General features: G+C 35.1%; 4 protein-coding genes across 8 annotated transcripts; 1 reads left to right on the top strand and 3 right to left on the bottom strand.

The window, feature by feature from the left end:
- Window positions 1-50,757: 50,757 nt before the first annotated feature.
- Window positions 50,758-76,468, bottom strand: LOC128231265 (uncharacterized). The gene is made up of 21 exons (XM_052943860.1): window positions 76,333-76,468; window positions 75,764-75,818; window positions 73,468-73,543; window positions 73,136-73,236; window positions 72,320-72,401; window positions 71,345-71,405; window positions 70,732-70,842; window positions 70,086-70,162; window positions 69,365-69,525; window positions 68,898-69,056; window positions 68,133-68,363; window positions 67,558-67,651; window positions 66,486-66,629; window positions 65,285-65,557; window positions 63,897-64,059; window positions 62,831-62,928; window positions 59,061-59,158; window positions 58,583-58,773; window positions 58,073-58,209; window positions 57,609-57,785; window positions 50,758-56,288 (listed from the first exon to the last, which is right to left on the bottom strand). The coding sequence occupies exons 1-21, from the start codon at window positions 76,398-76,400 to the stop codon at window positions 53,059-53,061; spliced, it is 5,787 nt and encodes a 1,928-aa protein (XP_052799820.1). The 5' UTR covers window positions 76,401-76,468; the 3' UTR covers window positions 50,758-53,058.
- Window positions 76,469-79,927: 3,459 nt separating this feature from the next.
- LOC128232857 (uncharacterized) lies at window positions 79,928-106,798 on the bottom strand. 4 transcript variants are annotated; one of them, XM_052946633.1, is made up of 5 exons: window positions 106,362-106,798; window positions 87,157-88,934; window positions 86,014-86,580; window positions 83,735-83,796; window positions 79,928-82,549 (listed from the first exon to the last, which is right to left on the bottom strand). In XM_052946633.1, the coding sequence occupies exons 2-5, from the start codon at window positions 88,307-88,309 to the stop codon at window positions 82,508-82,510; spliced, it is 1,824 nt and encodes a 607-aa protein (XP_052802593.1). In that variant the 5' UTR covers window positions 88,310-88,934; window positions 106,362-106,798; the 3' UTR covers window positions 79,928-82,507. The 4 variants fall into 4 exon arrangements, with proteins under 4 accessions (XP_052802593.1, XP_052802589.1, XP_052802592.1 ...); XM_052946629.1 differs by lacking the exon at window positions 83,735-83,796; XM_052946632.1 differs by lacking the exons at window positions 83,735-83,796; window positions 106,362-106,798 and adding an exon at window positions 99,743-99,772.
- A 98-nt stretch (window positions 106,799-106,896) lies between these two features.
- LOC128232858 (ankyrin repeat domain-containing protein 27-like) lies at window positions 106,897-121,953 on the bottom strand. Its single transcript, XM_052946634.1, has 18 exons — window positions 121,800-121,953; window positions 120,334-120,439; window positions 119,782-119,818; window positions 119,142-119,218; window positions 118,642-118,754; window positions 117,698-117,765; window positions 117,071-117,107; window positions 116,314-116,430; window positions 115,056-115,132; window positions 113,496-113,655; window positions 113,096-113,167; window positions 112,812-112,878; window positions 112,033-112,073; window positions 111,276-111,379; window positions 110,664-110,783; window positions 109,799-109,998; window positions 109,177-109,249; window positions 106,897-107,550 (listed from the first exon to the last, which is right to left on the bottom strand). The coding sequence occupies exons 1-18, from the start codon at window positions 121,851-121,853 to the stop codon at window positions 107,493-107,495; spliced, it is 1,581 nt and encodes a 526-aa protein (XP_052802594.1). The 5' UTR covers window positions 121,854-121,953; the 3' UTR covers window positions 106,897-107,492.
- A 99-nt stretch (window positions 121,954-122,052) lies between these two features.
- On the top strand, window positions 122,053-143,470 carry LOC128232856 (E3 ubiquitin-protein ligase BRE1B-like). 2 transcript variants are annotated; one of them, XM_052946628.1, is made up of 20 exons: window positions 122,053-122,144; window positions 124,934-125,067; window positions 125,393-125,560; window positions 126,610-126,679; window positions 127,220-127,407; window positions 128,285-128,483; window positions 129,212-129,444; window positions 130,337-130,558; window positions 130,964-131,089; window positions 131,803-131,976; window positions 132,833-132,968; window positions 133,526-133,647; window positions 134,538-134,761; window positions 135,383-135,467; window positions 136,545-136,727; window positions 137,589-137,717; window positions 139,051-139,223; window positions 139,873-140,050; window positions 140,569-140,670; window positions 141,683-143,470. In XM_052946628.1, the coding sequence occupies exons 2-20, from the start codon at window positions 124,954-124,956 to the stop codon at window positions 141,857-141,859; spliced, it is 3,003 nt and encodes a 1,000-aa protein (XP_052802588.1). In that variant the 5' UTR covers window positions 122,053-122,144; window positions 124,934-124,953; the 3' UTR covers window positions 141,860-143,470. The 2 variants fall into 2 exon arrangements, with proteins under 2 accessions (XP_052802588.1, XP_052802587.1); XM_052946627.1 differs by having other exon boundaries at window positions 129,209-129,444.
- Window positions 143,471-144,179: the final 709 nt, after the last annotated feature.

The raw sequence follows: 144,179 nt of genomic DNA, 5'->3' as shown, positions 1-144,179 counted from the left end.
TTCCGAAAAATATGTGTGGTAACACGACGTACAATTTAAACGTCAATTTTGTTTGGCCTAATGATCTCTGCTGAGTATTAGTTGTAAATCGCTTGATGCAATCCAAGCTTTAAACCGATTACTTGCTAGGACGACGAATGTTTCCAGTTAGCGCCACCCCGGTGCTAGTTGAGTCCTGTCCCCGTCAATCTAGCCACCTACGGGTGCGGGGTTTGTGCAGTATGGGCAGCAACTTCGCGGCTTATCTTGTTCACTCTTTACCCGTAATCCGAGTTACATTATTGACCCCAGATCGATCATGATATCGTAGATTAGGGAGATTATTCCCTATTGTTGATCCGTTATCTGATCAATTTCTTCTATCATTTCACTTTCATTAATTTTGATTACAATGGGACCACAGCGTAAAGAACTAGAAAGATCTGTACAAATCTCGTCCGTAATCTCGGATCCGATCTCGACCGAGTCTTATCGCACTAAATGCGCCGAAAGGCAACGGACAATTCAAACATGGCAGATTACTGGACAGTTTACGCGCACAGACTGTGTTCTCGTACAAGTTTTATCAAAATGTTTTTAAACCAGTGGCGCCAAAAACATTTAAGACCAGTCTGCTGGAATTTTATATCGCGAGAACCCCGCGGCCATTTTGAATCTGTACTGTCAACAAGCATTATCAAACGTTCGACCGTCATTAACCAGTTTCAGTTCAACAAAGTTCGATATAATAGCAGAGCAATCATAATTTTCTCAATAAATGGCGATTGTCTTACCTTTTAGCGATATGTTGATAGGACTGGGTAGAAGATTTTCACACAGACGACAATATTGGCCCGGTCACTTCCTTTACAGGAAGCCAAGAAACCCTGTGATCTCCCACAGGTGGATAAAGGAGACGTGTTGTGGGTCTAATTTAGGTAATTGTACTTCAAAGAGATGGCGAAATGATTGCCTCGTCTCGACGAAAAGTAGCCAATTTTCATACGGGTATTGTTTGTTGATTGTGTTAGATTTTCAATGTTGTAATACTAGTATCAAATGGAACGATGTCGTATCAACATGAAATCAATAATTCACAACATGTTTTTTCATACCCACCTTCGTCAAAGCTGTACTCTCACAGATTGTCAGCTTTGACAAAACATGTCTCAAAATCAGCTGATTTTGGCACCAATGCCTTCAATCCAGTCATATCGCACAACAGAACAAATCTCAAATCTTAATGTAAAACTGTCGAAAAGGTCATTTTTCATAAAGCGTTAGTAACGCTTTAAGTAATAAAATATCAATTTTCGAATTTAAATATGATATATTGTGATCTGATCTTTTGTCAGCAGTCTTCTATCACTGGGTTTCAGACATTTACGCAAAAAATGGCTCATTCAAAGACAAAAAAGATGTCAAAACGATCAATCTGTGAGAGTGCAGCTTTAACGCATAAAGCAATCCATTCTTGCAGGAAGCAGGTTCAGAGACAATGTCAAGAATGTCATACCAACAGAGGACATGGCATGTTCCATGTCGATATATATATTTACAGTGGTTACAGAATGGTGCATGATATTCGTCCACATGTGCATTGCGATTTGTCCATCTGGTAAATAAATACCCTGTTCTCTTCTATAAATATTAGTATGATTATTGAATACGTATTTTTTTTTCAATGAGATTAAAATCAAGTAAGAATCAGAACAGAAACAGTTCATTCTCGTACACCAGAGCGATGGTTCTATCTAGCGATGTATCATCATCAAACCTCTGATGAAGGAGAATGAAACAGGTAAGTATAAATGAAAATCTGCTTGACACCACATCCCATATGATAACGACATATATCATGTCTGTCGTCATCAAGTGACTGAATCGATGTGAAAACTATATTTTTAAATAATTTCAGCGGAATTATCAAGTTTCCTTATAAGAAACTAAAGGTTTAGTTTTTTTATGTTTTACCAAACTAGTTTCAGTTTTGGCTTCAGGGGTTTCGGCGGATTCGAACCTGTTTTGAAAGATTTACTTGAAGTAACAAATGCATGGTTTTGTGTACAATTTTAACAACATGATGGAGCCTCTGCATATAGCCATTGTTTCTGAAGTATATACATCATTCAAATTAGACACTGTTTAAGTTTGTTCAACACAGAATAGAGCTTTTTATAAAACCACCAGTTTTCAACAGTTTAGTTAACTCCCTTCACATAATGTAGATGTTTAAAGGTTGCAAGAAGCATGCATTATATAAAATGATACATATAAACATACAAAAATATATAATTATACAACATATGAAAATAGCATGTATGGTATAACGGAATGTTATGTTTACCGCAAAGGATTCAGAGATTGGTATGTTGACACATTCATAGAAAAGTAAAGGTTGCAAATATATGCAATGATCAAACTAGTTTTTTATTCTCAATAAAACCAAAAACTGTTTGGACTTATCGTACCAACATTACCCTAAGATCAATAAAATTTTGTTTGATATTTGTTATTATTATATTCAAACGTTTTACAAGCAAAATATTTAGATGTTAAATTATATTACATAATTTGATTGTTTTTGTGTATATATTTTTTATTATTACTAGTATTACTATCATTTCAATTATTTTTATTAATATTATTATTATTATTATTATTATTATTATTATTATTATTATTATTATTATTATTATTACTTCTTGTTGTTGTTGTTGTTACTATTATCATTATTATTATTATTATTATTATTATTATAATTATTATTATTATTATTATTATTATTATTATTATTATTATTATTATTATCATTATTATTATTATTATTATTATTATTATTATTATTATTATTATTATTATTATTATTATTATTATTATTGTTGTTATGATTGAAAATATTATAATTAATATTAATTCTCATTCACTTTATTTATTGTTAAGGAAAAGCGTATTATCAAATACCTTTAAAGAGAAACTGACCATAACAAAGCAACATTATAACAAATTGTCGTAAGGTTATAGATAAAACCTGTCCTTATGAAAATGATAACTTTACAAATATTTATGACTGGATTGGCGATGTTAATTAATTCACGTTTATTAACAAACGTTAGGAAAATAAACGTAAAATTTATTGAGTCTGTAATTACAAATTCCAGTAATAAATCCTAATAATTTGAGATTTCTAGACCTCCTAATTACCATTTGCGTTGACAAGGCAGACGACAATAATAAAACAATCATTGCGCCGTTTATTATCCATAATTTTATCAATTTGTATAAACAACACTGACGCATAGACATATTGCAAGACTTGTCATATCTTTGTCTGAATGGAATAAATAATTTATTAAGGGTATATCATTTATTGCACTTTACTGCTGTAAAAAATGAAAGAATGATTGTTCCACTTTTCGTTGTTTTACAAATGTCTCATTTCATTTATAACTCATATGCAATCGTGATGTTTACATTCGAACTCCTATATCAGAAAATATTGAAATAAGACTTAAATGAACAAGCCCGGACCCTAATACCTTTTTTTTGCATTTTGCCATTTGTTCCAAGCAAGCTCTGCGACATGAAATCCAGAATCGTAGCAGGGCCGGAAAGTGGCCTTGTGCTAATTTCGATTTTGGTTTTAAAAATATGACCTATTTAAAAAACAGAACTAAACAACACGTACACACTGTTTTGAAAAAAAGTTATAATAATGTCAGCACAACATTCGATTTTGAATGTCCAATGTCCAATGTCGTGCCAGCACAACATTCGAATTTGAATGTCCAATGTCCAATGTCGTGCTAGCACGACTTTCACTTTTGAATGTCCAATGTCCAATGTCGTGCCAGCACAACATTCGATTTTGAATGTCCAATGTCCAATGTCGTGCCAGCACAACATTCGATTTTGAATGTCCAATGTCCAATGTCGTGCTAGCACGACATTCGATTTTGAATGTCTAATGTCCAATGTCGTGCCAGCACAACATTCGATTTTGAATGTCCAATGTCGTGCTAGCACGACTTTCACCTTTGAATGTCCAATGTCCAATGTCGTGCCCGCACAACATTCGATTTTGAATGTCCAATGTCCAATGTCGTGCTAGCACGACTTTCACTTTTGAATGTCCAATGTCGTGCCAGAACAACATTCGGTTATGAATGTCCAATGTCCAATGTCGTGCCGGCACGACAATCGTTTTTGAATGTCCAATGTCCAATGTCGTGCCAGCACAACATTCGATTTTGAATGTCCAATGTCGTGCTAGCACGACTTTCACTTTTGAATGTCCAATGTCCAATGTCGTGCCAGCACAATATTCGATTTTGAATGTCCAATGTCCAATGTCGTGCTAGCACGACTTTCACTTTTGAATGTCCAATGTCCAATGTCGTGCCAGCACAACATTCGATTTTGAATGTCCTATGTCCAATGTCGTGCCAGCACAACATTCGATTTTGAATGTCCAATGTCCAATGTCGTATGTTTAGCTTACTTCACACAGCTATATCTATTTATTATATTATTATCATGAAAATCCAATCCGTACAACCAGGATATATGTTTATCATTTTATCATATGATTTAGGGTGGTTTATAGAGATATGTCAGTGAAATAAAGATAATATTTCACCGTTTCAAACAATAAAAATTCCGAATTGATATTTTTCACTCTTTTAAAATATTAGCCCAGTCTGCTGTCCTAACCAAACATTAGCACACGCAGGGCTCCGGGTCACAAGATCAACGTCTTGATTTACGAAGTGCCGTTACATGCGCATACAATTTGGCGCGTCTCATACAATTAAATATCTTTTCGTACCACTTTTATGCAAATAATAAAAGTAAAAAGTGTTTCACCTTCTGAACATCAAAAGTAAATGTTTCGCTTGTGGCTACACCACTCGTTCAATATACCTGTTGGTGCTCACTCGGAGAAATATATTACAATATAGCAATGAACAAACAATTATTCTCTATATATTAAATACATATATGGAAACTGAAAAAAATAACTGATTAGCTCGTGGCCATTATTATTTATAATTGTTACTACTACGAATTGGGCATAAATTAACACATATTGCAGACCTATATTAAGTTTGAACCATACTTATTTGATTTAAATTGTGTGTAATTATTATTGATAGTTAACGCACATTGTACAAACGAAAGTTATCATTATTTATGTAACCTGGCTACTGGTAACAAAATACGTGGGTTTTGTTGACTTAAACAGCCGGGTCAAATTTGTCCACTTGCGCCTCATAAACAAACAAAATTCATCAAACTCGACATTTAAAAGGAAACCGTCTCGGCTTTGACGAAATCTGTCCAAAATCTCACCGATATTAACGCTTTATCGGTTCGACAGCCATACTGTACATAAACACAGTCGATGCCTAGGGTCAAAACTCAAGTATCGAAAAACATCTCCTCTACAGCCATTTCCATAAATCAATTATCTTTCAACAATTGTTTTAACGTTATTAAATGATGACATTGATGATTATTGATCTCATGCTTAAATTGTCGAATCAATGATGGAAACTACTGGATTGCACCGAAAACACCAATAAAACACTAATTTATGGCGAGTAATATGTCTGCAAACATTAGGAGCTAATTAAAATAGTAAAAATGTATGTATCTGACATGAAAATGGCTTCATATGTTAAAGTTCTCTGTTTTGCGTAACTGCCTGGCGCCAGCGCAAAAAGATTGAGGCAGGTCCTTATTGACACGATGATGTGCGTCACAAAACGTGCTAATTAATATGAAACAAATAATTTCTAAATGGGCATTACGTATTTCTAATTAAATATTTTTTGTGGAGTCATTTAGTGTCATTAAAAGGTATGGACAACTTAAGTTGTATATAGTCCTAAAACCGCATATAATGGAGAAACTTTGTTGTTTAAATAGCGAAGTGTCCCGGAGATGTCTTATTATGTCAGCTAATTAAAAAAAGGTCCAGGAGCCAGTGGTAAGTTTCACGGCGCCTGCCGCATGTCTCAATTTGTTTTAACTTAATATGGCTGTCAAGTCTGGTCTCATCCCCGGCGTCCCCTCGCCGCCCTCCTCGGCCCCGCGTCTGCCCCTGTCAGACTCCAGCCTCCCGACGCCCTCGACCTGTGAACATCTTGTCTCAGATTTCAAACCCAAATGTGTCACGCCGACCAATTAGATACGTAACTAATTGTTATGTTCGATATACGTTACAAGTTTATTGCTTCCTTGTACGTTATCATGATTATATCCGTTTGAGAAAGACCCACCCGGGTAACATGTATTCACGGTACGTGTAAAACCTTCAGCTCTGTTCGGCGGGGGCAGTTTCACCAAGAATCCAAAGAGTGATGAAGTATCGTAGGGGTAATCTAGATAGAAGTACCTCACTGTTTTAATCTATCCTAGGTACGACATCGCTCCTAGGAGGCTGGATGAAATGACGCTCAGGTACTCTTTGGTCCAAACAACAAGTGTCCTCTCCTTCCAACAGTGTAGATATATGAAATACTTCAAAACCTAATAACCCCAACCCCTACGCCTTAAACCCTAAACCCTAAAACGTAGCTTACATTAAATAACCAAAATTGGCTATTAATTTTCAGAAATAATTACAAAATGTGGAGTTTTTCCCTGTATTTTTTATGCACAATGGCAACCAAATGAAAGGTTTTCTTTTTTAATTAAAAGTTTTATATTGGGCTAGTCTAGCAAACCCTTAGATTCTAAACCTAACGACGTTTGACTAACAGCGACTGGGTTTCGCTTTCAATGAGACACGTAAACATATATATTTATTGTACTTAATATTGTTATACAATATGTGTATGTGATACGTATGTACATTAACATTGTATACCCTTGGTGTGCATCAGGACCATTTAGCACAGAGTGTCTATAAAGCGATATCCTCCATTGTATTGAAGTTAAACGATATTTGTCGATGGGAAAACGCATTTGAATGATGAAAAATAAACTCTTTTGTAAAATATATTAAACTATTCAAATCAACGAATTATTTTAATATAAGCAAATTTTAGCACATTTGCATATAACCAAAAAACTCCACTCATTTTGTCGAACTTTGCACTGGTTTATTTGTGATGAATGGCGTATGTCAAGGTGCTTGGCTGTCGGCGCCTTTATTCATTAAGAGAATTCAACTTACTGCTGAAAATCTTGTTGCAACAAAAAGCCTGTCAATTTTGGCGACAAATTATCAGTTTTTGCATCTTATATACAAGAACGTCTCAAATGTGCTTGTCGAGTTATCAATTAGAAAAATGCAAAATAGCTATAAAACATAAGAAATACATTCTGATATAAACAACGATTTTAATATTCAGTTGCGAAAGGATTTGAGAATGATTATAACATATAAGATATTTGAATAAAATACTTTTAATCAATTTAACAAACTGCATACTCAACAAATTACGGAGTGAAATTAGCGCAACTATGTTTGTACATAGATATCTCCCTTTGCCTTACTTGGCGTTGATGCTACATTTGTTTTCATTGTATTCCAGTCTCATTTTATGTTTTTTATCAAAAAGAAAATATGCAAACATTTAATTATAGCAATTTATACAATGACTGTTATGTGAGATTATGACACAGGCTGTTCGCCATCATTCAGGTTCCCCGAGGTGCTGTTACTTTTGTTTTATAAGAGTTTAATTTAGTTTTATACATGCATACATATGCATACATACATCAATGCAAAATGTAAACTCATAGTAGTAGTACATTTAAAAAATAAACGACATTACATGAGTATATCCTATTTTATTTGCCTGCCAGTTACGCTCGTCAGGGCAAATTAGAAAAACAGAACATATATCTTATATACATTTATTGTATTGGGAGACAAACATTATACATGGTTATTTGATTTCATTTTTGAAGCATTATATTACTCTTATTTGGCTTTGATCATTAAGTCTTTAAACGGGATCTTGGTTAATTTTAGATTGCTGGGCATGTCCGTGTAATTTCCAATAACTGTTTTATTCGTTGTTGTTTTTGTATGCAACAACATTTGCACATTTGTACATTTATTCGGTCAAAGGATATATACAATTTCAGTCAGAAGTTCTTAGTTTGATTGTAAACAAGCACATCTATCATGGCTGTTGTGTTCGATATCATGGTTGCAGTGATCAATAGTATGGTTGCAGTTTTAACAGGTCTATGACAGCAGTTGTGAAAACTTGGTACACGTATTAATGACAAATTCAAACAAGAGGTGTCAAAGACAGTGAAGAAACATGAATACTAACAAACTGCTCATGTCAAAACAAAAACCAGAACAGACATTAAAATCGCCACTAACTAGACAAATTAATATTTATACAGGAGACAAATCTATTTAGTTTAATGTTTTCAGCTGTCATTGTAGAGATGGGCTGGAGAGTTCTGGCGCCGCTGTTCATCCCGCAATGTTCAGGGGTTCGAACCATTTGTCATCCGGCAAAAGGGTCCACTATTCAGTGATGTCATTTTGGTAGTAATTGAACATATGTCATCGTAAGTGAAATGTCCACTAATGGCTTTAGTGATATCTGTATCATTGCTGACAGCCCTTTTGATGTATTTGACAACAGAGGGGTCCTACGCTGTTATCCATGTGCAAAATAACACAATGGTCGAGATAGGACTTGCATGCGTTATTGAAAAAAAATAAAATAGAATTCAATTGAATACACGTGATGACTAATCATATCTTATGTTCAAATAGAGAATTTGATTCAACATTTCAAATATATTTGCAATATTCAGAAAGTACATTGGCTAGCATAGTCGAAGAATTGCAGCCATGCTTTCAACTGAGACCGAAACCATAACAGCTTTTAAATGTTCTGATTTCACAATAGTTTTTGGTGTTAAAATGTATCATTTTTTAAAAAAAAAATGGAAATGAAAATGCCACTATTTTTCAAGAGGTCGTAATACTGAAATATCAGACCAGGTTGGTTATATATCTTTAGTTAGTTGGCAAAAACCAGTGAAATATAGCGGCAGTACTGACATATCTGTTTTTCTCAAGTAAAATTATGGGTAAACAAATCAAAACACAATTATACGAGGGTCCTTCAAATATTAATGCTTTATGGTAAAGACCACAAGAAATACAATAACTCACTATGTTCAAACCTTACAATATAGATCTTTTGTAGAGAAGGGTTTCTATATTCCTTCTTACCATTGTCTAAAACCGTCAGAATAGTCTACTAATGTTACATCCCCGCCCCGAAAGCAAAGTATAAACAACGTTATTCTAGTGACAATAATTGAAGTTTTGGCACAACTGTTTTATGAAATCCTTAGTAAAAGCCATCTCCTTCTACCACCTACGTCATAGCAACATCATTCTTTACAAAGGGCAAAGGTATTTTTGTCGTCTGTTATTGTGTCCAACTGTTAAACTTAATTTATCAAATATGTTAGTTTATTTATTTATTTCATCATCGTCTCGAATAAGGCTCCATTATTGTAAGAAAAACCTTCAAAGACGTGTTTTGATTGAATTGACAATAGAACTTGATTTCTTAATTAATGACTTCCATCACTATTCAGTCGTCCAAATATCGGCCAGTGTGTACAACATTAAATAACCTTTTCCATCATACCACCAATTTCTACGAAATGTTCCTTACATCATTACACAGTCGTTTACATTTTGAAGATGAATGCTTGATCAACATGTTTTAACAGAGGCTTTGCGTAATGGCGAAGTGACAAATGTTACATCATTTATAATATAACTTTTTGAAGAACCCTCGTTAAAGACAATGCAGTCGTTCACATGTGGAATCATGCACCAAATTTGACGGAGAAAGATGAGCTGTCCGCTCTACGAGAAACATCTGGTGAAAGCTGCATTTGCAGTCATCAAGACCAAAAATCAAACTTTGTTCACAAGAAGACAAATTAATATGCCCGCATCAAACTAATTGCTTTTTTGTCGCAATCAAAATAAATGGACATTTCACAGATTTAGATGCAATAAAGTCTACAATGACTGTTAATATGCCGTTTTAAAATGACGGTGCAAACACAAACACACTCGCTCACTGTGACAAGGGGCCCTCATTTTGATCGTGTCAGCGATGCTGAGGTGTTAAAAGGCACGCATGAAACTTCAGAAGAGGAGGATGAAATATTAACGATAAGACTTAAGTTCCAAATGTCAACACGTTTGCAAGTCAAAAGTGAAAGCAACAATGACACTGCATTATTGTAAAGAACTAATATTAAGAAAACAAAGTGGTGTCAAGCAAATGAGCTCTCGTCAACTTGTCAATTAATTAGATGTACATGTTCATTGGATGAATTTATGGCCTTGGTCCAGAAAAGCAGTCCATAGTCTGAATAGTCTTGTTCAATGTCGCCAAAACGGCTAAACAGTTCATTACTTGACTGGTCGAGTGACATATAACCTTTGTTTATTCCTTTTGTTTAATTTCTTTTCTTTTCGAAGACTTTGATGCTCAATTTGTCATCAATATTTATATGAAAAAAATACAGAAACAAGTCCAGTAGTCGAAAGCTCGAACATTAACCTCCTTCAACGGCATAAGGACAAAGTCAAAACACAGAACACCTACACAAACCAGAAACAAGAACACAAAACACCACAAACAACCCACACCATATAGAATATAGTTTAAAAAACTAGGGTTGTTTATCAAGGATTTTTGGGTACCGCCTTGGAATGGTTAGCACTGGGGGTTTAAACTCGTTCATGTACGCAACAACGCTATATATTACATTTGAGTGTCACGTGAATTTCAATAGATAGTTACGAATACTTAAAACATTTTCAGCCCTCTGCGAAACCATTAGAACATTCTATAAGTTGAGTTTACTTTCTAGTAGGTTAAAAAGCCTTTCTGTTTTGCATTCGGAACACCTCGGCCATTTTCCATCCAAAACAACCTCGGATATATATGGACGGTTTGCAATGTCAGAAATCTTTACATTTAACCACGCTGCAAGTAGATTGCGTAGTAATCTTAAACTAAGTTATAAAAAATACACGAGAAACACAACGATTGATTAATACTATTATCAATTTTTTACGAACAACTTCTACAGATGTACCGGCATACATCCGAGGTTGTTTTCGATGGAAAATGGCCAAGGTGTTTCGATTGTCTGTTTTGTTCGCTTCCTTTGAGAATTGTCACACCAGGGATATATCATCTAGGAAAGCATGAACATGAGCAAGGGAAGCGCATATGCTTGTCATAATACATCAGTTTCTCCCCCGGCTTGTGTGCATGTCCTGACGAAAGACCAACAAAAAGGTACAGCTTAGATGTGAAAGATAAAAGAAACATCTGATAAGATTAAAACTGAATAAAAGCATGTTTTTGATAAGGGAACAAGTGAAGTTTTCACCAAACCTGTTAACTGTAAGGTTTTTGACAGGCAAAGTGGCCGTTCATCACAAAATGGACAAAAAGATTAGAAAAATATGACACATTTGACAGGAATATGTCAAAGGTCCATTATTAAGAAAAATGAGAGCACGCGTCGACAAGGTTTTCATGTTCGGACCGCTTTTGAAGACACGGTGATGAGTCCAAATTAGGTTGAAGAAATGTACTAGTTACTTTTCAGCGAGTGGTTTCAGAATGCAAAATACTTGTTCTTTTGTTGACAAAGGCAATAACATAATTCAACAACGATGTTATACTTATTTCCTAGCGGCGACGGGTTTGCAAAATCAGAAATGGAGCTAACATAGGGATGCACCAATCCATTTGCTTTTATAAAAAATAGGGGTTCAGCTCTATATAAGGCAGAAGTGTTATGCTAAATTCTATGGCGCACTTCTTTTGCATCTTAAAAGTAAGACTTTTGACCCACATTGTACGTCATAACAAATATAGTTCCGGATTATCTTCCAGGCTCTATGTTGTGTTATTGATATGTTATATGGTTCGCATTTTGTCGGAAAATAGCTCTGCGAAATAGTGTTGTAATTTATGTATTTCCGACGTGAAATAAATGTTCTTGTATCTTGTATTTGTTTGATTCAAAGATGGAAATCAAAGTAAGTAAGTATGTATAAGTAAATTAGTTAGCCAAAATAGGAAACTGAAAATTAATGTTCAGGCCCATGCCTCCGCCAATGAGATTGCCACTGACAACCAAAAATCCATTAAGCAGATAACAACAGAAAAAATTTCCATTTACTAACAAAAACAATCGCCAAATATCCATTTTGTCATTTATTGGCGTTGTTAAACAAGATATTTAGAAGCTCGCGCATTGACACTGGCTAGTTTCGGACTTGTGAGCGGCTTTTTTTTTGCTGAACACTAAGAAAGTTAGCATTTAGTTTGGGTCTTCTGCCCACGGCCTGTCCACTTATTCGTTTAGAAGCCAAACAACACACCATTACTTAATGTATCTTATGATTATCACATATTTTTAATAACTGAACCTTAAATATTATCTGAGCAGAAATCCAGGAGGAGTCAGCTGTCATATCTCCGGCCTGGCGTTGTGGACCGACCTCCGAAGGCGCTGGTAATGCTCTAGTACAGCGTAACCTTGTCGCCAAGCAGATCTTGACAGCTTTTACCTCCAAGTACATACGTGACAGGGAATACTGGCGCCATCAACCGTGTTCTGCAATGTCGCGACATGCAGTTTAGGGCATTTTCGCGCATGTTCACGCGCTGTAATCATGTTAACATGATTTAAAGTGACAAACACGCGCAAATTTCATAGAAAAATAAGTACGAAGCAATTAAACCATCATTTTAACTTAATTTTCAGATTGCCATTCACGGTGCTTTTGCAGGTCAAAAATGATCTTGCAGCGCGCAATGGACAATGGTAAAACACTGCTTTCTACAGTGCGGAATCATAAATCTGGTTAAATTTACCTTGTACGGAATTGGGTGGTGGTCTTTTGACAATCATAAACACACCCGAGACTCATCAGATAAAACAATGCTAACTTGAGCGTATGCTTGATTTATTTGAACATTTATTTTTGAACCCAAATGTAACAATCATACATAAACCCGGGAATAGCTGCTAAAACATTCATTTGCTTATTTGAGCGTGGTGTTTATTTATTCATTTTTTTTAAACAAATGTAAATAATATTTTATTTAACTATGCAACTGTTTTCAGAGGAATAGTAGGACTGGTTTCATAAAATAACTTAACTAAGCAAAGATCTTTCGGTAAAATAATTGGATTACTACTAGTATTACCAAATCCGATTATTGGATGTCAGGCGGGCAGATATTTTTGTCTTAGATTGTAAGTGAAACTGGCTCCCGGCTGAAGCCCCTGTATTATTCAGATTCACACAAGAGTAGAAGCGGTACCTTAGAAGCAGAACACAAGATGTTATCGGTTATGTTTGGATGGGAATATCAATTGCTAAACTCAATTATCAAGTCACGGATCTAATAAGCGCTTCTGGTGTGTAATTACAGAAATATTAAACGGAAATAGGTGGTAATCCTTGCTGTATTTCAAAAACATACATTTGTAAACATATGGTCATAAATCACAGACCAATTTCCTAATAGTTGACACTTATGTGTCAGCATACCCTGAAGTAGGAACTACTTTATTATGGTAATAAACATTAGCACTTCACAAGGGCCGCTCCTAATAAAAATACTTATCGCGCACCCTGTGTGTCACGTGCTTGCCTACGGACATTTCCGAAAAGGACCGAAATTACCCGATCGTCACTCCACTTGTGGGTTTATATCTGTAGCCACAAATACCTGGCATTAAAATGCAATAAACTGTCATAAAAAGCGATACCGACCATTGTTACACGGTTAAGATAGTAATCTCAAGGTATTGTTTTCGGTCGTACATTAATATTTTACAACATTCACACTGTTTTGATATAACACCATTTCCCGTAATTTCGTGTGGTCTCTGAAGTAGCGCTCTTTGTTATCAATAATAAGCTAGAACCAAAATCTTTCTAATTACCAAATTAGATAAATAATATGAAGGAGAACGAAGGTATGAGTGATGTCGATGCAATAAAAAGTTCTTTGTTTCTACTCTCAAAAAGGGGTTGGTAACCGGGATTCTGTACACAACCATATATATACATATATTAGGGTATATCACTATCACTATTGTAGACAAATATAATATGGTCCATTTTAAACATGTTCATTAAACAAATGCATATTACAAATGCACATTTATTAGGAAATTTTGAAAACAAATCCACACTATGGCACAAAGTGTAGTGTCGAGAGGAAAAAAATAGGGTTGGTCGGGTTAGTGAAGACATTATTTACCCCTATTATATAATGTATATAATTTTATGAAGGTGTTCCGATTGGACCCTACAGTGGGTCGCGAACCGACGAGGTCTTGGAATATATGAAATCCGCGACCAATTTGAATTTTAGTTGTATTCAATCTTGCAATCGGAATTCTTCGGCCATTTTCCATCGAAAACAATATCGGATGTTTGCCGGTACATCAGAAGAAGTAGTTAATTAAAAATAAACGTATTGATAAAGTGCAATGTTTTAACGTGTATTTTGTATCACTAAGTTTAAATTGATTGCCATTAAAGTGTATTATTGCATATTAAGATTCCAAAGAGCAAACTCATAAGTTTAACTGCTATATTGAAATTACTACGCGATCTACTTGCGGTGTAGGTAAATGTCAAAAATCCTAACATTGTAAACCGTAGTTGTTTTCGATGGAAAATGGCCGAGGTGTTCCGAATATTAGTCTTGACGTGCACTAGGTTTATACGTGCATACTGGTCTGAATAATTTCGAAGAGAAAATCGAGCAAACTGGTTTCCAAACTTACCACCATGGAAACGGAATCATACAAGTTTATAAATAGCTTTTTTCACAATTGAACAAAAATAAGCTTGCATGCACTAACAAATGTGTTAATGGAAGTGTAAATGCGTGTAACAATTCATTTAAGTTTAAATACCATGTTATGACTTAAAGCCCCAGCGTTCACAGCATGTCTCCGACGCTGCCATGTGCCATAGGGGTTCATTCTTAAAACGTGGTAATTTCACCATGTCCCATGAAACTTTATGCCTTTAGTCAGGCCGAAAACACAGATCATGTCGGGCATTATATTCCCTCACGCCTTCCTTGTTTATTCATTGTTTATTCATCTGAAAGCCGAGACGACACCGATACACACAAGTCTCGTGTTTAAATATGGCAATATGTTAAAATCACGGTTACTTTATTTGCCCTCTTTTCTATGGCGTCCCATGGGAGTCTCAATACGCTAGAAATCGCTGGCAACTGTCTAATGTTGTTGAAATGTAATTGTCCCATCGCATGCTGTTTCACATTTAAATGCGATAGAATCTCTTACAAATTCATAAACCAAGAATATGTAAACTCTCGTTTCGCCCATCAACTTAAAAGGCGCAAATGGGTTTTGGCGCTTCCAATCCCAAGGGCCACCCTGGCTTACCATTAAGGAGTTATTTTCGAAGTTTAATGTTAGCTTTTCGCACAAAATAAAGCAATCCAGACAGAGCACCACTTTCCAAAAGTCATGAGGGGTTTACTTTCCCCTCTTTCACTCGCGAGCATTTGCGAACGCTAGCTTTAATTGTTGTCGGGTATTTTAACAACAAAGTCTAAGTTATTTTTCATAAGCAGGATACATTTCACTGCAATAATTAGCCCTTTCAAGAATTACGTGGAATTCTTGCATTATTCCTTCCTGGATTTTGTAACGCATTTCGAGAATTTTAGTAATTATTTTTTAGGATTATATCAGGAAGAAAACAAATGACAACTGATTAAGCCTCATATATGATGGAGCAATCTGTAAAAAAAAATTAATTGCACTGAACAACAGTCGAACCCCGTTGGTTCGAACTCCCAGGGACCGGCGAAAATTCATCGAGCCTCGGAAAATTCGAGCCAAGCGGGAAGGCTTACATTTAGTGTAAAGAAATCGGCCCATAACATCAAGTTCGAGCCAACGAGGAATTCGACCCAAGCGAATTCGAGCCAACGGGGTTCGACTGTATTTACATTAAGTTATCATGTACGTGAAGTTAGCGGCCTAGCGGCCTAGCGGCGTGAAGTTAGCGGCCTAGCGGCGTGAAGTTAGCGGCCTGGCGGCCTAGCGGCGTGAAGTTGGAGGCATAGCGGCCTGGCGGCCTAATTATTTTTTCTATTCCCAAGCAATTGTTAATGCGGTTTTTTTTAAAAACAATGATAAATCAAGGTTTTTTATTCATATAGTTACATGGCGGCCTTAAATTGTTATCTATTCAGAATATTTTTCTTTACCTTTTATTCTAAAACAATTTTAAATTAACTGTTTTATGCACAAATTATCACTCTGAAGCATTTTCAACTTTTTTTCAAAAAAGTCGATCGAGCACTTCAGCGGCCTAGCGGCCTAGCGGCATGAAGTTAGCGGTCTAGCGGCCTAGCGGCCTAAAATGGTTTCCTATTTCAAAGCATGTATACATGCATTTTCTTCTAAAACAATGTCATATTAACTGTTTGAATGCACAAATTAACACTTTGAAACTATTAGCGATAATCAACATATTTTTTTTCTTCAAAAAAGTCGAGTGAGCAGTCAGCTATTTCAAAGCATTAAACATGGCTGATCTTCTAAAACAATGATGTATTTACTGTTTTTATGCACAAATTATCACTCTGAAGCGTTTTTCATTTTATTTCAATGCTTGTTGATATGTAAGACTTTTGTAAATATTCCTTTAAATTAAAAGTTTATGCAAATTGTCACCACATAATTCTGGATCATCCCTCATAGTCTATGGAGGACGAAGAGGGACATCTAGTTGTTTAGCAAGGTACGTAAGGTAGATGTATTGGAATTACTATCCCCTACTGAATATGAAATCTTGTGTGGAATGTTTTACTCTATATCTTAGTTAACATAAGCAGGATAATAAATAAGATTAAAACAATAATTTTGAGTCAAATGGCGTTTTTGTTGGTACGAAATTAGTTTCAACTTTTGGTTTCATGAGTTGCGGCGGTTAGGCAACCTGTTCAGAAAGGTTTGCTTAAAGTAACCAATGCATGGTTTTGTGTACAATTTCAACAACATTGTAGACTTTCTGCATATAACCATTACTTCTAAATTAACTCAAAACACAGATGGTCGTTTGCCTGTTTTATCTAAATGGTGTTTCAACACACGTGTTGGATCACTGTCCGCCATGTTGTTTTTCAAAGTGAACTAGTTTTCGGATGGAACGAACCGACGAACTGGAAGGGGTTTCGATAGTTTCAAAAACCAGTTTCGGTTTTCGTAAAACAAACGATAAAAATATTGTTTTTATTTGAATTGAAACTGTTTCAACAAATAAACAGTTCGTGAAACCGATTTTAAACCAAAACTAGTTTATTACCAATAATAACGCCTTAAATAACAGTAAAATATGTCTCTGAATGGCAAATGATTTCAGAAATAAACTCCTGAAAACTATAGCCTACCCTACATATAAATGCATGCTTTAAACCATATTCCGAGAAATTAAAACCTGCATTTATTGCAAATAAATTAGAAGCGCTAAAACTTCAGCAATGAAATATTAGAGTTATAGCTCCAGTAATGGTTGATCACATTGTAAAAACGCACACATAGGGTTTTCAACAGGCACAATTATATCAGATGCTTCTTAGTGTTTGGAAAGAAAATTATTTTCTTACTTTCGTATTGCAAAATAATAATGAAATAATTATATATATAGTTCATAAATTATGTTTTTATACAGAGATTATAAAATTGCTTAAAAAACGCATTTTAAAACACAATCCTGCAATGAAATGAATTTTTAGTAACCAATTCAGTAAACCATATGTGCCCTCTTCTAAGCAACTGGCTCAAATCACATGCGGATCCAGGGAGGGAGCGCCCCCACCCCCTCCCCCACCCCACACCCTTGAAAGATATCGTCCATTTTACAATACAATATCAGAGAAAAAATAAATAAAATACGCCCAAAATGGACCGAATTTTTTTCTTTTTTTCTGCTGCCAACACTGTAAACCAAATAGATTTACGTTTATTATTTTCGGTTTTGCCCCTTAATTACGTTCACTCTTAGTCAAATCCTGGATCACCCCTTCAATTGTAAAGTATGCTTTATTATAACATTAATGGAAATTATTGAAATTTTACCCCTAGAAAACCATTTTGAAAAGACTGCGAACCTTCCCAGTTATAATTCATTCAACATAAAATACATTACACTTACGTTGCCCTTTGGATAAGTAAACTTCGGTCTAAGGAACATTTCTCACACACACTTATGAATTAGTGCTATAAATGGATGTAATGGACATAACTCTTGCAAGAGATTTGAATATAAATATAATTCGATGTAACATACACGAAAAGTGCTAAACCTTAATTAGGATTATACCTTATCTTCCTCCACCACCTGAATAATGGTTAACTTCAATGTAAGGTAGATAACTCGCGCAAAATTCATAGTTTACAACCGATGTAAGGGAAATAACTGGCGCAAAATGCATAGTTTACAATCGGTGAAAGGGACATAATTCACGCAAAATAAGGGGAAACATCTTCATTGGTGACGAAATGATAACTGAAAAATACTGAAGAAAGGGTCATAAATCGGTGTAAAGGGACATAACTCACTTTAAAGATATATCTTAATAAATGGACTCGCGCCAAAATTTACCCAAAGATTCACTACCAGATCGACCACTCATACATACGTACAATTTAACTTTAAATATTGATGATTCACGACAAGCACTTTGTTATTCGCGTGATCTACATTTTTTATCACATTTGTCTTTGTCATGAAATTGCCTGTTTCAATAATATTAATGTTTGTTTTATCGCCTTGAATAAATATAGAATGGACATTCACACATGAAGTGGAATTCTTCTCCTAAAGCATGACATTTAAAAAAAAAATCACAGGTATAGGATTAGGTCTATGTCATCTACCGGCTTCAATTTCTAATCTATGTGAATAAAGTCTTAGGGTCGTCAATGCCTTTCTGATTTTTTAAACAGCATTTGCATTCCTCAAGTAAGGTTATATAAGGAATATTTACACCTCAACTTCCATTCCTTAAATGAACTGCCTTTCGGCAATTGCGTTCATCAATCGATGAACGCAACATCTTCGGATATGTTCGAATCGTAATTCATTGCATAACAATATACATGAAAGCTATTGATCTTGTTATTGGTTGTATTTTGTCTGCAGGTCCCGTAAAATAGAGATCAACAATTTTAAAAGTGTTAATTATATTTTAAATATATCGGTACCAGAAGTGTTTCAATTTTACGTTTTAAAGTGATTTCAAGTGGTTGATCTTTTCCCGCGTTATTGTGACGTCATTTGAAAAAAATGTTTCCGGTTATAGTCGGGTCGTTCTATTTACAGAATGGGTAAGAACGGATTACTGAAAGGTTTTCTTAAATGAAATGAAGTATTTTTATAACAATTCTTGAATGAAATAATGAACTATTGGTGTATTTATAAGGAATGAATTGCGGGGTTGATGTCATTATCGGGGTATGAACGCAATTGGGTTGGTCAATATGTGTGGAGTCCGAAGGACTCCACGTGCACTTTGACCAACCCAATTGCGTTCATATCCCAAGAATATTCAAGAATTGTTAAAAAATACTTCATTTCATTTAAGAAAAACATTCATTAATCCTTTCTTACCCATTCTGTAAATAGAACGACCCGACTGTAACTGGAAACATTTTTTCAAATGACGTCACAATAACGCGGGAAAATATCAACCACTTGAAAACACTTTTAAACGTAAAATTTAAACACTTGTGGCAACAATACATTTAAAAGATAATAAATTAACACTTTCTAAAATGTTGATTTATATTTTACGGGACCTGCTGACACAATACACACACTAACAAGATCAATATTTTTCATGTATATTGTTATGCGATGAATTGCGATCCGAACATATCCGAAGATGTTGCGTTCATCGATTGATGAACGCAATTGCCCAAAAGCAGTTCATTGAAGGAATGGAAGTTGAGGTGTAAATATGACGTAATGTCTTCGACCAATACGTATGTTTTTCCTCCAGACGATTCAGTAATCAGTTCTGAAAACCAATTTTGTATATACACATGTATACATCTTCATTGTTTTTAAGTTGATGCTGGCTTATTGTTGAAGCTGGTTGAGGCTTATATTTTTTCTATTTTTGCACTTACATGTATTGATAAACGTTGAGACAATATTGAGGTTATGGTCATACAAACTAGTTATAGCCCCCAGTGGACTCGTGTTCCAGTGAACTCGTGTTCCACTGACCGTTCCAATGCAGTTTTCCCCATGATATATCGATAAAGCTTTAAAGATGCACTCTTATTCCCAAATAAGATTTACCATAATTAATAATATTGCTTTAATGTTCCAAAAAATGATTAATCAATGTCGAAAACCATGGTTCTTACGAATGATGCCGGGTTTAATTTGAAAGAAATGAGCATAAAACACGGTATTTCTACCTTATGAGACCATAGAAGACCACAGTAAATCTTTTAGCATTCACCAATCATTTAATATTTTGGCACTTTCTGCTATCAAATACAAAATAGTTGCAATTTTGTTATCAAGTAATAAATATTTTCCATGAATGCATTATTTAGTAAATAGTTAAAGGTTTATCAGTTAAAAATGTTATTCATGTATATATGTATTGATTTTAAAATAGAGTGTCACTTTAATGAGTGTGTGGTGTTTGTGTTTTTGTATGTCATGTTTATACGTTTGTTTTTCTTATTCATTGTTATTTGAACCTATCCTTGCATTGTGAACAGGGTTAATGTTTGAAATCTCGACCACTGGGCTTGTCCCTGTAGTGTTTTTGTACTATTGTAGTCATATGAGCTAAAAACAAAGACTACAAAATGAATATATACAAAATAAGTTTTAAGCTTAGTATCAATATCCCATCTCGAGCAAAAAATATGTATTGTTCACAGACTTTAAATATGATCGATCAAGGCGATTTTGTGGCGTTTTAGTTTGCGAGCATAAGTAATCCAGAGATAACATTACCGGCGCCTATAAACTGAAACAAACATTTCCTTTTTGAGTATATAATCTTGAATTATTTCACCTTTCACCTGAGTTGATGCCAGTAGACTTTTATATGGTATTATATGCATTAACAAGGATGTTTGGACGACCGTTACTTTGTGGTACTTTTGTGGGAAGACGACGACTTTATTTGGAATATTATACTTCCAAAGCGACAGAGTATGTTTGAGTTGCATGTCATATCAGCACTTATAGTAAAACGATGTTTATATTTTAAATCTCTGATTTGCCGATTCAGTATAAAAAAATAATTGCATAATTATACGAATCACTCTTGTTGGCACGATGTTAATGGGGAATGTGGTCTTGTGTTGTGGAAGAAACCGGAATACCCAAAGGAAACCTACTTTTCCGGTTTGGCGACCACAAACCAAACTCGCATGCGCTCAGACAGGGAATCGAACCCGGGACGCATTCATTGGAAGCGAGTGCGCTAACCACAGTTTCTTATAGTACAGGAAACAATTTTCATCAAAGTAACAAATATACTGTGTCCATAACGAATCATTGCAGTGTTTGGGGGTAACGCACTTTAATGCCTTTATACACGGATACGTGAAAGGCAATTTTTCAAGCCAGTTTTTAGTCTTATGATATTTATCTTATCAAAAATGAATCGCGAAAATTAACTAGATAGCTAGATAATTATCGCGAAAATGACGTGGTTAACACGAAACAATTATATGCAATCATACCACCATACAAAGGTGAATCTTCTTTACAGAAATGAGTTTCATAATCAGTGAAAGAAGCTTCAGAAAAATCATAGCAAACTATTAAAGCCCCTTGAATCCCAAACAAACACACCTCAAGTAACATCTTTGCCTTTTGTGTTGGTGTAATCAAGCTGAATTCAGGCTTGGAGCTCTATCCTTCCAACCCGTGATCGTCATATATTATATACAATTTTAATTTATAGAGTTCTGTTTTCGTCAATATGTAGCTTTTCTGGCACGTCAACATTTCTTGGTATGTCATCAAAACTTTATGAAATTGCCGAAAAAGAAGTATATAAGTATATATATATATAGGCTATAGTATATACCAAAATAATTGCAAAAACTAGTTTTTATAACTGACGCAGTACGGTGTATCAGTCAATAGAGCTAACGGCCAATGGCTGGTAAGCTAGTAGAAATAAAACGAAGTGATATAAATTGTAACTAAAAATATGCAGGCCCTTCTTTCGTATAGTCTTTCATGAGATCCTTATGGCTTGCAATAATGTTTTCTATAAAAAATGCAACTGGGGAGTCATCATCACTTCTAGATATCACTTTTTGCGTACTCATCACCTTCAAAATAGCGTTTAGTTGTAAGGTATTTGTCTTATAAGGTCAATATTATTTAATTTCTGGATTTTGATCCAAATTCTTTTTCAATAGGGGCGGGGTGACATTTTTTTCTTAGATGACTGTTTCAGCGTCGAAATGTGCTCATGCTCTTTCTGGTTGCATAAGACACTTCATGCATGTGTTTCCAGACGAACCACGACCATGGTCGTAACAATTTTCCCTTTTTACATGTGAATGTTTATACATCGACACCGTATGTGTATAACGAACGCTATTCCGGACAGTTCCAGATCGATACGAAAATACAGACAGTGGCGGGCAGGGATGAACACTAGCAATAAATATATATTCGTCTGATATAAATAAATACAATTAAGAAAATAGATTATTATGATATATCCACATGCAGTTTCTTAAGCATGCAAACACTATATACAAAGTTGGCTTAATAATATTTCCAGTTTTTGTGTATGCAGTGGTTTAAAGTGACACTCTTATTCAAAATCAATACATATACATGTATAACAAACATACATTTTGAGTGATACACCTTTAACTACTTACAAAATAATGCGTTTATGGGAAATATTAATTACTGATAACAAGATTGTTACCATGTATTTAATAGCTGACCACGCAAAAATTTAAATGATTTGTGAGTGCTAATATATTTACTCTGATCTACTATCGTCTCATAAGGTAGAAATACCGTGTTTTCTGCACCTCTCTTTCAAAATTAAAAACTCGGTATCCTTCATAAGAACCATTGTTTTCGACATTTATTCATAAATTTTGGTATACCAAAACAATTGTTTTAATTGTGATACATCTTATTTGGGACTAAGAGTGCATCTTTAATTTGCAAATTAAGGTTCGTCGTTTCTTAAATGACCGTCAATATAATATAACGAGCACTAGATGGCCTGGATACCACAATGGTAATTGAAACTCCTTGGTCCCTCAATCAAACAAGCGTCGAGATGGCGCTAATTTTGCAAAGATAAAACAAAAAAAGAAATGGCCATGGTTTGGGTATGTCAACAATTCAAAAAGCAAGTTTGTAGCGCGTCTGTTATCCCGGGTCTTAATCCGCAGGGTGATCCAAAGTCTCAAACAAGCCTCTCACTGTCACCGACGTCTTCTGGATACTGCTGCACACGTCTGATTTATCCATTTTCGAGTAGCGAAGCAAAGATACTTTTTAAATCCGTCGGCATGAATGCCTCTTTACAAACGTTTTCGTCAAAAGATAAAAGATCCTGGCTTAATTGCCAACGAGACTTAACTCGGAGCCGGGAATTTCGCCTCAATTATCATATATGTGTATTAGTTGTATATGAATAACAAATTTGTGCAAATTTGACGCCACCAAACAGTCGTGATATTGAAAATAATCCCTCTTAATCTGTTGCCTATGATGTTAGGAACGCGATACTTACACGATTATGTAGCTATTTATTTTGAATCTGCGGGTAAATCATCCGTCGACAAAGGATGTAAGGGGATTTTTTGCTCTGAGAAGGATGGATTCGTAGCGTAATAACGTTTATGAAATTACCCTCTGTTTATTAACGAAGTCAGTTTGTTAAACTCTTCGCCATAAAGTGATCAATACATACATTTTTCAATGATGCTTTCAAAGGAGTGTTAAAACACCATTCAATATTTAAAATACCTTCAATATCCAATGGTGTATTCTATAAGTCATAGATAATTAGGCGTAATAAAAAGATGATTGTTTCTACGAAATGCAATACGACCTAATCAAAATTTACTTAGAGCGCTAAAATAATGTGGCGATAACTCATTCTCTTCACAGTGTTCGTGTCTTACCAGGGAAGGATCCAGAAATTGATGTTAGAGGGGGCGTAACTTTGGGGCGAAACCTTTTGACATGCACCCCTCCCTCTGTACCGAAAGTGTATAGCATGATCTGTTTGCATGGGAATTTGGGGGTACTCAATCAAGAAAAACAATTTGTAGTCGGAAATGATGCATTATGGGCGTTTTTTATTATTTTTTCTCCTATTTTGACATAAAAAGAAAACTTGGACGATTTTAGAGGGGAGCACGCCGGGTTACTCCTTATTTGGGTAAGTAGTCTTTGGCGACAAACACAATGCTGACATTGCTTAATTATCTAAATAATAAAGCAACTTAAACGTTTTCTGTAAACTCGCTCTTTGTATACTTTAGAATGAACGTTTTAATTATACTTAGTAAATTGTCTACTAGTACATATGAACAGTCTTAGTATGCATTCAGATGGCATGCGACCATAAAAATTGGTCGTAAGAAATATATGTGGATATGATGGAATCATTCCTAGTGCATACCAATGCAGAAATATATTAAAGAACAACAAAATGCAGTGTGTAATATGTGTAAGAAATATAGCAAGAAGTGACTGTGCGTGGAACGAAACTTATCTAATATGATCTTTTTAAAAGTCGTTCGACAAGTACCTGTTCTGTTCTTAACCGCCAACGTTTTACCAACCAATGAAACTGCTTCCTCACATCATGTGACAATTTTAAGAATTTAAAAAAGTTTTTCAAAACTACAGTCAAACCTGTATTAAGTGGCCACCTTAGGGAAAAGGTCAAAGCGGCTGCTTTTGACAAGTGGCCACTTAATCAAGGTTGAAAATTTCCACCACTTCAGTTTAAACAGAACTCGATTATATACCTTAACAACCACCTCACACCACCATCAGTATCATAAGTATCGTTATCATTTAAGAAAGTTTAAATACATGTACGTTTAGGGGTTATATTTTAAGAACCGGTATGTTTTTGCATGCGGTTTCATTATTTCGTTAGTATATAACAAACACACATAAAGAGGAAGTGTAAAACCATATATGAAAGGTCACAACAACAAAATGTGTTTAGAATCCTGGACATTTATGCTCGACCTTTGGAAGATCGACCTCATTACATCTTGTATCTAAAGACGATAACCGAATGTTTCAGGACCGTACAATGGAATATTGATGGGTTCAGTGGGCTGACTGTACGCAATGCATTTATTTATGTTGTTTTGTGACGTGTGTCTCTGTTCGGGCTCAACGTTGTGCCTCTTAAGAGGGTTTTCGTTTAATGCTTAACGGCTGGGTTTGTACCTATAGTTTTCATTGTATTACCGTTGCAAAATGACCCTGGCTTTTACACATGTATAGCACGATGACCTTCAAAAGCCAATGCTGAACAATTACATTTCTGTTTCAATGTTATGATTATGCACAAGGAACGTATGTTGGATAAATGCGAAATAAACTTACGGTGTGCATACATGAGTTTAAACGTTATATGTAAACAGAAACTTGATGCGTTTTTTCAGCCATACAATGTGGATTTGCATTTATTTCACTTCACAAATACTGTGTAGATCGACCTAAGTACATACAAGATGACTGCATAGAATTGAGGTGTACGTATACACAGAACTACTAAAAACTATCCAGCATATAAAGCGTGATGCACCAGTCAATTGTAACCACGCCCCCTCCAAGGTCCGGGGGTATACCGGGGATAGCCGGGGAAATGGGCCGTGTTTTTACCTTCCTGGCGGCCCCGTAGTGCCGGGTGAATGCGGGTGAGTGCCGGTGGTTTTGTCTTCGCAAAAATATGGCGGGGAATGGGCATTACCTAGGGTCCCTGGGGTGCGGGGGGCATTTGGCGGGGATTTTACCATCTGTTCGTCCCCGCAGGGCGGAGATTTTACCCGGGGTTGGCTGGACCGAAATTCGAAGTACCCGCTATTCCACGGACCTGGGGGGGGGGGGGGCGTGGTGACATTTGACTAGTGCAAAAATGTGTGACAAGAATGTAAACTCTTTTGCAAGTCCATTTTCGGCGCTTCATTGCGCTTGAGCTACCGAATACTTCTTAATTTGCCTTTCCTTACACATACATTATCCTTATGCTGTCATTCTGAGCATGGTCTTGTTGCATTTGCCATTTCTGGGGTAAAATGATAACTGACAAACACTCGTTTCCGGCCGTAGCATGTCCGAACTATCTTAAATATGACGTATAATCACGTGGTATGATCGCAATGAGGCTGAAAGACGGTACAATGTAAATGGCGTGAGAAGTCTTTGACGACAAACACATTTTTAACATTGCTTAATTATTTACAAAATAAAGCAACTTGAAAGTTTTGTGTAAACTTGCTTAGTGTTCTTAATAATGCACTTTATATTTATACTTATATAAAATATCTACAAGTACATATGAACATTCTAAGTATGCATTCCGCGGCTTTCAAGTCTTCTTTTGAAAATAGCAAATAGCGCACAGTGAAGCAAAAAAGTATAATCTGTAGATAGCCCACTGAGGGCCTATTCAACTTCCCGTAGACATGTTCATACCCAAGCCTTCCACGTCATTCCTTTTAAAGATACTGAAAAAGGTGATAAAATCTTGTTTCAAGCCATTGTTGGTCCTCAGAGAGCCAGCGCAAATGTAAATTCTTGGGGATATTGGCCGTTTACACCCAGTTTACACCCAACTTTTCCATTATGTTGTAAAAGGTGATATGGGAACAGGCAAATGTTGGGTCGTAAATAATATTTGGGGAACACGGCAATAAAATATGAGATGTGTAGTTCCTTTATTGTTTCTTGGTTAGCTAATGTACGAAAGTCATCTGATAAAAAAATACAAAGGAAGGTTGTGTTGATATCCAGTTCGTCCCTTAGTTTTCAGTGGGCATTTTCGGAGTAGCCAATTCGTCTGTCAGTACAAGGCTCTTGTAAAAAAGAATATACTTATATATGCGTATGTCAGAGTGTGGGTGCACTACTTGCCGCATGATTTCAAACTATGTTGTAGTACTTACTTTTTTCAAAAGTTCTAAACAATATCCTTAAATTTTGATCTCTTGATTGTGTTACATACATGCATTATAACCCATTCTATATTTTTCGCTCGTATTTAATATTTTATTATTATGTCGCCCCTACCCTCGAAAATGGGATGCCCGTCCGTATACATATCGAACTCGCTTCATACAACATTGCTATACAACATTTCTATAGCAAATCTCCCTACACAACATTTGTTATCGCCTCACACAACATGTATTTCTTTAAGGGACTTCTTCCAGATGATCCGACATCATGAGCAAAATTAATGATTGTAAATGAAGGAATTTGTGCTGCGTCCATTTTGATCAGAATTATTGCCCTTTTTTATAGTGAAAAGTATTGTGTGTCTCGAATATTCACTCACAACATTCGAAACTCTTCGGCCATTTCTCATCAAAAACAACCTCGGGTGTATATGGACGGTTTGCAAAATCAGAAATGTGTACAGTTTAACCGACGTGAGACCACAGTTATTTTTACTATATGTTTCATATAGACACTAACCTGGCTTTTCACTTTAGAACAGTCACAATTGAAAAACAAGTAACTGGCTGCTGTAGAACAATCCAAGACACAAAATTTAATCACAAGAAAACATAGGGTTGGCCATTGCGTTTTCAAAATTGAGTAGTAATACATGACCCTGAGGTCAAGACGGAATAAGGCTGCAAACAACCAATTTACATAGTTCCACAGGCAATGATTTTTCCAAATTTTACACTGAAAACTATCAGTTTTTGCAATACAGTGTCAAATTATGTTAAGCTCTATGCAAAAAGGCCACCTGTTTCTTCTCTTTCATTCAACTTTAATAAAATATTGATACTTGAACACAAGCACTCTTTTTTCTGTATTCACATCCGGATCTTGGTCAACGGGGGGCAGATAACTGTGGTCTTGAGCCAACTACATGTAAGTAGATCGCGTAGTAATTTCAATTTACCAGTTTAACTTTATGACTTTACTCTTACGAATCTTAATTAGTTATACTTCACTGGCAATCAATTTAAACTTAGTAATACAAATTACACGTCAAAACACCACTATTAATTAATACTTTTTTTAAAAATATTACGAACTACTTCTACTGATGTACCAATGTTTTCGATGGAAAATGTCCGAGGAGTTCCGAAAGCAATCACAACTCCCATTGCAACTTAGTCTGGCACGCAATCAAAGCGGCATGCATGTGAACAACGCACGAGTGTAGTACCATTTTAGTTTCAAATAAAACAGAAAAGGCATGCAACTTGTGGCAAGTATTAAGGGCTCTCCAGCTGCTACGGGACAGCACAATATGAAGTCTTGCTGAATTACGAGTGCTTTTCTAGAAGTAATCCCTGCAAACAGCAACAGTGATATTTTGTTGAAACTGTTAGCAATGACCGGTAATAAATGATGCGAGCGGACATGTGTACTGCATGGATATGAATGTTGATTCAACAAGAAGGGTTCAACAACTAATCGTTTCTGTCATTAATCACGTCTAGTTACAACTATTGTAAACAGGAAAGCAATATGATTATGCCAATGTCATTGGCTTGTAAATATTAGCTGAATAAAACTGGCAAAATAAGAATGCGCACAAAACAATATAATCTGTGTTCTAATCATGCGGAAAGCTCGAGACGATGAAACCAGTAATCGCAATGACAAATCTTCCAACAGTCGGAACATCCCGACCATTTTCCATCGAAAACAACCAGGTACGTATATGGGTGGTTTACAATGTCAGAAACCTTTACATTTAACTACGCTGCAAGTAAACCGCGTAGCAATTTCGTTTAAGCAGTTAAATTTAATGACTTTCCTTTTGGGAATCTTAACTATTTATGCAATAATACACTTAATGGGCAATCAATTTAAACTTACATATACAAATTACACGTTTTAACACTACAATTAATGAATACTATTATTTAAACTATAAAGAACTACTTCTACTGATGTACCGGCATACATCCGAGGGTGTTTTCGATGGAAGATGGCCGAGAACTTCCGAATGTTCTACCAACGCATATACGCCAATTCCTTTGTATATTTAAAAGTAATTTCATGTGTCGCATTAATGATTTTTTTCCGAATAATTGACGAAAATGAGTTATTTGCACATTATTATTCTTTATTGTTTGTACTATTGTTTCTTCAAAATCGAGATTTCCGCCTTTGAGCCCAAAACCACGTGATGCAGCAAATAACAAACATTCATCTCTCGGAGTTTTTATACTTCAAGTTCTACTGTCGCACTAGAACCATTCTCGTACACCAGAGAAATGATGCTATGCATACCACAGATTTATCATTATAAAACGTCTGAGGAATGAAAATGACTAGAACATGAATAAATCAAAGGAGTGTTACCGTAGCATTTTGAACCCACTCACAAGGTATGTAACCAAAAAGTTACAGGTGTGGGCACATTATTCTACATGTTTTACATGCATAGTCATGTCAACACACTCAATTCTTTAGATCTGTTGAATAAAGAACTCGATGGCAATATGTACATTGATAAGGCGACAATTCAAAGACATGATCACCCAAGACAGGCGCACCATATCACAAATAACAATGAAAACAAAAGAGAGACTTTAGTAAAAACAATTATGGTTAATTCTGAATTCTGTGATTTACTCACTGTTTATGCATTTCATCACTACTTATTTTGTATGTATGCTATTTATTTATGTAGCTCATTTACTCTTTTCAATATTTTCAGCAATAAATATTTGTTAAACCAAGACCAGGCGCATGCCTTGAACACCCCTCTTCCGGTTACTCAGAAAGTGAAGACGCATACTTTTCAAGAACATTTGAGACAGACTAATGGCACTTTAAAATGTAGGCATGCGTGCCAATCTTCATGACCCAAACATATCAGGTTATAGATGACAGCAACGACGACACAAATGTTATAACGTCACCCAGATTTTTATTTTAAAAAGAAATCAAGTTTGATATTCATAATTTAGAAAAGTTATATATTATAATTAGGGATGGCAACGAGTAGTAAAATTAATACTCGAGTACTCGGACGATCGTTCGATCGAGTACTCGATTACTCGGCAAAATTGAATATGTGTTCGCGAAGACAAGATTGTGTATACATTTATCGTTATTGGCGTATATTGTGCGTTGGTCGTATTATTGGTCATTTTCACCTTTAAAGTAAATTTTCATTACGTATTTTAACAAAAAATGATATAAAAAGAAAACAAATGTTGTTTCAGGCTTTTAATTTGTTTTATTCGTTTCATTTTATACAAGTATGCACGGCAGAAATGAACAACAATCAGAATTACAATGAACGAAAATTAATAGCATACATAAAAAAGTGAACGAAATTCAATACGAAGTTCAGTTTTTTAGTTGTTTACTCTACAAATTATTTGTTTAAATGATAGTTTTTCGTACTGTGTTATTGTTGTTTACCTCATTAATATTCATAATTCTTGATTTAAAATATCAACCAATCAATTGTGATAATCATTGCAAAAAATAGTTAAAATACGCCCATTAAGAAATCAATTCTCGTAACGGTCGATACTCTTTCGCTCGTTAGCGTCCATTATTTGGTGAAAGGTCTCTAATTGGTATACAATAGAATTGTGTAGGTGAAAGTACCTCTATCAAAACTTCGCTAATTGACATCAGTGCTAATTTGAAAGAGGGGTCCTTTGTTGACAGTTTGCAACTATCACAACAACTGTTAAGTAATTGATTGAGGTCAATTGTATACACAGCGGGGATTAGATGACCGTAAATTGTCCTATTGGCAACTAACCAGATCTGATATTTTGTCTGTAAATCGTGTATTTGGTGATTTTTATAGATTTTTTTTTCTTTTTTTCCGAGTAATCGAGTAATGATTTGGTATTCGAGTACTCGGACGTTCGATCGAGTACTCGTTGCCATCCCTAATTATAATGCAAATATGGTTTCTGGACAGGCACTGTATTCATACACTGCATTGTGATATGCAGACCAGTTGCAACACTCGACTTGTATAAATTTAGGACATAAACTTGAGTGCAGCTTCGGGATACTGTTGAGTGTTGACTGCTCCCTCAATGTGTTTTTTAATCGTATTCCCGAGTATAACACGCATGGTGAGTACGGAGTTGACTATCTACAATTGAAATGTGATCGACCAGAAATAAGTTCATGTAAGAAGGAGACAGGTGTTATGTGAAATGTTCTCACAAAACCGAACCATTATCGCAGGAAAACCGTCATATTTTCCGGATAGGTACTATTGTTCGGATCATGTTTCTTTTGTCATTGTAGCGTGTTTGAAAAAAGAAACATTTTCCGCTGAATAGTTTTATTAAAGCCGTATAATTACTTTCTTTTCACGATTCTAGCTTATTGAAATCAGATGGGTCAGCTGGTTGAAACTGTTTTCCGGTCATTTGTTTTATGGCAGTATTTATTGCAAATTCATTTCAAATAAATTATTATCAGAGAAGGAAAATATGTCATGAGTTAATCAATCGTAAAGCCATATCTGTTGGCGAGGCAATAAATGGAATGAAATAGCAAAGACGTAGTTCGGTGGAAATAATAATTTTGGAACCAGTAAATGATTACTGATTGGCCAATGACAACACTCGTTGCAAAAGTGCCAACATATTTACATTATGGGAAAAGGCAAGGAAAAGATTTGAAATTTGTCGGAGTTTCGATAATCAACCTCTTTGCTGCTGTAAAAATCACGGAGAAACGAGGTTTGGTGAAATTCAAAGTCCGGCTGAAATAAGTACTTACTGAAATTACCTATTCTAAAACACGGCGCATCGTACTATTCAGCATTCGGAACTCCTCGGCCATTTTGCATCCAAAACAATCTCGGATGTATATGAACGGTTTACAATGTCAGAAATCTTTACATTTAACTGCGCTGTAAGTAGATCGCGTAGTAATTTCAATTTAGCAGTTTGACTTAATGACTTTACCCTTGGGAATCTGAATTGTCTATGCAATAATATAATTCCCTGGCATTAATTTTTAACCTCGATATACATAATGGAAGTTAAAACACTACAATTAATAAATTGATTACAATTACTACTACTATTTATATTTGTACGAACTACTTTTACTGATGTACCGGCAAACGTCTACATGTTGTTCTCGATGGAAAACGGCCGAGGTGTTTCGAATAAAAATTCTCAGAGGAAATCAGTTAGCATCACGTCGATTGAGGTAATAACTCTCACAGGGGAAGATTCACATTACTAATGCTAAATGAATTTGCACGGAAGTAACTGAATCAAATATGTACAGTAAAAAGAACCCCCAAACTTGTGAATATCAATATTTCCACACATGTACAGGTTTTATGTATAAATAACGACATGCTAAAGCGTATGTATGCCTCCAAACGCATATAGGTACACTACGTTTACAGAAAATATAGGGAACATTTTTAAATTTCATATTATACATTCTAAATCTGATTGTTTCTACTGGTACGAATTCGTTTCGGTGATCATGAAATAATAAAACATACAAATGTAGTGTTGTCTACGGCTTTCAGTATTCTTTGCCTACTGTTTTCAGTATTCTCACTTACGTAAACCATTGTATTTTAAGAATTTGATTACGGGTCATGCTGGCCTATTTCAAATATATAGTGTGTGTTATATGTCCTTGAATGAACCTTCTTCTTCTTTTGTATTCATTTGAGGGTATACCTAAAATGAGTACGTGTCTATCGCAGCAAAGCAAATAAGCGGGCAAATAACTGCTGAAGCCCTGAATAAGAATTCACCTTCATGGGCTCCGGGTCTAACATTTACAACCCATAAACACCCGGGCTCGCCTTAGCACGGTATTAAGATATCACTTACAGTATTAACAGGTATTCATTAGCTTGTTATAACGCTTGTTTCACCCTAATTGAAGTCAATTTAACTCGCTTCAATTCTGAAGTTTTTAGTGCGCTCCGTTGTCTGTTACAAACGTTTTATTGGGGTTTTATGCTCGAATTTGGTACGACATGGGCACAAAACCATATTTAAGGGTACTGCGGCTTTCAAATGAAATAAGAGAAACGATTGTGAAAAATTGTCATAAAACTAAAACCGTGTTTTAACGGCTATATATTTGCAGCTCTGAATGGTAGTTCTTTTATCTTCTGACGAGGAGCGACAGAATGGTATCAAATTTGGCAGATATTTGCGTTGAAATTTGGTTTTATTGGCTGACAGTGACGGCCGTCCTACAGAAATACTGGATTAGTATGCCGGTATATAATTTTCGAACAATACGTGTAAAAACGGACAGTATTTGTTAAATTCGTGACACATGCTACAAAATGTATAAAGTTTCATGGCATGGGTCTTTCAAGTTGACTCAAATATTTCCTAAACGGTCGACCAAACAAAACAGAAGATTTGGTAACTGTCAGCCTCTCTGCAACTTTGACCTCAGCGAAAGATTGAAGTCTCCTTGCGCACGATTTTAAGATATTTTAATTACGCTCATAACAAAGGTTGTATCATGAGGCTAGGCTCTGTGGGGCTGAGAAACCATGTATGTACACTACAGGTACGGCTGTAGGTTATGACGTCAGAGGGGGCTCTTTAGGTTATTCCACCCGAAACCCAAAATATAGGCTCTAAACATGGTATGGGGCTTTGAAAAGTATGGCTTATCATTGTCTAAAAAGGATGGATGTTGTTGTAGTATGTTTTTTAACCAACTAAAATTCAAATAAAAATTTAACTGCCTGTTTCAAATTTCAGAGGCTTGATCGACTGATCAAATTAATGAACTAATCCTTTTAAAATATGTTATTTATTGTTTGTTGTGGTTATTAATACTATAATGGAATTCGTTTGATATTAATTCGGAATTGGTCTTTCTCGCAAGTTGATAAAAGTTGTGTTTATTAATTAGTTTAGGATTTTTGTAGGACTAAAAACAATTTTCAACTTGATAATTATATTGTCACTTGGTGATGACAATTTTTATGATGATAGATTGATAATGTATTTACTATACTGTCTTCTTTTATTTTAATTAAATATATCTCGAAAATTACAATCCCCAAAGTTCACATCCACTTAAGATTTGTGGTTTACATTTTTTCGAATGTTTTTTTAGGCTGTATCTGACTTCATGTTCCATTATTCACAATGCTTTTGTTAATTGTGAGAAAATATGCTTAAATTAAGGGTGGACTATTTTAGATTTGCTGTCCATCGGAACTTTTATATTTACAATTTACACCATTATTGCGCTTCCTTAGATGAACGCATATATATATCATGTTCTACTTTCACATCATGATGATGGCAACATAATGAACTGATTGCCGGATTATGTGTAAATGAGGCAAAAAGCAGTTATGATCTACTTTTCAATAGAAATATGTAAACCTGCTGTTGGCATCAAAACATGATTAAAGTGGCACTATTATTCAAAATCATTAAATACACATGTATAACAACATAAATTTTGAGCGATATACCTTTAACTACTAACTCTATTATGCATTTATGAACTATATTAATTACTGATAACAAGATTGTTATATAATAGCTGTATTTAATAGCTGGAAACACAAAACTATTTAATGAATAATGAGTGTTTATAGATTTACTGTGATCTACTTTCATCTTATAAAGTAGAAAAACCGTGTTTTCTGCACATTTATTTCAAATTTAACTCGTTATCCTTCGTAAGAACCAATGTTTTCGACTTTTTTCAGCCTTTTTGGTGTATTAAAACAATTGCATTAATTGTGGTAAATCTTATTTGGGAGTAACACTGCATCTTTAATGCTGATTGTCTGCGACATTTTGAAATGGAACAGGCCATTTGAATTTGCCTAAAATGCCCGTGTTCATTCATTTGTGCACACTGAGCTCATCCTAATTGATATCGACACGTATATTGCAGGTGCCTGTAGGATTATGCCAGCTTCGTTTTGCGCATGCCCCATCAATCCCACAATCCAGCTGTAAAGATGGCCACCAAGATACTGACCAGACGCCGAACTAAAATGAATTAGATGAATTTTATTGAAGGGAAGAAAGTTGTCTTGTCATACTAAATTAATCTCATTTAAATCAAATTGCCAACAGTTAAACCTGTACAGCATATGTAAATGCTATGAAGATGTCATTAAAATGGCCATAGGCTGGACCAAAACTGATGCTATAAAATCATTGCCGTGATTGGTCAATGAATCTTAGCCCTTCCTTTATCCAAGTATTCGTAAGAAATACTAAGAACGTCGTAAGAAATACTAAGAACATCATAAGAATACCATCGTAAGAAATACTAAAAATATCGTAAGAATAACGTCATAAGAAACGCTAATAACATTATAAAAGTCACATCTTAAGAAATACTAAGAACGTCGTAAAAATACAGTCGTAAGAAATACTAAGAACATCGTAAGAAACACGTCGTAAGAAATGCTGAGGACATCGTAAGAATAATGTCGTAAGAACAGCTTAGAAGAAATGAAGAAATGAGTATAGTGGGTTTTTTTTTACCATAACAGACATAATTAAGGAGTGGCTCAAGTTCCAAATAATCTCACTCAATCTCAACGGGTCGCTACATACGCGGGTACACATGACACCGAGGTCTATATGGGTTCATCCAGTACCAGGGCGATCAAAATCATCACTGAAGCATTGCAGAGAATCCCTTAAACACCAACAAAATGGCACACAATGCTTCGATTCACACGCGGTCCTCCTTTCAGGCGGCTGTATCATTTCAAACCTGACTTTAAAAATGTCACAGGACAGGTGTTTTTATCCTCGTCCGCATGCCTGGTCGGTCATTTTGTAGGATAATTGCCGGCTATATATCTGTTTTATTCTTCGGAACAATTCTCTAATATTGATTAGGAATTCATTAATAACAGGTGAAAATAATAGCCGTTCTCTGAAGGTAATGTTTGGACAAGGTCATGAAGGGCGAGTGGACGCTTGGCGACTAATTTGCAATGATTTGTGCAATTTGTGACAAATTCCGCATTTCAGACTCAAGACCCGTGTATTAAAATTAGTTATGTCTGGTGATAATCTTCGCATGGTAACTTGACGGTCGATACACAGCAGGGTAAACGTATAATCAGTAAAATTTGCAGGAAATGCTTTCGAATGCTGAACGGTGCATTTTAATTATAACACAGAATTAGAAAATAAATTGAAAACTAGGCGTTACATAAAAATCTTGCTTTGTGCTGAGTTTATGGCGTCAAGAATATTAAAACCTGCATTCCAAGATTACACGAAACTAACAAAGCATTATGTTATGTATGCATATGGAATTCAGTAACAAATGATACAAACGGATTTGCCAAAAAAACGTTGCATGAAAGCTTTTAACGACTGACTAGACTATTTTGCTTTGCGCCTGTTAATGCTACCTAACATGTTTTCGGCAATATAGCTAATTCTACGACACGTTAAAAGCAGCGAAAATAAGGCGTAAATACATTTCTAAGTGGAAATTTTCTCCACACGCTCTCGGGGTAGTCAATAAACAATGCAGTTCCTTTAACTCAATGATTGTACCCCTGCAGGTTCCCCGTTGAGACGCTCGCAGACTATAATACCTACTCTTTATTAAAACGGTGCCGGAGTTCTTAGGTATTCCTGGAAATGGTGTCTAGGTTATAATTTCTGGATTTCTTCCTGGCTCAGACATTTTCCAGAATCTCTGTAAAATAGGTGACATTTTTACACATTACTTCCAACCCTCCACTCCCCTTTATTACACGAAAGAAGCATTTCGAGCACTTGTTTCAATCAAGCGCTCCAGGATAAATTGTAGGGAGGATACATTGGCAGTACCTACCCCACAAACCCGCTGCATGAGACGGCCGTAAAACCCCCGTACATCTTATTAAAAACACATGCATACCATAACAGCAAACGGTCTTTTAGAAGGCTATTTTGAATTTAAGAGCACGGAAAACAATACATGAGACTTCAGAAATATATAAGAAATTGGTTTACAATAAAATAGCTTTTAAGATGTCATAATAAAACATGGAAAACAATGTCAATGCTTAAAAACGTCCATACACTAAATGTGTTAGAAATGACATTTTACAAGCAAAAGTAATAAATTTCAAGGCCTGTTTACGCAACATTGGGGAATCATGTGGAAAAAGATCGCCACATAACGATTGTTCTACACAATCCAGATCCTGTTTTTTTGCAATATAAGAAACATTAAGCCACGGGTCTTGATCTGCCTGGACTAATGGCACATTTAGGTGACTCTCCAGTAGAACCATTACATTTTCTTGACACTAAACGAACCGTACTCTTGTTTAACAACTGCTGACAAGAAATGAACCAATAATTCAGATAAACTAATTCAATTATACACAACTTCAACTGAAACACGATTGTTGTTCTTTCTTCCCCGTTAAAATCGAATATGATAAGTATCACTTTTTTATGGCAAATGACCCAAAACCACAGCTAGTTTTACTCTTTGTCTAATATTGACATCCATCTGCATTAAATCATCGAATCGGGCCCAACTAACAAATAAAGGTACATTTTCGGACAAATGGTTTCAAAAGAGAAACAAAAATAGGTACCCCAAAAGCAGAATGTTGACCGTCCAACTAGAATCGATATTACTTTCGGTTACAACAAAACAACCCCTTGGACTAGTCCAAACTTGGAGGTAAAATATCAAAATGCTATTATTTTAAACATCCATATTTCATCAAATCGACATTGGAATTCAACCAAACTCTGTTTTTTTCTAATTGTCTCGACCCTTTCAACTATAAAAGAGTACATGCACTCGTTGCAGCATTTCATTCAGTAAAACTGTTCAGAAAACATAGGCACTGGTGTGTGTATATATGACGGAAGATCCAGATCTTGAGTAACATTTCGACTTAAGTCGATATTATTGTTTAAAGGAACCAATGACTGCTACTTATATGTGCCCGATTGTCTCATGAAATAAATCAAAATTACAAAACAAGCAATGATGGCGTTTAGAAAATGACAAATTGTGTCCTTAAATGAAAACAGATGACTTTAAGCAGGACTGGTTTTGTACTGCAGGTGAGGGTAATTAAGGTTGTTCTTTCTTCAGATTATCGTTAAATTGGCAATTATCTGCACGTCAAATACGAAGCAGAACTGTAGCAGTGTGTAGGTGGTAAAATAGGGAGACCACACGCCAAAATCTACCAACGAACCTGAACACATAACAAACACAATCAACCACCCGACCTGTCTTTGTTTTCTTATCAAAATGCACCAGCTTGATGAGTTTGTATTCTCGGATCAACAAAAAATATCCCCTTTATGTGAGGTGATCAATCGAAGAAAACTCATTTTTCATTAACGCGCAGAACAGGGCGCGGTACCAATAACAGCGCGATAGGCGTAAATTGGTTGATATATATCAGTCATGGTGCAACTCGCTATTCATTCACAAAAACAAGTTCCTGTCAGGGTTAAATATTTCAATAAATTATCTACCATATAGCTTTACATGTTCACAATTAGAAGACATTCCAACGACCCATCTGGTTGTTAAAGGCTGTTCAACTAACACATTGGAACAATAGCCGCTTAAGCAAGTTGACGATAGTGACATATAACATTACCAGGTCCTTAAGGTGACTCCAGTGCTCGTATTGAATGTCGGAAATCAAGCTACAAACCGAAAAAGAAGACCTTCAATATGTGAGAAAGGCACTGTCAATAGACCCTATCTGATCGTCGAAACAATGCTATTATAGTTGCTTCAGTTGATATAAAGTCAATTAGCGTGGCTTCTTGGTGGTTCTTTAGAAATTGTTCAAAGAGATACGTACTCAAGTTGACGTAAATCATTGTCAATTAGACAACCATAAGAATGAGATGGCACCTTGCAAGTGACAGAGTTTAGTTCTGATTGGTCGGGACCAACCCTGTTTATTCTGCGGACACCGGGAGTGGTATAATTTTTGGTCGTAATGTATTCTTTCGGCCACCCACAACGACCTTATGTTTAAGTTTAGACATTATCAAATCTATACAATTGTTTAAATGACAAATTCTTGTAAGGAAATCAATATCAAACAAATTTCAATTAAGACCTAGAGAACAACAAGTAAACATGATGACCTTTGAATGTCTTTCATTCAGTGACTTTCTATTGTTTCTTTAATACTTCATTTGAGAGTTGACGCTCAATTTAACTATATTATCGTCAAAGGGTAAAATTTCTGTTTACGTAGACTTCAAGCCGATAACAGGCTCATGCAAAGCCAGTTGTCTTAAAGGCCTAGTTTAAGCCTTCTATAAGTGCCCCCCTCCCCCACCACCACCACCAAACCGTGTATGTGTACACAACCTCTGTTAATTGATCTCAATCTAATTGCCTTATTGTCTTATCAGATCTCCGATCGGAGTATTCTGCTGTGCAGTTTCGGATGTTTTATTATAGAAATGGACCATAAATGGCCCTGAGCCAATAAACGAATACTCAGGAAATTGGCCCCTACTGTGACACCAGCGCAATTCGAAGGAGATGCACAGCAGGGAATTATCATGCCAAACATCCTTTAACTAGGCCTTTAAAGCAATTGAACTATTTAAAGCGCAATCCAGAACGGAACCAGATGATAGTTCATTGAATACTTTCACAACAATGACACGTCTCGTAGTAAGATTTGGAAGTTAACCCAAGTTTATGAGATTGGGGTGTGTCGGCGGGCGGGCGGTCGGGCTGCAACTTTGCAATGCATAGAGAGATTTAAAAAAAAACACTGGTACAAATGAGTCATTTGTACCTTGGTCATCAATAATAATATTTTGAATTAATTCGGTACATAAGTTCACCATGACTAGACAACGGGTCGCCTGCAAGAGCAATTATCTGTAGGGTAAAGGTTAGACATAAGGCATTCCTTGTACGTATTTTGGCCTGTCCGAGAAATTGAGCCGTTCAAGTGCTCTAGCTTGCACTAAGGTGATAATAATTTTACTTTGGGAAGCATTTGCACCTTTTAGACTTCCCCCTTCTCCATCTGTATTCTTATCCATCACATATTTAATATGCCCAAACCCTCTCTTTTCGCACAAATTTTGAAAACCTGGTTTTAGCCGCATTGAGGATTTTCTAGTTATTTAACTCAGATCATGGCACATTTAAATACTAATTCAAACCAAAACATCATGCAGCTAATGGGAACATTTAACAGTCAAAACAACAACAAAGAATCACAACATGCCAATACTCTTGCTTCAATGGCAGCCAGGCCACAATTACCATCTAAAAATCCACATAATATGTAAGTGAACAGTGTTTGTTATTTTTGTTGTTCTTGTATTTTTTAGAAGTGTCTGTCTGTTGTTGATTGTTCGGTATAGACCTCACTTTGTCAGTAGTTTTTGGCTTCTTGGCTCATCCTTGTACTGTTTTCATAAAATTATTACTCTAATCCCTGTACTGTTCCCATAACATCATTACTCTAATCCCGGTACAGTCCCCATAACATCATTACTCTAATCCCTGTACAGTCCCCATAACATCATTACTCTAATCCCGGTACAGTCCCCATAACATCATTACTCTAATCCCTGTACTGTTCCCATAACATCATTACTCTAATCCCGGTACAGTCCCCATAACATCATTACTCTAATCCCTGTACTGTTCCCATAACATCATTACTCTAATCCCGGTACAGTCCCCATAACATCATTACTCTAATCCCGGTACAGTCCCCATAACATCATTACTCTAATCCCGGTACAGTCCCCATTACACCTAAATTTTAATTTGCTTCATATATTTCTTTGTGCATGCAATATTATATACAATATATATATGGCAGAAAAATAGTATACATTTACTTCTAATGTATGCACAAATCAATTGTAACCACGCCCCCCCCCCCAGGTACCGGGGTATACCGGGGATAGCCGGCGAAACGGTTGGCTGGACCGTAAGTCAAAGTACCCGCTATTTTTCCCGGACATGGGGGAGGGGGTGGTTACAATTGACTGGAGCATTACTAACAACAGTATGCACTATTCATGTATTGAACAAAACAAACTTAAACAATGATTGATGACGTCATTTTAAGAAAACGCCCTGCCATCAAACTAAAATGCGTTAACCTTATTCGGCACCAGAGAAAACAGAGTTGCATCATCAACAGTTCTTACACTGCCACTGTGTATATACAAACTAATGCCTAAAAAGAAAACAAATATTAGGTAAGTACTCTGAATAAATCTTTCTGTGTCAGTCTCCTATAATTCACTGATTCTTATTCATTATGACATTGCTGTGATAAAATGCCGGAAACTGAGTACATTCAGGCTTGCAGAATTCGTTTAAAGTGTTACCTTGGCTAGTAGGCGCCATAACCCACTGAACGTCTGCGACTTGGCATGCCGGAGGAAGCATAGTTTTCTTATCAAAGGGAAGTAACTCTTTCAAAACACACAACAATTTTAATTTGATTACTCTACTCATTCAAATGCATGTTGGTAGAGTTCTCTACCTTTAAATATTTGCGCCAAAAATAAAAGCAACCAATCGTGCGTGATTTATTACAGTTTCTTTCCCATCATTTCAAATTTCAAGCAATTTTCATTTAATCATTTGAGAACAAAAAACCGCCAATTGATTTGAAAGCCGATGCCTCATAAACCTTTCTCATTTTGTGGCGTAATTTACGCTACTAAATGCGGAGACTTTCCCTTTCACCATATCAACACAATGTCTGCCGACTTGGACTCTGGAGCTTTGAAGAAGCTTAAGTTTTCTGGAGAAATAATGAGGTTTTAACGGCAAAAGTATGTTATTTCGCAGGGAGACCACAAGCCAATTAGTGTAATACTAGCATTGGTATTATAAGGTTCATCTAATACGTTAGTAGATACCAGCGCCCGTCCCCCGGGTAATTATCCCCATTATGTAAATATGCAGCAGTTTATACGTGTTAGCCAAAGTTATGCTGCGAAGATACGACTGTTCTGAAAACGAGATGAAAGGAAGACGCCATAACGAATCGTCATGTAATAAACAGCTAAAATATGGACAGATTGTTTTTAACTTTCCTCATGTTATAAACAGCTGAAATGTGGACCGATTGTTTTTAACTTTCCTCATGTAACAAACAGCTGAAATATGGACCGATTGCTTTTGACTTTCCTCATGTAATAAACAGCTAAAATATGGACAGATTGTTTTTAACTTTCCTCATGTAATAAACAGCTGAAATATGGACCGATTGTTTTGAACTTTCGTTATGGAATAAACCGCTTAAATATGGACCGATTGTTTTGAACTTTCGTCATGTAGTAAACAGCTGAAATATGGACCGATCGTCAGAACTTTCGTCATGTAATAAACAGCTGAAATATGGACCGATTGTTCAGAACTTTCGTCATGTAATAAACAGCTGAAATATGGACCGATTGTTAAGAGCTTTCGTCACGTAATAAACAGATGAAATATGGACCGATTGTTTAGACTTTTCGTCATGTAATAAATAGCTGAAATATGGACCGATTGTTTAGAACTTTCGTCATGAAACAAACAGCTGAAATATGGACCGATTGTTTAGAACTTTCGTCATGTAATAAACAGCTGAAATATGGACCGATTATTCAGAACTTTCGTCATGGAATAAACAGCAGAAATATGGACAGATTGTTTAGAGCTTTCGTCATGTAATAAACAGCAGAAATATGGACAGATTGTTTAGAACTTTTGTCATGTAATAAACAGCTGAAATATGGACCGATTGTTTAGAACTTTCGTCATGTAATGAACAGCAGAAATATGGACTGATTGTTCAGAACTTTCGTCATGTAATAAAGAGCTGAAATATTGACCGATTGTTTAGAGCTTTCGTCATGAAATAAATAGCTGAAATATGGACCGATTGCTTTGAACTTTCCTCATGTAATAAACAGCTGAAATATGGACCGATTGTTTTTAACTTTCCTCATGTAATAAACCGCTGAAATATGGACCGATTGCTTTGAACTTTCCTCATGTAATAAGCAGCTGAAATATGGACCGATTGTTCAGAACTTTCGTCATGTAATAAACAGCTGAAATATGGACCGATTGTTTAGAGCTTTCTTCACGTAATAAACAGATGAAATATGGACCGATTGTTTAGACTTTTCGTCATGTAATAAACAGCTGAAATATGGACCGATTGTTTAGAACTTTCGTCATGAAACAAACAGCTGAAATATGGACCGATTGTTTAGAACTTTCGTCATGAAACAAACAGCTGAGATATGGACCGATTGTTTAGAACTTTGTTAAAGTTAACAACGTTGTTTATTGTATCGTTGTTAACTTCCAAATATGTACTGCTCGAGGTGTTTAATGGTAACACTTGTAACCTGCAGTATTTCTGACAAGATTTACGACAACTGTTTCAGCTGAACTTGTTTCATGTAAAAATATGAGCACAACATCAAATATTGCACATTTAAAATTAACAACGATGGCTTTAATCACGTTGTTAACTTGAACAACCTTCTAAACATTCCCCCTATATATAATAAACGTCTTAACGGATTGAAAGAAAGCTGACATCATGAAAAGCTTGAAACACTAGCGGATCGTCCGAGTTTCCTTTTTTTTATTTCAATATAGGAGATAAAAGTAATAAAATACGCCCAAAATGCATCATTTTTGTACTAGAATCGTTAACATTCTGGCGGAGTACCCCCACCACCTACCAATACCTTCAGCCAAATAATTTTCGATTTTGAGGGAGGGCGTAAGCAAAAAAGTTTCGCACCTAAGTTACGCCCCCTCTACCGTCATATCCTGGACCGCCCCTGTGAAAGATGTGTTATGTTAGATAAGAGAAACTGTGTGAGCACTTTTCTGGTTTCCTTGACAATGCTAGAATCCACCTCTTGGAATATTAATGTGTTATAACACACGTATAACTACTCTTAAGTCTCCTCAAAGAGATCCATGTATACCTATTCAAACAGGAAGTATCGAGTCACGTGACAAACGTCACCATAAGCCAACCGTATCGTCACATCTCAAGTGATATATTATTGTACTGTGTGACTGGCTGCAATATTTTCCGCATAGAAAACAACGACGTTGGTTTTGAAAATGAAACCAAAGTTACAGTAGGGAGTTTTAGTACCGCGGCCATCTCTTTGATTGTAATTCATCTGAAACGTTGCCATGGAAACAATTGTGATAATTTCCGCCTGGTAGCCTGGAAAGTTCCTATAATTAGACAATGAAACAGAAAACTTTAGTAAAATGTCGAGTGTACCGTGATTTCTGAGGCAGAACTTGACAGTTGATGGCAGCGTTGCGTTATGTTCAAATTGTCTCTTCTCTTAAAGCATTAGTTGCTGTAATTAAAGTCTAATGTAGGATCAATACGATGCGATATGATACCAGGTGGGTATATTTTCTCAGAAACGTTACATTATATCGATCTATATAAAATGCTAACAAAACTTATAAAGAACAGATCTTAATTTGTATACAACGTGTGCCTCTAAAAAGGGATTATTCAGGATTGTTGGGAAAAGAGTGAGGTTGTGCACGCAAACTGGTTTAAACCCCCAGTAAATTTACATTTTACTGACCGTTCCAAGGCGGTACCTAACAATCCTGGATAAACACACCTAGTTTTTATATAGTATATACGCCCTGTGTTGTTTGTGGAGTTTTGTGCTGTTGTTCCATGTTTCTTGTTTTGTGTTTTTTGCGTTAGTCCTGTGCCATTAAACGGGGTTTATGTTTAAACTTTGAGCTTGTTTCTGTAATTTTTCATATAAATATTAATTCCTCGTCTCGATAAATGGAAACAAATGTTTACAAAAATACGATGAAAACTTCAGGGACAAGCCCAGTAATCAAGCTTTCAATATAAACCATTTAAGAATCACATCCAACTTCGTTTATGTTAATTTAAGAAGCTATTTAATCAACGATTGGTGATAAGTGAACAAAATATTCAAAAGTAATAACAGAAAGCAACTAATGTGTTTTATATTAATTCCAAAAGGTAGAGTGAATGTTCGTAAAACTTTGCCATGTAAGGGCCATAACTCACGATTAACTGAAGTTATCTTGCCAACTCCTTAGACAGCATGCAAGCTAGATCAAAATTTAATAACAATAACACAGCAGTGACTGAAACGACCTTGCTGAATATAACAGAATAACCAAGTTTGGTGAGGGTTGGATAAGAACTGCTTAAGATAGCGGACAAAGTAAATTTGGTAAAAATCTGAAATTAAAGGGCAAAAACCAGAAGTAACGAAAACAGTCTTGCTGATAGAGTCGAACCCTGTTGGCTCGAACTGGCTTGGTGCGAAATCCTCGTTGGCTCGAACTCGCTTGGTGCGAAATCCTCGTTGGCTCGAACTGGCTTGGTGCGAAATCCTCGTTGGCTCGAACTGGCTTGGTGCTAATTCCTTGTTGGCTCGAACTCGCTTGGTGCGAATTCCTCGTTGGCTCGAACTTGAACAGGGTCGATTTCTTTATACTGAAGGTTTACAATCCCGCTTGGATCGAATTTTACGAGGCTCGATGTATTTTCGCTGGTCACTGAGAGTTCGAGCCAACGGGGTCAGACTGTAATTATTCTTTGGTTATATCCTGCTAGTATATATTGGTAGGAAGCACAAGTTAATACTAGGTAGACAATTTTGAGGATGCTCCACCAGGAACGAGTAATCTCGTTATGCACACATGCCCATCAAAAAGAAACCACTTTCTCATAAATTCATTTATACTTTTTATTATATTTCACCGATGCATATCATTCAAGAAACAAAACAAACATGGAAATAACAATTAAAATATAGACATTCTTTTCTTTTCAAATATAGAGCTTGAACGAACTGTAAAACATGATTATCTAACAATTCAACACGTAAAATCGCTTTAAAAAATCACTAACAACAAAGGAATGCACTAACTAAACAAATAATTGCCAGAAACTACTTTTCATGTGATGTATAGCAGAAGTGATTTTCAAAATAGCAAATCTGAAAAAACTCCAAGGACAACAACTAAAAGCACATTTTAAAACAAGGTCACTACCACTTAACCTTAATGATATGTTCAAGTCATATTGTATGCGATAAAGGGCCTTCCACAGTGCAAAAATGTGTGGATAAGGCTGAAAATAAGTTCATGTCTTTTATAGTTTTGAGGAACAGTTTTTTTTAAGAGTAAATATAAATCCTATGCAACTTGGTTTGGTGTAATAGAGAGATAAGCAAGTTTTACGAATGAAGATTTTATCAGATTGTGGCAAAAACAACGACAGTTTGCTCAAATCCTTAATATTGCAAAGGATGTGTGTGTTATGCTTGCTAAATAATTAAATCAAAACTAAACAAAACATGACATCTGAAAACATTATATCTTGTTATTGGTCCCGGATTTTATGTTTTGGTCCTTCAGCGCACTGTGGAAGGCCCTAAAAACACGTCCGCATGGAAACAAGAGGTTGCGCACCTCGGCCTTTACGTGAACTTGAAGCGACACATTCACGTTTGGGAAATTTTACTTAAAACTTGTACGCTCGCTAACACTCCATGAATCGCTTTCTTTGTGCTATTGTACATGCCATTCTAAATTTATGCAAAGTACACATAACCGGATGACGTAGAGCACAAAAAAGTACATGCGTACACGTACCTGTTCCAGTATTGTCTTGCAACTATAATAACACATATTTTAAAAAGAAGGCCCACGTGATCCTGTACCGCTCGTCGTCAAGCAAGAACGCTTTAAAAGCATTCATTTATAACTTGACCAGATTTTTTTAGACACCAATCGAAACACGTGGTAGATGATGTGGTTTGAAGTGTGTTGACAAGGGTTTGTATACTATTTTACTTCGTGACCTTTTTTACCCGACGTGGCTTATAAACGACCTTGACAATAATATCATTACGACAAAAATAATCTGACGAAGTGGTCCGCAGGATTTAACTTGACAATATTTGTGTCTGATAATTAGTGACATAATTATAGAAAAAAAATAACAAAAAAACTAATGAAGATGTTTTGTTTACCTTACCTTGTAAGAAATATGGCTTCTGGGTATTAACAAGACTTGTTTCAATGTATGACCTTGTGATCCAGTTTTTATCGAGACATGACCCATATTCGAACTTGACCTAGATATCATGAAGATTGTTCCATGATAATCTAATGACAATTTGTTTAGCGATTTGACTCTGCAACCTAAATACAATACTAGATCAATTTTCAAACTTCACTTACTAGTTTATGTCATTGACAACATCAATGTGTCCAAATTTCATAGATATGATGGGAAATGTATACAACTGTAAAAGCGCACTAAAGTAAGCTTATAACGAATCACGATGAACAAATGGTGGCAACAGTAGCTCATATTGCTCAAATTCTGCTCAACTGAGAAAAAGCAGAACTTCACAAACCCACAAACAACATAAATCTACATAAAAGTAAATAAATTGAACACATTTTTTCGTAATTTACAAAGCTGTAAATTTACATACCATGTAATAAAACGTTCGAGAAAGGACAATGACTGGATGAGGGAATGTGATCATTGTTAGTTCATTCCTTCCCAACAATCATAACCTCGTCCTATCTATGACTCCAGCCTTCATGTGTCATGGTAGAAACACATATAAGCTGACATGGTAGATCGATTAATCAAGTCATGTGCAGTGTGACCATGGCGGCTACCATCCAGGCAAGCGTCTGCTTCAGCTGGAATCCAGAGACTCGCCGCCCATTGAGAAGATTTGTTCCGGAAGTAGCGGATCTTGGTGCCGCGGAAGCGCGCCGCTGCTGGAACCGGAACTCGTGCTCAGGTTTTCGTTACTGCTCCCAAACATATCTGAAATATGGAAATCCAAAGCACAATTTATAAAAACATGACAAAGTTCCACAAGTTATGTATTTTTAAGGTCCAAACATATTTTATAAAACGTCTGGTTGAAAGGAACGGCGGTTATTAGGAACATCGTTTACCATTGGTGAAATAACGTCGCGCTTCTTTAAGCAAAGCGCCGCAATGGGTGACAATGACGTCATTACGCCGAACAAGTCATGCAAAACGAACTACAGCTTTTTCTCTACTATAATGTTCTGGCTCCAATTTCTCGAAACTTCTTAAGCTTAACAAGCTTAAGTTGCTTATTTCAATTTGCCAAAAATACAAACTTATAGTGATTTTTCATAAATGAAAAATGGTTTATTGTGATAATCGTAATGATAATTCCTATCTAAATTATTAAAAAATTTAAAGGAATATATAAAACTCAAAATATTTAAAGACAAAAATAGTGATTTTAGCTTAATCCTGTTATAAGAGACTTAAGAAGTTTCAAGAAATTGGGGCTAGGGCAATATAAAACCATTGGTATTATGTCAATATTCGACGAGCCTATATATTTAGGCATTTATCTTTACTAATATACAATGTACATGCTTTACTTCATTTACTAACATACATTCAAAGTTCCAATAAAAACATGCTTAGCCAGCGCATCCTCTTTTTCTTAAGCCAGACCCATTTAAAATGCTACTGTACATTCAACATCCAAAACATGACAATGTCTCTTTCTCGTGCATTGCCTTCCTGCCGACAGAACCAAGCGTTCGCGTGACCAAATATAACGTAGGAGTTTGAAATCGGAGGCTCATTTACAGTGATTATCACGTCACTGCATATATCCCCATCAAATTTCACGGAAAGATCTTAAATGATCCCAAATAATCTGTAGTAGCCACAAGAAAAGATAAGAGCAAGAGATGTATCGATAAGGGACATGCAATTCTGGCATAAACAGGCATCAGATTATTTGCTTGTCTTTCTTAATGTGATGGACATCGCTGAATGATGTTCCTGTCATCCTCAATTTGTCGTCTGTCGGTTTTCATGATGCTTTTGATCATAAAAGGACGAACATGAGATAAGGGTAAAACGGAATCACGGCAAAACGGGCCCGGCTCGTGTTGCCGTAAAAACGGGGAAACTGGCACGAGTATATCGCTCAGTGGTGGTAGGCCCGGTGGTTTCCGGTGTCTGTTTAGTCACTTAGATGCATTGCTCTTCGATGGGTTCCTACTTCAAAATGCGTATGGTTCAGAACCTCACAGGCTGTGCCTCTTCGATTTTTTGACAGTTATGTCCGGTTATTGCCATTTCCATTTAAAATTGGGTTCTGTACAGAGTTTGGAAAAGGCTTTGACATATGATATACCGTTACAAAAATGTTGAACTAGTATTCGCTTTATGCACTGAAAAAAAAATGTTTTGAATAGATAGTGAGTTTTTATTTTGTCTTTCAATTTTTTGGACATACTAGTAATCCAATCTTAATAGTAAGAGCATAAAATATTTAAAACATACATGCATTTTTTATATTATGTTTTAATAACGCATGCATGGTTGGAACAACCTTCGCTCGAAATAAAAGTACTCTATTACCAAAACAATTTGTTTGTTTCGATTTTAATTTCCCTTGAAAACCTAGACAGGACAGTGATGGGGCCTCTATGCAAGCTGTTATTAACAAACTTGATTAAATCCCTGAAGAAATCGACGAATGAAGTCATAAATTCCCCCGATTAGCGTTCTCTCTATTACATACGGTGTTCCAAGACAAACTATATTTGTGAGATTAGCAAAGAAGACGGCTCAAGATGGCTGCTCCTCCGCTTTATGGCAGACATCAACTGGTAATTACGATCTATGCAGCCTTAATAGGGTTTTAAGATCCTATAAACGACATGTTAGATTTGTTCCACTACTTCTGATGTAAAGATTGGAACTTTCGCTGGAAAGAGTAATGATCATAAGACAGTGATAGAAATCTCTTTGACAATGAAAGCATTGCTGATGCGTTATTATAGCTTCGCTGAATATTGCCACTAAATCCAAGATATTGGCAAATAACAGACATGGGTTGTATTGTAAACAAACAAAAACACGGAAACATTGAAAAACCACAACTGAAATTGGAGAAAAATCTGGATTCTTTCTGTGACCTATGCACCGATTTAAATAACGCCGCGTTTGTTTCTCTGTAAAATTGTTTTCATTAAAAACTCACGCTGCATACCTCCATTCTACAGGGTAAGATAAAGAAATATACATTAAGTATTAAAGAAATTCTAAGCGGTTTTTTTCCATTTAAGTAATGCATTTCAGTGTTTATTTCAACCGGCGGTATAAGAGCCTGGTAACCGGCTATATATAAATATATATAAATACCACTGTTTAACCTATTTCCAGAGCCATTTTTTATCAATTTCAAGGTAATTCTTACTAATCTTCATGCAAATGTCTTGCAATATATAATTAGATATTCTGAAATCGAAAGCTCTCGATTTCAGGATACTTCCACTGGTAAATACTAGGGAATAATTTATTGCAGATATGCAGTGGAAGGGAGAAAACTCGTATACATCTTTGGCAAAAAAGGAATACACGGTCATAATTTTGTTTGCTTTATTGGAACCACATAAAATATAAAGTAACAACAAAAGCAATTCAATTGTGTGATTCTTATAAAACCGAAGAAAAAAATCACAGTATATGTAATAAATGCATTTACATTTTTTTCTACTTGAAAAACACAAATTAAACAACCGATATTTAAGTCGGAATAAAATGCTTCTGAAAAAATGCCATTTCTCAACATATATTGCCTTTTAGGAAATTAATTCACAATTTTCACATCATTTCATAGAGACGACACAGCATAAAATTCTTCAGTCTGTTTAAGTACGTAACGCAACAATTATTTCAGTGCTCTCCAGCTAGGCTTAAATAGCGGGGGGGGGGGGGGGCACTCTGCTGCCCTTTTTCAGCACCTTGCTGCATTTTACTGCACCCTATTGTGCCCTTTAGCTTAGTTTGACAGACAGAATCAATTTTCAAAAATAAGTATAAACATAATAAATATTCATTATTTTGACACTTATGTAATAATAACAGCTGAGGTATTCATAACAAACCATTAGTATTGAAAGAAGTTACAAAAAATACACTATAAGAATTTAATAGTGGCCCTTGCGAGTGCCCCATTAAGGCTCATTCATTTCGCAACAAAAATGCCATTTCTGACCAAGCATTCTGCTCTTTCCAAATCCTGGCTGGAGCACAGTTACTTTATACAGTTATTGGCTTTTCTTCACATATAAGTTATGTAATTCAAAACTTGTGAACTAAGTTTTAATATCTCATGCAATTTAAATGTTTCGCTCAAAGGACAGTTTTGCAAGACTCGGAAAATGACAACGCCAATGAAGACATCAATGCTTTGACAATATCGTGACTTTTCTATTTGTAAATCAAACAAGCTAAACAAGCAGGGTATTAGGTAAAGGATTATGGGAGGGTGCTGCACTCTGTCCTTTGATGGAGGCACCCTTCTGCCTCATGGAGACCAGAATGTGCACCCTCCTGCCTTCAAAGTATTAAATGCTTAAGATTAACATATATTTCTTTTTCTTTGATTAAAACTTGAAATATGATTATGTATTCAATCAACTTTACATATACTAGTATAAAGTAGTTGAAACCTAATATTACTCAAAAGAAGCACAATTTCTAACATGTTCAATGAAATTAATAAAGCTTTAATTATTCACTTCCCGATATGCCCCTATGTCCCTCAGCACCCTGTCCCTTTTCTGTAGCACCCTATGTCCTTTTTTAAAAACCTGGCTAAAACCCTACATTAAAACATGTATACACATTAGATAACAATGGCAAAATTATGGCAGTGATATTAAAAGGCATAATCTTATGTAAAAATTACATTTTGTAAAATTAAAATGCATAGACTGTTATTATGCACCAATGTATAAATATCAAACATTGTAAATCATTCAATGTTCTAACGTACATAATAATTTGTAGCAGTTGGCAACATAAACCACATCATTTTCATTTTAACACACTCACTAATGAACTCTTAAACAAATATACTTTAAATCCAAAAAATAAAACAGTCAAATTTATTTTTATATTGATATTTTTTTTTAATTTATGTTCTGAATAAATGTTATCACTAAATCTACTGATATATACATATATATGAATTTATTTTATTGATATTTTTTTTAATTATACATATATTTTTCTCATTTTATCTTCTTTTTTTCCCTTCAAGTTTTCAGTTTAAAAATATGATTAAATACAATGTCACTCACCACTCACCAAAAACAGTCCAATTAAATAAATAAATAGATAAATAAATATTTCCAACACTGGATAGACTTATGCACACAATTGACATAATGCTAAACCACCTTAATATAAATATTCATAACAGTTTAACCAATGGAAAAGTTTTCTAGTCACATGACCTGGACATAACCAATGGAGAAGTTTTCTAGTCACATGACCTGTACATAACCAATGGGGAAGTTTTCTAGTCACATGAGCTGGATACAACCAATGGAGAAATTTTCTAGTCACATAACCAAACATACAAACACACATGCACTTGGAATCAATACAATTTTTGTTGAACAAAGTAGGTAATCCTCGAGGGTGGTCATTATCTGATAAGCATCTTTATATCAATTGGAGTACAACTAAACAAACATAAAAACACAATATACAATGTATAACAGCCTTAAAGTGTAAAGCGATAAAAGGCTATCTCATTTCAAATAAAATTGGCAGACTTGAAATGCTACTAGAACGAATACATATACACACAGCAAAGTAAAAACAGTACAGGAAGGGCACCTTGTGTAAGCAATAGAATCTACATAAAAAGTTATTTCCTATTTTTCTTTTTCTTCTTCTTACTCTTGCCATCTTGTTTCTTAATCCCCGCTATCTCCTTTTCTTCGGAGCTCCTAGCTGATCCTCCAGAAGATTCAGCTGATGCCCCGACTGTTTCACGTACTATATTACAATCGGTAACTTTCTCTTTTTGCCCAATATCTTCTTTCCCTTTTGAACTCATAACCGACTCTACTACAGTCATTTCAGAATTAGCAATATCAACATATTGAGCTGGATCTTTCAAGCCATTTCCAGCCTTTGAATCTTTACCTACAAGTGAGTCAGTCACTGTTTCAGGAATATCAATAATTTCATGCATGACTTCAATAATTGAGTCTTCAAGTCCAGCTCTCTCCCAGACACTTGGGTCATCTTCAGCAGTTTCATACCTGGAATCGCCCTCTGAATCAAAACTTCTTCCGTATTCACGAGCCTCTGCAAATTCTTCATCCTTTTCTAAACTGTCAGACATTTCTTTTTCAGAAGAGTTTGCTCTATACCTGGTTTCTTCTGATATTTTACCAGTCAATGTAGTTTCTGCTGTTTTTATTTTCATACTCTTTACTTCACCTAATACAACTTCAACATCTAAAACTTCTGAAGTCTCAGTTGGATTCTTATGGGAATCAACTCCAATTTCAATCTTTTCTGCATCATTGTCATTTGATTTTGCATGAGCGGTTTCCAAGACTTCTTCTTCAGTCGGGCTTTCCATGTTTTTTTTCTTCTTGCATTTTCTTTTCTGTGTTGTAAAGCCATCTTCTGCTGTTGCTATAACATCATCCTCAACCACTCGTACTGCATCTTTTTTCATACTGGATTTAGCTTGTTTGCATTTTCTTTTCTGTGTTGCAAAGCCATCTTCTGCTGATGCTATGACATCATCCGCAACCACTTGTACTACATCTTTCTGCATATTAGATTCAGTTTTGCCACCAACGTCTTTATTTATTTGCTTCAAATTGGATTTACTGCTATCTTGCATTTTTAATTGATCTGGAAAACTTTTCATTGTTGCTGTTTCATTTTGTTCCTTTGTTTCCTTGTCTTTATAATCATACTTCTGTGTTTCAGTCTGGGGCTTATTGTTCTGCCTTTTCCTTTCCTTCCCTACTTCTTGATCAAACTGGGTCCTTGTTTCACTGGCACACTTCCTAGTCCCACTGTCTTCTTTATCATATGTCTTAACATCAAAGTTTGACGCAACATTGGACATGCCAGGAACTATATCTTCAGCATCCTTACTTATACCTGGTTGCTCTTCAACATATTTGTCTTTCTTATTCTCCAATAAACTTTCTTCACTAGGCTGGTTCTTCTTCTTTCTGGATTTCTTTTTAACCTCCTTCATACCTTCAGATTTCACACTTAAAGCATCAGCAAATTTCACACCACAGGCATTCATGTCATCTGTGTCTTTGTTTAAAGGCTGACCTTTTATTTCAAAAGAGACCTTGTCAATTTCAATTACAGATATGTCATTACTATGGTCTGTTTCAGCTGACACCCCATCTTTAGTTTCTTGGTCAAATTTTCCTTTTCCATCTCCGTCTGAGATATTGCTTTTTTCAAATGTCTTCAGCTGTTCTTCTTCTTGATTTACATTCTCCTGTTCCTGTTTCACAGCACCTAAAGGTGAGTTCTCCCCAAATGCATGGTTATCTTGAATGTCAAGCTCCATTTCCTCTTTTAACACTTCATCTTCTTTGGCAGTTTTGGACACTAAGTCAGCATCTCTATTTGGAGTATCTTTCCCCTTCTTTTGTTTTTTCTTTTTCTTAATGTTAACTTCTGAAAAAATATCCTCATTTTGTATGTTACGGTCATCTTTGTCATCAATGATTTCCTTCTGAACCTCAATTTCTTTCTCATCTGACTGCATTATACTTTTCATTTCATGGCATACATTTATAGTTTCATTAAGTGTCTCAATTTCTTGGATAACTTCACTTTCCTCTTTAAACAGTGGTAAATCATCCTCACTTGTTGCTTTGACCTCTACTGCAGTGCAAGAAGTTTGGTTTCCTGAACTAGTTGGAGATTTCTCTTTCCTGTTCTTCATTTTGCTTTGTTTACCAGTAAAAGACCAAACTGTATCTTGCAAATCATTTTTAGAAGACAAAACTGTATCTTGCAAATCATTTTTAGGACTGATATTGCTTTCTTCGGACAAAGCCACAACATGAGCTTCAACTTGACTGTCTAAATTCTCCATAAAATCTTTTTGTTTCACAGTACAGGCATCAGCAGATTCATGTTGTTTGGCATCACTTGTGGAGACATTTGTATCCTTTGAGGAAGGAGATATAACTTCATGTACAATAGTTTTGGCATCAATGCTCTTCTTGGCAGTGTTATCAGCTTCAGTTTTGGCAGTGATTTCTGGTACCACATTGGCAGTGGGTTTAGCATCAATTTTACCAGTTTTGACATTAAGACTTTGACTTACACCGTCTTCCCATTTAGGATCACTAATTTCACTTGTTGAGGGAGACTGAGGTAGGACAGGCAGGATGGGATCTTTGACTTGGGGTTCTGGTGAAGATCTTTTCTTTTTACCTTTTTTACCAGACTTTTTTATAGTACTGGTTGTCATTACATTTCCTTTCGAGGCCAATTCCAATCTTGTGTCATTCTCCGGATTGGCATTACTGGTGCCAACATCATCTGTTTCAGATTTATCCCTTATAACATCATGCTTTTCAGGCAGACTAGAATTCTTTTTCAAATCATTTGATTTTTTATTCTCTACAGTATTTTCTACAGCAGCAGTATCAATATTTGGAAATTCTTTTTCATCTTTACTACAGTTTTCTGGAATCTTTTTGGGCTTGGTTATCTTAACAGCTTCATCATTTACTTCAACGCAGGCATTTTTACTACTCTTACAAATATCACTAGGTAAAGCATCCATGCTCTTTTTCGCATTAGTTTTAACACTCACAGTTTCACAAATGTTAGTTTTTGTGTCACTTAGCTTTGGTTTCACTGCTCTTTCCTCCTTCACAGCCTCCTTTCCTTTCTCTGCCTCTGACACGGCAGGTTTCTTGCCAGCCAAATCTCTTTCTAGTGCTTTCCTTGATGTCCTGTCCAATCCTGCTGTCTCCCTTGCTTTTGTAGGCTGATCCATTGTCTCACTTGCTGTCCTAGGCTGATCCATTGTCTCACTTGCTGTTCTAGGCTGATCCATTGTCTCACTTAGACTTGTTCTTGGAAGGTCTAGTATCAAATAAAGGTTCATTTTGTATGAGGAATTGCACATGGGTGTTAAACACTTACAGGAGTACTATAGGGTAATGGAGGGGTGTAGCATAGAAAGGATATGTGTTTTATATGGGAGTTTACCTGGCGTTTTATATGGGAGATTACGTAGTGTTTTGTATGTGATATTACCTGGTGTTTAATATGGGAGATCACCTGATGTTGTATATGGGAGATTACCTGGTGTTTATATGGGAGATTATATTGCAGTGTAAGAATTATATAGCTGTTACCACCATTTCCCATGCATTTATATTGTATATATTTTTCAGTATAAACCCAGTCCATATATACTTGTAGTATAGAACCAATCCCTTGAAGCACATACATATATTAAGTTTGACTACTAGAAATGACCATATATAAATTAGGGATGCAAACAAATATTTGAATATTCGATCAAACGTTTGGTATTCGAATGTCAAAATCGGTATTCGCATATTTCATGTTTTGGTGTTGAAAAAATATAAGAATAAATATTTTGCCTACAACTCCGTTGTTGTGTTTAAAATTTGTTTTAACAACGATTGTCCCATCATACCAGAGGTGTGAATGTGATGACAATACACTATACCCACGTCATATTTTATTTAGGGACATGTTGTAGGGTACATTTTACAATAACTGGCTGTAAGACTAGTGACACCAAAATCCAATTATTTTCGGTAAATTTAATTGCCTGTACCAATTAAGGAATAAACTAATTCCTGAGTTGGTTTGGTTTTTCCATAGTTTTTTTAAGTAGAGTTAAATCCCAGAACAAGGCTGTTTGTCCTACGGAAAGATCCTCCATTGGCGTATAACGCCATATGACCAGAAATCCATCTAAGTTCACGTTGTTTACAAATATGAAGGCAGAGGAATATTGATTTCAAAAAAAATCTTTGTTCATAATGTATTACTTTTTGTCTTTTTGAAATGAGGAATTTCAGAGGCTCATTAGGTGAAATTCAGGGTCCGCCGTTCGTAGTGGTTACGACAAAGTAGAACTAAAATGTCCCGGCTATTACTTTAGCGAATATTATAATAGTTTACTACAACTTTCAAAAGATTTAGTTTGGTTATCGAATATTGATATTCGTTCGAAAGAATTACCGAATATTCGAATATCAATTTTGCCATTCGTTTGCATCCCTAATATATATATATACACGAAAAAAGGTTAAGAAATCTAATTAACTACTAAAATTACCACATTACCATAAAAATATATCAAATTTTTGCTACAAAAAGAAGTTTGGCACAGAAAATGTTCAATTATTTTTTTGCTGCTCTTACCATGTTGCCTAAGTGACAGTTTTTCCATGTCCTTAGCTGGTGACTCAACCATAGCGTCGGCGATCTCCTTCAGGCGGTCTTCCTCGAGGTCGTTGCTACCCTGGGGCTGCTTCACCACCGTCGACTCTGTCCAGTTGCTGTACACATCTAGAAGGTGCGGAGACTGCTCAAAGCTCCCTGTAACCACAAAATCAATCAATGTATCATTGACAGCAACATTCCTTAATCTTTATATACAGTTAGTACTTAATTACTCATTGTATTGGTGTTTCCTGAAAGTGCAATTTGAATAGAAGGTACAAATATTTACTGCTTTCCCAATAACAAAATATCGGAAACTGCCTTTGTTTTAATCCATTATATAAAATCAATTTTATTCATTTTATTTTTGCTTTACACTTGTACATAACGGTTCACACTGAACACTATTGAACCCTAAAAAATTAGACAATTTTTTGTCTTACCAGCCTCAATCATGAGCGGCCCGCCCTGGTGCACTACCCCTTGCCCCTGGGATGGGCTGCTGTCACTGGCCGACAGTCTCCTATATGCAGGGCGGGCATTTGGCATGCTCACAGGGTTAGATCTGGTCGGCTGCAGTCTGAAATTCAATGATACCCAGTCAGTTTTTTTTGCAACAAGATTATGATAATGCATTGATAATTAACAAGAGCATCAGAACTACTAAAAGTGGATTCAACACTTTGGTCTGTTGGTGTTGTTTTTTTCCTTGATCAAGGAACATAACTCAAAATATATTAAAGTCAAGAGTAAATGACATTTCAATGCACCTATACTTGGAACATTGTACTAACTTTCCTGTGAATATCTTGCATATTTGAAGTTATCATATGTCCAAAGTTAATATTTTTGCACAAAATGCAGCTGCCAACCAAAACACCAAGTTTTAACAATACCTACACTTTTTTCTTTAAAAACCAAACTAACTGAAAATAACCAAAAGAAATTCATACTTGAGACTCTCAAGGTCGCCCTCATCGCCGGGGGCGATATCCATGGCGGCCATGTTTGACTCGGGACTTTGGGATAGTAGTGCTGAACTCTGGGAGGAGAGGACCGTTGTGTTCTCCTGGTACGTCTTGAAGGAGAACTGTGGGCCCATCCACAGTCGCCGGTGAGGACCAACATGGGTAATTATCTCCACCTACAAATGGAGCTTCTTTGAATAAAACTGGGAAGAAAATTGTGCCCTTTGGGGCTGCAGAGTGGGGCTCAACCCTTCAACCACTAGAACACTACCATGCAGCTCTACAAACTGAGATAAACCAGCGGCTCGCTTACTTCCATCCATAATACATTTTTAGATATATCAATGGCAATAACTGGCTATTTCTATTACCAAAATAAACTCTCACAAACGGCCCTTTGGGACAAGATTAAAACATCATAAGTTACATTTTGGTAGAATAATTTCTTTGCATGTATTTGTACCTGTGATAGCCATTGATCGTCGGAGTCAGCATTGCTGTGGTCAGAGGACAGACTGTCACGGGAGTCATGGCGTGTCAGGCCAGGTAGGTCATACAGGTCTGAAATATACACAAGTAAAGCTAATTTTGAAACAACTCGGCTTACATGTACAGATGAGCCCCATTCCCAAGCAGAAATGCTTACATTTAGTATAAAGAAACGGTCCTTAAGATCCAGTTCGGGCCAACAAGGAAATCAACCAAGCAAGTTCTAGCCACAGGGTTCAACTGTATTTACAATACATGATCATAAGTTATAAAAGATTCATTTTTAAGACTCTATGCTACATTGTAACTAAGAATGTGCCATATATGTATAAACAAATTGAAATGGCAGAATTTTCTGGTGTGCCCTGACCATACAAGCTGACTTTTTGATCAGGCTAACCTTATATGTGACATTGACCTACGAACAAGGCCAGTACATGAAAAGTTGATCTTGCCTTTATGTGTCAAATACATATGGCAAGTTATTTTAAATTTCCTCTGTACATAAAAAAATACCACCCATACTTGACAACCTACACTGTTATGTCCTTATATTCAGAATTCCCTTGTGAATAAACACTTAGTGTATCTTTCACCTTAGAGGTAGGGACATGGGTCTTGCACAGGACACGTCATCTTCGTATGTGGAACACATGTAGCAAGTTATTTTAAAATCTGTCCTTACAAGGGAAAGTTACAGCCCGGACACGACAATCTATACCCTATGTCCTTGTATGCAGCACTCTATTGTGAATAAACACTAAGTGTGACCTTGACCTTTGAGGTAGGGACACGGGTCTTGCACGCGACACGTCGTCTTGGTATGTGGAACACATGTGGCAAGTTATTTTAAAATCTGCCCATACAAGAGAAAGTTACAGCCCGGACACGACAACCTATACTCTATGTCCTTATATGCAGCACTCCATTGTGAATAAACACTAAGTGTGACCTTGACCTTTGAGGTAGGGACACGGGTTTTGCACGTGACATGTCATCTTGGTATATGGAACACATGTGGCAAGTTATTTTAAAATCTGTCCATACAAGGGAAAGTTACAGCCCGGACACGACAACCTATACTCTATGTCCTTATATGCAGCACTCCATTGTAAATAAACACTAAGTGTGACCTTGACCTTTGAGGTAGGGACACAGGTCTTGCACGCGACACATTGTCTTGGTATGTGGAACACATGTGGCAAGTTATTTTAAAATCTGTCCATACAAGAGAAAGTAACAGCCCGGACACGACAACCTATACTCTATGTCCTTATATGCAGCACTCCATTGTGAATAAACACTATGTGTGACCTTGACCTTTGAGGTAGGGACACGGGTTTTACACGCGACACGTCGTCTTGGTATGTGGAACACATTTGGCAAGTTATTTTAAAATCTGTCCATACAAGGGAAAGTTACAGCCCGGACACGACAACCTATATTCTTTGTCCTTATATGCAGCACTCCATTGTGAATAAACACTAAGTGTGACCTTGACCTTTGAGGTAGGGACACGGGTCTTGCACGCGACACGTCGTCTTCGTATGTGGTACACATCTGGCAAGTTATTTTAAAATCTGTCCATACAAGGGAAAGTTACAGCCCGGACACGACAACCTATACTCTATGCTTATATGTAGCACTCTATGGTGAATAAACACTAAGTGTGACCTTGACCTTTGAGGTAGGGACACGGGTCTTGTATGCGACACGTCGTCTTGGTATGTGAAACACATGTGGCAAGTTATTTTAAAATCTGTCCATACAAGAGAAAGTAACAGCCCGGACACGACAACCTATACTCTATGTCCTTATATGCAGCACTCCATTGTGAATAAACACTAAGTGTGACCTTGACCTTTGAGGTAGGGACACATGTTTTGCACGCGACACGTCGTCTTGGTAAGTGGAACACATGTGGCAAGTTATTTTAAAATCTGTCCATACAAGGGAAAGTTACAGAGCCGGCCGGACGGACGGACGGATGGTGCGATTTTAATATGCCCACCTTCGGGGGCATAAAAATTCTCCATCATCTGTACCTTCCAACTTGGGTACAATTTGAAACTTTTGAAAATAGAAAGTCATGACAAATATTATAAAATGCTTGGTTCATGTTTTAAGCATGTATATAATACGAGGTATGTTCGGAAAGTTCCAGGATTGAACGCATTCCTTTTGAAAGGCTCATTGTATTATAATGAAATTAAGTACGGATTTACTACATCTTTTATTCCATTTCACTCTAAAATTTCGATTCCATACATATAACAGTAAAAAAGTTACAATAAATTTAAAACATGTACCAACGATATGGCGGAGCAACCCGACGTTAAAATTTATAACGTCAACGTCAATTCAGTTTACTCTTTCTCGAAATAGCGGCCATATGCTTGCACGCAACGTTCATGTCTCCTGACCCATGATGTGTAAACAGTTTGAAACCATTGTTTATCAAATTAAGACATAATTGTCTGCACGTGACAACGTAGGCTCTCGAGATCGTCGATTCGGATTCCGCGTAGCTGGGCTTTGACGGCCGGGAAAAGCGCAAAATCAAGTGGCGCAATGTCTGGGCTGTAGGGGGCGTGCTCCAACCTGCCGATCCCGAGAACATCCAGCTCCAACTCTGTGTACCGGGCCCTGTGCGCTGGGGCATTGTCCTGAAACCACGTTTCATCCGTTGTGATAATTCTTTGAAGAAATCTGTCCCCTTCACGTCGATAGGACCTCAAAAAGTTCAATGATTTATTCATCCTATCCTTATCTGATTATCATCCAACAGCCTTGGTATCCAACGTGCGCACCTTTGTCATCTTAAACTCTTCAGTAATTAACTTATACGCTGTTGCTACCCCAATGTCACATTCCTCGGCCACTTCCCGTGTAGACACTCGTCGGTCCCTATCAAGCATGGACTTTACCATTTCGCGCTTTTTCGCCACAAGTGCCGGCCTCCCACATCTCTCGTCGTCGGATGTTGACTCGCGCCCCTCCTTAAAGCGTCTGAGCCACTCAAAAACAGCTGTGCGACTCTAAGTTTGGTCTCCAAACGATTTTTTCAACTGTATCAATGTTTTCGACGGTGAAACATCTAAACTCTGGAGAAACTGTATCACGACACGCTGTTTTTCAATAATTTCGCGTTGCATGTTTGCTTTGAGCACCTGTTTTGGAGTTTGTTTTGCGAGGCGGTGTCTGTTCAAATGACGTCATACGTATTTTACTAATGACGTCATGTTGTGGTTCGACGTCAAGATGACGTTTCCCGCAGTTTTTAACGTTACAAAATGCGTTTAATGTGAACATTATAGGAAAATATATGGCTTGCTCCACAACAGCAAATATTATGTTGCTATGGATACAATATTTTAAGAATGTATTGACTTAGGCGAATGTCCGCTTATTATCAAAATGAATATATATGTGTCTCAACTTGGCCGAAGTTTCAAAGCTCTACGTTGAAAAATAACAAAGTTATTAGTACAGTCCGGGAACTTTCCGAACATACCTCGTACCTTTTTGAGTTGGTATGTCATTTTAAAATAAATCATTTTTAAAAAAAAAAAATCTGAGAAAATTTGATAAAATTCTGAGAAAATTTGTTACTTTTTTGCTCCAATTACTTAAACAGACAGTAAAAGATAAGCAATTTCAATAACAAAAATCACTAGTATACGAAATACTGTTTAATGTTAACATGTTTATCATGGACACATTGGGAGTGTACAAGGAGCTTACCTGGAGCAGTAGGGATCTGGGAGACCACAGCCTCGTGGGCCAGAATCAGGGGACTGTTGCTAGGCAACGGGGGACGTAGTTCTGGAGAGTTCTTCAGTCTGGAGGTAAAGAAGGTTGTTATAAGATATTCAACATTAGTTGAAACATAAACAATCAAACACTTGGTATAACATAATTTAACCGATAAGGATAATATGCTTACTTTAACCTAAAATAACATTTATTTTAACATATCTCATGGATATCTAGCAACTGTATAAGTTTGAAAAAGATACAGTAAGAACTGAAGACTTTATTGTTTTTGTTTACAGACTTTATTGCACTTGTTTACAGACACATGATGACGGACACTGCGCCATTGCATAAGCTCTTAGCCATCAGAGTCAACAAGAGTCTCACGAGGGCTTATGCTATACCAGCATGACATGTTTGGTCATTTCAATTCACAGTTAGGTTTGTTATTCATGCTGGAAAATAGCTCATTGAGCTTATGTTTCTTGTTAGCATATACACAACTTTGAATAAAGATTTTTGTATCATGTACCATGTACGAATGGGTATTAGCCAACATACTGATTATTTACTTGGAACATTTTGTTAAGTAAATGGACACCACCATTACAGTCTTGTAACATACAACATGCGGTGCATCTGCCTTGTAGTGTTAAATTGTATTGTATTTCTTTAGACCTTGCGGTCAAGCATAACCCGTGAAAGTGCAAGCACTTATTTCAAACGGGGGTCCTTTGTTTTTGCTGAAGGGAAGAGACAGTGGTGGGATACAAGGAAGTCCGGGTGCGATACCCTAGATCTTTTGTTCTCCTTGTGCTCTGTCTAAAGTACTCCACTCTTCCAAGCACTACCCTTTAAATGCCGAGCAAGGGAGCTATTTGTACTAACTTTTAACGTCTTTCGGTATGACGTGGCCAGGGATCGAGCCCTTGACTTCCTGCCCCGCAGGCGGATGCCTTAACCTCTAGGCCATGGAGACGGCAGGTAGAGCTAAGAAATAAATCTTCCCCTGTAAGATTTTAAAATTAACCTCAATTACTCTAGCTTTATTTACCTAGCAAGGTTCCACTGCACACGGCCAGCAACGTTGAGAACAAGCATGCAGTCGTCCGTGATCTTGTCAGAAGGGGCGCGGGCACGTGGTTCCAGTACATACTCCACTAGTGTACCAGATTGGGCCATCACGTATAGTGAGTCAACCGGTCGCTTCCCACCCTCTGGGAATGACAAGAGAAATAAAGATAGTAAAAAGGGTTATCTTCTATGCCATCAATCTGAAGCATAAAATGTTTTAGACATTTATTGTTTTCAGCTGTTAACTATTGAGCAATATGAATTATCACTCGTTTTAACATTGTAAAGTAATAGTGCTATTGCTTTTCATGCTTTCCAGTGGTTAATTGAAATGTAACGTTTAAACAGTGTTTATCGAAATGTAATTTATCTGTTTTCTCAGATTTTACCTGTTTCATTGTTAAAATGGCAACATAAATGCATACAATGCGGGGAAGACAATGCAAAAAGTTAATTGAAGTTGTTCACGGTAGACGTTGGTTTGTTGAAATGTGACGCGGTTTTCCACTTATATCAATTAAATTTTGTTTTTGTGACATTTTAAGCATGAAATAACAAGAAAAGTCAGTTGTTTCAGAGTAAGATTGCAATATGTATCACCTTGTGAACAAAGAAAGTAAACATTTCACTACTGGCAAAGGCAATGTGAAATATTACTTTGGCGCTCACTTGGTCAAATATAATGCATACCTTAAGTAAACAAACAATTATCATCTATTTCTTGCTCTGACAATCAGAGCCAAAGTCTGCAAGTTGATTCCAATTCTATAAGATAGATATGGTAAAATGAAGATTCTGTTTAACCAATCATTTTTAAATTATTACTTAATGAATTCACTTATGCTAGATAATGACTGACAGTTTCAACTCAAGACCAATTGACCAATGAGATGCCGGCATCTGAATCAGCTGATAATCATGTGCTTAACCAGTCAAATATTGTTTTTATCACAGCTATACAAACTATACAATTAATTCCTGATATAAATTATATAACTGCTTAAATAACCATTATGATTCACAAAAGTAAACGTGAGTTGGTAATGACATTTGAAGGACTTGAATCAAAGATGCACTCTTACTTCCAACTTAAATTTACCACAATTCATACAATTGTTTTAAATCTTTTAGCACTCACCAATCGTTAATTTTTGCATATTCTTATTATTCAGCTATTAAATACACTGTTACAATCTTGTTATCAGTAATTAATATTTTCCATAAATGCATTGTTAAGTAAGTAGTCAAAAGTTTACCACTCAAAATTTATGTTTGTTATTCATGTGTATGTATTGATTACAAATAAGAGTGTCACTTTCAAACAAAACCGAAGTAATAGAACTAATGTTCCAAGTTTCAACAATTTACCTCTTCTTTCAATGTCCAGTTTTGGAGAGCCCATGACACAGAGGCGTGGTGTACAGAACTTTGCACACACACTGTAGACATTGTCCTGTCCTGTTGGGGAGTGGCTAGGGCTCTGGTTCTTGTTGGCTGGGTTCAGAACTACATTCAGGGGTTGTTTCACCTGGTAGGCTGGAGGGATGGTGATGGGGTGGGGGTAGGGGGGCAGTCTTGGGTTTCCCATGTTGTTGTTGAGGGTATTCTGCTGTATCAAGGATGGGTAGCGGTCATACTGGCCTAAAATTAACCAGTTGTATAATTTTAGTTATGACAGCAAAATAAAAGTAGTTTTAATCTTGTAAATGTCTATAGAAAATCATTTCTCAATTTATTAAATTACAAACTTGAATCTTATTGTGTTTTTATTTCTTTTTTAACTTGGTAAATCCCTTCTTTCAATAATATCCAACTTCCATTAGAAATTACCAAATCATTTCAAGTCAGGGGAAATGATTTGGCACACATCAATTCCTCATTATATGAAACGTGTGTCATTTCTGAACATAACACAGCTTAAAAAAAATACAGACAATTGTATAAAACTATGGAACAAAATTCTAAGTTTGGTCAAATAAGCCAAATTGTATACTGATTGGCCAATATTCATCCAATTATTTTATTTAGCCAATGAAATCATTACAATGGGTTTATGCCAGAAGGTTCCAATATACATTTAAGCTGCACTCTCACATATTAACATTTGACATTTTTTTTTATGTTTTTGTCATTGAATGAGCCATTTTTTGCATAAATGTCTTTAAACAAGTGATATAAAAAGGCTGACTAAAGATAAAATCATAGTTTTTCATATTTATGGTCAAAATTTAATGTTTTATGGCTAAAAGCTTTACAAAGTGAAAAGCTTTAAGAACATTGCAATTTTTCAGACAGTTCTCAAAAAAATTGACATCTGTTCTATTGTAAGTTATCTTATATGACTGAATTGAAGGTATTTATTCAAAAATCAGCTGATTCTGAGACAAAATTGTTATTACAAAAAGATCAAAACTGTCGATCTGTGAGAGTGCAGCTTTAAACTATATAAGATTTTGGTACGTTTTGGCATGGACCCTCACCCTAGATATAATGCAAACTAGCCTTATGATAAACCTCTGTAGAATTTATTATGGTAATACAATCGAAAGGTTGTTATCATGAGTAGTACCTGAGTGACTAGGCGATGTGGAGAGGACGGGTGAGCGTCTGTCCAAGTGGGTGTGGTCTATATCATCCAGACCCGCACTCTTGTGGAACCGACTCGCCCGATTCACCACATGTGGCTGACTGTGGGTCCGTACATTCACCGGACCTGTGAACAGAATGTTATATAGCATTTATTTTTTGTCGCCAACATATTCCTAATGTTATATCACAAATCGCTATCATATTGATCAAGTGAAACTCATGATCAAATCTAAATAATGCACTGAAAGTGTACTGTCTTTCCTACCTGAATTCTGCGCACTGAAAAGGTCACCTGTTTGGAGCACCCATAAATTTTCTATGAAAGGTAACCATGACCTATTAACCCAATTCCAAACTCAATAAGGGTATCTTCTGGTTACGAATAAAGTGCTACCAAGTTTGTAAACTCTATACTAAGTAGGAAAATAAATTGTGACGTAGATGAGACCACTGGACTTAGTATTTCCTATGTGGCAGCCATGGTTCTTAGGTAACACAATAACTTAAAGTGTGTCCAGTGACCAGTGATGATATGGCCATGTGAACAGATACCAAAAGTGCTGCAAAGCAGAGCAACAACAGGTTAATGTGAAAATTGCTTTAAAGCCGCAAACTTTTAATTTAACAACTGTGATTTTGCAGCTAGATGTATGTCTAAAGAGGAAAAAATAAAAATCTTTAAATTTTAAGGCCAGTGGGATAAGTTGGAGGGTGGACAAAGTGAAATTTGAACTTTAGAGTAAATAGTGTGATCAGATTGTCTATTAAAGTGGTCAAGATATTATGCCAAAAAACATTGAAGCCAAGTTTGGTCAAGAAAGATCAAGAAAAGTATATGAGAAGGAGGGAAATATTGTGATGTCAAATGATTAAATCCCTCCCAACCTTTTTTTTCAGCAATGTTACCTAGCCAACACATTTTTTATTTTGGTCAAACATCTTAATCCCCATAATGTGTGTGCAAATTTACTAAAAATAGCACAACAATGAAATAATGGAATTTGAAATATTGTTTCACCATTGAAATTGAAGATTGTGAGTTTGTTGGTTACCTCCATATGTGGTGATGGGGAAGAGATGGGTGGTACCTCGATGAGAGCTCACCGTCACCCAGCGACTGTCCTGGCTCAAACTGATGTCAATCACCTGTAAAGGATTCATTTTTTACAAACAATGTAATGACTATATCCCAATCACTACCCATCAGGGCCTTTCCCAGGTCATTTTAGCTTCTTTTTTTAATTTTGTATTGCCAGATCCCTTTTAAATCGTATTGCATTATGATCAGGATATATCATAAGACAACACACATGGCCAAGTTTTTATCATTAATCATAATCCATAATGGTTGAAAGTAACCTAAAAATGTAAATGGACTTTTTGTTTCAGAATTTTGAAAAACATTTGATTTCCATGCTATTGCACATTTTAAGAAGTTATACAGAAGTTTAAGCCATACAGAAGGATTTGTTTGATGGTAAGAATTATTGTAATTGAACACTGATGTCGGCCATTTCTGCGTTTCGAAATTTACTCTGGGATTAAGGATTATACACAATGAGCATGTTGTCACTCTTAACCAATCAGATATTGTCTCTTATGTAGAAAGTGAGATAATACCCCATACCTTAGCTGTGGTCTCGCCTCTATGAAGTGTATACAGATGATGTACGGCTCCCAGAGCTGAGCTGACTGGGTGGGCCATCAGACGAAACACATGGAAGTTGTGGCCCAGCTTGCAAGCTGTCACCAGCAGGGTACCAGTGGGGTCAAACGCCATGTGTGACACGGGCTCATTGGCATGGGCATGGAAATGGGCGATCAAGCCCCCACCTTCATTGTCTTCATTGACATTAAACTATGGGAAAAAAATACAGAAATCTTTAAGTATAACAATTATCATTAAGACGTAATTTTTTACTCTTAGGCCACATGCCTTTATTTTTATGGGATTTTTTCTTTGCAATTGGCCATAATTATAATTATTCTCCAAAGTTATAGAAATAATTAATATGGTTCTTACACAGGATAATGAAGAGACAAAATGTAAAGTATACTTCTTTGAGCACCAATACTGACAGAATTCAGTGATAATTAGGCCTTACAAAAAAATGTTTCTTTCGGGTGACCCAACCCTACCTAATAAAAGCCTCAAGTATATTTTTTTCCCAAAGAAAAACAACATAAACGGAACTCCCTCCATAAACACAATTTTGATAAAACATTAACTGTCATTAATTTTCAACAGAGAATAAAGCTCCATAACAACAGCAATATAAGAGTGACATTCGCAAGTAATGGAGCTATTTCCAAGAAAATAACCCTACTTACCCTACCTAATAATTTTGGTGATGTTACCCTAAACAAACATATTTTTAGGCATTACACTTACTGAGTCATTATGTACACCCTGTATATCGACCACAGTTACAATGCCAGGTCTGTTTCCATTGTCTAACTGCATGTAGTCCCGTTTTGGAGGGCTTGGCTTGCTGCCCGTAACGGAGCTTGCAATGGCCTCCCCAAACATCGACAAACCTTTGAATGCTCCCTGGAAAATGGAAAGGCATCAAGTTATATTTCAATTTTAAATTCAAATACAAGAGTCTTCCAGACTCCTGCCTGTATGTTTTTCATAAAAATAGGTAACTTTACGTAACAATTACAAGATTATTAGCGAAATGCTTTCCTGGCTTGCTCACATTCTTAGTTATATATAGCAAGCACTAACTAGAATTAGGATTTGGGCTTGTTCATCCAACAGTCTTATTTCGATGGCTGCTACAGATTAAGATCAGATCTAAACTGAGATAAAAATTAAGTAGTTAAACTATGATTGATATTTAGTTGACAATTTACCTTAGCTGCACTTATGACAGTGGCTGCATATGACTGTGAACCATCCCCCGACATACCCCCACATGACTGGTGCATGGCCACGAGGCGCTTGTCAGCGTACGCTAGCCATCGGGTGCTCAATGCCACTGGGTTTGAACTGAGGCCCGGACATGGGTAGCAGCCTGGCAAACAAACATAACAACTCAAAATCAGGTTTCTATGAATTAATTTCTATTGGTTGACTTGAACTTTCGTGGTTTTTCGAAAAAGGACAATCACCTGGGTACTTAATTTCAAGATTTTCATTTTTTGAGAGAAAAAACACAACTGGGAGTCTAATTAATTTGCAAAATCACCACGCATTGATCTCATGCTATGTATCATCCAATCACGCAGGTTATGGCACTTACTACAATGGGACAATATGCAAGTTAGTGCAGATAGCCATGTCAATTATCACTTGGCCAAAGGTCAAAATTTGATCTTGAATTCCTGGATAAGCCAACTCATAAAATTCACGAAAATTAATGTCCCACGAATATTTATGGTTTCACAGTATAAAAAAGAGAGTATGGTCATATGTTATTATCAATAACATGTGAATGAAAGCAAATGTTAGAAAGATATTAGAGTGAAATTCTATGGCTTGTAACACATAAATTTGTTTTTGATATCACTTGTGGACACATGACCCCATGATTTAGAAGTTAGAGGAAACTGAATGTTGTCACGGGGTACCTACTTGTGATCCAGAAGAGCTGTTTAAAGTTGCAGGCCTCGTGAACACACAACTTCTCCAGGAAAACCATCACAATGAACCTGTCATACAAACGTTACATTATATCATGTAAACTGTAACAAAAGTCCCTATACTGAGCTAAGATAGAATCATATATGCTTGGGGCCAACTTCAATAAGATATCTTAGTCGTAAACTGTACGTCGCTTAAGGGTGCTGGTGGACACTGGTATCCAGAATTGGACACTAGCATCTAAATGATAAATGTTCTTACAATATCTTTATTGAAACGCCAAAAAACAGGGTTACACATGGAAATTTACGATTTTAAGCCTTACATTCTTTTTTGAAAAGGGGCCCTAGGGCCTATTTCAGTAAATATTTTCATCGTTAAGAAAAATTATACTAATGTCATATTTTTGTTATATTTCTATTTATTTGTAACAACTAAACTTCAAAGTGACACTCCTATTCAAAATCAATACATATACATGTATAACAAAACTTAATTTTGACTTATTATTTGAGGCATTACAAAAATTAAAAAAGTAAATGCTCCACTACAAATATTGTACAAAGCATTAAGATAAAAGTCATATTTGTCAGTTGAATAGTGTTGTAGAAGTGTTAAATATAAAATAAATTACTACCTTTTATTGCACTCAATGTTTTGTACAGGCAGCGTTTTGAAGCTAATGCTGTGGACCTCATCCCCGGTTTTAAGAGACACAAACTTCACCCCGCAGTATGGCTGTCCGGCGCTGTGACATACAATCAGTAGGATTTAAGCTGAAGAGTTACCTACAAACAAGCTGCTTAACATAGCTGCAAGTTGGCCTGTGTTGAAACGTTTTGGTAAAACAGTAGCCAGTTTTTAAATTTGGTCAAAGTTATCCAAAGTGTTTATTGATTGGTCAGTATTTATCCAATTATACCTACAAACCAATCAAAATTGTTTTTAAAAGTCAAATAGCCAAAAGATAACTTGTGAACAACATCTCATAGTGTTATACAGTTTGGTGTAGGTGTTTAACTAGCTGTTATGAAATGTCTTCAGAAACAGTAATTTGGATGAGAAATATGCTCATTTTTGCTGTATACTTAAGTAACCAGAGTGACCAAAATTGGGCAGCAAATGTGTACCAGAGAGAATCCGTCTAAGACTTGATTGGAGCTCCTTGAGGGCAAAGGAGAATGACAGCTTAAGAAGTTTGGACATACTCAGAAGTATAATAAATTTAGCCAGCTTTATTGATAGCTTACCTTGAAGAATCACATATGACAGCAAGCGGTCTTTTGCTCGTGTATCCATCTTGACTAAATACTGAAAACAGAACACATTTTGAAATTAATTTCTGAAAAACATTTCTGAATCCGGTCAGAACATAACAATCAGAAAGAACTGTGAAAATGATTATATGACTTTTATCACTGCATTGTGAACTATTATTACCGACAAATTTCAAATTACACGTACTAAAACAAATGAAATCTGTAAACAATAACTTAAGACCTTAAAGGGACTTGACACCAGATGGTTCCAAAATTGGCAAATACATTATTTCCTCATAACAAGCCTAGAATTGTCAATAAGGGCTAGTATGAGGCAGATAATACATCACTTTACACGATAAAAATAATATTTTGTCACTGCCTCAGCTGAATTTACCCGTGGTATAATGGTTTCTCAGTTTATAGTGTGTCTATTTAACATGTGAAAATAACATGATAAGTATTAATTGAAACCTGGACGCTTTTTTTAAATTGACTGGGATGTGGTAGACAAACCCAATAAATAAAACAGTAAATCTCAAATTGCAAAAAAATATGCAAAACCTGTGAAAGATAGACTAAGATGTGTCATAAACAATGTGATACATCAGTAAGAAAGTTTTAATGCATGGTACAGAACGATATCAATTTTATGTTAGCTTTCAACAATTCTCTTTTCTTCTTGCAATTGTATCATCTAGTGTCTAGGCCCTTAAAATATAATGGTCAAAAGCAAATAGATTAAAATTGGACAGAGTTATGTTTTTGGCAAAGAAAATTCTGTCTGATTGGCAGTTTGAATGTCATTTATGAGACTCATTTTCAGTCTGACTTTTACTAGAAAATCAATGCAGGTTACTGGTATGACAGTGATAAAACTGAAAATAAGTTTCATCTACAACAAGGGAACCAACTCTTGCATACCTAATCAAATACCACTGTCAATGTATATGTGTAGATTCATACCTGTGTCCGGGTTGGGAAGAATACGGCAGATACGGACCGGACCTTGTCGCTGAGACATGATCTCCTGTGCTTCTCCATTAGGCTGAAATAGCAAACACAATTTATCAAAATTAATAATATCTTATGGCATTATTAATATCATTACTTGTTTAAAAGCCAAGGATTTTTCAAATTTCGGTCATCCAACAAGTTTTTCAGGATATTTGGTAATTATATCTGATCCTATTAACAAGTAAAATAAAGCCCAATGACATTTTTTTCTGGCTCCAAGAAATACAAAGAAGGTTTGAGATGGGAGTCCTGATCTTGAAATTCTGAAATTTGTGTCAAGCACTCAAGTTTCAGCATCAAAATCCCTGATAGCAGTGTTTTTAGTTGGTGTTTTTTTAGATATGAATTGATGACCAATATGATTCAGGCACCAAAACTAGATTCACCTAAATAGTTTAACAACAAAACTGTCTCCAATGTTACTCTCTTATTCAAAAAAATAAGCAGCCATTGCAAAGTTTAAAATAGTATCATGTATGCCTTACAAAAATGTGCCCCTTCTTTGTGTATGTAAAGTTGATCGGTCCGTATATCACTGTATGTAAATAAAAATCCAGTTTTTATGACGTCAGCGGGCCATATTATATTTTTGGCCATTCCAGACATCCTCAAAATATCATATGGACCGCTAACGCCTCGGGGCTAACTGGCCAGTCCTTATAATGTCATATGACCCTCAGTGAAGTGTAATATTTCTTAAGAATAAACTGGCATATCTGGTCACCATCATATACCACAATCGCAAGGCAAAGCTAGCATACTTACAGTGATGTGCCATATCTGGACCCCGTTACTGTAACCCAGTATGAGCAGGAGAGGCAGTCCTTTCGTGTCTGAGCGAAACATGTCCGGGTTCTTCGCAACATCTGGATAGAAAATATTAAAATATGTCAAAAAGTAGTAAATGAAACAATTAATTTATACGTAATGAATCAACTACATTTTGATAAAATAACTATGGTATTATTATAATCTCAGTGAAAAACTTCCAAATTTTATGGACAGGAAATTCATACTTCCAGTTTCAAATTCTTAATGGAAGCTCTGTGTTTATCAACTACACATATCTCTATTGAGAAGCTGTACATAAAGCCTACCATTGACGTCACAGTTTTCAAAGCGAACCCACTGAATCTTCTCCCGATCCTCACTTTTCTGGTAACCGCTGTAGGCCTGCAAGTAAACACAAAATGGTATTGGTGTTTAAACATTATAAAAAATGAATGGTTTAATTTACTTAAAACCAGGTACTGAGACAAAAAAACAATTATTATTTCTTTCCAATTTCACTACTAAGAAATATAAGGTAGTCCTACTGTAAGTTGTATTATTTAAATCAAGTCTTTATCTCATTGTCACATTCTTACCCATGCAAGAAATAACCAACAAATTTATTATTATCCCCAAAGAAAATAAACAAGGCAGTCCAAAGGACGGCTATATCCCCCACCATTGATTTTTAGTATATTTTGTTTTTCTCGCAACCTGACTGGTACGATGAATCTGACCAAAATTGTACACAGCCACTGGTCAAGAGTGGGAATATAGGAAATACAAGTTGTTTGATCAGTAACCTAAATATTCTTGGATATTTGAACATATTATAAAAGGATATTTGTTAAAGTATTCATATTGTGTGTAGTGTAGGTAAGATCAATGTCAAGGTTATTTTGGCTAAAAAAGAAGGAAAATGAGTCCTTGATTTATAACATCGATGAAATAGCAAGCCTTAAGTATTTTCGATGAAGTGATACATATATATTGTGGAGACGTCATAACATTGTTTTACTGCTTTTGAAGAGAAAACACATGTTATAAATATATTATCAAATTTGTGTCCATTGTTTTTTTAAATATTAAACTTGTTGCACATAATGATAATGCTTGGTAGAGTGCGCTAAGTATCAATCTGTGCAACTAGTTTAACACTTTCATTTAACACTGATATCTTTTCCTCTATTTAGCATTGTCATAATATGGACCCGAAACTTCATGATGGATTACTGACACAAATTGCAATTGGTTCGAGTTCTTGGATCAAATTCAGTTATTGTAATCAAAGTACATGAAATGTATAAGGTCAATAAATCCAGTAGGAATTGGCATGTCTACACTGCTAAAGGTAAAAAGCCTGGACACAAGCGTGTGTACTATGACCTTTAAATGTCAGATGTGACCTTGACCTTTGAGGTATGGACCCGGGTCAAAGTCAATGCACATTGTCTCAATAACGACAACATTTGTACCAAGTAATATGGTAATCCATCAATGCATAAGTAAGTTATAGCGCAGACACTAGCATGTGTACTCTGACCTTTAAATGTCTTGTGTGATCTTGACCTTTGAGGTATGGACTCGGGTCAAGGTCACTGCACATCGTCTCCATGAGGACAACATTTGTACCAAGTAATATGGTTATCCATCAATGCATAAGTAAGTTATAGGCTGGACACGAAATGTTACAGCCAGACGGACGGACTGACAGACAGACAAAGTGCATTCCTATTATGGAAAAAAATGGTAAGAAAAAAATGGAAACAAACATATTTATTGTTTGGTTTCTGGTGATATATGACCAGTGAACATATCAAAATTGATATTGCAATTTTAATTTACCTCATAAAAGAAGGGTTTAAAATAAGGCTGTGTATCGCCGGATAAAAGGCGATCCGATTCGAATCGCGATCTTTGACCTGCGATCCACGAATGGATTCACGATTCACTTGGTTATAAAGCAATACATAATAATGAAAGTATAACAAAAGCTTAATTTTTGTTCAGTTTTCACTTTTTTGTCAGCTTTTACATCAAACCCGAAATGTTTCCAGATTTTAGAAGAATAGGAAGCTGGGTCATTTCTATATATCGCTGGATTTGATGTTTTTGTTGATGGGGATTCCATGTTGACTTTGAATTGTAGACGAAAATAAATGATAGCTGTACATAAGTTTCGCATTTTAATTTATTATTGTAGATCTCCTCTTCATAATTTTTTTTTATGTCCTTTGACTTTTTATTTCTTATTTCTATATTTGTATTCTTTTTAAAACATTATATTCCCTTAAAACCTTGACAAGAAGCATTCTTCATTCGAACACTGCACACTGAATTGAATGCTAGCGCTGTATGAATTAACTTCCGGTTGCGTCAGTGTCAGGATTAACATTGCATTATACATTTTTTTAAACAGCCAAAATATTAGCTGGAATTGAATTAAATCATTTTGTTATTTTTGTTTGATTAAATTTTGCACTTGAATCGCGATCCAGCGATCTCAGCACGGGCGAGTATTTGTGTCGAATATTTTGCTTTGACTCGCAATTACTCGCCGTCGGGTACTCTTTATAGCCCTAGTTTAAAACCTTTTTTTTGGTAATTTATTTTATAAGATACCTGTGGGACGACATCAGAGAAGAAGTCAACAACGCTTTCCATCAATGACTTCTCACTGAAAACAAGAAAGACAATTTTGTACTGTGTTTTTACTTTAAGTTTGATTTGAGATCTTATATTAACTGTCGTTATATTACCATCATTACATAAGTCATAACCATTCATCTTCATTATTAATGTTATTTCAGCCTTTTCGAAAATGTGTCACAATAAATCACTGAATTGTAAATCAAATTTATTGTCAGCAAAGCTTTTGAAATTCTGCAGTATTTCTCCTACTGGAATCGGGTGATAATATCTCATTCTGACCCTGTGAGGTGCCTAGAAAAAATACTGTTACCACATTTGCAATCAATAGCTTGAAAAAATCATGAAGTCCAGAGAATGATTTAAAAACATACTTGAACAAAAGAATAGTTAAATCTTATTATACATTACAGTTTGACACTTAAACAGCTATTTTTAAGAAAGCATAGATGTTGTTGTTTCCCCTAAAGGTGCCCCTCCAACTGTCAAATTTGTAAACAAAGAAAAGAAACCCAATGTTTTGCAATTACTCATGGATATACCTGTACATTTGGGGTCGAACCATACTACATGTGTATTTGTACGCTTTTCGCGTTGTATCTGCAGACATCTTGGCCACATTAAAGAAAGAAAACAAAAATATTGCAACAAATTTATTTTGCAAAGTCGTAGAAAGATGACGTCACCAAGCTATGACATTAGTCATAACGGCAAATGAAAAGTTGGTGTCGCTAGCCAATCTGAACGCAGTGTTATCCCCTGTTGCTACGCTCTCAAATTAAGGAGCGGGAGTTTGTCGCAAGCCGGAGCAACATAACTAAAACTTAAATGGCCACGGATTTATGATTTTGACCTGATAGATATACCACAAACGTCCAAACGCGGTATTGATAAGGATCAGTATTACAGTAAAGAGCCGGGCTTGAGTCGGTTGGTATTTGCAGAATCTTGGTAGAGAAACATGACCAAAAAAGCTTTACTGAACGCCCATTATTGTGACTAGGCCCAAAAAAACGTGTATAACTTCTGATTTGATCTAAATGTATGCATCCTATTATTTTAGCGTATTATTTAAATCACATCAGTTCACATACTCACATTTACCCTATTAAAATAGTTAACCTGTATTAAAATAACATTTGTTATATTACAACGCATAGCAAATAAATGATTTTAGCCATTTAATGTGGTAATGGTCACTCTAGCCAATTAACGCAGTTACCAATATTTGACATTTACACCTTAGATACCACAACAAAGTCTGCTTAGAAGTTCCAATATCTCTTGAACTGATCGATCATATCTTTGTTACACCAGCAGGTGGGCCCGTGGCTTGAACAAGGTGGTTGTCCGTGACTATATCGGGAGACTGAGGCTGAATGCGAAGGCCATGGACAGCGCTCACAGACCTTGCATCTTGATAAGAGTTATGGCCGTTTGAAACATTTCCGATGCCAAGCAGCGGCCCACTGAACTGGAATTTAAACAGAGCTGATGGTTTCTCCTCTGTTTGCAATAAGAAGTTCATGCATACAATTAAAAGGACCATGGTTTTAACGTTGAACATGGTAATGGTACAGTCGCCCACAGGGATATGTCCGTGCGGATGGGATCGATCAGTGGGAGGGGGCATGTATGAGTACGGAGATGTACGTCCTAGTACGGCAAAACAAAAATGATGAGAAATTAAGAACACAAAACTACAGGACGCTGATAAGTACGGGAAGGTACGGCGTATTACGTATTATTGCGGCTGGCAACTTGCTAAGCGCATGGCTGGGTCTACAGTGAAGTATGTTGAATTCGGTTTCAGTACGGGCAGCCTCGGATAACTACGTTCAACTACGGATCAATACGTATGAATACGAATACGGGTAGGTTTCCGGATTACTATGTCGCAGTATCTTTAACTACAGATGAATAAGTTTCAACGAAGTTGGACCAAAGCCATGCCCAAATGGCCACAGATTGCTCCAACGTTTGTGCATGTTCCAAAGTTGGAGAAACTTGCATGCTTATGTTAGTTTTGAATATGTTTTGACCATGTGTTGATGCAGATTGAAACGGATTACTACGTAAAGGTTTTGCGTATTCAGGTACGAAAACGTACGGACAACTACGTTTCTATGCATGGATGGAAGTTGCTATCCAAGCTTTTTGTGTGACTAGTACATTAATGTATTTGACCATGCCTTGGTGAGTAACTGGAAGTCCTCCAGCGTAGTCGTCGTTGTGACTTCGTACGGTAGGCGGTTCCACCCTTCACCGGTTTGGGGATGAAGGTGCGAAAGAAAGGTTTAGGCCGTACATGTGTACGTCTCTCCTGGAAAAACCCTTGGTATATATTGTGACTCATCCAGGGTTCTTGCACAGGTGTCTGAATCATTGTTTGTCACTAAAATGTTGATTATCACATTTTCGGTACCCGTAATGATTTTAATCAACATTTTAGAGACACACACTGATTCAGGCGCCTGTGAGGTTCTTTATAGTATTGTCGTTGACCACAAATATTGCTGCTCGCCTCTTGGCTTCCTTAAGGTCCTTGATGGTGGACTGTTGGGTAAGATCCCAGACTGTAGATTTATATTCAACTGTAAGTCGTCCAACTGCCCTGCTCCTTTTGACTGGCTTAGGTCGTCGATGAATAATGAATAATGGCTGTGTCAAGAAACACCACTTTATCTCTCGTTGTGGCGATGATTACAATAGAAGTCGTACCAACACAAACTCAGACCACTACGAAGTCGTACCATATACGGAGAAGTTGCCCCACATATGGGTTATATATGGGTAGTCAGCCTTTACGTACCTGTGTGCATGCTTATAACAACGCTGCTAGAACAGATGTACTAGTTTGATATGTTTTAAATCCAAACGTTCTAACCAAGTGCCATTCCGATAGGGCAACAATATATATTTTACTGCGCTAGTGTTGTAATATACTGTTTTCAGTCTAGCTTCTCCAAGAGTTTATACATACAGACATTAAGACCAAGTTTCATTTTGAGTGGGCCGAAATTTCGGCATTTAGAATGTATAAAAACTTAAACAAGAAACGCCGCAATGCCATGAAACCAGGTTTTTAATGATTGACAGAAGAACTTCGAACTTCGTTGTGAGATTCAGTCTCAACCATTTTTTATCTAATTTTAGTAACACTTACTTTGACCTTGACCGTAGGGGCCCAAAATGCAATCCCATGGAAGTCCCCATAAATCTTCATACATACCAAGTTTGGTCAAGATATGTCAACCCTAACTAAAATAATTCAGTTTCAACACTTTTGAGTAACAGTGAACTTGACCCCAGGTGCCCCAAACACTATCCAATGGTCTCTATAGTCTTCCTAAATGCCAAGTTTAGTCAAGATATGTCAATTTAGTTATTTACTTTCAACCATTTTTCAATTCTTACTTTCAGTGACCTTGACATTGACCTAAGGGGCTTGAAACTCAATCCATTGAAAGGTCTCCATAATGTCTCCCTAAATGCCAAGTTTAGTCAAGATATGTCAATCCTATTTAAATGAATCAGTTTTGATTGTTTTTCTATTTTTGGTAACAGTGATCTTGACCTTGACCAAAAACACAGTCCCATGAAAGGCCTCCACTAACTCTCACTAAATGCCAAGTTTAGTCAAGATATGTCCATACTAACTAAAGTTATTCAGTTTCAACCATTTTTCTATTTTTAGTAACATTGACCTTGACCCTAGGGGCCCCAAACGCAATCCAATGAAATGTATCCTTAATCTCTTCCTATATACAAAATTTGGTCAAGATAGGTCTACCCTTACTAAAGTTATTCAGTTTCATTTCAAATATCAGGATAAATCCTGTATTTTAGAACCCCTGGCATCAATTTCTCGAAACTTCTTAAGTTCAACTGGCTAAAGTAGCTTATTTCAATTCCCCAAAATTCATACTTAAATTTGATTTTGAAAAAACAAAAAATGTTTTATCATGATTATCATAAAGATAATATCTATTTAAAGTCTAAAATCTCTTGAAGAAGTATATATTACAAAAATTTTGAAAAACAAAACTAAACAGCTTAGCTTAATCATGTTATTAGAGAATCAAGATGTTTTGAGAAATTGTGGTCAGGCACTACAAAACAACAACAAACAAGGCAGAGTTGTCTTTATATATTATTAAGCATTTCAATTGCACATAACCCACGACAAAATGTATATCTTTCTTAATAAATGATAAAACCCAAGAGTTTCTGGCTGAGAGTGATCTGATAATATCTACAATGTAATTTGTATGTTTAACAATTTCGGAAAGTCATATTCAATTGTATTTTAGAACATACGCACTGTCAATAATTATTCATATATGCATGCATACCAAAATAAAATAGATATATAGAAATATGGAGATAAAAATATAATGTATAATATGGCAGTAATTTTTATACACAGAATTGTCATATCTGACAAATAAAACAAACTTAATTCAGACAAGAGGGCCTTCAGTGCCCTTAGGCGCTCACCACTAGAATTACCCCTGCGCCATTCTCATCAAACTTTGGAATGGAAATCAGTGGGCCCTTCTCAAAGTTGTCTTTGCTTAGTGGTTTCAGACAAAGTGATTTTTGAAGTTAAATTCTTTATTAGTATTAGTAAAAATTAAGATCAGGGATGGGTCCAATCCTAGCCAAAAAGTCATAATGTAATAAGAACATTAAATTTGACAGACTTTAAACTTATGTTACATAATAAATAAAGTTCTTGAACTAGCGGTTTTGGACAAGATCGTTTTCAAAATGGTTGCTTTGAAAAATATATTTTTTACATCTGATGGCCATGTTGTTCACTGGACCAGAACCATTTGATTAAAACACAAGCAAGATATTATCCAATTATGCTTCAGGCCAAGTTTCAATGAAATTGGCCAAACAAATATACAGAAAAAGTTTTAAGATATTGATGAAAATGATGGACAAAGAACATGAGCCAGTCACAATAGTAACTCACCATGAGCACACACCATGAGCATTATGTGTTCAGGTGAGCTAAACATTTGAAGGTCAGATATCATTGCTTGAAAAACTCTAATAATCACAGGTAATTTGCAATTACTTTTAAAATTTACACGAGAAGTTTAAATATCCATACAATAAAAAAAAGTATAATTTACAAAATATTTTCTAAAGAATGGCTCCATACAAACTACAAAATAAATTGATTTTAGGTTCATGTATACAAGTATTCAATATTCTGTGCAAACTTAACAAATCTACTTTTCTCTAGTGCTCTTGTTAGGATTTTAAATACAATCAAATTTATAGTAGTAACTTATATAAATCATGTAGATATTCTTAGGGAACTCACTAACAAATTATAATAAATATTAACAATTTAACAATACATGTAACATTATATATATATATATATATATATGATGATAAATATTAATAAAATAAAATTATATTAACGATAAATTGGTTATTCACGTTAGTAATATCATGTACAAATAAATCGGAATGCAGATCATATTCAAAATATCAATGGAAATGTCAGAACGTCTACTGAAGAAAGGTATAAATAATTTCCCTTAAATCAGAATTTAAAAAATTACCCAGTCACAAGTTTGAACATAAAATGGAACAATAAAATGTAAAAATCGTAACGACAGCAAACTTTTAAACAAGAGATTTAATGGTATTTTATATGGAATGAAATTAATTATGCAATACCAGTAATTGAATCATATTTAAAATAGAACCGCATAGTAATTTAATATTTCATATAAAAATAAGCTCTTGAATTACAAAAAACATAAAGCCTTCATATGTACATATATTTTTGCATTTATACTTAAGTCAATATAAATTAATTGCTAGATTTTCATCCCATTTTTTTTTTTTAAATGGGCTTGGGGGTCGACATTTTATTTTTCATTTTTCTTAGATGTCTGTTTGACCATTGAATACGCATTCATACTCTTTCTTTTTTATAAGGGACCATAAACATGTGTTTCTAGAGGAACCACAAACACGATCGTAACAATTATCCTTTTTTACATGTAAATGTTATACATCCACAACATAGGAATGAATAAACGCCGTTCCCTGGACAGTTCCATGACCAATACACAAATACAAACCCTGAGTTCAACATTTTTATTTGAGTCAATAAAATTAAATAGGCAGCGGAAAAAAGAGGGGGCGAGCAGGGATGAAAATTTAGCAATTCATTTATAGTAGCCTAAATGCTGTTATATCTAACAGATATCTTAAGCAATTACTGTTACAATAATAAAATCTGTTGCAACTGTTCTCAGTTTGTTGAAGTTCCGTTGTGCTGTTAGATTGGACCACCATCGGTTGAAGGTCACACCATGACCCTGAATTCTTTCCTGGTCAAGTTATAGGACCATTAGTTGGCTGGCAAGGATGAGGGCCCGAGGTCACAGCCAGCACAGTTTTTTGTCAGTTATATGACAGTTAGTGGGCTTGCTAGGATGACAACTGGAAGTCACACCCAGACCCCGTTTTGTTTCAAGGTCAGATATAGGACTATGAGTGGGCTGGAGGCCCGAAGGTCACTCCAAGACCCCATTTTTTTGTCAGTTATAGGACAGTGAATGGGCTTGCTAGGATGAAAACCAAAAGGTCACACCCAGACCCCGTTTTGTTTTCTGGTGAGTTCTAGGACAGTGAGTGGACTGGCTACAATGCGGGACCGTCTCCCAGAGAGGCCGACCTTCAGTTGCGTGGCACCACCTCCCTCCAAGACCTTGAGGACTGCTGGAAACACAAAGCAAAAAATTTTCAGCATCTCAAATATATGTGTTTGTACAAAATATTGTAACAGAGCTTTTTCAGAAACATTTCTTATAAACATGTGGCACAAAAATGTCATAAACATTAAAAAAATATTGTACATCTTTCTTTGAAGAAATAGTCATATATATATAAAAACATATATAAAGATTTCAAGCAAACAAAGTCCTTGACCTACTATTTACCTTTTTAAACAAGTTGAAGACCAAACAATTTGAATTTTATAATACATTAAACATAAATATGCATTATCATGAAACAATAAAAACTATTAAAAGTATATGCTAGTGCAGAACTTCAGAACACTGAAAGCAAACATCAAACACATTCATAAGTGAAACTACATTATCATTAAATTTCGCTACAAAATTTACGCTATCCTTTCTTTAATATGTAGAGTGAATCTTGTGTACAGTTGAAACCTGTTGGCTCAATATCAAAGAGAGCGCCCAAAATACTTTAAGCCTCGTGAATATCAAGCCAAGCGGCATTGCTTACAAAGAGTGAAACAAAATCGGTCCATTAAATCCAGTTCGAGCCAACGAAGAAATCGATACAAGCGATATCGAGCCAACAGGTTTTGACTGTACATATAATTTTGAGTACAATACTACTTGGGGTTTTCAATGGATTGCGGGAAGGTGGCCCTAAGCCTTCACTTTTGGTGGGAAATAACATGTGAATAAGGGGAATACAATTTCAGAAGACAGTAAATTCAATTTCTAGGGAATCTGCATAATTTTAAGGGCAGAAGATACCTATATTTTGCACCTGTATAAGTGTTATAAAGAGTTATAAACCCTGAAGTACATAAACCATTATGTGTAAATGATAAAACATAAAAAAACGTATGTGGCCGATTGTATAAAACTTTGCTGGGTTGGCCATTGGCTATCTTTTGGTTAATTTGCACATTTAAATGGTTTGATTGGTTAATAGAAATTAATAGATAAATATTGACCAATCAATGAACAAGTTGGAAAACTTTGGCCAACCCAACAGATGAGCCAGTTCTATACGATTGGCTGAAGACCTATTATGTGCATACCCGAAAACCACAATGTTAAAATGCGTACTAAAAACACAAATTCAAAACACAAAATCTCCAAAAAAAAGACTAAAACCAGAACTAGTGCAAGGTCCACTCACATTACGTCTGATGATGTTAGGGCGGACATTATTATGCTGGTAAGAGTACCACATAAATATATCTGCAAAATGCCAAGAAACAGTACCTGTTGATTATGTCATTACCAGTTTAATAGTATAAGCATCAGTTAAAACATTAAATGATCTGTCACCACGCATCAATGATACTCAGATAGTGTTTTTTTCTAACATAAAATTGTAAATGGGGCCAGCTAGGGCCCTTGGAATTGTGAAAAAAGCAACACTAAATTGCGGAAAAGCTAGATGATTTTTGAAACATCTAAGCTAGAAATAGGAATCTTTTGAGTGCTATGTTATAAAACACCTACATGAAAGAATAAACCACACTCTATTGACAGAGTGATGGAGGAAAATTATATCAAAATTAAAATACATTATTATATTACTGTACTACGATAGTATTCAGAAATGTAGATTGTGTTTTCACTTTTGCATAAAAAGTAGTATTTTCAGGGGCCAATCCATGATTTGACGTAAGAGGGGCGTAACTTAGGGGCGTAACCTTTTGATTTGTGCCCCTCCTTCATAACCAAAATTCATTGGGTTTAAAGTGTTCAGAGGGGGGTTTAGGGGTGCTCCCCCAAGAACATTTTAACTGTTTCTAGTCCGAAATGGTGCATTTGGGGTGTATTTCTTTACTTTTCTCATAAATTGAAATCAAAAGTAAACTTGGGTGATTTTAGGAGGGGCATGCGCAGGGTGCACGCCCCTGCATTGCTAGTGATTTTAGTTCTGAATGGGGTCCAATTTCAGCCCTGGATTAGGTAAAAAAATAACATGAATGATCATAGTTAAAACACCAATGGGGAAACACTACTTAATCCTGTCCATTTGGTTTAAGTTAGATCAAGGTGCATAAATTGAAAAAAAAATGAATAAAGCCAGAATAATGGGCAAATTGTCACTGCCCACTCCTTACATCTGTACAATTGTACCACAAGTTTCAAACGAATATCTTGTACTGTTGTGAAATTAATAATGACCAAGGTTTGATAATTGGCCTGCATTCGCCACTAACGATGACTGTGAACGAAACCAAGGCTACAACAATACTTAACCTTTCCTTCGAAAAATTGATGAGTTGATAATGATTTTAACACCAATTTGTTACGTTATTGGCAACAGTATGAGAAATAAGTGCCAATGATGTCCACAGTCAACCCGAGCTAAAACTTTAATCAATGATGTCCACATTCAAACCAAGCTAAAACTTACACTCCTAATATTTTCTCCATCAGTTAGTGGAAGACTGAAGTATATTATTCTAAATAAGTACAGTATTTTTTTAACAAAAAGCACCAAGCTTGCCGCAATTCCTCGAAAAGTCCCTTATAACAAGATCAAACTAAGCTCACATTTTTTTTATTGCTACAAATTGTGTAAATTTCTCCTTTTTAAGGCTTTTCAGACTTTCAAAGGAAGTAATTTTATAGATTATCCTGATAAACTACCGGTATGTTTTGGTTTATAAAACCAAGTATAAGCAAGTGATTTAGCTAAATGGAATATGATACTTAAAAAACCTGTCATGCTTAAGATTATTCGAGAAATTTGGGCCATTAGTATAAGCACAATGTAGCTACTATTAAAAGTTGAAGAATTTTACCATGTTTATTATTCCCATAGTATAGTTAAATGATAAGAATAGTTGCAAAGATAAAATAATTAACATTTAATTAATGTACACAACTGAAATATAACAGACTTCTTTATCATACAATTGCTATATTTGACCCATATGGTCCCAATAGTTTGGACTTGAAAAAAAAGAGAATTGATTAAGTAATCAAAACATGTACCTATTCACATTTTTATGTGCATTCATTTTTTTTATCTCAAATAGTCTTCTCAGCATTCAATAGCAAGAACCATACTTATAACTAAGTTGGTCCGATATTGGCCCAATGCTGGCAGAATAAGCTCCAAGCTAGCCACATAAATACTTTTATTGTGATGTGTCTTTCTTATCTCCAGCTAATGTTCAGAATCCACATGTTTGACAATATCCAGATGCCCCAAAATGCCCAATCTAACCATACCCTAATCTAATAACTAGAGTTCTTTCAAATAGGACACAGGACAGGCATTGTTTATAAAAAGTAATTACAGCTAAAAACTGTAGCCTTATTACCTTAAGTTTGTATTAATTTCCGCAAATCTTCTTTAATTATTTTTTTGTAACATCTTACTGTTACAATTAAAAAATAAATACCCCCCCTCTCCCGCAAGACCCAGAACCATTATAATCATGTACCAACCTTCTCCGCTTGCCTCTCCTGGATTCCCGGGAGTGGGAACAACCGGCTGAAAAAACTTGAGGTTTTCTCGCTGAAGTTCTTTTTCCGTGGTAGTCAATTCTTCAGACTTCTCAGTAAGTTCTTCGGAAATTTTCTCAAGTTCATCATTAACATTAGTGTACAATTTGGAACGTTCTTTGTTCTCTTCTGTCCGATTATCAACTTCTTTTCTTAAGTCTGAAATCTCACTTTGCAATCTCAGCACTTCCTCTTGTCTGCGTTTCTCATCAGATTTAAGCACTTCTTGTTCCCTCTCTAATTCACTACTACATGTCTTAACTTTTTTCTGAAATTGTTCCAAGTCCATTTCACACTTTATAAGTCTACTTTTAAGCGCTGCAATCTCATTCTTGATCTCTTTTTCTGCTAATTTTTCAGCTTCTATTTCATCAATGAGTGTCCCATTATCAATTGTCTCAATTTCAGCTTGATTTCCTTCACTTTCCTGCGTAAGTTTGTCAATTTCACTAGTCATAATTTCAATTTCTAGTTTTATATCCTCAATCGTCTGTTCTCTACTTGAAATTTCTGGAAAGAAAGTGATTTGTTAATCAATGAAATAAATAGAAACACTTTTTTTTTACTTTCAAAAGTCTAAATTCCACATACCTTTTAATAAAATTGTCAAATTGTCTCATAATGAAACCATGTATAAGACGCAGGCATCTTTTTCTTGTGAATTCTAGGAGAAAATAGTGCATTCTATACACAGACAATTACAGTAATCAATGTGATTTGGTTCAAAATGCTGCCATTAGATTGTTTACCGATTCATAGAATTCCAAACATTTGATCAGGAGACTATTTTACTACACTTGATCCTTGAACTCTTATAAAAGTTTCATAGAGATTGGGTAAAAAATGTGGTAGTTAAATATTTTTGTCAGACAACAGACAACAAATGCTTGTCGAGTGTAATAAGAAGTTCAGTATTCAATGTTCACTAACCCAACACTGGACCAACTTGTTCAGAATTTTTTTAACGTAAACAACATGATAAACAAATTTTGCCGATTATTCAGAACTCTGTTAAAGTTAATTACATAATAGCGACATCGTTGCTAACTTTAAATATTTAACAAAAGTTACCAAAGACTAACTCACCTGTATGGATTATATCAAGTTGTGAGTCTTGCATCTTGATTCTTTCATTTTGCATGGTAACAAGGCGAAGAAGTTTCACCCTCTCCTCCTCTTCCCACTGGGCCTGGTTGCCATGGTGACCAGGCATCTGATATTCCTCAATGAGAAAGTCACGTCCAGTCTCCTTGACGACATCTGGGAAGTTTGTGTTGAGGTCGTATTCCTCCATGCGGTTTCTTACATGACTAGACTTTGGAATGTCTGTATACACTGGAATGTCTGGCTGTTGATGATGCATCAATATCTCATCATTCCCGCCAACACGGGGCTTCACTGGAATAAATGCTGATGAATGTTTCTTAGTGGTATGTACATGCTGTGGCTTTGACTTTGATGTATTTGGTTTTGCTGGTCCGTTAAATGAAGGTAAGCCACTCGGCTCTGAAGGATATTTATTTTGCTGTTGTGAGTGGTTTTGACCGGATTGTGCATAACTGTGCGGTATGGTTTGATGGTGGTCTGTGTTTGGGTGCCTAGACTGCCTGGTGCTGGAGTCATGTGGATGAGGGTGGGGATTGGTGAGGGGGGATGGCTGACGGGCTGTCCTTCCAGATGAAGCTCTATCATGGGATGATGACCGATGTCTCTGTCGATTATCACTTGCAAATGCTGAGTTTTGTGAAACAATGGATGAGTTACTGGATACTAAATTCCCATTGCTTGGAACCCTGTCTGAGACAGACGTAACCAAGTAGTGTCCAGTTGAACCTTGCTTAGTGTCCACATCCAGTTTTCTACCTCCACTAAAAGTCAATGAGCGTCTAATCATCGCTTCACTAGTTTTCACAGGTGGAGTAAAATTATGTGTAAAACGATCCTGAGGTTTTTGGGTCTGTTTTTCTTTCTCAACATTTTTCTGTTTTTTCCTTGTACCTGATTCATACAACACAAATTTCACTTCATTCGCAAACTCTCCCCATTTCTGAAGCACTAATAAGGGACTTTCCCCTGGGGCTAGTGGGCGCTCATTTTCTCGCCACTGTTCAATCAAGGTAAACCTTCCTGTACGGCCCATTGCCTGAGCAAGTGCAATAACTATATCCTGGCAGGTTGTGTTGTCCGTCACACCACAAACCACTCGCTTTATTCCATCTACCCATATTTTCAATTCCATTGTGAAGAAAAAGTGTTAAAATTTACTTAAATTTCAAGTCACATTCTATAAACGACACAAAAATCCTTCTATACTCCGCTTTCAACTTCATCTTCACAAATTTTCATTAAAACTGCTTAATATGCATTAACAAATCCTAGGTTATTTCATTTCCGTCATAAATTTCACACAAGCGGTGTGTCTCCATGTTTAAATGACATCTTTACGCTTGTTAGACGTGCAGTACAGGAACTGAAACATTTGTTAGTCCTCGGCAAGTTTATCTTAATTGCCGCGGATATCATTACTGTCCAAATGAATTATTTATTTGTACACTCAAACCATTGATAAAGGAATGTGTATATTTCAGCTAATAAACTTTCAGACCAGCCACAATAAAATCATAAATTCATAACTTCGAAGTCATGATCCTTATCATCAGGAGACCATCATGCCTTTTTCAACGAGGCAATTATATATATTTATGGCAGCAGTCTCAACAGCACAAACATTTACAGATAAACATGTCCTTGATAATAACTCATATTCTTTCAAACAAATTCCTACAGCTGCAAATATCCATCCATCCAAGGTGACCAAAAATGTTGCTCATCCACTGGTAATTGCTGCGTAAACTGGTGACAGACTGAAAGTAGAGTTTATAAAAATATTTACATGTACTAGTTAATTAAACTAATCATTATGTGCATAATCAGTGTCTGCCCTGGGCATGTTTCGATGTTGTTCAATTTCCCCCAGCTAATGTCAAATGAAACATTCAGGTAATGATGATATTAAATGGCAAAATGTTCAATATTACAAACTTAAATATAACAGAAAGCAAAAAATTGAAATTGTAATACCGTACTGAATATAAATTCTTTAAAAAAAGAAGATAAAAAACAAAAGTATTTAAAAAACATAAAATGTTTGTGTTATATTTGATAAATTATATAAAAACTCTTACAGCATAATAAAATTATGCAGCCAGCTATGCGACACCTTAAATTTTAAACAAGTGTTTGTAAATTGACTTTTTACATTATGTTAATGGTACTTGCAATTGTAAAGCATCTATTCATGATATCTTCAGCATTATAAATTGATAAATACAATCTTACAAAACATATTACAGAATACTGAGTATATTTAAGGCCGTGTCTTTCCATAAAGAAATTACAAAAAATCAAATATCAAAACATTGAATAGTGTTATCTTAAGCATTTTTTGAAACACTGTCTTTCTATGTATATATCTGCCCTCACCCAAGAAATATTTGCTATTAAATGTTAAAGCTGCACTCTCACCGATTGACCGTTTCATCAACTTTTTTTATTTTTTGTCTTGGAATAAGCCAATTTTTGCGTAAATATCTGCAAACCAGTGATATAATACTGTTGGCAAAAGATCAGATCGCAGATGTTCATATTTCCTTTGGAAAATTAATGTTTTACGGCTAAAAGCTTTACTAATGCCTTTAGAAAAATGCATAAAACATCAATTTTTGAACACAAATATGGAAACCTGCGATCTGATTTATTGTCAGCAGTATTATGTCACTGATATCCATGCATTTTCGCAAAAAATGGCTCGTTCCAAGACAAAATATAAAAAAAGTAGTCAAAACGTTTAATGTGTGAGAGTGCAGCTTTAATACCTCTATTCACGGGAAGTTTATTCTTATCTCAAAAATTGGGGCAACTCCATATATAGCTGAGTCAGACTGATGTTACAGCATTTCAACAATTATATCTATTTTTATCCCCCTACTGGCAACCATATTTTTCATACCATCAATTAAATATCTTGTTTTTTTTAACAAAAAAGGACTTTGCTTCAGATCAAATTATTCACCATGATAATTTAATAAGCCATACAGGGAATACATGTTTTTCAAATGACTTGTAGAATCTTGACCAACTTGGCAAATGATCAAGTAAGGGAACATTCCTGTTAAATTGCTATTGACAAGACCAGCAACAATATCTGATGCATGAGTCAATGTTTAGTCGCCTCCAGCAAATGACCTGTGTCCAAAATAACAGAAATCAATAAACGCTATCATTAATTGATATAAATCTCAAAACACTGAAATTGGTCGCACATTATCTGCATTCAGATGTTTTAAATTAAGTTCATCGAACTTGTATGAATCAATTTACATTACCAATTCACCCTCTTATCAATACCTAATATTATAGCCTTGACGTAGCCATCATTTTTTGGCATTGTGTAACTAACATGGTTTCACTAATATTCCACTTGGTAATGTTCTAGCAAATAACAATATTGCTTTGCATACTTATGTACCTTTAAACATTCAATCCCTGAGTCTCTTTTTTTTGCTAAGTGCACAATGGAAATACTTTTAAATTAGTGTAAGCTCCACTCTTGGGCTGAAATGACGTCAACTGGAGTAGGCGTATGGAGTGGGTCCTGTCTGTCAAAGGGATTGGCATACCGGTACCTTTTCATGTATTTAAGACACACACAAATCTTTTGACATGTGGGTGTTTGAGGAAAATTCAAAAAGGTGGGTGGGCATATAATAAACAGTATTTAGTTTTACACTCATGGGGTCACCAGACAAAGTGTAATAAACAGTATTTAGTTTTACACTCATGGGGTCATCAGACAAAGTGTAATAAACAGTATTTAGTTTTACACTCATGGGGTCATCAGACAAAGTGTAATAAACAGTATTTAGTTTTACACTCATGGGGTCATCAGACAAAGTGTAATAAACAGTATTTAGTTTTACACTCATGGGGTCACCAGACAAAGTGTAATAAACAGTATTTAGTTTTACACTCATGGGGTCATCAGACAAAGTGTAATAAACAGTATTTAGTTTTACACTCATGGGGTCATCAGGCAAAGTGTAATAAACAGTATTTAGTTTTACACTCATGGGGTCATCAGACAAAGTGTAATAAACAGTATTTAGTTTTACACTCATGGGGTCATCAGATAAAGTGTAATAAACAGTATTTAGTTTTACACTCATGGGGTCATCAGACAAAGTGTAATAAACAGTATTTAGTTTTACACTCATGGAATCACCAGACAAAGTGTAATAAACAGTATTTAGTTTTACACTCATAGGATCATCAGACAAAGTTTAATAAACAGTATTTAGTTTTACACTCATGGAATCACCAGACAAAGTGTAATAAACAGTATTTAGTTTTACACTCATGGGGTCACCAGACAAAGTGTAATAAACAGTATTTAGTTTTACACTCATAGGATCACCAGACAAAGTGTGACTTAATTATTTACAAATTTTCCTGATGAAAATGACCACCAAAGTTCAATTTAATCATTAATTGGTTTTATTTTAAAAGTGGGTAATTCAGTAGTTTGCACATCTTCACTGACTAGTATAGAGACATTTGCATCAACAATAGGTAAAATATTTTCGCTAACTAAAAATAAAATGGACAGCTTGCTTGTGCCCTCATTATGCAGATTAAATGGCTGACTCATGTCAAAAAACAAAGTAACAATTTATATTTAACTTAGGCTTAAATCAACTATTAAATGAAAAAAGTCTTTATATTAACTAAAGACTGATGTTACTGATTCAGTATAAAAACTTATATGCCAATATCAATGACCTTCTGCATTAATTTTAAATAGCAATGCAGGTAGTTATCTATAAAAACAAGCAAAAAAATATAACTTACTGACAATCATTTAATATAACCATTCACAAATCTAGAATGATATTTCCATAGGTATGTCAAAACTGTTTTGAACAGCCAGTTTAAAAGACAATTGGGCTATAAAGCCGCTTTAAACAGATAGACAGCTTTTTAAACAAAAGAGCCTTTAACAACCTAATTTGTTCCAGGGTTTACATACCTACAGCATACCTACAAGTTGTTACATTCTCGAATTACCTGATTGATTTTGAACAAACAAGGACGTCCCACTTGGTCAATTATTACTTATTTTGTTAAACGTAGGCTTCAATCTGATCGTAAAACAATCAACCGTAAGAATATCATTCAATTTTTCTGTAATGTACACTACGTTTATCCTATTGAGACTTATGGTCAAAACCATTTTGTAGGCTGGGTACTAATTTCCATTGACTCTGTTGGTAAGACCCACAACAAATTTAAGACATATTGACAAAATACTTGTATGTACATCAATCTCAATGATCAGTAACATTTATATGGTGTCTTAACAATTTTAAACAATCGACTAACAACTGGGAACAATCTATTTAATACCATTTTATTCATTGTTTGTTTCATAATCTGAATTAACAAGCGCTGTCACAGTCACATAACAAATGATTCCAATTTGATCTTGTCTGACAGATAGCCATTAGGCCAGAGTTTTTATATCTTTAGATTTACGGGAGCGCCGTACCTAAATATTGCAAAACCCAAATAAAAATAAAATTCATTTTCGTAGTTTTATTTTTATTTTTTCCGACGAACGTTGCTCCAATGTTAAGAAAAAAAAAAAATTAGTGTTCTATAACCCATATCTCAGAACCAACTGGTGTACCAATTGTCATTCATTATTGGTCTTTTTACTGCACAAACCACGTAAACCAGTCGGAAATACGCGGGGAAACAGAACAGGTACCCGTTACCATAACAACGTCCTGTCAAACGTGTAAGTACTTTTTTCTTATAGAATACTGAAAATGATGTAATAATAGCATAGTGTGTGTTTCCGATAAAACAGAAAAAAATCTGAACATAAGATATCTGGCAGTCAGTGCAAGAAGTCAAACTTATCCGTTGCTTATTGCCAACGGGCATAGCTGGAATTAGAAGGATATTTTTCAGGACTGATTCTAAAATCAGTTCTAAGACCTGTTTTTTTGAAACATATAACACTTGTAAAATTTGTCTTAATGCTCCCGAATTTTCTTTGGTGAAGTACATAAATGTAGATTTTGACTGTGTATCCGTAAGCCCTGTCAAACTTTGAAGTGAAGAGGAATTTCCATCAGGGCTTCTACTTCTTTTGGTTATATTTTCTATATAAAAAACACATCACGGTAAATTGTCACGGTGCTATTTCGTTAAAGACAGAAAAACACATTTGACCTCCTTATTATACCGTGTCTGAAACTGTGTTCAATGTTTGATTACTTCACAATGGAAAGGATATGCTTATATTGTGGGCAAAAGGTTAGAATTGGCCATTTAAACTTCTTTATTACACTGACATGTTTCATGGGTTAAAATCCATGGGTTGATAATATATGCACCTCATATGCATAGATGCATTCGAACAAATATATACAATTAATTTCAATGAGCGCTTGAACTCACAGTGTTGAGGTCAATATTTTCAGTCATTAAAAGGATCTTTTAATTATGCTTTTGAAACTTAATGGTGATATATCACCCTTTTTTCAGCCTATGAAATAGCTGACACAAGTAGAGTGTGTTTTGTCTTCATGATATAAGAAGATTTAAAAAAAAAAAAAAATCGCAGAAAAATCCGTTTTATTTTTATTTATTTCTCCTTTGGGACATTTTATGCATTTTATTTTTATTTTTATTTCCTCCTCCTTACCCAACTTTTTGAAAAATCTCCCGTAAATCTAAATATAAAAAAACTCTGGCCTTAATAGAGCACAAGAGATGTTTGTAAAACATCTCAGACTCTCTTTATGGCAGCCAATTAATAATTTCTTCATGAAATGTCTCTAGTGTAATTTAAGGTCACGACCAACCTCCCTACCAAGTTTGAGGACCTTAGGTCTAAGCATACTCTAGTTTTATATGAATCGAAAAAGGTTTGGTCTACTGACCGACAGGCTTACATTTGCAAAGCGATATACCCTTGGTCCTTTCCTTATCTTGTAGTGTTTTCTGATGTAAACCTATTAACTCAGTACATAGTAGTTTGTTTGTTTGTTCACAATCACAGGGGCCGGTTGCGTTGTTTTGACACACCACGCCCCCGTCCATTTTTTTTTTATCAATTTTTTTTAATCAAATTTTAGTAAGAATATGATGTGGTAACTGTAACTTGTGAAAATTGGCAAAAAGATTATTTTTTTAAATTTTTTATTTTATTATCTTTGTCTACCAAGATAATAAAATAAAAAAATAAAAAAAAATTTTTTTTTTGCCAATTTTTACAAGTGCATGTGCATGTGTCTCATGTGCATGTAATCATGTGTCTAATGGTATTAAATTTCGAACCAGAAATTTCTCAGTATTTTAAGGAAACTGACATAGTATATACTTGGAATTGGGAATGTTCATATCATTTTTTACAAAATATGGAAAAATTTATGAATAACTATAGGCTTAACATACTTAAATTCTCATTTAAACAATTTGTTTATGGCTTTATTACTTCCAACAGCAATAAACTACAGTTTTTCAAACAGAACTTCTATACTTGAAAAAATGGGGGGAAATTTCGAATTTGCAATTATGACTTTTCTCTCAAAATTTTGGAATAAAACCCATACTTTATTTGGCATTAGGAACATAACAGAATATGGACTATAAAAATCCCAGAAAAAACTACAACAACCAGATAACATACTTTGATAATAACATGATAAATTTAAAGAAATGTCAACAACATATCAGTATTTTAGTTACCGTAAAAGATTTTTTATTGCTAAAATTGTATGTTCACAATAAAAGTCATTATCATTTGTCAATATTCTAAAGTTGTTATAGTGCTGTGGTAAAAAAGAAGACTAAACAGTTGATTCAAAAAAGAGGATTTTATTTGGTTTTGCCTAAACTTAAAATTACTGTGGCTAGCAATAAAAGGGTCGTTATTGTACCTTACAATGGATGTACTAACATTCAAATGTAATAAATACCGGTACATGCATATCAAGAAAGTACCATAGTGCAAGTTATTTGTACAATAATTTTTGTAAGTCAACAAGTATTTGCACTTACAGTTGAGAAAAATTTGCACAAAAAACATAGAATTTTGAAAACAATTTCAAGAGTAGTTTAAAAAAATCCGAATTCTGCGTAATAAGACAGTTGGCTAGATTCTCTGACCCTTGTTATGTCTAACGAAAGGTCTGTTGTATGATATATGCTGTAAGAAACATGATTGTTTTGTTAAACTGGGAATGTGAAAGGACAGAAAGCTTCACATTTAGAAAGCTGTTTCACTTAGCAACCCTTAAAGAACATTGCAGGGATAGATAGCGTTATAAAATACATTTATTTCATACCCTAAATTTCTATCAGTTTCATATAAAATGTATGAATTAAAAAAAAATATGGACATTAAGAAAGATTAGTTACCTATTCCACACAGTGTTTCCTGCTTCTGTATCATGTAGTACCATGGTGCGCATATATAAATCTATTTCCTCAATACTATTCAAAACAAACCGGATGTTTGCCAGTGAAATTTAAATGTAATTTGTATTTAGAAAGTACTAAATAGGTATGAAATAACAGATAAACCGTATAATTAAGCGGATCTGTCGGATTCAATCACTTCTTGTTGCTTGCATAATGAGGCAAAAAAGTTCTTTTTCCCACTGTCATCTCAAAAACAAATAGGGTGGGTCACAAGGTAGGCATAATTTTTTGTTGAGAACTGGGGCTCTGTACCGACCCGACTACATCAGGGTATATCGCTAATTTCGCTATTATAGAAATTTTTAAATATAAAATGATCAAATTATAACATATTCACATATAAATGAACTTTTTTTTGGAAATTACGACAAAAAATCCACACTATGGCAAAAATGTGTGGGGTCAGGAACAAAAAATAGGGTTGGTCGGGTTAGTAGAAACCAACAAAAATGATTTTTATGAAACTGAAACAAAGATAAAATGGTACAGGTACTACAATCCCTATTTATCAATGATCTGTTCCACAACCTCCTTGTGTAGTTGATTGTTGGTGAATGTAATGTGATACATGGTATTAAAGGCCAAGTGGAGCCTTCACTTTCCTCAAAATATCAAGTGTCATGAAATGATTCATGCGTCAAGTGATGGTGTTAAAATGAAACTGTAAAGTGCCTAATTTAGAGGTACAGCGAAGAGTCTGAAAATAAAACTGATACTGTTGACCCCAGTCCAATTTCTCAACAAAAATAAGTAAAACAAGCTTATTAAGTCTCTTATTAGTTAGCAGAAATACTTACAAAAAAAGAATAAACAAATAAAAAATAGCTTATCGTGATTATCATAAAAATAATATCCTTTAAAAGCCTTCAAAATAAGAATGTTACCAAATTATACCTCTGCCCTGGTCATTAAATTTGTTTATTTCGGTGTCTGACATCTTTATTTAGATCAACTTCAGAGAATATCTGTATCAAAATACTGTAATATAAATACCATGGACCTACACCATAGGTTTATGGGACTATGGAGATACCAATGTCTATGCATAATGAAACTGAAATCTGCATCTAATTTCTCATGTAGGTGGTCCTGGCTTATAAAATTTAGACAAGTTTTATATTTTTCATTACTGCTAACGAGATCTTTTGATATTTTGAAAAATTAAACAAAAAATTGTCAACCCTTTGTGATTGACAATGCTGCATATCAGTGTGATAAAAAAAAATTATTCATATTTTCTGATGCATTTAGATTGGAAATATGTAAAAAAAAGATTTTTTATCAATCTCTTGGCTGATTGATTTCAAGTTAAAACAATGGATGATATTGAATAAAATGATAATAGTTTGACTATCTTTGTATTTTTTTTATGAAATGTTTAAAAATTTATTGTTATTATCTTTTTTCACAAACATTTTTAACACCTGTTTCAGTTCAATTATCTTACTGGAAGATTTTAAAATGGAAGTATAACTACCTTGTCATCAATTTTGGATGTTTTTCCCTGAAATGTTGAAATTTAAGTCTCCCAATCACTAACATTGTTAAAACTATTGTCTGATTATTTTGGTAAAAGATTACATAATATGCATTTATTACGTGCCAACTTCACAAGTCTCGTATTCATGCAATTCATTTTAAATCAATTATATATGATACATATGGCCATAAAAGGAAGGTTTTGATAAAGCCTTCACCTTTAGAAGTTTTACCTAAACTTATGAAAGTTTGTGTACTACCAAAGACAAAATGTGTTAACATGTGAACAATGATTTTAGAACAATTCATTTTGCTCAAATGATAGATTATATGTAAATTTGTCAAAACTTTGAATTCTGAATTATTTTTAAAAGATTGTTCTCATTTAGAATGGAAGTCATGAATGAAAGTTATTGCATTATTGTATCACAATCATGACGTTGCTTGTTTCGAGTGTGATAACAACCATTACATAATTACATATTTTCTTATATAACTTATTTATGAAACTCTTGCAAAAAGTTTTGTCGGCAGCCTCTCATTGTTTTGTGTTACACAGCATACATAATGTACTCATTGTCATCTTATATACACGCAAAATAATCATTTTGGAAGTTATTTCTAAAACCCAGGCCAGTGTACATGGTTACTTGTACACTTTATTTCTTGTTCAGAAAAGCATAGAAATAGCATTATTATGTAACGTGCGAGACCAAACAAACACCAACAAATCCCTTCAGAGTAAAGCATGCTCGACCCTGAAGGGGTCCGCTGGTCTTTAAATACAGTAAATTTTCAATCCACACAGTGCCCGGGCTTTGCTTATTAGCAACCAAGTAAATATATGTACTATGAACATACTTCCGTCTATAACAGAATGTTATACTATGAACGCACATCTGCCGCCTACAGCAGACTGTTACATTACTTTCCCCTCCGAGAAGACTCGTCCCGAGTCTTGGTCTGGGAATCTTGTGGGTAAGGCAAATCCGATCCGGCAGTTGTCAATATCCCATCGCTGCCACCATTTGTAACGGGCGAGCCAAACAAGGCAAACAGATCCCTTCAGAGAAATGCATGCTCGACCCTGAAGGGGTCCGCTGGTCTTTATATACAGTTAATTCTCAATCCACACAGAGCCCGGGCTTTGCTAATTTGCATATTACCAACCAAGTAAATATACATACTATGAACTTCCGTCTATAAAGGAATGTTATACTATGAACGCACATCCGCCGCCTACAGCGGACCATTACAATAACACAACAAAAATGCATGTTTTAGCTACAAACATAAAGTTGTGTATACACAATTCAAATATATGAATAAAACAACAACAATTTAATATGGATTTTTTTTTTAGTATAGAAGGTGTTTGCGGCTGATAAAAAGTAGAGATGGGTATTATTGCAAAACATGTATCTGTGTTTCCATTGCTTATCATGATATATAGTTTGAGAATAAGAACAAAGAACTTGTGAATAAAATTTGTGCTCATTTTCATCACTCTTTCTCTCTTGATTTTCTTATTTTATGCTTGACAGTAACGAATAAAATGAAAATTGTTTGTTTTTACTAGTTTTGTATATTCAATTTCTAAAAGACAATTTTGACAACCAAAAATAATAAAACCACAAGTTCAAAACACATCGAATAATCTTATTGTCAATTATTTTACAGAATGGTATGAATAAATCAAAAACAATATCGATAATTATGCGTATCAATACACACAATCTTCGCTCCATATCGCATTATATTGACTGATCGATTATATAACACATTCTTAATATACAAAATAAACAATTAACTTTAGCAGGACGAGTTCACTTTTATTATGTTCAGACATTAAAAATGAATAAAATGCTTGTTATGATAATAAACTATCCCAGAATGTTCATTTTTATGGCTCTATTGTCTTTAATAATTATCTAAAAATGTGACAGAAACAACATTATTTTGATGAAGAGCATTTTGTGTAAAGCTATTGAAAAGTGAAATATTTTAGGTTTAGAAATTTATACAAAATTCTGTTTAGTGTTTTTCATAAAAGAAAATAAATTAACTCAATTTTATCCAAGTTTAAAAAAACAACCTTGCCAACATAAAATCTGTGAGTCACTGAGTGGGTCTCTTATGGCACTTTTCAAAAATATTAAAACATAATTATTACTTTTTTCAAACTGTTTAAAAAAACATCAAATAAATTATTTGTGCTTACTAGACCTTAACGGAAGAAATAGTAGTATTAATAAAAAAATAAACAAAGGAAGCCAGAATGTTTGAGTGAGATACAAGAGTGCTAACCCAACCCGTTCACTGTTGATCTTAACTAATCAGACTTGCAGGTGTCTTAGGTAGCAGAAAAGTCATGGCATTTCTGATAGGCATCTCAATTTTTTTCAAATAACTTCGATGTGATATTAAAAAAAATAATAATATACCTGTATATTAGAAAAAATCAGTTGTTTACATTTAGGATTTTGTTAATTTGTGACAGCTAATAAAATAAATTCACTGAAAAATCTGGTTGAACTTGAGTATTATTTAAATGGCATTTTTCGTGGAATTTAGTCTGTATTTCTCACATACATAACACCTGGTGAAGCAAAAAGTTAATTAAATCAATTTTGTTTCTCACCTGTACATTACTTCCGCATCGATGATGATGATGGTAATTAGTCAAAACGTCCCATAACGAAACGTTTAAGATTGGTCACAACGCAGTGAATTACGGACACTACGGACCATGGACATTACGGACCAGACACTACGGACCAGATTTAGGGACATTACGGACCAGATTTAGGGACATTACGGACCAGATTTAGAAATTTACGGACCAGATTTAGAAACTTACGGACCATGATTTAAACACATTTTTTTTTATTATTCACTCATTAGTTTTTAATTTGTTAATAAATACTTGAATATGAGTGCTCAGTATGACGTTATATCTTCCATAAAACTGTGAAAAATCGCGTGAAGTTCGAATAGATCGGCATTTAAATCAGTTAAAAGCAACAGAAGATATATGTTCCAAAACAGTTTATTTACCAAAATAAATCGAGCACATATAAGAACACGTGGGTGATACTGGCGGCTGCGGACATCTGGCTACCCTCAAGAACACTGTCTGTTGTTGGCAGTCGCATGATGTGGTCGGGTGGTCGGACGTCGTTGTGGTTGATCGTCTCGTCCTATTATGTTAAAATGTTTTAAACACAAGCTATTGGTTCATCAGTTTTAACCATTTCTGAAACTAAAATTTGTCGAAATTTGAAATCTATGTTAGTTATATGTTTACCAAGTTCATCATCCTATCTCATAAGAAAACTGTAACATACCTGGACTTCCATAGACTCTTCTGGTCGAGTTTCATCATTACACGTGATGCACGTGAACTCTAACTCGGTCCCATCCACGTTCGCAGCATCATACTGGGCAATGGATATACCGGTACCACAGCGTAGATGTTGCCAACGTTCACATATGTCGCATTCCACGGCGCGGTGGTTTGCATAAACACCTCTAGACCAGTGGATACAACGAGCGCAAGGCATACTTATAGATCTTTTCAGTTTTATGGCAGAGGAAATTTTGAGGATGTAAGGGGGGGGGGTGAGCTTATTAACCCTCGCCATCGGGTTATACCCATTCGGCGAGCACGCTACGTTTTACAGTATTTCTACAGATTTAATAACATTTAAAACATATCGTCTTTAATCGTAGCGTGGGTGCTTTGGACTGTATATATATAAATATTCCTACACAGTATGTATAAATCTCTGGTTAAAAATTCAATATTTAAATAATATCTTAAGAATCTATCACATACGCATTAAAATCAAACACTTCAAATACATCATATACAAACATTTTAGGCTCCGCCTACATTTTAAAAAAGATGTCTAAATTTTAAAATTCTTTACAATAGTAAGTGTTTATATATACAACGTATCCTTGGCATTAAAACAACTAGCTAGTGAGAAATTTTATTTATTTTTTTAAATGACAGATTTCTCACTAGTTAGTTTCCTAGTATGTAAACCTCAACTCTTGATTTATATTAAATAAACGATGTGTGTTTGTTGCAATTCTTGCAAACTGATTTTTAAAACTGGCAATTTCTGTTGCCTTAATTAGTTATAATTGTACCCATAATTATCGGCGGTATATTACAAAAGAAACAAACATTACAATGACAACCTTTAATTGGCAATCATAAAAGTGTGAACACCCATTGTAACGGCGCACTTTCAATTAATCAGATGAAACGGAAAACAAACAAATATGACTATTCAAAGTTTATTTCAGAAAGCAATCGATCACATATGAAAACATTAATATTCACATTTACAATTAGAAGATAAACACATATTACGTTCATTATTATTCGAATTATCATTATACTTTATTAAAAATATATTGATGTTTAACATTGGAATTTCATGGGATTTTTCAGTTACATTAAAGATAGTTGTCATACTGAGCACTAATATTCAAGTATTTATTAACAAATTTCAGACCAATGAGTGAATAATTAAAAAAAACAAATGTTTAAAAACAATATAAATCATGGTCCGTAAATTTCTAAATCTGGTCCGTAATGTCCCTAAATCTGGTCCGTAATGTCCCTAAATCTGGTCCGTAGTGTCTGGTCCGTAATGTCCATGGTCCGTAGTGTCCGTGACCCAACGCAGTGACCTCCCCTATACATATTTTGACGCAGAGGGACACACTTTGAAAAGGTTTGAAACAGTACGGCACTGCTAGAAATGAAATATCATAACTCTGACCTTTACATTACTAGTATTAAGAAAAATTGAAATGGTATTTTTTATACAAACTGTACAATGTATGTCGATGGCTGATGCATTTTTATTTAATGAAGCACAAACATTCCTCTGTTATAATTTTAAAATCGTACAATTGGTTTCTCAGCCATGATAAACAATATTCTTTGTTTAACCGAACCCAAATTATTTTTCTTATGTTCTCACCTGTTTTCCATGATGAAATAAATATATGAGATTTGTAGAAGAATTTTTTTTCCATGGATATTGTTGTGACATGGCCATTTAAGGATTGATCACTTTTTTCTCGCGCTCATGCTGTAAAGACACAGTGGGGCAAGCATATTCCATGAGGTGCGCTTGTGCTTCTTGGTTATTTGCTCACTTTCTCTACTGCATTCATACAGCATAAACATAAGAGAAGATGTCATCAAAACTTTCTGATTTACATTTTTAATAATTATTCATTACAATTTAAAAATAGCAGTATCTTCTTAAATCGAGTATTTGTTGTTCAAGAAATGTAACCTACAAAAAACATGTAAAAAACAAAATAGCTGATACTTGTAACATTGTATATCATTGGTCAAATGATGTCATGCTTATCCAATTCAAGGGCAATATTGAAATTAACAATGACGACATAACTCCTTGCACGTTATTCAATATGAATGCCAAGTTTTATATACCTGGTATATACAATGAACTAGGCAAATGTAAATATCATGAAATAATGTCATTATGTGATTTTGATATAAAACTAGTTTAATAATGCACCAGTCAATTGAAACCACGGCTTCCCCAGGTCCGGGGAAAAGCGGGGACTTTGATTTTCGGTCAAGCCAAGCCCGGGTAAAATCTCTGCCATGGGGAAACAAACTGCTTTTATAATCCCCGCCAAATGCCCCCGCACCCAAGGGACCCTAGGTAAGGCCTATTCCCCGCTTTTTTTGGCATGAAGACAAAACCACTGCATTCACCCGGCACTGCAGGCCCTATGAAAGGTAAAAACACCGCCCATTTCCCCGGCAATCCCCAGTATACCCCTGGACCTTAAGGGGGGCTGTGGTTACAATTGAGTGGTGCATAACTGCTATTGTGATATTATAAATGAATAGTATAAAAAAGTTCATGCCAAATAATGACAATTTATGTATTAAGCACTGTAAATCATCAAATTTGTATTGATGAAATAAATGGAATACTAGTATCACATTCATTGTCATTCAACATTAAATTTACTTAAGTCTTTATCACATATTGAATGACCATCTTTTTATGTATGTAAATGGGAATCATAAACATCATACTCATTTAATTCAACGTTTATTTGAAAACACGGATAATTAAAAATAAATAATAATTTCTTGCTGTAAACAAATCATATATTGGACATCAAGAGCTATCACAGAAGTAATGACTATCTACGCATGCCACCTTGACGACTCTAAAGAATAATGATGTCATCTTATCAACGATCGAACGGATTAATACCATAAGATCAAAAACTTAAGTTTAATATTAATTGAGTGACACAATTTGAATTGAAAGTTTTACTTGCAAAAACATACACTTTCCTTAAAGCTGCACTCTCACAAATTGACTGTTTCAACATTATTTTTAAACTTTTGGCCTAGGAATGAGCCAAGTTTCGCATTATTGTCTGGAAACCAGAGATAAAAGATGGCTAACTTAAGATTAGATCGCAGTTTCTCATATTTAATGTCGAAAATCTATCTTTTATGGCTAAAAGCGTTGCTTATGCTTTAAGAAAATTGCAATTTTCAGACAATTTTCAAACAATTGTGACCTGTTCTATTCTGAGTTATCTTTTATGACTGAATTAAAGTAATTGATGCAAAAACAATATAATTCTGAGACTAAAAATTGTCAAACCTGTAAATATGTGAAGGTGCAGCTTTAAACAAACCAACAAAGCTTATTTCTAAAAAAACGGGGTACAATTTTTAAGAAGAAAACAAAAATCATTCAAAAAAAGGGTTTGTACTATATGTGCGTTGATAAGTCGGCCACAATAAGTTTAACTTACAAATGTCAAAGTCAGTCGGAGTGTAAAATCTGTCTTAAAATAATACTATATGTTCATGCAGCTATCAATGGATGTAATCATTGTAATATGCGAATTCAGAGTTGTCTCCCCTGCCTCATGCATATTCATAACAATTTTTCATAAAAGTAAGAAATATAAAATAATTTCAACAATGCTTACAAAAATTGATGCCTTCATAAATTCTCTAAGCCTATCCGTTTAAAGCGACAAGACACCAGATGGTTCACAAATCGTCAAATACAGTATTTCCTCTAAGCAAGCCTAGAATTGTCAATATGAGCTAGTATAAGGTCGATAATACATCACTTTACATGATTAGGAGAATATTTTGACACTGTTTTAGCGGAGTTGACCCGTTTAAAAATAGCACATAATGGTTTCCCAGTTTATAGTATGTATATTAAGCATATGAAAGTTACGTTAGTACAGATGCATATACCTACGCTATTTTAAAATAAGCTGGGATTTACGAGGAAAAAGAACCCAGTAAATTTTCGAATTGAAAAAATTCCCAAAAACTTCGAAAGATACAATGGTCGTTAGCCATGTAATACATCAATAAATTCAGTAATAAAGATTCAATGCGCTGAATACAACAATATCGATTTCATGTTAGATTTTGACAAAAAAAGTTTGTTTTAGTTTTATCATCTGGTGTCTAGTCCCTTTAAAGAGTTATAATTTCTGCACCATGTACAGGATCACATTGTCATCTATCATGTTTTAAGTTTGATTTAATTCCTTCCAACAGTTTTTAATCAAGAACAATTAATTCCCTTATTGGAACTTACAAATTGCCAATCCTGAATGTCTAATACATTGACAATTGCATAACAAATTGCACAATTGACCCTAAACAGAAATGCCTTCAAATAAATATTATTAAATCCTTTGTTGAAGTTTATAAATATCCAATCCTATAAAGCTAACACATTTACGATAAACAGGTGTAACAAATACGGTAACACAATTGACCATACTCAGGAATGCGAACAAATAAATATTATTTTGTAAGGCCAAAATAATTTTTTGTTTCATGTTCAATTTCATGCCCAAAAATGAGAGGGTGATAGGTCAAGAAATTGTTTCTGTTTGTTTTGGTCAAATTGTGTCAAAATATAATGGTCACTTTTCAAATGAGCGCTGCTTGGTCTAGATAAACCTTAACTAAAGGGTTACATTAATAATACATGTGGGCATCCAAAAAGGGTGTACCACGAAAGGAGAAAATATAACGGTCAAAATAAATTTGTCTGATTTCCATTAAAAAAATACAGTCAGGTTGAAAAAAATTAAAAAAAGGGTGGGGAATTGGTAACAATTAATTATATTTTTTTATGTTAACCCTTAAAGCAGGAGCAGGGCTTTTTCTGTCGAACAAGCTAAACCACTTCAAAATTCCAAACACAATTGTTTGTCAACATATGTCCAGCTTATCCTTTAGGTGTGACAGTATTGGATTTGGAATAAGATCAAGTGTAGATTGTGTGCTTAAGTAAGTGTTAAAGCTTTAAGTTCATATTGTTCATGGTTTAAAATATAATGGTTTAAGGTTTAATAATATCTGCCACTTAGCCGGTATTTTTTTTATTTATTTATCACTCAAAAACATTTTTCAGTAGATTGTATGACAAGATGGACGGACAAACCACAAAGGTAACTCCTATATACCCTCCCCTCAGCAAAACCAAGGCTTTTTTACCTTTTATTGCTGTGGTTGATACCTCTTCAAAGGACAGACCCTGTTTTTTCCCCCAAAATAGCTGCTGAAATTCCCCATTTTCATTATTTATTTATTTTTAAGTTTTTATTTATTGAGAATCATAAGATTCATTAATTGATGTTTCTGAGTGTTATAATTACTGCTTTATTGATATTTTACTCCATTTGTTCCTAAAATGGTTGAAAAAGCACTAAAATCTTTCCCCCAAAACAGAAACCCCCCGTTATTTTTCCCCACAAAAATGGCTAGGGAGTAAAATGGCCCTGAAAACAAAGTACATGTTTATACTGATAATTTCTGAATGGTCATATTGCACATAATGAATACATATATTTATATATATAATAAGAGCACCGCGGAGCAAACACCAACGCTCATTTATTCCTTCCATTTTCCAGTGAAACAAGGGGCATAACTCAATAAATATTAGAGCCAGAGTTATGCACTTTAGTAAACATGTCAATATTTTTTTCTCTTGCAACAGGTATACCAAGTTTCTTTTGAATTTCTTGAACCGTTTTTGAGTTATGCGAATTTTTTTTTGCATGACAACGCATACAGTGACCACAGCTTGACTATCACAAAAATCTGTTTTTTTTTCTTCACTGAAAAAAAAAATAGACCAGCTATAAATAATCAAAATAAAGAGTCTGTGCATGATAAAACTTACCAGTGCTTATATAAATCCAGAAATAGCAACCATTGAAAAAGATGACTTAGTCCTCACAAGTTCACAACTTTAACATGATATAAGGAAGAAGCCGTCTGAACCAGAGTTGCATTGATATGTTAAATCATTGAGGAAAACAACATGTATTTACAAAATTCCTCGAAAAATTATAAGTGTAACAAGCTGAAGTTTCTTATTTCTTCTGGCCAAACTACTTCCTGAAACTTAATTTTACAAAAAAAATAATAGTTTATCCTTATATACTTCATAAATCTCTTTACACTTCCAAGTAAGAATATTGCACAAATTGTAACGAAACAAAAAGTATGTGCTAAGCTTAATCATGTTATAAGGGACTTAAACGCAATATGAGTAATTGGGGAATTATCATAAAAAGTTATTAGCAAGCACTGTTATTTTTTTTACTGATATATTAACCCTTAGGCTGCTGATGGCGATTTTAAAGGCTTTGCAAACAGCTTGGAACCAGACCAGACGCCGAGTAACTCGGCGTCTGGTCAGGTTCCAAGCTGTTTGCCACTCAGTCAATATATCCCCAAAGTTTCAAGTAAATTGAAAGAAATTTAGAATAAACCAGACAACATTTTTGAGCAGACGACAATTTACCCAGCATGCAAAGGGTTAATTGTATCACAGATAAATCACTTCCTGTATCATTGTCAATGTAATTCCCATCATGGGATATCTTCGATGAAATATCACACTCTTTTTTAATGGAATTCCAAACGTAAGATATCCGCGGTAAAATATCATAATCTTTGTCAGTGTAATCCCAATCGTTAGATTTCACCCTATAAAATATCACACTCTTTGTCAGTGTAATCCCAATCGTTAGATTTCACCCTATAAAATATCACACTCTTTGTCAGTGTAATCCCAATCGTCAGATTTCACTCTATAAAATATCACACTCTTTGTCAGTGTAAGGGAAGTATAAACTAATTGCTAGATTTTCATCCAACATCCAAGCGGGGTGGAGATCTAGCAACTAATTTATAGTCGCCTAATGCCCATTGTCCGGTAACATATCACACTCTTTGTCAGTGTTATCTCCATCATCCGATATCCCAAGTTAAATATCACACTCTTTGTCAGTGCAATGCCACACCGTCATGTCTGCTTGCCAGAGGTCAGAAACATGTCATCCTGCAAACTTGCTAGGAAATCCCTGAAACAAAACAAAATATAAGCAATTCGATATGCATCCAATTCAGAAAGCAATTTCTACAAGTGTTGTTCAAGAAGTTTGTGGTATTTTAACATAAAGAGGGATAAGGAAGAAACCTTTGATGAAATACACCTTTCTCCTCTCATTTCATTTCTACTTTATTTGTACCAATCCACACACATTTTCAACATTTTCTTTTCTTGTTAAAATTCAACATGCTTTATGAATGACCCTCATATTTCATGTTTCTTGGTGATTCATTTTAAACTCACTCTTTTAGAATGATTATAATTGCGCTGTTTCAGACGATGTAATTCATTTCACAGTGGGAAACTTATGTGGATGCACACAGTGCTGGAAGGATAAATCAATGATGTCATTTCCTTTATGACATCATTGAGCTAAAACTTAGCGCAAATATCCAATTAAATGTCAACTGAAGAGCTTTTTTTAATGATTTACAAGCATAAAATAAAAACATAAAATTGTTTCATTGCAAGACTGCAATACATTTACAGATTGTGAACACTGAAAGTAAATATTTCACAAAACTGAAACCAACCACTACCCTCTCTGTTTTCCATTTAGACATCTTTCAAACACATTTTCCTTCTCATCCTGATGCATGACATGTTCCAACCAAACTCTTTCTCTCAATCACCATTTTCATACATGCCATCAGGGCTTCTAAAAGTTTGGAACCTCAATCGGTCCGGAACCGGCGACAACCTCCCCCCCCTCAAACCCCCCACCCCCCCCCTAAAAATAAAAGACCTGTTCAAAAGTCTGATTATATAGAAATGTCACACATTTTCCTGACATCTTTTCTGTCAATATTTTTTTTCGCGATGTGGCAATTTGTAAGATGTTGCCATATACAGCAGACCTCAACTGTTTTGGTATTTGTATTTGTGTATTTGTGTATTTGATGTTAATATGTTTGTGTCTATAGTTCATTGTCTTTTGGACCCTTGCCTTGAGCCCCTAAACAGTGTTTATTTTTTTTTTATTTTCGACTACTGGGCATGTCCCTGTAGTTTTCATTGTATTATTGTAACTTTGTAATGTAAAACAAATCCTGCCTGCTATCGTTCATGGCATTTAAACTTCTTAAATGTACACATACTTGGATTACATATTGCACCAGAAGTAGCCCATACTTGGTAAATGGACCGAGGAGTTAGCCAAGGTCCATTCACCTTTGGAGGCTGACTGTCCAGTCCTTATAATGCAATATGGCCGAAAGTATTGTGTTATATTTCTCAAAACATTTTGATAGCCATTCAATATTCTGAAGCGATTTTGATTAAACAAAGCAAATAATGATTACTTATAACACGGACCTATGAACTGGTTTATAGGTCCGTGCTTATAATGATGATAATTTTTCACTGTTCTGAAAATCACAAGCTGCACTCAACAGTTTTATGATGTCAGCGGTCCATCTATTTCTTGGCACGGTCAGTAGCAGCAAATAATATGATATGGACCACTGACATCATCAAACTTAATTTTTATTAAAATACAGTTATAAACACATTGATCAACTTTATACAAAGAAGGGACACATTTATGTAAGGTATAATATTTTCTAATATGACTTATCACTCGTAAATGTCGGCTTACCCCATGTCTTTGGGCTTGGTCTCTGCTTGATTGGCCACGTCACAGGAAGATGGTGAGGATCTTGACGAAGTGACTACCAAGAAATAAGCATAAGTATAGAATCCAGGGTTAGTCGATCCATTTAGCTATACCATTAACAGGATATTTAAAATCAAAATTTTTTATTCTGATATTATTGTCGTTCACAAATATAAATGGAAGTTTTAACTTGCAAATTGATATAATCTTTGTCTCACCTCTTCATTCATAGATTTTTTTTTGAAATTATATCATTACTACTCAATGTTACTGATTCGAAAAAGTAATTCTAAAATATGATCATAAATAAGAGGGTCCAAGTATGAACATTAGTAGAAATAGTAGCCTTTTGGAGTATTTATAAGGTATTTTGAACATTTGATAAAATGACCTGCTTTTGACCTGAGTTGATCTTGAATAATACTTGACTAGGTTTCATACAAACACATTCTGGCAAAGTTTCATAAAGATTGTGTTAAAGATGTGACCGCTAGAGTGTTAACAAAAAAACGTTGACAATTGGACCAAAGAACCAACATGTACAAAGCATTATATCCCAGCTTCTTCGAGGGGAGCCATAAAAAGAAACCACAACAATTTGTACCTCCAAATACGCTGATGGGCTTGATGTCATGTTGTTGCTGGTCAGAAGACTGGATGCCAGATGCTAAGCTTTGTTCCAACATCCGACTTATATCGTCCATCTGTCGATCCAACCGTGATTTTAGGGGCTCACTATTCCGATAACGTACACTACCCTGCATGTCAGGCTCCCTGGTGGAGGGCGATGGTCTATCTGTCTTTCTGTGTGATCAAGTATAATGACACTCATGACATTTAAATGAATAAAGAAAAATGTTGTATTTTAATACTTTAACTACTATCTTTATATGATAAATAAATGTGGAAAAAAAACTGTCATAAGAAATCAGAATCATAAACCAGTCGTAAAAAATCAAAGTCATAAACCATGATCCCATTCAGCCCCATCCACTGCCCACAACTCTACGATAGGGTTTTAAATAAACTTTAAAGAGTTATGGAAAGGTGCTGCACACTATCCTTTTTTGGTAGAACTCCTTTGGTCCCATGGAGACCAGCATAACCCTTCTGCCTTCATCAAATTAAATGCTTTAGATCGCAGTAATCATATTTATGTTTGAAAATTTATGTTTTATGGCTAAAAGCTTTACTAACACTTTAAGATTAATTAATTTTTCAGCAGCCCACCAAATCATTGAGATCTGCTCTAATATGAACTATCTACTTTGACTGAATTGAAGGCATTGTTGCCAAAATCAACCGATTCTAAGCCATAAAAAACCCATCAAAACTGACAAACTCTGAAAATGCAGCTTTAAAAGCCTTATACAATGTGTACTTTTTCTTAGCAGCTGGTCTCTCTATTGCAGCCTCTTTGTGTTCCAATGTCCTTATGAAAACTGGACTTAAACCCTACTCTTCATTACCTTGAGGTCTGCTTAGGGATGCTATTCTCAGGTCCTGTGCCACTTGCCAACAAGTCAAGGTCACTGAAGTCTGTATCCATCAGGTATAACACAGCCGCTTTGAAGGTCACAAAACAGTAGCTGCAAATAAAATATTAATGTTGTCTGTTTTTGTGTATGTTTGGTTTGCTAGCTGACAGGCACATCTATGCAGAGACAAGATGGGACATTGCCTATCTTTTAAAAGAATGCAATATCTTCTACAGTAATTTACCTAAAAAAAACAGTAATTGCTGGTACTTATCTGGTATCAATTAATGATTTAAATGTGTTACAAAAATATTGGTTGTTACTGGTTGTTTAAAGGTAAACTGTACCCTGCCAGCATGGCTTGCTTGGTAAATCATTTCATTTCCATAGGTACCTTAACAATTCGGTCTCAAGTTCTATACTTTGTTTATAAAAAATACCTAAATTATTTGTCTAAAAATGTCACTCTAAACCCCTCCTACAAATATTTTTTAAACTGAAATGTATCCATATAAAATATATATATTCCAAATTGTGGTCTAAAAATTATTTTGATGCATATATTTAGAATATTGTTCCATGAACTCCAGTAAAAGTGCTTACTTGAGGCTGTCACCATCCCTAGAGGCTGCCAGCCAGTAGAAGTTTTCCATGTAATGGAGATCAGAAAACACGTGCCTGCACCCTGCGCCCACCAGGACAGTCACCTACCACATAACAAGACTTAAAATTTGCAACATCATTGTATACTCAGTGGCAAACATTAATAAAGAAATATTACACTTGAGACCTATCTACAGTAATCTTAATGCTGAAAAGATTTTCACATCAATTATATTTGTCTTTGTTTAACAACCTACAACAATGTAGCAAGTCATCGGCCTATTTTCACAAATTGACTTTTCTATGAAATAGACAAATCTAAAACAGTTTTGCAAATCAAGTATAAAAAACTCCAGATTTTTTAGTTTATTCGAAAAACTTTATAAACTGCTATGGTTTACAGGATATTTTTCACATATTTCACTGAATGTCTAATATTTTCACAATTCTTGAAATGCAATGGGTGTCAAATCAACCGGGTGAAGATATCCAAACGAACATTGTTGTCAAGAGGTTGATAACTTTTCGAAGGTTAGCTTGTAATTAGATTTATCTAGACATACATGTATATGTGGGCAAACTGGAATTCAATTGGTAAAATAATAATAAATTAACTATAAACTACAAAAGTATGATTTTAGCATCGCTCCAAACATATTTGACTCATAATAATGTGCCTATTTTATATGTCCACCGATGTCCTAAAAATGTCAAAAGCTTATATTTGCAAGGTAAATATGTAGAAATATGTATTTACCAGTATTGGAATCAGATCATCTGATGTCAGACATGGAATTTCTGAAATAAAAATATTTATCTGAGATTCATTAAGCTCAGCATGGAAGCAGTTTCCTGGGGGCCATTTTTGGGGAATACAAGGAACATTTTTGTTCCTACAGAGCTGGGGTGGTATTAATAAAACATCTAAAGTAATTCCTACTTTTAAGTCAATTTCCTAATAGTTTCGTTGTCAAATTAAAAGAAAAGTAAAATATTTTTTTTACATCAAAGCATTTATTTTAAATCAAATCAATGAAAATAAAGTATTTCGGATATTATGAAGCTATAATAACATATGAATAATAAATAATTATTTCTGGATATAAATAATTATATTTATTTTTGCCGAAATAGCAGGTAGCTGCATGCTGCTAAGGACTCCGTGGTCACTAAGCTGTTCGTTACGCTTCGGTTGTTCACGTGCGAATATCGCGCATGCGCATCGCGATCTCGGTCTTTCTCGTGACGAATGCTAAAGTAACAGGCCGAATTCCGTAAATGAGCTAGGAAATGACTTTAAATGTTTTATGAATACCGGCCCAGAACTTCAGTTGCAAATTAGATGATTTTAGGCTTAGTGTTAAATTTACAAATTTGGTTCAAGTTACTCTGTTTGTTCATAATAATAAATATATAGCCATCTCTTCCACATTTTTGAAAAAAATAATTGTCACCAAAATGAAATCCTTCTGCACACACACTATTTTTTTTTTAGGATGGAAAATCAACTGCAGAACATTATAACAAGATGCTTACCATCAACAGTCAGGGTGGAAGACTGGGACTTATGAACACTTGTGTTGACTTCTTCTGTGATTTTATCCTGACAATAAAGAGTACATTGAACATGAAGAAAATGAAAGAGCCATAACTGATAGCAATGCTGGTGGAAGACTCAACAGTCTGCTTTTAAATCAATTTCTATTTAGGCATATAGACATATAAACATGTGTTAAAGGTGTCTATATTGGTTTCTGTTCTGAATAACAAAAGAGACATATTGTAAAAATGGCATAACCATGACAGTTCATAGTACGTACAATACTTGACTTGAGGCAGTAGAGTTTTTCTATCGGGGTTTCCAACTTGTCCAGAGTTTTCATCTCCTGTACCTGTAACAATAGAAAACGTTAGAACTTACCCTTATCCCCTGTAAGGAATTAAGTCATTTTTTTATCACAGTCATTTGAAAAAAAGATTAGCAAGATCTATTTTAACTTATTGAACAGTTTGTTAGTTATGTCCGAGTTTTGCATGCCAACGACAATTACAACAAGGCTATGACAGACAATAACTTTCCTTTTTATCCTCGAAACAGATGAGCTAAAAATCCATTCTTGTATTGTTGGCAATACCACTATATTCTAAAACTGCATTTACTGATACCTTAAATGGAACTTAATTCTGCTTAACATTATTAAAACATGGAGAAACTCATACAGCTGACTCCATAGGTAGAGAGAAGTGTTTGGGCACACTGAGATGGGCTGGTGTGAGGCCCCGCAGCCTGGAACACTTAGTGACGAGAGCGCTGTCCTCCTGGCCGCACCTCTCACATATCACCCCATACAGCTTCCCGTGAACTCTACCGATCACATACCTGCACAAGTTGGGCATAATAGTCTTAGATAGGCACAAATGTATATCATTTAAACTTAGAATACAACCTAAATTTACAGCCAATAATTTGCAGTTATGCAATCATTAAGTACTAGCTTTAATCATTAAGAATTTCAACTTTTGTGGGTGTTTAAATGTCCGCCCACTGCCATTCATCTGATACACAATTCCTGCGTCAGGTTTTGCATTGACAATGTGTCAGCCAATGAGGTCGTATTCTAAGTCAGTTAGATGACCTGAATTACTCTACTCTCACTTTGCCCGTTCTTGATCACTAACATTTTAATTCATGTCATCATCTCATAGTAGTTGTCAATGTAAACATAACTTACATATGAATATATATTCAACATTTTTATAAATATATTTGAATTAATATTAACATATTTATATATATTATTGTAAGTATATTTATATGTAAGTTATGTTTACATTGACAACTACTATAAGATTCTTACGTTACCATACCGATAATTACGTGGTAGACAAACCTAGTATAAATGCTCAAAAATTGCGAGAGATGCATAGCTTCAAGTCATAAGCAATGTAATACATCAGTAAGTAAGATTCGATGAATAGTACACAACGATGTAAATAATGTAAAGTTTATGTAAGGTTGACAATTTCCTTTTTTTCTTGCAATTTTATCATCTGGTGTCTATCCCCTTTAATGAAATTCATTCTGTTTTACAAGCTGATGTACAACAGGCAATAATCAGCTATAAAAGTTTTGATAACTAAGAAAATAGTTCATAGTAAAAAAAAAATGTAATCATTAATAAATAAATTAATACGCCAGAACTTTGAATTTGAATATTATCAAGTGTACAGTACGGTGGTAAATAATCGCTGGTTTATTTAAAGCTGTGTAATTTACCAGGTTTAATTTCCAATGAAATGATTTTATTATTTATATACATATTCCGGTGATTTATAAAGATTTATTAGTGAAATTAAAATTATAGTTCACTGTTTCAATCAGTGAAATAATATTTTGATATTTTTCACTGTTTGGAAATTTGTGCCCACTCTCAAATCCAAAACAAACGCCAGCAGGTACAGGGCTGGGACACAATTTCAACTAGGTCAATTCCAAATGATGTTAGGATCGCATACAATTTGGTGCACTTTTCTAAAAAACTACAATTGAATGTCTTTTCATATCCTCTTAAGACATATAATGAAAAGAAAAATTGTTGGTTTCAGTTTAAGAATGCAATGTATTTCTAATTGTGAACAGCAAAATGAAAAATTTCACTGTTGGCTACCCTACTCAATAAATGTACCTTTTGGTGCTCACTCGATGAAATATACTTAGATCTTACATTGAAACAAATAATTATCTTATATATCTTTAATCACACAAACACCAGAACTTACGTCTCCACACAGGCTTCAACTGTCTCCTTTAATTGATTGCTACATGTCTTCTTGTCCTTGATACACCTCACTAGTTTCTGTAATTAAGAATACATGTATACAACCATAGGTTGGCCGGTTAGTGCAGTGGTTAGCGCACTCACTCCTCACCTAGGCAACCTAGGTTCGATTCCCGGCCTGGGCGCATATGAGTTTGGTTTGTGGTCATGAAGCCGGTCAAGTGGGTTTCCTCCGGGTACTTGGTTTCCCCCACATCACAAGACCACACTCTTATGTAAAGTCATGCCAACGAGAGTGATTAATATAATGTTGTAATAACTTGTTTCACAATCGTTGTAAATTAACTTACTTACAATTACCTTGAAATTAACTTACATCCTACACTCACGAAATAAAACATAATACATTTACTTCAGATGATTCACTTGAATTGGCAAAATGTAATTGTTTTTTTTATGATTTTATAAACGACAGTGGCAATATATTTCACCCCATAATGATAAACATCAAAAATAATTATTTTTATATTGGCAAAGCCATTTCTAAAATAAAATTTTTGGTGCTCACTTAGTGAAATATATGGCCATCTTACATTGAAACAAACTATTATTCTCTTTATCAAATAAAAAGCTTACTTTCAACACAAAGTGCTAACAACAGTGTGCAAGAGGAAATAAAGGACATAACTCAATATTTGTTAAATCACAGATGGATTGTTTTGACAACTTTTAAAATAAAAATTCTTGGAAGGAGCCTAATTTTGCGTAAATGTCTGTAAACCATTGATTTATGACTGCTGATAAAAGATCAGATCGCAGTTCTAAATATTTGCATTCGAAAATTGATATTTTATGGCTAAAGGCGTTACTAATGCTTTCAGAAAAATGTAATTTTTGGCAGTTTTACAAACAATTGTGATCTGTTATATTGTTGGTTATCATAGATGACTGAATTGAAAGCATTGATGCCAAAATCAGCTGATTCTCTGACAATAAATGAAAAAGTTGACAATTTGGTCAATCCATGAGAGTGCAGCTTTAAAGCCAGAGTAATGGGCCTTGTTAAACATGTGTCTTGTCTCACACAATATGTGTACAAAGTTTCATGTGAATAGTATTAACATTTTCAGGTTATGGACAAGGTTGAAGTTTTAGTATACTAGCCAACAACAAGAAAAACCAAGACTATCATAATACCTTAACAAACTGACAAGCTAAGAAATGAAATTTGAAATATCTTATCAACAACAAAAATTTACCTCTGCAAATGCAGTGGCTAGATGCTTAAGTCTGTCCGATGCTTCATGTAGGTAATCTTTCAGGAGAACGTAACTCTTGTTGAACTTGGCAAGCTCCTGATCCAAGTCATGTAGAAGCTTGAAAAGCATAGATGCCAATTTTAAACATTCTGTAGAAGCTCAATTTTCTATATAAAAAGATTCTTTAAAAATATACATCTTTCGGATAAATTGTCGATTTTATGGAGTTACAAAGATAAAATTTTAAAATATATATAATTATATTCATTATTTGCTTTCCGGTGTTAAATAGAGATTTATTAGTGAAATATAATTAATATTTTACTGCTTCAAACAGTAAAAATATCAAATTGATAGCCCCGTCTCAGTTCCAAATCAAACGTCAGACGCACAGGGCTGGGACACAGTTTCAATGATGTCATTTCCGAAATGACTTTAGGAGCACAAATAAATTGGCACATTTTTCTAAAAGAGTGTAATTAGATTACTTTTGACTCCAACTTTAGGCGTGTAGTAAAAAGATTTTTTTTTTGTTTCAGTTTAAGATAGCAAAATATTTCACCTCGTGAATACCTAGCTATGCCACTTGTGAAATATATCTTTTGTGATATATATTATGATCTTACACTGAAACAAACAATTATCCTTTATATAATTTTTTCAAAGAAATATCTAGAAAGTCAAAATAAAGATTTGTGTGTCAGATACAAGCTGAATTTTAACAACACATAGCGAAACCAAACCAACTAGCTCTTACCTTGGAGTCTGTGTGTTTGTGGAGAAAGTCTCGGCACCTTTAACAAAAAGTTTGAAGCATTTAGTTATTGTTTATCAACAAATCGTAAATGTGTATCACATAGAAGTTACAAAACCAAACAAATAATAGCATGCATAGTTTTATTTCAGTTTTATAATTCAATCTATAAAACACAAAATGAACAACAATACATGTACACATACATACACAAACAAGTTTTTTTGGGGAGTTTGAGGAATTTGAACAAAAAACTAACTAATCCTGCTGAAAATACCATTTTTTTCACAATTGTTGAGTAAATTTTGACCTGAGTGGAATACACATAGGTGTGTTGTCATGGACACCAGAAATATAGAAGTAGTGCTTAGTGGAATATGCCAATTTTCTTCAATTGGTGTAAATTGCATTGAACTACTTTAAAAAACAATTTCAACATCATTTTTTCTTAAGTTAAAATTCCTTGACCTACACAACAACTTTTGTACAGTAATCTAATGGCAACCAATGTTATATGCAATGCCATTAAAATATTATGAACAAAATATGTTGAAGTACGTATTTCTAAATAAAACTTCAAATATGGGGATAATATGGACATCCCAAAAGTGGTCAAATTCAAACACATACCCATCCAAAGTAAACTTAATTGGCATTTCTTCTATCCGACTTGCACCATTTTCACTGGGTCTGAATTGCTGAAACCATGGTCAAATGTAATACCCCAGTAACAATATCTACCAGTATTACATGCTTGTAGTAAAGGTCGAATAATTTCATCAATGTTAACATATGAAAGCCAGCTAAAAGCTATTTAATTGTTAACATTGAGGAGATCACTTTTTGATGAAATCTCATTTAAATATATAAATGTGATTAAGCCAAGTTTTTTCCATGCTGCCTTACATATGTTCAGGTATTTCATAAACAAATATGTGAGGATCCAACATTATGTAAGTCTCATTTGAAAGGGATTTATTATACAGAATAAAATATGTTCCGATAAGTGAATAAATAACAAAAAAACTTTGTTGGAGTTGAAAAATTGTAAAGTAGGTCATTTCACCCCAGATTTCAATTTAATTAAATTGTAATAGTGTTTTGTGTAATGTAGTTTTGGTCATTTATTTAACATATTAAATAGTAAGCCTAAAAGAATTCCCTTATTTGCATATTAGTTCCGTTATGTCGGGGAACAGGCCTTTATTCATATCTATGTTGATGTATAACATTGATGAGTAAAAGAAGGAAAATTATTAGGAACATGTTCATGGTTCGTCTAGAAACACATGTATATTGTCTCTAATGCAATAAGAAAGAGCATGAACACATTTCACATAGTGAAACTGTCATCTAAGAAAAATAAAAAATAAAATGACATCCCCCACCCCAATTTAAGAAATGCATGAAAATCTAGCAATTGATTCATATTGGCCTTATGGAGCTATCCCTGAACTAGCTTTCTTAAGGTTGGTTTCACATAAAACAGTTTTCAGTCCTTACAATATAAAACATACACAGTTTACATTTAACCATTATATTAAAACCCTTACCAATCAATTACATTGTATTACCAGTAAGTTATTATCAAAGGGTCGGGCGACAATGAGCATCTTGTAGGGCTTGTACTCCTTATTGTAACCGAGCTCCTCCCCAACAATCTTGATGTTAGTCTTCACTGGAAAACCTGTGCACATACATACCAAAAGTTGAATAATATGTCAAGGGTATTGAATTTATATAAAAATATGCACAGGTGTGATGCCAGAACCAGTGTAGATATTTTGATATAAATTTGGTAACCTTTTTATTTCATACACTTGAAAAAGTAAAATGACACTTATAATCTATGTTTGTTTCCATTTATCGCATACTTAAAGTTTTTAAAGTATGAAATTTAAAATATGGTTTCTATATATTTTCTAGGTAACTATGGTCAAAAAGGAATAAATACAAAGTAAATTTGCATCCTTCCGGCTTCCACCACTACGAGTGATATAAAATTTAGGACACATTCAGAGTTAAAATCTAAACACCCAAACAAGTTTCCATTACAAATCTAGACAGTATATACCTTCCACTGTGGAGATGAAGCGAGCATTATCATCAACAACCAACAGTTGGCTGTCCGACTTCAAGGTCGTGAACTGCCTGCAAAACATCAAATTACATGTATATAATATATATATACATGATGTACTAAGTCTTTAAATAAATGTTGTATCAGTTGAAAGGAGTGGGGGGAGTGGGTTGTGGGGCTGACTGTGGGATGGGTGCAGAGAAGGGAAGGGGAGTTGTATCAATTGAGTGGAGGAAGGACAGGTGGGGGGGGGGGGGGGAGAATATTAGTCAATCGCTTAATTAAACACCACCTCTTAAACAAATAAGTGTCTGACTTATATTAGTAAAGGAAATTGTGAAATTAAATGACCTTTCACAAATGTGGTTTATTTATACAGTACAACCTATTATGGAAAGTGTTAAGTAAACTGAACGCAGCATTTGCCTCAAAAGCACAAAAACTCTCTTCAACTAATTTACCAGAAAACCATACCAAAATTGTGGTCTTTTGGTCGTTCACATTCACTCATATTTATACAAAGTTAAGTCTTCGCCAAGTTAAGCCTTCACCAATATCTGCGTTCAAACTGTGTCTATGCATGGGTTAATTTTATCTACTGAAATTTTACAACGGCAAATAGAAAAGACCTTACCCCTTAAAAAATGGTGATGGTCGCAAGATATGTGTTTCTGAAAAACAAGCAAATTTACTAAGTGTTAAAGATAAAAGCTTTGATATTGCCATATTGCCTTAATATGTATAAAAGGAATCTTATAAAGCATACAACAAGCCTTATACCTTTACCAATGCCTTAAGCTTAAACCTTGATCGCGCTACCACCATTAACCGTAAACTTGAATCATCTGATGTATTTAACTGTTCTTAATATTTTTTATTGTTTACTGGTCATGCGAGTCAATTTCTTTGCTTATAAATACATTTTTTTACAACAAACTATAAACTTTAAGCTTTCAAAAGTGTTTTATAGCGAATTATTGTCTGCTGTATGTCTGCTGTACACTAAAAGTGTAAAACAGATTAATCCTCAATAAAATACATTAAATTGACATGTTTTTACTTGTTTATAAAAAAATGTTCATACATAATCGTGTATTTTTGTAGTTAAGACATTTATTGTTGAATAATAAAATTTAAAGGCAAATTAAGATTATGGTATGATGGCCTGATTAATAGCAGCCTTTACCAATTAGTTTTCTCGAAATAGCTGCCCCCTCCAGACAGCTTGACTTTGGAATACAGATCATGTAACAACGTTCCTGCGCCTCCTCATAAGCAGAAAGGAACTTGGTCTGAAAACAAGGTAATGTGAAAATAACTTTGTTGAAAAATGACTAAAAAACATAGGAGTTGTATGTGAAAGCAAGCTAGAAATTCCCCAATGAAAGCTTTCATTAACTCCCATTCTGTTCACAACATTGTTTTTTCTATAAAAAAAATCCCTTTTTCCTCTCAAACAAAACAAGATTGTACATGAATTCTGGAAGTAGTATTTGTTATTGGTCCCAAATGAATTGTACGATTTGATTCCCCATGGCGAATTTGGTGATAAATATAAGATAGCTCTTCCTCTGTAAAGCATGTTGGTCAATGCAAGCTTTGTCATTTGAACCAATCTTTTAAAAACCTTTTTCGCCCAAAACCTGTCAAATTTGGGAAGATAAGCACATAAAATTAATGATTGGTTGCTGGCACAGGTATGTTGAAAGAGTTATGCACCAGTCAATTGTAACCACGGCCCCTCAGGTCCGGGGGAATACTGGGGATAGCTGGGGAAATGGGCTGTGTTTTTACCTTTCAGATGGCCCTGCAGTGCCGGGTGAATGCGGTGGTTTTGTCTTCACACAAAATATAGCAGGGAATGGGCCTTACCTAGGGTCCCTGGAGTGTGGGGGCATTTGGTGGGGATTATACCATCGATTTGTCCCCGCAGCCCAGGGATTTTTCCCCGGGGTTGGCTGGACCGAAAGTCAAAGTCCCCACTATTCCCCGGACCTGGGGGGGCCATGGTTACAATTGACTGGTGCATTACCTGCTCAGAATGTTAACCTTTGCACCTTCATTTAGATTTAAAAACAGTATACAATTGTATCTTATTTTATCAATAGAAATAATACATCTCTTCTGGAAAATCCACTCCAGTAGGAGTAAACATATTGAACTTCATCTAGAAAAATGATTCCTCGCTTCGTGATCGCACAATATTATGTCTTATGTAACAGTGATATATTGAACATGTTTAAAACAACTTTGGGACGTTCATCCATTTAAATATTCCACAGCTTATTTCAGAATTGGTCCACCAGTATTAATATGATTTCAGCTCTGACCATAACTTGAACCATAACCCTTAAAGAGAAATACCTAAATTTCCTGAAGAAATTTTGAAATAGACAGTATATGTTTGAGAGATAATTTAGAATCTATAGCAATTCATGTGGCAGATGGATTGTACACTCTAGCCAAGACAAACATACTGGGAAAATACATCAGACTAACATGTCGCACTTAGCTGTTCAAAAAAAAGTAGACAACTCAGGAGTGGAACAGAACAGTTGAGTCAGGTTCTGAATTATGTTGAAATAAATCTTGAGGAAGTAAACTCTTGCGTTCCAACAAGGTTGGTTTATCATTTCGTAAACTACATTTTACCTGAAGAGCCCTATAGAAAGGATTGATATCTAATTCGTCTATATCGGTCATCATTCAAATTATCTCAATTGACATTCAAAAGAAAAATAAATCCACTTTTCCAATTTGTTTACATTCAACAGTCTGGATTCAGTGACAGCTGAACTGTATTAGTGGAATGTAACCTTACACATAATCTCGATATCTTGTGTTAATTTGTGATTAAATCTTCAACACGATTGATACATTCATTTTTTTCTATTTAAACAAATAAAAAAACATTTTTACCATTCTGTCAGCAAGTGGGAGAACATACATTGATTCCTTCTATTTTATTAGAGGTTAAAACAAAATGGCGGTTTGCAGGTACAAAAGAATAAATTTATCTTTTAAATCAAAATATTTCCATACATTTGCCAACATTTAACGTGTTGTTGAAGCATTCAATAACTGAGCAATAAATGGACCTTGTATATGTATTGACAAACCCGTTACCTGAACATGCACAGTCAAAATATAGTTCTGGAATATGTTGCTTCAGCCTGAAGTTTAGCCCAATAACTTGAATAAGTCTAAAATAATAGACGTTATATACGGGATTCTTCTAATTCCTATGATGGATTTGCAATATCAAAACTCGTAAAAAAATCTGTCTACATACAATTATTTGCACGCCTAATATTTTAAGCCCAGTAACTCCAGGAAGCCATAGGTTGTGTAGTTTGTGTAGGCTAGAAGTAGAACGGGTCACGGACTCTACGGACCAGACATTACGGACCAGATTTAGGGAAATTACGGACCAGATTTAGGGACATTACGGACCATCTTCAAAAACTTACGGACCATGATTTATAATGTTTTTAAACATTTTTTTTTAATTTATTCACTCATTGGTCTTAAATTTGTTAATAAATACTTTAATATAATTGCTCAGTATGACAATTATCTTTAATGTAACTGAAAAATCCCATGAAATTCCAATGTTAAACATCAATTAATTTTTATAAAATATTATAATAATGTGAATAATAACGAACGAAATATGTGTTTATCTTATAATTGTTAATGTGAATATTAATGTTTTCATATGTGATCGATTGCTTTCTGAAATAAACTTTCGATCGTCATATTTGTTTGTTTTCCGTTTCATCTGTTTTAATTGAAAGGTTCAGTGAAAGTGCGCAGTCAGAATGGGTTTTCACACATTTATGATTGCCAATTAAAGGTTGTCAGTATAATGTTTGTTTCTTTTGTAATATACCACCGATAATTACGGGTACAATTATAACTAATAAACACTAATTAAGGCAACAGAAATTGCCAGTTTTAAACATCAGTTTGCAAGAATTGCAACAAACACTGATATGTTCTTATATGTGCTCGATTTATTTTGGGAAATAAACTGTTTTGGAAAATATTTCTGCTCGATTTATTTTGGGAAATAAACTGTTTTTGAAAATATTTCTTCTGTTGCTTTTAACTGATTTTACTGCCAATCTTTCAAATTTTGTTCATTATTTTTCAAATAATTGTTATAAATACATAGGTCTTTTACACCTTTTGGAATTTCACAAGATTTTATATTGAACCATTGATCTTTTCGAACTTCACGGGATTTTTCACAGTTATATGGAAGATATAACGTCATACTGAGCACTCATATTCAAGTATTTATTAACAAATTAAAAACTAATGAGTGAATAATTTAAAAAAAAAATGTTTAAATCATGGTCCGTAAGATTCCGAACATGGTCTGTAATGTCCCTAAATCTGGTCCGTAGTGTCCCTAAATCTGGTCCGTAATGTCTGGTCCGTAATATCCATGGTCCGTAGTGTCCGTAATTCAGTAGAACCAGCCCCCCGGTTAGCTCAGTTGATTAGAGCTGTGTGTTTGGGCGGTCGTGGGTTTGAGCTTCACAACGGGCGCACTTTTCCGCCAAGGTTTATTTTATTGGTGGCAGTGGTTAACGGCAGGAGTGCCTCCGGTGGCCTTATGGGTTAATTGGGGGAGGAGTGTAGTGTGTGTGGGCTAGAACCAGCCGCCTGGTTAGCTCAGTTGGTTAGAACTCAGTGTTAGTGTTAAGGTGGTCGTGGGTGTGAGTCCACACGGGGCACACTTTTCCTCCAAGGTTTACTTTAGTTGCCAGTTCATAAGCATCATCAGAATCTGTTTTCCACAAAAAATGCTCATTTGTCAAATTAATCAAATCCGCGTTTTCACATATTTCTGAGCCAATGACAATCGAGCATTTATACCATTTACTGCAGCTCCATATCATGTAGAGTAGATTTGATGGTGAAAACAAACATTTATTTTGAAGAGATTATTTTGTCGATCTACATGATTTGGTTAAGTTGTCTATTTTTCATCTGCCTTCTGCGCATGTGCAAAGTAACTTTGACAGATAAAAGTGCCGTTTTCTTGAGGCAGTTGAAGCTCATGTCATTAACCTGAATTATTAAATAGATGTGTAATCAGCGATCAAATTGTAGTGACATCTATTCAGTGCACAATTAAATTATCTATGTGACAATATTCAAATACAAATCTCATTATGTTTCTTCCTTTAAAATACTCCATATAATATTCATACAACCAATCAAACAAATTCAGTACCAATATGTGCAATCTTTTGTTGATCATTATGAATAAAAAACTTAACAAATATACGTCGGTAATTAAATTAATCTAAATATCAACAATATCAACTAAAATACCATAAACGTTCATGTTTTGGTGTTTTCCATGTTTTAAACATATGTCAATCCAAATTTTTTGCTTTTAAAACTCATAAAGCTGGAGAAAAAAATACCATCACCTGACATAAATTTAATGAAACTTTGGCCAAGGCAATTTAACTTTCGTGCCAAAATATAATGTGACTACGAAAAGGGAGAAGCTTTTGGGTCAAATAAGTGCGCACACCAGATGGGTTAGAGTTCATTTAGGCAATCTACAGAAAATGGTGCAAGCCTTCTCGAATTGTAGATCACCAAAATGAACTCATTAACATATACTGCAAAAACATGCAAACTGAAGCAAGATATAAAACAAAGGTAACATCCAACTCCCTGATATAAATAATTCCTGATTTGCAACTTCATGTTCGTTGGTATTCTGTTATCCGTTCCCTAAAGTATTGATTGCTTTTCAGGAAGAAATAAGTCTGTTGAGATGTCCACAAAGCGGCCAGCTAGTGATGCTGGGGGGAGCAGCACAGATGGCCCCCCAGCCAAGAAGTCCTTCACCAGGATTGAACCCCTAAACTTGGGCTCCATCTACTCACTGGTATATTCACACATTCCTTAAGCTTTCTATAGCCATATCTAATTTCAACTTAAATTACTTTTAAAGTAAATATATTCCATGGTCAAAATAAGCCCAAGCCCTGCACATGTAAAACGCTATCCAAACTTGTTCAAATTTTGAATTTCATATAGCGGGGCTTGTTAGAAAGTGAGATACAAAGACAAGGGAAAGATTTCAGCCTGGTTCATACAGGAAGTGGCCATGTTGGATTGTTGGAATGCACTTTGTTGTCCAATCAACCATCTATTTTGTGAGCATTGAGCCAATAAACCAGTCTTTATGGACTTTTTGTTGCGTGTTGTAGGAGCAGATGGACATGAAGGTGCTGCAGTTCCAGAACAAGAAGCTTGTCGAGCGGATCGACCAGCGCAAACGTGCCGAGGAGGAGCTGCACAAACGTATCGAACAACTTGAGAACCGGCAACGTACTGACGATGCTGTTCTCATGATCGTCAACAGATACTGGAACCAGGTGAGTGTTTGAAACAGCTGCCTGCAAACATTCATGGCTGCCCTTCTGCTGTGTTTAGCCTCCCACCTCTTAGTACAAGGAGATGTCTTACATTAAATTAATGAAATTATTTGAAAAAAATCCTGAAAGGTTTTCTTGGTTGATTATTTTAAAATGAGTAGGGATTAAGCCAGGTTTTAAAAAGAAAAGATTGCTGCAAAAGAGGTACAGATTGCTACAAGAGAAAAGGGCACACTGTATTGCGCTGTGAATACCTTGAACATTATGAATGGGACAGAACATTGTGTGTAAAGGAAGTAGTTTTAGATTTCAACTGCAAATATATGAAGTTTGTATGTATTTATATTCATTTTATGAGTTTTTTAAGAAAAACTAAAGAAATAATTGATTATTTTAAGCCTTTAATTCTATGAAGTCACACAGATGCATATGCTGGTTTCCATGATTGTCTTTGGAACATGGAAAACTTTCAGAAACTATTGGCCCGATTTCAAAATATTTTCACAGATATGTTCCTTATGTGACCCTTTTATCAATGTTTTTTTTATGATTAATTATTTGTTTTACAATCATTGAAGATATCATCTTCTAACTTCCTAAACTTATTCACACTTACAATGTGCTCTGTTGTAACAAGTTATATAACTCCAATATAAATATTGTAAGAGTAATGGCCCTTTGTAACATTTTAAACAAATACATATTTTCATGTTTTTATAAGCCTCATTAAAAAAGGGACATATTATAGCCTCACCTGCGGTTTCTTGCGGGTGTGTGCCAGTATGTTGTCCTATCAGTAACTTCAGCACCCTCTGTCCAAGGTAAGGGCCATCTTGGCCCTCTTGTTTGCAGTTAGAAGCTATCCTTAAAGTTTCAAAAGACTGTTTGGATTGATGTTTTGTGTTTTTGTTAACAACCTAGATCTCTGGCTGTCCCTAATTGAATGTTTCATTCAAGAGCAATGGCATTTAGGTTATAAGGGTTATAGGACAATAGTCTCCTCTGTGTATACTTCTGTTGATTTAAGTGATATGTTTTACTTGTTTCAGCTGGATGAAGATGTGAGAGTCCTAGTTCAAAGATTTGATGCTGAGACAGCTGATGAGGATGAAAACAAAAGTAAGGGCATTAACGTGCATATGATATAGATCTGACATAGTAAATTAGAAATCTTTTGGTCATTTCATTCAAAATCATTTTGTATTTCTACACGTGCTACCATTGCAATCCTCTCTTTGGTTTAAAATTGCTCCTTGGATTCTTAAACGGCAAATGCATTTTATTAATGCAGCAACTGGAGCCCATTTCGTGTTATTTCAGTTACAACCAGTGTTTTCAATTGGTTAAACATTTCACACTAGAAATTTAAATAGTGATGACAACATTCATGATTGAAACCTTGAAACCTTCAATTTTAGATTCCAGTGTATTTGTAAAGCTTGTATTTTGCTGGATAATTATGTGTGCATTAAGATTAGTTAAAAGCATCTTGAAGTGGATACAACTGGCTTTGCAAACAATTTCAACAAGAGTATGATCCCCATAGCCCTGAACCCTTCATTTGCTTATTTTCAAATTTAGTTTTGATGTTGGGATTTTTGTCTAGTATCAAAATAAGATTGCATCGGGAGGTTTAAAAATTCTAACTCTTTGTTTCAGACCAGAGCACGGAGACAACATCGTTCCTGGCACTGCTGTCCACCTGGGACAGACAGGAACTGGAACAGCGTCTGGGACAGCGGGTGGAGTTCTCCAAGCGAGCCATTGGGAAACTCCTCCAGGCCTTCGACAGGTTGCTTCAGAGGAACGAGAAACTCCACACCTCTCTCCGTGAAAAGGCAGAACAGGTGAGCACTTCTGTTGTGCCCATGTTTCGCATGTGTAATTTTCTGCTGTACTAGTGATGTTCCCATGATTGATTATAATAGAAAATTTATGGGCTGGGCTTGAAATTTTCTCTCATTATTTGCATTCAGTTAATTTCCACCAATTTTCTAGATTTCATTAATACATACAGAAGTGTTTAGATGTTATTGTAAACCATATCGCCAAAAGCAACAACAACACGTCACAGCTTAAAACAATTCATAACATAAGCATTGTTAAGGATAACGAGTTATTATACAAGAATAAAACTACAGTTAAGGTATTGTCAAAAAACGATTGTACTATTGATAATTGGTTACTTGAGTGGAACCAATTATCAGAAGTCAAACTGGAACCAATTCTCAACACTTTACCGTCTGTTGTTTATCGAAGAAAAGTTATGCCAAAAATGAATGGTTTTGGCCTAATAATTGTTCTTGCATGTTTGTCATTGTTCATATTGGCTAGGCAACAGGCATAACCTTGCTCAATTTTAACCCGAGTTTAATTTAATGAATTATATGAAATAAATATGCTTTACCAAATCTACTTAGTTTTTAGTCCGTCTGAACTTAGATTGTAGAAATAAAAAGAGTTTAAAATTGAAGCTGTTTGTGCAGTGATTCATTTCGAAATATGCTTGATTGATTCTTTGGAATGCATGTTTCAGGACCTTAGATCCTGATAAAAGGATGAGAGTCCTAAGTAAGGTTTTGTTCACAAATTACTTTTAACGAAATTCATCCTGCTGATACACATGGTTAAAATAATAAGACCCCAGGGAAGCCAGGAGAATAGGACTCCGCATGTGTAGCAAACTGTGATGGCATGTTGCAATTTCTTTTAATTATATTCTAGGAAGAGGACCTAAAGTCTGATGTGCCACTTGTGTCGGCCTCATCTGATATACAGCGTCAAGAGATATCACCCATTAAACAGGAGCCTGAGGTTAAGAAGGAGTCTGAAGAAGGGTCAGAGGTGAAACAGGAGCCCGAAGAGGTTAAACAGGGGTCAGAGGGCACAGATGGGGCTGAGGTCAAAACTGAACAGGCCAAGGGTGAGTAGAGAAGATGGTGGTGGTGGCTGCGGTGGTAATGGTGGTAGTGGTGGTGGTGCTGCTGCTGTTGATGATAGCGAAGAAACTGATTATTGAGGTTATGATTATGATAATGATGGTGATGGTTTTGTTGATTGTGGTGGTGGTGGCGATGTTGTTGATGATAGCAAAGGAACAGATAAAGGTGGTTATGATGGTGGTGGTGGTGGTGGTGGTGGTGGTGCTGCTGCTGCTGATGATGATGATGACTGGGTTTCTTTATCATGGCCTGTCAATAAGGCTGCCAGTACAGGTTTCTATCCAGGAAATGGATTCTTGAGGATTCTTGTCAGCTTTCAGCTGTCTTCACAATCAAGCTTAAATAAATAAGTATGAACTTAACTCATAACATTGTAATGCTTGTTGATAATTAATAATCTCCTGGTTCCAATTTCTCGAAACATCTTAAGTCCCTTATAACAGGATTAAGCTAAGCTTGCTATTTTTGTTTTTCAATAATTTGTGTAATATTTACTTCTTTAACAACTGGTATACTTTAGATAGGAATTAAATTTATGATTATCACAATAAACCATTTTCCTTTCTTAAAGGTTCAATTTAAGTATTATTTTACCGTAGCTAATTAAAACAAGCTACTTAAGCCAGGAAAGCTTAAAACGTTTCAAGAATTTTGGGCCTGACGATGTTTGTGATCAGCTGAAAATAAAAGTTAATTTGTCTTTCAGCAGGAGAGGAGGATCAGAAGCCAGTTAAGCAGGAGGTGAACGATGCGAAGGCCGGAGGTGATGTGAAGGTGGAGGTGAAAGAGGAGCCGATGGAGTCTGAGCCCGCAGAGACATCCCACAGCACGGCCCTTGCGTCTGCCATGAGGGAAGAGCTACAGGAACTACAGATGGAGAACAAGCGCCTTCACAATCTCGTCACTGACCTACATCAGAGGCACCACCAACACACTCTCAAGGTACATGTCTGGTCAGGAGGTAAAGACCTCTTTTATATGCCCATGTGAATTACTTGGTAGCCACAACATTGACAGCTGTCTAACTTGATAAACAGATTTTACAGGTATCAATTGTTTTTCAAACTTGCTCACCAACTTTCATCAGAGACACCACCAACACACTCAATGAACATGTTCAGGAAATAACTCTTTTTTGAATTTGCCTATAAGCAATACTGGCCATCCACACCATTGCCAACTTTCTTATTTCAACAGATTGTGTCCAATGTTTACTAAACTTGGTTATAGTGTGTATCTGCAGTATCTCAAGACAAGATAGATAACAAGCCATATTGCTTTTGGTGATCCTGTGTTGTATTGCTTCAAAAGTGTCAAAAATTGATAGAATTTGTCCTATTTCATAACCTGTATAGTTCAATTTCACTTAAATATACACTGGTTAAGGTAGTCAAGCTAATATACAAGTTTTATTTATTAAAGTTTCGTGAAATATGCTGTCATATTGACAAAAAAATCATAATTGACCAAGGTGATAGCCGAGTTCAATAATGATTTTTTGGTCAATATGAACTGTGTATTTCACAGCTAAAAAGTAAATAACTGTTTTATTCCACATAAAGTATGATATGTTATAACCTCATGTGATAAATAGTTAAAAATACAGGTCAATATGACTTTCTGAAGTAATTTTTCCAGCGTTATTATGACATCATATCATAAACTGTTTCCAGTCTATAAATAGACAGGTCAATATGGCCTTTTTTTGTCTTTGAACATTGCTCTTCGTCCAATCATGGATGGTTTATTTATAGTTCATGTAATAAAACAGATAAGAATAAACAAAGAACTTAAATCTGAATTCCATCTAGTTCCATCTGTGACCCCTGTACAGGTAGCGGAGCTGCAGGACAAGTTGACAGCTGCTGAGACAGAGATTGCCGAGTTGAAGAACAAGGTGGAGGATGCCGAGTATAACTACCAGGTGTCGTCCGCACGCGCTGAAAAACTCGACCGATACCTCTCAGACGCCCTCCAAAAACTTCAGAACTATGAAGATAAGAACGTTATTCAGCTTGAAGGTGGCAAGTCTGTCACAGGTGTCTCCAAAAATAAGGTAAAGATTTTGTGGGAAAGGCTGATGATATCGAAATTAATAAGAAATTATATTGAATTAGATTTATTCATAAATGTATGGCCTTATAAAATAGACTAATTCATTTTGGTAGAACATTTAAAGTAGAAGAATAAGTATTAGTGGTACGGAAATAGAATGCTTGACTTGAAATCTTGTAATGAATAAAAATAAGAATCTTGAATGGAGCAATAAAATAAACCCCAAAAACAACAAATATTTGAAACTGAAACAATTTCAATTAGATAGGTAACAATTAAAAATTACTCAGTTTGACCTTTTTACACTTTTCAGAAGTCATGAGGACTTCTGTGAACTGGTCAGGATAATCCAAACAAACTATTTTTTCAATTGTTGCCGAATGTTTGTTGTTTGTCTTCCATGCAGTTTGATGAGATTCTGTCCGACCTGGAGGAGCAGCGGGAGCTGGCAACCAATCGGCTTGTAGAGCTCGAGAAACTGCAGAAGGACCACCAGAAGGCTCTTAAAGATATTGAGCAACTGAAACTGGATGTAAGTGCTGCATGTCGGATCAAAAGATTATTGTGAAGTTAAGTGATCTTAACACTACACAGTAAGTATGTATAGAATGTGAAAACTTTGAGAATGGTAGAAAGATTGAAAAATCTTTTAAGGTTTAAGGGCACTTTGAAAGCGAAACAATAATGCTTAAAGGGGTTAGACACTAGATGGTCCCAAAATCGGCCAAAAATTCTCAGCTGAGTTTACTCTTATTAGGATAGCGCATAATGGTTTCCCAGTTTAAAGTATTAAAGTATTCTAAGCATGTGAAAGTTACATGATAAGTTCAGATATATTTACCGACATTTAAAAAAAAATAGCTGGTATTCTTGTGATAGACAAACCCAGATAATTTCAAATTGGAAAAATATGCGAAAGATACATGTGTCATAAGCGATGTGATACATCAGTTAGTAAGATTCAATGCGCTGTATACAATGATATCAATTTTGTGTAAGTTTTTGACAATATTCTTTTTTTTTTGCAATTGTATCATCTTGTGTCTAGTCCTTTTAAAGTAAAAGGTAATAGTTATCCATGAAAGCATTATTCATGTTTGTAGATATAGAAGTTCTAAAACAGAATTGGTGTTTAAAGCATACAGTGCAGTATAACGGCAGAACAAAACTGTTCACAGGTTTCATAACACTAATAAGCTAGGTTACATTACACCATTATACCTAGGTTACATTATACTATTACAGCTGCAGCATCTTCCTGAGAGTGTTATAGTTGAGACAACTGAGTACAAGTGTCTACAGTCACAGTTTTCCGTGCTCTACAATGAGAGTTTGCAGATGAAGACGCTGCTTGATGAGTCAAGGACACTGGTTCTTACCAACAAGAATGCACATCTCCGCCAGATTGAACAAATGGAGGTCAGTGTTATGACAGAACTTCTTGAATTTGTTTCATTTTGGTTACTTTAAATGAAAGTTATCATGTTTTATTTGCTAGACTTCAATTTACAAAGGTAAAAAAATAGAATTTGATCAAATGATTGCCCTGATTTTATAGAAGTATTTTATTTGCTACTAAAATATGAATGGTCCGTTTGAAAATCATTGTCTTTCTCTCCCTCGCATTGAATGTAAATGAGTAACCTAGATTTGGGTTATAATGCTTGCTTGAGTGGTGATATGTTATAAAAACTTTTACTAGTGTTATGCATTACAATTGCTTTAGTGGTATATTGAGCTGATTAGAATTGTGTAAAAGTTATACAATTTGCTAGGGTGATGAATGACACGGATTCTATTTGCTAGAGTGGTGAAGGACTGTGATACTATTTGCTTGAGTGGTGAATGATCTTGATACTATATGCAATGGTTGTGAATGTCCTCATTCAATATTATGTGCCAGTGTGGTGAATGACATTGGTACTATGTTCTAGAGTGGTGAATGACCTTGATACAATGTTCTAGAGTGGTGAATGACCTTGATACTATGTTCTAGAGTGGTGAATGACCTTGATACTATGTTCTAGAGTGGTGAATGACCTTGACACTATGTTCTAGAGTGGTGAATGACCTTGATACTATGTTCTAGAGTGGTGAATGACCTTGATACTATTTGCTAGAGTGATGAATTACCTTGATACTATGTTCTAGAGTTGTGAATGACCTTGATACTATTTTCATGAGAGGTGAATGACCTTGATATTTTTGCAAGAGTGGAGAATTACCTTGATACTTTTTTCTTGAGTGGTGAATGACCTTGATACTATTTTGCTAGAGTGATGAGTTGAGCAACCAAAAGAAGCTGCGAACGGAGGTGATTCAGCTAGAAGATGCCCTTGGTCAGGTACGCAAGGCCTATGAGATGTTGAGGATTGAGTTTGAGCAGACGCTTGCTGCACATGAGCAGACAGGTAATTAATATGGTAGAATTCTGTGTGGCGTTATATGATCTTTTATTCATTTTAAACAATTAATGACAAAGAATCTTAAGATTATAGATTGCATTTATGTTTTGGGTGAAATACTTACCAATACTTACCAATATATTGGACTTGCTTGTTTAATGAATCTACTCGGCATTCTTGTCAAATTTGTTTATGTAGTGATTTCTTAGCCTCTGAGAGCATAGAATAAAAAACAACAATTCTCACACACAAAAAGTGTCACATGACAATATGTACATGTGTAGAAAGGCCAACAACACTGGATTTAGTTAATACAAAAGACCCACTTTTAACTTTAATAACAACAACAACAGACAAGCTTTGTAGTCTGCTTTTGCTTCTAACAGTTAGTAAAACCTTTTGAAAATTGAAACTGTGGATCCAGGTTCAATCAACCAGGAGATATGTAAACCCCTTCTTACTATATTTACAACAAAAACAACAGCAACAGACAGGCAAGCTTTGTTGTCTGCTCGAGATTTACTTCTTACAGTTCTTAAAACCTTTTGAAACAATGACTCCAGGTTCGATCAACCAGGAGATGCGTAACCTGATCCAGTCTCTTCAGAAGCACAACCAGCAGCTCAAGGCTGAGGCCCAGCGGAACAGGCGCAAGGTCAAGGAATGCCAATCTGAGATTAATAAGGTACGCCGTTAATGTGATAGCTATTAACCAAGCCAAAATAGTATAACACAAACCTGTTAACTTGGTGAGGTTCTGGAAGTTTAGAAAGTCCAAGTGGAACATACGCTAGGTCAAGGAATGCCAATCGGAGATAAACAAGGTAAGCAGTTAATGTTATAGCTATGTACCTAAACGGTAAATTTGATAACTATGTACCGAGCCAAAACAGTATAACACAAACCTGTTAAATTGGTGAGGTTCTGGAAGTTAAGAAAGTCCAAGAGGAACATACACAAGGTCAAGGAATGCCAATCAGAGATAAACAATGTATGCTGTTATTGTGATAGCTATGTATGAAGCCAAAACAGTATAACACAAACCTGTTAACTTGGTGAGGTTCTAGAAGTTAAGGAAGTTCCAGTGGAACATACACAAGGTCAAGGAATGCCAATCTGGGATTAATAAGGAATGTGGTTAATGTGATAGCTCTGTACAAAACCAAAAATGTTACCTTGGGGTGGTTTGGGAAGTTAGAAAGACATATTCTGAGACCCTATGGGATGGATGCTATGTCAAGAAATGCCTGGCTGAGTTTAACATGATTGGGGGCCAATCATAGAGTACCAACAAAGTGTTTTAATCTAAGGAAGAGTCTAGCAGTATAGGTAATCTTGAGATTTCTGTATATGTTTATGGAAATGTAATCATATAAACCACAGGCCACCTAAAATAACATGAAATACGGAGAAATGGTAGGATTCTTTAAAGGGTGACCAAATATAATTTTATGATGTTGTCCTAAGATATTCCAATACATGTTTGTAGACTTTAAATTATCCTGGGCAGACTGTACATGTACTACTCATTAATAATCAAACTCAGATATTGACTTTGTTTTGTGTATGCTGCAGTTGAAGGAAAAAATGGAAGAGCTGCAGGGTGCCAACAAAGATGCAGGTGGAGAGGAAGGGGGCAGCTCTGCGACAGGAGAGGGGGGCAGGGCCAAGTCACCCCGTGGGGAGGGCTCGGAACCCTTTGTCTTGCCACGAGATGATGACAATGACGACCTCGAGAAGGAACGGGAGAAAGGGAAATCCGATGCCGAAATATTTAAGGACCTCAAGGCTCAGCTTAAGTAGGTCAAGAATCTATGCAACGCTTTGAACTTTAATCTGAACTTAAATACAAAATATATATTTAAAGAGTGACTTTTGTGACCTTCAATTAGAAATAGCCCAAAAAATAACAGAATTACTTGCATGTGTCACATTATATAGACATATTGACATGGGTGACATTATACAAATATGCTGACATGAGTGACGTTATACAATCATGCTAGCATGTGACATTATTTTGACATTGGTGACATTATCCAGACTAACTGACGTTGGTGACATTGTACATTTAGATTGACATGGGTGATCTACAAACATGATGACAAGGTTGACATTATACTGACATGGATGACATTGTACAGACATACTGACATAAGTGACATACAGACATAATAAGTGATGCTTTACCGACATACTGAACTGATAGATTTATGATCATTAATGATGGGTATAAATCTATTAACCATAACATCTACTCATCATGGCAAGCAATGTTACATCTAGTGAAGGTAAAAAATATAATTGTCAAACTGGTAAATTTTTAAAGAGAGCTACTACTTTGTATAAAATAATATCAACTAAATGAATTACATGATTAAATACAAAAGATTGATACTACCTTGTGTTTGTGCTGTCAGGAAGTCTCAGGATGCACAGAAGGAACTTAAGCTGCTACTCGACATGTACAAGGCTGCACCAAAGGAACAGAGGGATAAAGTGCAGGTACACCATCCTCCGTACAACATGTGGTAAAACGAAGGAATTACATTTTACTCTAATTATTATGCCTTTTTGTGTCACTAAACCCAAAAATGGATGAAACATAGGGATTATACTTTCATTTTCGATCAGTTACTCAGGGCTTCCATTAAGAATTTGAAACTGGAAGTATGAACTTCCTGTTCATCAATATCGGAAGTTTTTCACCAAAATTAGGAAGTTTAAGTATCATGAATACAATATTTTAATTATTTTTTTTAACTATTTTTCAACTTAAATGTTAAAAATAAAATAATTTGCAACTATAACTTGCCAAATTCACAGATTTATATTAATATAATTAATTTTACTTGAAGACTGATTGAAATAGTGACCATAAAAGTAATATTGACAACAGGTTTTGATATTTTGAACTGCCAAGCTTTCAACTTTGGAAGTTTTTTTCAACATTGTGGAAGTTTTTGTATTTCCAAGAAATCAATTTTGGAAGTTTTAACCCATTTCTAGGGAGTAATATACTTCCAAACTTCCTTTAATGGAAGCCCTGGTTACTTTTGAACATTTGTTGTGGAGTCTGCAAAGCATGTATGCACATTTGGCATGGTCTGTAGATGACCCCTATTGTATTTTGGATCAACATGTCAAAGGTCAAGGTCATGATGAACTTAACTATAAATATTAAGTGTGTTTCTGATCAATAACTTGTGCAAATTTTGTGTAGAGTTTTTTCAATCATGGTTTGCAAATTGGGGATGTTCATTAGATGACTTTTATTGATTTTGGGGAAAATGGTCATGTTCCTTATGTTTGCTAGAAATATATGGGCGACACGTATCGAAATGTGGAAATTGAGTTTAGTAGAAAAGCTTTTTAAAGCTATTAGCCTATAGTCCAGGAATGTTGAAATCATAATGATAAAACATTTTTGGCAAAGTAATATGTTAACAAGTATGTGAAGAAAAATAATTAATAAGTTTATAACAATGATAATGATTATCTTTAGGAGGTTGGTAACCAGAAATATAGCTTAGTCACTCATGATTTATGACCCTTATAATGTCAACGTAATGTGATTTTCAGTTGATGGCGTGTGAGAAGCGTCTTAACAAGGAGATAGATGATCTGAGGCAACACATCAAGAAGATGCAGGAGTCCGAGAGACGGGAACGTAAGAAGCTGGCTGAAGAGGACGCTCTTCGTAAGATCAAGAAACTCGAGGAGACAATACAGGACCTTCAGAAAAATCTTGCCACACAGAAACAGGTATGGTGAGCACTTGAACTGGGATATATTATTTCTCACTTTATACTTATGTACTGAAGAAATGTCAAAATACATCATCATACAACCTGCTTTAAAGAGACTCGCTCATGGTTTGTAAAATGCACTTTTTATGTAAAAAAACAAAATGAAATCAAGTTTAGCAAATCATTAGGAGTGTCAAAACTAAGATACTGACAGCTTGAACCCTTTAACAAATGTTGATATTCATTCAAATAATGTCTTTGAAGACCACAATTTTGAATACAGTAATGCTATTCAGCAAATAATTCAGGGCGATTGGTTGATGAATATTAACACTTGATGTTTCCAATGTATTCCATAAAGCTTAAAATATACAAAAGCTACTATAGAAGACCATGTGGCTCAGTGGTGAAGGGGTCTGTTTCCTTATAAAATCTTGACTGTATGGGCATGGGTTAGCTCCCCACTACAACCACAATATTTTTTATACTTTGATTGTATTTTGCTGCAATTTCGGTATCATAGAGTAAAATAATTATAAAATAAGTGTTTTCAGATGCATTATCAGGAAAAATATTTTTTGTTCCAAAATCATGAGCGTGTCAAGTCCCTTTAATGCCGGAAGATTAAGTTACTTGGGGACAATGGCATTATGAAAGCTTTACTAGCCATAAAAAAGATGCCTATATCATTAGTATGTACAGATATGGATGATTTAAACAGTGTAAAATCAAGCCATTTTAAACCAATTTTGTTGAATGAATCTTTAATAATTTAGAATGACAAGGTGCTTTATTGTATGTATAGAGGTAAACGTAATGATGCTGTACATATGTATGAAGGCGACTGTTGAATATACATGTACTGTTTTTATATCAGCGTGAGGATGTTTTGCTGAGTGAGATGGACGCCACGGGGCAGGCGTTCGAAGACATGCAGGAACAGAACACGCGTCTCCTTCAACAGCTACGTGAGAAAGACGATGCAAACTTCAAACTTATGTCAGAGGTAATGTCCACAAATATATTGACATTAAAGGCAGTCCTTATAGATATTAGTGTTTAAACAATAAATAAACACTAAGTGTAAATAAAACAATAATATACTGCTTAATTGTCTAGATTATAGAGCATTTCCCAAAAGGTGAAATTCAGTGAATCATCACTGATAATACTGACTGTTTTAAGTTTATATGCGTAAAGTAAAAGATCACTACTGATTGACTAATTGTGTGGTTTTAGTGTATCAAGATAAAAAAGCCAGACTGGTTGAATGTATGCAGCGTATCAAGGTTGACCAAACTGGTAGTGTGTTTTCAGCGTAACAAGATAACCAGACTGGTAGTGTGTTTTCAGCGTATCAAGATAACCAGACTGGTTGTGTGTTTTCAGCGTATCAAGGGTAACAAGCCTGATTGAGTGTTTTCAGCGTATCAAGGGTGACCAAACTGGTAGTGTGTTTTCAGCGTATCAAGATAACCAGACTGGTTGTGTTTCAGCGTAACAAGGTAACCAGACTGGTTGTGTGTTTTCAGTGTATCAAGGGTAACAAGCCTGATTGAGTGTTTTCAGCGTATCAAGGGTAACCAGACTGGTAGTGTGTTTTCAGCATATCAAGATAACCAGACTGGTTGTGTGTTTTCAGCGTAACAAGATAACCAGACTGGTTGTGTGTTTTCAGCGTATCAAGGGTAACAAGCCTGATTGAGTGTTTTCAGCGTATCAAGGGTAACCAGACTGGTAGTGTGTTTTCAGCGTATCAAGATAACCAGACTGGTTGTGTGTTTTCAGCGTAACAAGATAACCAGGCTGGTTGTGTGTTTTCAGCGTATCAAGGGTAACAAGCCTGATTGAGTGTTTTCAGCGTATCAAGGGTAACCAGACTGGTAGTGTGTTTTTAGCGTATCAAGAAAACCAAACTGGTTGTGTTTCAGCGTATCAAGGGTAACCAGACTGGTAGTGTGTTTTCAGCGTATCAAGATAACCAGACTGGTTGTGTGTTTTCAGCGTAACAAGATAACCAGACTGGTTGTGTGTTTTCAGCGTATCAAGGGTAACAAGCCTGATTGAGTGTTTTCAGCGTATCAAGGGTAACCAGACTGGTAGTGTGTTTTCAGCGTATCAATATACCATAACCAGACTGGTTGTGTGTTTTCAGCGTAACAAGATAACCAGGCTGGTTGTGTGTTTTCAGCGTATCAAGGGTAACAAGCCTGATTGAGTGTTTTCAGCGTATCAAGGGTAACCAGACTGGTTGTGTGTTTTCAGCGTATCAAGGGTAACCAGGCTGAGTGAGTGTTTTCTGTGAATCAAGGATAACCAGACTGGTTGTGTGTTTTCAGCGAATTAAGGGTAACCAAATCCAGAAGTTACTGCGCGAGGAGAAGGAGGTCCTCGGGGAGCAGGTGTCCACCATCCATCTCCAGGTTGAGGCTCATATCCTTGTGGTCCGTAAACTAGAGGAGAAGGAACGTGTCCTTCACAACAACATTGCCACTATGGAGAAGGAAATGGCGTAAGTAATGCTGTGGTGCACTTGTTAACCAGATTTTCACAGAGTAAAATCTTGTTATTAGAATGACATATGTCATTGTTCAGGCCAAGGGTGGCATCAAACTCTCCTATGGTATTGAATAATTTTGATTAGGATTGCCATAATATATAGTGACCAAACTTGGTATATATGAAGAGTTTATGGAGATCTTTCATAGGATTGTGTTTTGGGCCCCTAGGGTCAAGGTCAAGGTCAAGGTCACTGGTTCTTAAAAAAAGAAAAATGGTTGGTATTGTATAACTTAAATAGTAAAGGCTGACATATCATGATCAAACCTGTTTTAGAATATATTTTGAATAAGTTTTGGTTTGTAATGAAAGACTCTCAGCTCTGTTTCACTTTCTGTTTACTATTAAAGTTGAGGCAACTATTATGGTAATATGCCACCACATAAAAGGCTTCCCCATTTAAATACAGCCTACCTCAGAAAGGTGCTTTCAAATTGGAGTGTCCCCCATTTTGAATTTTTTTCAAGTTGTTGTGGAAAAAACAAGCAGGAGTCCTTATAGATTTTATTAATTTTGCTTTCCCATGGTGAGTTGTATGTTTAAATTGGTGATTTCATATTATGTAATAGACCGAAGCTTAATATAATTTTGTACATGAACAGGTTAACTCAGCAGGCCATGGAGTTGCACAAGCGTAAAGCAGTGGAGAGCGCCCAGACTGCCGCCGATCTCAAGCTTCATCTGGACAAATACCAGGCCCAGTTACGTGAGGCTCAGGTGGCCGTCGCAGAGAAGACTGGTGCCATCGAGCAGGAAGCTTACAAGTACAAAAGAACGCAGGTACACACCTAGGGTTTAATCACAGCATTGTTGAAGGTCACTCTAGGAATTTTGTTGAAACTGCTCTATAGTCCAAAACACTCAGTGATGTACAATAGTTTTGATATTGGAGTGTTTATAAATGAAGAAAATCATCAAAATTATAATGATTTGCCAAAAATAAATAAAAATTACTTGGAGTCTGCTTTTTTTAAGTAAATAATACAGTCTTTTTGTAATTATGCAAAATTAAAATGTCATTATTAGTGGTTAGTTTCATATAAATGAGTCAAATTGTTCTTGATATAAGGTAGAATAAATCTTTTGGAAACAGGACTTGCTTACAAGTATTAGAAAAAAGTAGTACTGCTAATTAGTGCTAAATATTCAATTTGATAATAAGTTAAGATCTTCCTTTGCATATAATGTTTCAAATTGTGAAGTTTTTACTGAAAACATGTATGGTACAAGGTTTGGTTAGCTTGCTAAAAGTGTTAATTATGTGAGTTCTCAACAGACTTCTTTTTTTTGTAATGTAGGAGGAGATAGCGAAACTACAGCGCAAGTTGGAGCGAAGTAAGAAGATTGAGATGGCTGGAGCCGCAGACGAGGTGCTCATGGCTGAGATTGCAGAGTATAAGGTAACTAATATCTACATACTGGGGCCATATTATCAAATCAAGTATCGTATGATTATATTTTTTCTTTCAAACTACCGGTAATACTTCTGAATGGTTTGATATCAATTAAGAAAGGGCTTATTGATCAGTTTATTTCATTTTGCAAGGAAAAGGTTTGGTTATATTTGTGAAAGTCTCTGTTGCAATATTTTGTTTAAAGCTGTTTGATAAGATGATCACAATGTCACTGATTTCACTTAGAATTAGATCTTACGGCTGTTTCCATTAGAATTAGTTTTACCTCTGTTTCACTAAGAATTAGGTCTTACGGCTGTTTCACCCGGCTGTTTCACTAAGAATTATGTCTTACGGCTGTTTCACTTTAAATTAGGTCTTATGACTGTAACAATGCAGCTTGTTGGGGTATAAATCAAATGCATTGATTTGATGAAAGCTATTCCTTCTAAACATACAACACAACTCAGGAAAGCAAAATTAAAAAATTCTGTTTGTGGAGGTTCCTGCTGGTTTTTCAACCTGTTTAGGCTAAATAAATTGAAGCAAGATGGTTTAGTTTTGAAGTGCCTTCCTGTGGTGGGTTGTATGTGAAAATGAAATTGCCATATACATTCAGTTTAAACTCATATATTTATACCCCCGACAAACGAAGTTTGAAGGGGGTATATTGGAGTCACCCTGTGGTTGGTCGGTTTGTCGATTTTTACAATGATTGTGAAGCAAGAGATTACAAAATTATATAAATCACTCGCGTTGGCATGAGTTTACACGAGAGTGTGGTCTTGTGTTGTGGGGGAAACCCAAGTACCTGGAGGAAACCCACTTGTCTGACTTGGTGACCACAAACCAAACTCATATGCATACAGGCTGAGAATCGAACCCAAGTCGCATAGGTGCCCTCATACAAGAAAATATTGAGTTTATGTCCAGGGATATGGTGTGACAATGAATTGTTTCACAATAACAAATGTTTATATCATGGCATTTTAACTTACACACAAATTTCTCACTTCAGGAGCAGTTGACATGCCCCTCATGTAAGGTGAACAGGAAGGACGCAGTGCTGACCAAGTGTTTCCACGTATTTTGTCTCGAGTGTCTCAAGACAAGATACGAGACTCGACAGAGAAAGTGCCCCAAGTGTAACGCAGGGTTTGGCGCCAATGACTATCATAGACTCTATCTGACTTGATAGATCTGTTAGATCTGAAGAAAATTGTTTTTATTTGGTGGTACCCAAAGTTCATATTTATACTTCCGTAAAGTGGTCACATTACAAATGATTTACACTCTAAATGACTGAATTAAAGGCATAGATGCCAAAATAAGCTGATTCAGAGGGATTCGTCAGCGTTTTATAAGGTCGGACATCAAACATTTTAATGTCAAGTTTAATGTGAATGGTATTGTACCTTGTGTTCAATGATGTATAGATATCTCCTCTTTCAATAGAGCTAGCATTTACGGCCACTCAGAACTATGGTTTCTATGAAGTCATGTCCAGGGTTGTCGCAAAGCTTGCGTTTTAGATATTTCTACTCTTTATTATGTTTCTCTGTTTGGATACTGTTTCACTTCTTTATTAAGTAGGGATTAAAGGAGACAGCAACCTTAGTTTAAAGCTGCACTCTCACAGATTGAACGTTTTGACAACTTTTTTTTATTTTTTGTCTTGGAACAAGCCAATTTTTTGCGAAAATGCCTGGAAACCGGTTATATAAGACTACAGACAAAAAATAGAATACTGATTTTTATATTTATGTTCAAAAATTTATGTTTTATGCATTTTTCTTAAACTCCTTAAACATTCATATCAACAATCTTTTATCATTGGTTTGCCGATATTTACGCAAAAATGTGCTCTTTCCAAGACAAAAAATAAAAAAGGTTGTAAAAACGGTATATCTGTGAGAATGCAGCTTTAAAGTGTTTTTTAAAATTAAAATGTTATCTCAAAGAATTTGTTAGCAAAGAATTTTAGAAATCAACTAAAAATGGCTGAGTTCTGGGCATTTTAATATCTCTAGCATGGGGATGCTATTGTTCGGCTACGTTTTAGTCAATATTGTGTTCAGGAAATAAGTATTGCACATGTAAACCATTTTAGAAGATGAGAGTCGTATAGGTGTCCGCCTCACACGGAAGAGGTTGTGGGTTCGATCCCCATGAGGAGAAATTTCTCATGGCAGCTCAAACCAGTACAGGGGCCATGATTACATTCTTAAGTGTGTGTCTAAAGATAGACTCAGAAAATCACCTTTATTACATATATATTAAAAATAATCTCTTTCCATTCGATTTACACAAATTTAGGTAAGGAATTGATCAATTTAGATAGTAATAAAATTTATCCAATTTCATCATCAATTGTGAACTAGAAGGAAAATTACAATGAAATGATTTGTCGTTTTGCCACTTGAGTCTGACCTCAGACTTGAGATTGTTTGTAATCATTTGTCACAATCAAGCAAAAGGAAATATAAAAGCATAAACTTATTAACTTAACCATTATAGATTAAGAAAAAAAGGTGTTTTGATGAAATAGATCTATATTAGTTTTAATATTTGTGAATGTCCTTCAAACATGTTTCCGAATGTGAATGATTTCCATTATTTGTTTTGGAAAAGGTACAGGATAAATATTGTTATCATTGATACCGAGAATATGTTTGTGTTTGTATGTGACCAGATAGATTTCCACAGTACTACCGTACATTCATGAAGAGCGATTGGTATACATGGTTTTATTTTATTGCATTTTGTCGAAGTGCGATTTTTGATGAATAAATTATTTTTAAATGATTATCAGTCTGTTTATATTTACTGTAATTACGGGCTCAGCCAATGGTAGTCGTATACATGAAATATACACATTCTGATGAAATATCCAAAGAAAGATAGATTAAATACAGCCCATCTCATGAAGCAACTCAAGTTTAATTTCCAACTTGGTGAAAAATTGCCTTTTCTTAAGTTGTTTTCAAAGAAAATTTACAATGTTTGAAAACCAAAAATATGAAAATGGTCTCAACTATATATGCATATGAATACATTCTACAATATTAAGAGTAGACTTGAAATGTCTATTATCTTTGTACAAAGATTGTATATTTTCACTCTTATTTACACAATACTGATTTGTTAAAATATAAATACATAATATCATCAGACCATTAATTATACCCCCGAAATACGATGTTGCAGTCACCCTGTGTTCGGTTGGTCGGTCATTACGGACTGTAGCAATTTTTCTTGTCCGGATGATAACTTGAAAACAACTGGATGGAATTTTATTAAACAATATACGATAACAGAACATAATGAGAGAAAGTGCAGTGTACAAGAACCATAACTCGTGTTAGCTAATTACAGAGTTACTGCCCTTTGATACTTTTCCTTGTCGGAGCATTACTTGAAAACTACTGGATGGAATTTAATTAAACGTCATTCAATGGTAAAGCACAACGAGAGGAAGTGCAGTGTACAGGAACTATAACTGTATTTCAGCTAAT

Source organism: Mya arenaria, chromosome 4 (genome assembly GCF_026914265.1).
Source record: "Mya arenaria isolate MELC-2E11 chromosome 4, ASM2691426v1".
In the NCBI taxonomy this organism is placed as follows: Eukaryota; Metazoa; Mollusca; class Bivalvia; order Myida; family Myidae; genus Mya; species Mya arenaria.
Note: the sequence above shows the minus strand (reverse complement) of the source record. Positions and strands in the feature narration are given on the sequence as shown.

What these genes read in the sequence shown, in the direction of transcription:
- LOC128232857 (XM_052946629.1), bottom strand. Translation starts at nt 88,309, where the DNA reads ATGGAATTGAAAATATGGGTAGATGGAATAAAGCGAGTGGTTTGTGGT. An exon ending in ACTTGATATAATCCATACAG is followed by an intron (nt 86,581 to 87,156) that starts GTGAGTTAGTCT and finishes CTTTCTTTCCAG; the next exon opens with AAATTTCAAGTAGAGAACAG. An exon ending in AGGAGAGGCAAGCGGAGAAG is followed by an intron (nt 82,550 to 86,013) that starts GTTGGTACATGA and finishes TTGTGTTTCCAG; the next exon opens with CAGTCCTCAAGGTCTTGGAG.
- LOC128232858 (XM_052946634.1), bottom strand. Translation starts at nt 121,853, where the DNA reads ATGATGACCGATATAGACGAATTAGATATCAATCCTTTCTATAGGGCT. An exon ending in CTTTCTATAGGGCTCTTCAG is followed by an intron (nt 120,440 to 121,799) that starts GTAAAATGTAGT and finishes CCTTGTTTTCAG; the next exon opens with ACCAAGTTCCTTTCTGCTTA. An exon ending in ACAAACACACAGACTCCAAG is followed by an intron (nt 116,431 to 117,070) that starts GTAAGAGCTAGT and finishes ATGCTTTTCAAG; the next exon opens with CTTCTACATGACTTGGATCA.
- LOC128232856 (XM_052946627.1), top strand. Translation starts at nt 124,954, where the DNA reads ATGTCCACAAAGCGGCCAGCTAGTGATGCTGGGGGGAGCAGCACAGAT. An exon ending in CAAAACTGAACAGGCCAAGG is followed by an intron (nt 128,484 to 129,208) that starts GTGAGTAGAGAA and finishes TTTGTCTTTCAG; the next exon opens with CAGGAGAGGAGGATCAGAAG. An exon ending in GACCTCAAGGCTCAGCTTAA is followed by an intron (nt 134,762 to 135,382) that starts GTAGGTCAAGAA and finishes TTGTGCTGTCAG; the next exon opens with GAAGTCTCAGGATGCACAGA.
- LOC128231265 (XM_052943860.1), bottom strand. Translation starts at nt 76,400, where the DNA reads ATGTCTGCAGATACAACGCGAAAAGCGTACAAATACACATGTAGTATG. An exon ending in GAGGCGAGACCACAGCTAAG is followed by an intron (nt 67,652 to 68,132) that starts GTATGGGGTATT and finishes AATCCTTTACAG; the next exon opens with GTGATTGACATCAGTTTGAG. An exon ending in ACTGTCACTTAGGCAACATG is followed by an intron (nt 56,289 to 57,608) that starts GTAAGAGCAGCA and finishes ATTTGATACTAG; the next exon opens with ACCTTCCAAGAACAAGTCTA.